Source organism: Harmonia axyridis, chromosome 1 (genome assembly GCF_914767665.1).
Source record: "Harmonia axyridis chromosome 1, icHarAxyr1.1, whole genome shotgun sequence".
Classification (NCBI taxonomy): Eukaryota; Metazoa; Arthropoda; class Insecta; order Coleoptera; family Coccinellidae; genus Harmonia; species Harmonia axyridis.
In genome coordinates this window covers 79,958,576-80,102,754 of record NC_059501.1, presented here as the reverse complement: position 1 = coordinate 80,102,754, position 144,179 = coordinate 79,958,576, and the positions used below count along the sequence as shown (strand labels likewise).

The 144,179-nt window shown below is 35.0% G+C and overlaps 3 protein-coding genes across 6 annotated transcripts; 1 reads left to right on the top strand and 2 right to left on the bottom strand.

The window, feature by feature from the left end:
- Window positions 1-40,167: 40,167 nt before the first annotated feature.
- LOC123676337 (glutamate--cysteine ligase regulatory subunit) lies at window positions 40,168-41,784 on the bottom strand. The gene is made up of 4 exons (XM_045612191.1): window positions 41,500-41,784; window positions 41,245-41,449; window positions 40,776-41,081; window positions 40,168-40,702 (listed from the first exon to the last, which is right to left on the bottom strand). The coding sequence occupies exons 1-4, from the start codon at window positions 41,611-41,613 to the stop codon at window positions 40,566-40,568; spliced, it is 762 nt and encodes a 253-aa protein (XP_045468147.1). The 5' UTR covers window positions 41,614-41,784; the 3' UTR covers window positions 40,168-40,565.
- Window positions 41,785-42,156: 372 nt separating this feature from the next.
- Window positions 42,157-44,034, top strand: LOC123676345 (transmembrane protein 14C). Its single transcript, XM_045612205.1, has 3 exons — window positions 42,157-42,451; window positions 42,545-42,784; window positions 43,599-44,034. The coding sequence occupies exons 1-3, from the start codon at window positions 42,376-42,378 to the stop codon at window positions 43,700-43,702; spliced, it is 420 nt and encodes a 139-aa protein (XP_045468161.1). The 5' UTR covers window positions 42,157-42,375; the 3' UTR covers window positions 43,703-44,034.
- On the bottom strand, window positions 43,851-139,587 carry LOC123676322 (A disintegrin and metalloproteinase with thrombospondin motifs 16). 4 transcript variants are annotated; one of them, XM_045612180.1, is made up of 15 exons: window positions 139,188-139,587; window positions 108,886-108,955; window positions 98,895-98,958; window positions 97,833-98,122; window positions 75,161-75,247; window positions 59,008-59,275; window positions 58,684-58,949; window positions 50,339-50,481; window positions 50,054-50,106; window positions 48,184-48,310; window positions 47,871-48,035; window positions 47,684-47,810; window positions 47,519-47,623; window positions 46,084-46,190; window positions 43,851-44,258 (listed from the first exon to the last, which is right to left on the bottom strand). In XM_045612180.1, the coding sequence occupies exons 2-15, from the start codon at window positions 108,946-108,948 to the stop codon at window positions 44,255-44,257; spliced, it is 1,869 nt and encodes a 622-aa protein (XP_045468136.1). In that variant the 5' UTR covers window positions 108,949-108,955; window positions 139,188-139,587; the 3' UTR covers window positions 43,851-44,254. The 4 variants fall into 4 exon arrangements, with proteins under 4 accessions (XP_045468136.1, XP_045468127.1, XP_045468119.1 ...); XM_045612171.1 differs by lacking the exon at window positions 50,054-50,106 and adding an exon at window positions 49,654-49,709; XM_045612163.1 differs by lacking the exon at window positions 43,851-44,258 and adding an exon at window positions 45,370-45,948.
- Window positions 139,588-144,179: the final 4,592 nt, after the last annotated feature.

The following is a 144,179-nucleotide window of genomic DNA, read 5'->3' as shown; positions in this document are numbered from 1 at the left end:
AATACGTAATACGTTACGAACAATTTAACTCAAACTTTATTTTTACCCTCAATGTTGAAAGTGAATGAATTGGTGACAGCACGTTGAAGTAGAATGACAGATGAGTGCAATAAAAACTTTATTGCACTAGTGCAATGAAGAACTTCTTTTTCCACTAAATACAGTTCGATAAAGTTTTGCTTTTTGCATGAATGTAGAAAAACTAAATTGTGCGCAGTCACACAATACTAACAAAAACATTCCTCACTTTTCATTTCGTTGCTTCCTGATTCATGGCATTATATTTTCATGACCTCTGTAATACTAATTCCTGTATTGCCCTGTTATTAATTTCGATTCAATAACCTCAGAAAACTCCTCATTGATTCGCAACTGAAATTATCAACCATATGAACTGAAAAATAAGTTTTTCTACGACCCTTACAGAAATGACGAAACTCGTCAACTATGCAACTGTTCAACGTGAAACTGTGTGATTTACACGATCAACAACCAATAGGGTAGCATCTATAAAGTATATCGCACGACAAATAACCAATAAGATAAAACCTTTAGTATTGCCACGGAAACGAATAACAAACAGCCCGAGTAGCCGATAACTTTTTGACGTTTCGTAATTGTGTGCGATTTGCTACCTGTTTTTGGATTTGCCTAAGTAGCATATGCTATTTTGTACAATATTTAAGCACAATGTGAGTGTAGTTGCAATCTCAAATAAATTGAATTGAATTAAATTTTCTTGGCAATTGATGCGGTCGTATAAAAACTATAGTAAACAAGTCGAATTGTAAGAAAACTACGCACTGCTGGAATTACGGGTAACTTTTTTTAGTTTGTTACACTTTGCTTTATGTAGAATCAGACAAAATAGGAAAAATGAGAAAAAATATAAACTTATCGATTATTTATTTTTGATTAATTATGTAATAGTTATTGCACAACTGAATCCAAAGTATTACCACCTCTCCTTTCAATCAACTACCCAATATGCCTAGGCATCCCACGAATCAAGTCTTCAATGAAATTTTCAGGCATATCATTCTATTCTTCCTGAAGGGCTAAACTCAATTCCTGAAATGTTGATGGTGGGTTTTGGCGATTGAATATTGCTCTCCCTAAGCTATACCAAACGTGCTCAATTGGATTCATGACTGGTGAGTTTGCTGGCCAGTTCATTCTCTGGATATTATTCTCTTGAAGAATGTTTTGAACCTTTCATGTGCGGTGTGGTGAGGCGTTAACATCCTGATAAATGGAATTATTCCTAAATTGGTTGCGCACAGAAACAATGATTGGTTCAATGATGTTTTCTACGTAGATGGCACCAGTCATTGTTCGTTCAACGGTAATAAGAGGAGTACGGCGACCGAACAGTATACCCCCACAGGACATTATTGATCCGCCTTGAAAGGGCACAACTTCCCGGGCGGAATTGAGTCGCTCCAGTCTGCCTGGACCTCTCCAAATCCTTATTCGTCGACTATCACTTTGTAAACCATATCGTGACTCGTCCGAAAAAAGTACGTGGCGCCATTGTGGTGGAACCAGTCTTGGTGGTGTTCTGTCCAATCAAGACGGGTAGCTCTATGTCCAGATGATAGCCGAGGTACTCTTAAAGGTCTTCTTGGCTATCCGTCTATAGGTCCTCAAAATTGACTTCGAAAGGCTGTTATAGATACCGTCCAATTCCTTCGAGTGAAATTTGCGATATAATGGTCTTCCCTTGCAGATGATACTCTGGGTCGACCAGGTACCGGTATACGGGCAACGCTGCCGGTTTCCAGGAAAAGGGCCACTATGCGCCTTGAAGTCCGTGGAATCGAAAGAGCTTCTTGATATAGGGCTACTAACGGGTGTTTTTTTTCGAGGTATATAACTTTAAGTTGGCATTACTGTTCAAGATGGCGACCGCTTTAACAGCTGTCAAGTGATTTATTTTCAGTTTAGTTTGGCAATTCACCATAAATAGACTCACTCCTGAAGAACGCTTGCAAATAGTGCAATTTTATTTCGAAAATAATGGTTCTGTGCGGAATACGTATCGCGCACTACGTCCATTTTATTTTGTTTAGCGATGAAGCGCACTTCTAGTTGAATGGCTACGTCAACAAACAAAACTGCCGCATTTGGAGTGAAGCTGATCCTCAAGTGTATGTCAAAACACCATTACATCCAGAAAAACTGACTGTTTGGTGCGCTTTATGGGCTGGTGGAATCATTGGTGCGGACTACTTCAAAAACGATGATGGCCAGAACGTTATAGTCAATGGTGATCGGTATAGAGCCATGATTACTAACTTTTTCATTCTTGAATTGAACAACCATGATGCAACAAGACGGCGCAACATGTCACACAGCTCGTGCCACAATCGATTTATTGAAAGACCGTCTAATTTCACGATTTGGACCTGTGAATTGGCCTCCAAGATCTTGTGATTTAACACCGCTAGACTACTTTCTGTGGGGCTATGTAAAGTCATTGGTCTATGCGGATAAGCCACAAACTCTTGACCATTTGGAAGACAACATTCGCCTTGTTATTGCCGATATACGGCCACAAATGTTGGAAAAAGTCATCGAAAATCGGACGTCCAGATTGGAGTACATCCGAGCCTGCCGTGGCGGTTATATGCCAGAAATCATATTTAAAATGTAATGCCACAAGATTATCTTGCGGATAAATAAAATTCATGTCAATCAAATAGTCCATCGTTGTTTTATTGCAATTTAAAGTTCTATAGCTCAAAAAAAAAACACCCTTTACTACTATCACAACATAAAATATACATTTCCCGAATTTAACCTATCCTGAAACTTGAATCTTTCAGCTCTATTCTTCTCAATTGTGAAAGTTATTGTGTTCACGGTAAGCATAAATGTTAACCTAATTGTTGAGCAAAACTTTCAGCTTCAAATCCACAAAATTCAGATATTTTGACCAACTGATCTTTCCCAATTTCCTTAAACAAGTTCATAAAACCCAAAACTTGAAGAATATCCCATTTCACCATTAGGTTATCGAACTAATTGAGTAATTTCTCAGATATCCCCTTCAAATCAGATATACAAAGAACGTTCAACCGTCTTCTGCCGTCCCTCGACCTCTCAGTCATATAGACCCATTGATAGATGCCAAATCCCGATAACCCAATGAATTTACCCCAATGCTCGGAGTCTGACTGAGAGCACCGAGAGCCATCGGAAGACAAGTGAAGACCATCCTCATCCGATTTGATGTCGTGCATCAAGATATCGTATTTACTTATGAAATTTAATGGCTCCACTGGCATGTTATTACCTACGTTGATAATGATCATCGATTATAATATTATACTGCAAATTATATTCAACCAGAATCATATTAATTAATGAGCCAAGATGTAAGACTATAACTTATAATTTTCGTATAAACGACTAAGGTGTTCCCTCTCCCTGTCTCTCTCACTCCTCGAAGGTTTTTTACGGAGCAGGAGGATTTTAATTGAAAACTTGAGAAAAGATGAGGGACATACAGCAACTGGGTGTCAAGCGAAGTCGGTTTTTGGGATTCGGTCTATTCTTCTTGGCCTACTCATGTGAATCGCTGAATCGGTAATTGAATTGGTGGTGAGATACCTCTGGCATGCTTTGGTTCTATGTATGTGGGTGATCCTGTTGGATCTTGAGATAGGATCGAAGCGATAACGATAGGGATTTATTGAATATTGAATCCTATTATATTGATTTACATGAGAAATCATGTATGTTAATACTACGATGCGAGGCGCCTAGTTATAATTTTTCAACCTACAGGTGTATTTGGTTTGGTGCACAGATCAATATTTCAATGATAAGGCAAGATTAAACGATTAAAACAAAATGGTTTTTTTTAGAAGAAAATTAGTATATTCAATGTTTAATACATATATGTGAATTATATGCATGTTCCAGTCCAAAAATTTGCATGCACTACTGCATACAATTGGTAAAATTAATTTTTCTGTAATATTGAATAACTTCCACATGTCACCTTTGAATATTTCGAAACAATTATGACAGCCAAAATGACTCTCACTTCGAATTATTTATAGTAGCTTCGTTTTTCATAAAATTAACAAAATTGTTCTATTTTCAAAGGTTTCCAACGATGTCAAACTTTTCTGTTTCAGTAAACCTCATCGTAAATTGAAGTTGTGTGAAATTTGTAACTTTACAATTGCCCATAAGACTCTAAAGACTGATTTCTAGCAGTGGTTTGGCTTATTTGGCAACAAAACTCCAATCCAGGTTTTTACAAATTTAATAGAATTAAAATATACAAAGATTGATCCTTTTCACTCTAAATAAATAATATTGAAATAAAAACTTAAATCAGTTTTTGATGAATTACTGTGCTATTAGGATGGAACCTCTTCTGTAGATTATTTTCAGCCCTCTAAACACCAGACCTTAGCATGAAGCTATAGTACTCCAATTCCCATTCAGCGAAGTTGATGTAATATTGCCAGGTATTACACAGGTATTCTCCCAGTTTTAGGAACTGAAGTGATTTAACAGACGTACTATTCCAACTTCTATATCTTAAGGAAGTACTTCTTGATATTTTTCAATCCCAAGAAAGGTTTTTGTTGATCCAATCCCACAAGAGGTGCTTTGTGAAAATGAACAACGATATTAGAATATGTTAACCTGAATTTACAACTCCTTCTCGGATTTCTAACCAAGAAATTATAAAGAAATGATTACATTCATCATAAAATAAACTTGAGAAGGAGTTTTGTTGAAATTATTTGACACAAAAAGAATTCTACCAAACCTGAAATACATTGCTACAAGATGGATGACTCTAAAAAAAAAACTACTGTTTCAAAATTAATCAATTCGTCCTGTGAGATTATTACTTGTTGAATGCAAATATTCATGTCAACACTTACCGAGAATCCCGACACAATTCTCGCCGATAAATTAAATTCTAAATCTCAAAGTGAACTAGTAATGGATGAAATCTAAAACAAGTTACGTATCTTTCCAGAAGTCTCGATAATTATTGAAAATTCTCCCTGTTTCCTTCTTTAGATACGCGCATCCGCATCCCGACCAATGGCATACGATGAATTGACAAATTACCGCGTCTTTGAAAATTCCAGTAGCGTAACATGAATTGAAACGTGCAATATCGTTGCAAATTACGGTGCAGTTGAAGATGTCAAAAGGCACTGTTTTCTCTATTCTGCTTGAACATTCGTCCATGTGACGACTTTGCTCGAAATGGGTTTCGCGCTTGGTCACCGTTGATCAAAATCACGCAACCTCGGTTTCGAACGTTTTTTGGAGCTGTTTAAGCGAAATTAACGTTTTTTTGCAACCATATCTGACAGAAGATTCTTAACTTCATTCCTGAGTCGAAAAGAGCATCAACTAAATGGAAATTAAACGATAAAAGTCGTTCAAAGCAACCAAAATCTCAAACATCAGTTGACAAGGTAATTACATCCTTATTTTGGAACGTACACGGTATATTGTTCATTGACTATCTTGACAAAGTAAAACAATTAACAGTGTACGTTATTGCTTCGAGTGAGTGCAGAGCAGAAATTAAGAAAAGGTATACTCAAATACGAAAGAAAAAATTCTTTTTCAGCAAGGCAATGCTGTTTGTCACAAATCGATAAAAACTCTGACAAATTGATCAAATTGCGCTTCCAACTGCTTGACCCCCAGGAAATTCTCCAGATCTATCCTCCAGTAGTTACTGTCTTTTTGCAGACTTCAAATGAAAGCTGTAAGGGAAGAAACATAGCCCTAAGGAAGCAGTGATTGCTGAGGTTGAAGCCTATTTCGGAAGCAAAGACGAATCTTTCTAAAAAAAAGGATGTTGAACAGTTGGAGGAACGTTGGAGTACTCCTAAAGTAGACGAATATTGTTAAAGAGTTACTGAGTTTACTTTGAGTACAGCTTGAACCTATTCGATCAAAAAGATATTTAATTCATCATCAAAATGGGTTATGAAAGATCAATATGCTATAAAGCAGCCTTTCAGAACCTCTGCTAGTTAGATATTTTTTCTCTGCTTCTCCACTTCACAATTCACTAGGAGATCTTCTACCATTATGGAAAGAGATTTGGCTATTACATCGTGTGGATTTAAAACTCTCTAACCTCAAATGTTCCGAAATTAGCACAGTATATTTTCAACTGTTTTCATGTCCCATTTGCAGTCTGCAATTTCTGCAAAATCTTCCGATAGGCTTATGCGATACAGAAGGCAGTTTTTTCGACAGAACCCTGTCAGTAATACACAGATCACTCGAAAGCTCCGTACCTGGCATACGATAGAGCTTCTTTGTTTGAGACTTTTTACTCTACGCTCCCATTATTGAGCTTCTGCACCTTTTACTTTTTCCAAGTACAGAAAAGAGTTTAGGACCAGAGAGTATTAATTTCAATGCTTTGTTCGCGAATTCATCGGCATAGTTTTAGACATCCATACCACACTTGTCTGTCTCCCACAACAGAGTCACTCTTTGTTGCCTCTAATAAGATAATTTCAAGTCTTACCACCCTTGCACGTCAGCAAAAAGCTATGTTATTTCAAGTTCTTGGGCATAACCTAACTGCCTGTTGTAATGTATAAGTTACCACTTTAAAGTTCATTTCAAGGCAGTCTTGAGCACGCAGGCCAGGTTTCTACCTTCAAGACAAGTTCCTGACCCAAGGTCCAAGGATAATCAATTTGAGCCCATATACCACTATATCTTTGTCCCCCTCTGATTTGGAACAATCTAATTAGCAGAGGTCAGTAATTGCTGTTGTAAAGAGTATGAATGGAAACATGTTGTCAGTTCATTTAGGAAGGTTTAGCTAGTAGGCTAGCATTCACTGGGTTCAGCCCAACTCAACAATTGGTTAGGAAAAGATAGACCTAACCTCTCAAGAACCATCGATTCGAAATCGATGCAAGACTGCCGTTCCTCCTAGAAACACACATATATCTAATGTCATTTCTTTGAACTATCCCATATAACCTCAAATCACCTAACCTGATCCAAATGGATCTTAACCTTATTGAGCACCATCGAGAATCACCGCAAGACAACCCTGCCAACCAAGCAACGTAAAAACCGCCAATATTCAAGTAGCAATTTCCCGAACAATCCCAAGATTTTTCCGGCCTCCATTTACGTCAAATGTCGCCCGATAATTTTGTCACACCGCCAGCAGTCGATAGCCATAAATATCTTCCACCTAGTGCCGGAAACCGTCCGAGGGCATTTAATAAGACACATTATCGCAATTAAAGGAATTGGAAAGGATACGCATAACAACCGCACCTCTCAACTGGTGACCAGTACCGTGATAGTGGTGCTAGCACGTGACAGGCATAAGTTAGACGGGCGGTCAGGACATTCCGCAGCGCTGGCTGTCACAGCCAGCTTTGTGTAGCCGCGCTTCTGCGAGAGGAGAGCTTTGCGAGGTTGCCGGATAAGGCATCTGGGGGACGGAGATAGGTATTATGGTTGCGTTAGAGATGAGCGGTGCCGGTGAATGAATGGAATGGGAGGCTTTGATGGTGATTACACCTGGTTAAATTGATGGATGTGGTCATTGTGAGAGACGACGGTCTCAAAACGTTTATTTTCTGGTGTTTGGGTAAGGGGTGGGGGGGAGGTTGGTGTGATCAATGGGATGGTGGTCTTATGGTTCGTTGGGGTATGTAAGGATAGAGTAGAGTGATGAAATAGGTGGAGATGCTCTTTGGTGAAGAGGAAATGTTGAACTTGTTTGTATTTACCTCGAAATGCTACCAAAACAAAAACTCGTAAGCATCGTAACAAAAGTCATCTTTCTTCACCTTCGCTGGAGGAAATGTTGAACTTGTTTGTATTTACCTCGAAATGCTACCAAAACAAAAGCTCGTAAGCATTGTAGCAAAAGTCATATTTCTTCATCTTCGCTGGTCCATAAATCAAAACAACAAATGCAGACAATATTTAGATTCTCGACGATCTGTACTTTCATAGAAGCAGGACATTTTATGGATTTTTGAGGGACAAATGTTCTTTTTCAATTCTTGAGGACATCTACACTAGTTTCTGTAACATTGAATGCTGAATCCTTCACTGATAAATATGATGACTTTAACTTATCAGACTACACTTTGTAGCCTGAACACTGCTTCATTTATTTTATGTCGCGCGATTGTTGTGTTAAATACTGGCCTCTTACTTCTTCTGCAGCAGTTCTATGTGTATTTTCAAATCAAACATCAGTTCATACATCAACATACATCAGTTTCCAATATCAACAACAATATAGTCCTCACACATCAGTCAGCAGAGCTGATGTCATTTAATTTTCTGCTTTGTAGTCCTGAAATGTATAAAGGAAGATTCAAACGACAGGACTGAAGTTCTTCTCAATTCTTCATTGAATTCTAGCCCTCCCTCATGTTCAAAAGTGCTGCTTTAGTACCTAGATTCAAAGCACACTATTACTTACTCTAAACTAATAGACTTTTTTGAACGTTCTAGCTTTTTGTATTGTTGCATATGTCCTGGTTTCTAAGACAAAGTGATTTACTTACTTACCCTTAAATTACTTACCTACGTCTTCAAATTTAGGAACCAAGTCCTCAAATTATCAAGAAGTAATAATAGCCATTTCTGGGGGAAGTATCCATTTGATATTTTTAATGAACAATTTAATTTGGCAAAAGCATTGAAATAAGTAACAGTACAGTTTAGATTTCACATTCAAGAGAGAGGAATAGGCGAACAATTTCAAGACATTACTTTATTTTATGCGAATCATTTAAGGTTTTAAAGGTACCTACGTTTTCTAGGATTGAGAATCGACGTATCATAGCAGATGATATAAAATCAGCTTATTGAATGAATTCTGTAGGTTTTGCGTTTTCCTAAAAGACTCATAATAACGAAAATATCCGGTTCGATTGTTGTACGCGAATTTCACAATAATAGGAATTCTGCAACGATAAAGCGGAAAAATTTCCCAATATTCGGATTTCTTCACATAAATGATGCACCAAGCCTAAATTTCATTCAGAAATGAGTGAAAAAGTTTGAGGAGAATGATTCAACACTGTATAAACCAAAACCAGGGCCCTCTAAATTAGAAATTAGAAGTTAGAATTGAAACTCCTAGAGGTTAGACTTTGTAAACCAGGAATGGGTGCTTACAAACGTTTACCTTAACATCTTTGTTTTCTCACCTTTATGGCCAGGTGAATGAGAAGAACTGCCGCTACTGGAGTGCTACCACTCCGAAACACAAGCATCAGAAACCTCTTCATTCGCTAAAGGTATGGGCTGTAATGTCATCACGAGGAATTATCGGCCCTCAACTTTTTGAAAAAAGGGGCGTGCTCTTATAGAGAATTCAGAGCGTTATGTGTGGATTTTAAATGTGTTTTTATTGCCCAAATTGCATAACTTTCCTGGCTTTAACAAAAGAACATAGTCCCAGCAAGATGGAGCAACTTTACATAAGTTTCAATGTGTCTCTGTCAAGAGATAAGAAATTAATACCCAGGAGAGGTGACATTCATTGCCTCTCTTGGACTTTTACCTATAGAGTTTCCTTAAATCCAAAGTTTACGTTAGTAAACCATCTTACCTGGCCCATTTGAAACAAAATATTTGCAATGAAATGGAAGCCACCAAGGTCCAAGGAGCAAAATTGCCAAGACGTCTTCAGGAATTTTAGTGTTAGATTGAATGAGGTCTCTGAAAGCGAGGTTAGACATACTATAGACTGTTGTTAAGTCGATACACCACAGACCAAGAGTTTTTTTTGTGTTACGTATAGTTTGACTTGGGCCTAGTCCGAGTTAGACAGGTCATTCCTGATTAAATTCGACTTACATCTGTTATGAGATATAGAGGTAAACCAAATGAAAATTGGAATTATAGTATAAAGAATAGTGAGATTTATTCCCAAAAGTAAGTTAGATCGTCCATGTTTAGATGAATATACTGAAAAATGAATTGCGTGTTGACAAATGTCAACTGACAAATTCTGAATGTTTTTGAAATTTTTCCGACGAAAGAGTCTGATTTAGACTCGAAAACGTCAAAAGAGTTAATTGATTCGAAGTGTTATTATTCATTTACTTTTAAGCAAATATTTTTCAAATGATAAACTCCTGACAAGTATGTGAAAGGTTATCGAGGGTCAAATTATAAAGCAAGGAAAAAGAATATTGGACATGCCCTCAGGAGAAGTGTTAACCGTAGACACGTGTTTCGGGCTTTCGGCCCTCATCAGTACGGTGAAAAAGTGCTAGATCAGCTGGCTTCTGTTGTGGACTCCGTTTGTTCGTTGTTTTTCTTGAAGTGTTGCTCATCTAACTTCTTCACCGTACTGATGAGGGCCGAAAGCCCGAAACACGTGTTTACTTCTCCTGAGGGCATGTCCAATATTCTTTTTCCTTACTCCTGACAAATTGCAAGAATGGTGGCAGAAGCATTTAATTTCTAGGACTTTCCAGAGTCCCAGAAATGAAAATTATCAAACAAAAGATTTCCTACAGCCTTTAAAACTAAATGATGCAATTATTGCACCATTGAGTATGAACTTTTCACCGACACGTTGTGACTTGTGCGGCGGGGTTTCGAATTGTCTACTCACTTAGAGTTATAAGAGTAATAACTGTAGGTCTTCGAATCATTGAGGTAAATATGGTGAAATATAACCTTAAAATGATTTCCAGTTGTGTATGTATAGTTATTGTTTCGACTAGACAGATTTTTTCAAGAGGATTATCGAGTTTACAACAGTCGGCTGTATTTGAACAACATTATCTTTAAGAAATAAATTCCCAAATAGTGTATTCTCACAATCAATAAACAGTTTTCCGACAAACTCCACGTTTTTTTATGGTTATAAACTTTCTTGTGGTATTAGGATTTTTGTACACCTGCATATTGTTCGAAACTACTAATTTACATTCTTTCATAACCTCAATTCCGTGTATTCAAAAAAACAAATTCTCATTACGTCTTTTCCAGTGCAGTTCGACAAACACTGCATCTTTAACAGTCTCCGACTTTTTTTTTGGAGCCACTACGGATTGTCGCGAAGAATGCCCCTTCTGTCCTTGATGTGCCACCACGGCGGAAGGTTTGTGCAACGGCCGCTGAAGACAGGCGGCATCGGCACAGAAACTCCGCGAGGTACGAGTCCTGTTAATGTTTACCTGTGCCGATGTTAATTAATTCGATCTGATTACATCGTGTCGAACAATGTGCAAAATTAAATATGGCGACGTGAGACGCTCGAATGGCCTGGACGGCTGACGTCACGCGGTGGGTCGTAGAACACACAATGCAGAGGTCTTGGTTGATGATATTTGGAGTGTTGTTGTTGTTGTGTGGTAAATTAACATCAATTAAACTAGATGTTTTGAAGTAATAAATTTAGTGTGTGTATGAAATAAAATTGGATGACAGAGGTCGTTCCATAGATGCACAGATAGTTTTTAATTAATTCACATTGGCACATGTTTTGTGTAAACATAACTTATAAGTCTTTTAAGGTTTTTGATTGTATTGTCATCAGCAATGTTTTCTGTGAATGAAATATATAATATTTCAAAGGTTTTTAATTTTTATCCACTAGTTACTGGACCAATAACTTCTGATATCTAATTCTTGAAGAATGAGGAAAAGTGAAGTTGAAAGCTTTTGGCGCTCGTCCCCTGTACTCTTTGAGACTGTAGAACTGTATATAGGTAATTATATAAACAGGATGATCTACCGCGATGACCTATTCATGGAAAACTAATCATAATTTTGTTCTGAATATTTGCATCTTGAGTCTGAGACAATGATCTTTCTCCTTAAAATATTTTCAGGCCTCTAAAACTTCCGGTTATACTGGGAACAGACTACTATGTTTCCATTTCAAATGGCACACCGAGTATATTATTGCATTCTTGAATAGCTTATTTGATGACATTTGCAGCAATATGCCATAACTTGGGTAAGAGCTCAACGGTTCATGAGTTGATGGATGTCCTATGAAAAAAATGTTAGCGACAAGGACTCACATTTTTTCAATATTTCTGCACAATAGTCTTTCGTTTTACTAGGCAGCAAAGTAATAGATTGACTGCCGCGGCTGATAGTTCATAGCCGAGTCTAGCTAGGCTAGGAATTCAGCCAATGCAGTGAATCTAATTTGCTGCCGAGTTGAACATATAATTTTTCCTTCGATTGTTTATAATGACTTATGAATGATATTGTATTTGCAAATTATTTCAATTCCCATAACCTTTTTATTTTTCCTTCAGTGATAAATCCAAAAAAATGTTGATAGAAATCGCAATTGTTGGAAGGGTTGGTGGCCATGGAGATGTATATGTCCATAATAATTATAGTTTTACAACTTATAAAATGTTTTATTCCTATTGAGTTTCATTTTGCTGCCTAGGCAGGAAAGTGCTCACTTTGCTGTATCAACAGGAAAAGAAAATATTTTGCTGATTGATATGTGTCTTAATATTTGTTGTCAATCGAAGAAAAAAAGGTTTTTTTTTTAAAAAACCTTCGTCATTTTTAATTCTGCCAATATAAATGTAGAATTATAAGATTGTTTTCGGTTTGGACCAAAAATGTACAGGGAGATTATGAAAGTATCATGAACTTGAACAAGTCAAATTCAACAAAACTCAAAATTTTCAAATTAAAACCTATATTTTTCAATCTATCAGTCAATTTGTAGTATTAAAAGAGGAGAGTTACTCAAGCAAACCCTATACCTAAAATAAAAACTAGAAGAGTTATCGAGGAAAACTGAGTAGTCAGTAGTCTGTGACTTTCGGAAAACATAGAATTAACTAAAAGAACGTATTTACTATTTATTATTTGATTTACAATATTCTCCTGGATTTTCCTAAGGTTTCTGAAGAAGTGATCAACTTAAAATTTCAATAAAGTTTGAAATTAGTATTTCATAATATCAACACTGAAAATCTCAATTCCGTCGATTCAGTGGACAAGGAAATATTGAGAAATTCTTTCGATACCTTCATTTATGGTTCTACTCTCGCGATTTGAATAAAATTTGCCTTTTTTCAACTTATCTCCTTACAACCAAACGCAAATTCTCATCTCGATTGAATTTATTGTTTCGAATTCAAAAGGAATACTAAATTTCAACTCACCATACTCACGGAACCCCTAGTCAGATTTTGCCAATGAAGGAGCTTAACCTCGTCATTCGAGATCTGAAACTTCCCATACAATTTCAATTTTCCACGAAATGATGGATTTGTCATCAGTGAATCGAACCTTATCGACCATTCCCAGCTCAAAATTTTAAAAAATACAGACTTTGTGGCGAAATGATAGAGCGATTGAATCAGAGAACGAGCGCTCAAAAATAAGTTTCTATTGTGCTTTCTTCATCAGAATTTTGAATAAAATTCTATGCTAATTGCATTCAATATCTTACTCTAGACACAACGCTCCTTTATTAAGTTTTGAATTCTAAATGGATAATAATAATAATATGGTTTATTCTGTAAGCTACAGAGTATAAACACAGAGGCGTGAGCCTTTACGTAACTTCTAAATAAACAAAATATAATACTATTCAAATAATTTCACAAATCAAGATCAATTCCTATCAACATATTTCAATAAAAAATATAAAAATTAACAAAAACTCAAGAGCACATCATCTATAATAATGATCACTGACGAGTTCCCATTCTGCACTGTGTCCGTAAAGTATGGAACAAATTTATTTTCAGCTAAACAGACCATTTTAAGAAATAATCCTGAAACACGTCGATTTGAATTTACCGTATTTCAAAATAATGATCTAATTGCAGGGTGAATTAATTTCGAGTAATGACGTCACCGTCTTTTTTTTTTAATAGAACACCCCCATTTTGTCTCAATTTTCGGTTTACTCTAGCTGAGCTGATTCCAAAAATGTATCACATGTTGATTCCAATTGGTACAGGGTGGACAAAAACAATAAATTAAATCTAAGCAATAATTAAAACATTCACGAATACCAAAAATATTATAGTACTAAACTGTCATTGAACACCAATAAATTACTAAACAAATAATGACATTTCTCAAAAAACTAGACGACTGTGTTTTTTTTTAAATTGATAAGAAATAATTTCGTTCATATTCTGTCTGCTAGACCACAAGTACCAAACCTGTTTGGAAACAGCCCATTTTTATTAATCTAAAAATGTAACAAACTACAGGGTGTTACATTCAAACCAATTGCCGCTAGACAATAAGTATTTTTGATAATATTGTTTATTTAACTAATAAAGAATGTTACGGGTTACTTTATGAGCACACAAAAAATTGTCTTTTTGTCCATCCTGTACCAATTGAAATCAACATGTGATACTTTTTTGGAATCATTTCCATTTGAAAAAAATGATGGTCATCACTCGAAAGTAATTCACCCTGTATATTAGATTATAATTTTAAAATACGGTAAATTAAAATAAAAAATCGACGTGTTTCAGGATTATTTCTTAAAATGGTATGTTTAGCTAAAAATGAATTTGTTCCATACTTTACGGACACAGTGTATACATACAACATATCATAAACACACATGGAAATATACTTCCATAATATCACTACTTCAGCAAATCTCAAACAGAGTTACCATTCTGTTCATCTTTCAGTGATTCCAAAACGTTTATTACCGAAAATTATAACCCAACACAGCCAATGGACTCGCCTCTCTGTCTTATCAGTTTCGATACTCGTTTTTCTTAAGGTCACGCATATATGTAGCCCCAAAACTAATATCCTTCATCGAAATTTCATAATCAGAATCTTCAATTTGAGACTCGAGGAATTCCAATTGGGCAAGTTATTGAACATCCGTCATTTGTCAAACAGCTGGAGGCCGGTGTGACAGACGTCTGGTCCACTTCTATCTCGTCATCTTTCAAGCTGGGTTGATTTGTCAATTTTCAGAAATGTCACTCTCATAATGACTCGCATCAGTCTAAATAATTAGAACGCAGGGTATGGTGAGAAATTTTCGATGATCTTTTTGAGGAAACGGCCGATTTGTGTAGTGTTTTTTTTTTGTCTAGGCGATTGAGAAAAATGAGGGTTTTAGCGACGTGGTAGATCACCTGAAGACTTCTGGTTTTTATCTGGTTTGATTGATTGGGGTCTAGGTATCCACTTGGTCTTCGCTAGTGTTCGATAGATTTACTCAAACAAGTTTTTTACTACGCATAAAATTGGATATTATGTGATATTATTATCATGTGATGATTACATTGAGTCTTGAAAGTATTTCAAGTTCATCTTCAGGTACTTCGAATGGTAGAAAGTATTGACATAAATTTCTGCACAAAAAAAGTTATAATGAAAACAAAAAAAGTGCTTTAAAGTGTGCGGAAGAAGGACAACATTTCTGGCCATTTTTCAAATGTCTGAGATTTCAGGTAATATTCAGACGCGTTGAATTTTTTGGAATAACATAGTTTGTTCATTTATAATTTCGGAACTATTCATGTTCACAATCTGATAAATTTCAGTGTATCCTAATAGTTGGGTCTCCTGTTTTTTGATTCCACATATAAATATAATTTTTATGTTTTCAATTAGGGTAAAGGATGATTATTAGGTAACGTTGGAATGTGTTGCACAGGTAGAGATTCACCTATTTTCATGATAAAATCCATTTGATGTTCGATGAATCTATAGTTTTAAATAAACGTTTTGTGTCCTATGTGCAGGTTGTCCTAAATTCGATGCTGACTGAAAGCATTTTCGAGGAACTATCATCTCTTTTTTCGAACTAATAAGATATCAGAAAGCAGATCATAGATATCCTGAAATAACTGTTTCATAGATTTCGCTATACCTTGGTTTCTGTTAGAGATATTCGAAAAATTCTAAAACAATTTTTTCAGTAATTTTAATACAATACTACAGATTCTGTCACACTCCACGTTCACGTATCATATATAGTATGAACAAAAGAGGCCCCAATATTGAACCCTGAGGTATTCCTGTTCTGGTCGCTTCGATATTGGAAGAAACACTGTTTCATCTGACCTTCTAATTTCTTTTTTCTAGATATGATGCAAACACTTCATATGTTTTTTCTTTAGAACTGAAGCTTCTGCAAAGCATTTCGTGTGTTACACCATCGCCGACGGGTATAGTTCTATGTCCAGGCATAGTATGAGGTATAAAGGGTGTTTTTCTTGGAGCTATAGAACTTAAAATTACAATAAAACAACGATGGATTATTCGATTGACATGAATTTTATTTATCCGCAAGATAATCTTGTGGCATTACATTTTAAATATGATTTCTGGCATATGACCGCCAGGGCTGGCTCGGATGTAGTCCAATCTGGACGTCCAATTTTCGATGACTTTTTCCAATTTTTGTGGCCGTATATCGGCAATAACACGGCGAATGTTGTCTTCCAAATTGTCAAGGGTTTGTGCCTTATCCGCATAGACCAATGACTTTAAATAGCCCCACAAAAAGTAGTCTAGCGGTGTTAAATCACAAGATCTTGGAGGCCAATTCACAGGTCCAAAACTTGAAATTAGGCGGTCACCAAACGTGTCCTTCAATAAATCGATTGTGGCACGAGCTGTGTGACATGTTGCGCCGTCTTGTTGGAACCACAGCTCCTGGACATCATGGTTGTTCAATTCAGGAATGAAAAAGTTAGTAATCATGGCTCCATACCGATCACCATTGACTGTAACGTTCTGGCCATCATCGTTTTTGAAGAAGTACGGACCAATGATTCCACCAGCCCATAAAGCGCACCAAACAGTCAGTTTTTCTGGATGTAACGGTGTTTCGATATACACTTGAGGATTAGCTTCACTCCAAATGCGGCAGTTTTGTTTGTTGACGTAGCCATTCAACCAGAAGTGCGCTTCATCGCTGAACAAAATAAAATGGACGTAGTGCGCGATACGTATTCCGCACAGAACCATTATTTTCGAAATGAAATTGCACTATTTGCAAGCGTTGTTCAGGCGTGAGGCTATTCGTGATGAATTGCCAAACCAAACTGAGAATAAATCACTTGACATCTGTTAAATCGGTCGCCATATCGAACAGTAATGCCAACTTAAAGTTATATACCTCGAAAAAAACACCCGTTATAAGGTATAAGGAAGACTTGACGATGTGTGTATAATTATAGTATGAACAAAATCGGCCTCAATATTGAACCCTGAGGTACTTTTGTTCTGTTCGCTTTAATATTGGAAGAAACACTGTGTCATCTGACCTTCTGATTTCTATTTTCCAAAAATGATGCGAACATTTCATAAGCTTCTCCTCTCGCACCATAGAATTGGAGCTTTTACAAGAGCATTTCGTGCGGAATACTATCGAAGACCTTACTCAAGTCTATATACAAGATAATTTCACTTCTTCACCGTTGTTGTATGCATGAAGAATAGTTTTCAAATCGTCAATCAATGAAGTTATTGTGGATCTCCGTTTTCTGAATCTATATTTGCATTTTTGCAGAAAATTGTTTTTATCCGAAAATCCATCAATTTATTTTTTAAGATTGATTCAAACAATTTAAGATATAATTAATATGGGTCTATAGTTCTCAAAACACGCAATTTAATTTGTAAATAATGTTTATGTGTTGAAACACATATTTACTTTTATACTTATTCATACATTTTATTTGTTAATTCACATACATATTTGACTTCATTCACATAGATATTTATTTTTTTATTTATTTATTTACACTTTCGTCACATATTTATATATTTAGCTATTCACATTTTTCTTTACATATTTATTCATTTATTTACATATTTATATATTTATATACTCATAGATAACTTATTTATATACTCATTTATTTGTTTGTCTGTCCCAGTATTTGTTAGTGGGCTTTTTTCGAATCCTATAATTGTTGAGTGCTTGTAGTGTTTGAGAACTATTTTCCTTTTTGTATATTTTTACTTTAACACAGGCTAATGACGATAGCATTCGATGCCTTCATTCAAAGTAAAAAAAAAATGAATAAATTAATAAATCAATAAATTCGAAAAAGTTGAAAACCCTCGATGAAGGAACATCCTGTAGATTCTCATTAGGACTTTTTCGCCATAAACACGCGTCGCCTGATCCGAAAAGAGCTGGGGCAGGGCAACGTTCATACCCATTAATTTATAATTACATGCAGAAAAGCATCCCATGAGACCGAAGTGGGTACACCTGATCTTAGCCCACACCGTCGTAGGTTCTTTTTCTTTGTTGTCCATTCATGGACACTCTGATGCCTGTTTTCAAATACCCGTGTATTTATCGAGAGATAATAGCATGGTACGGTACACTCTTCACCGTGGTCACTGCGTTTCCAAACAACCAGGATGGAGTTGCAGTGACACCCACGACAACGCGGATTTTGTATTCGATATCACCAAAGAATGGAGAAAAAAAATAGTTTTTTTTTGCTTTATAATCTACCGAATGTATAGGAAGGTTTTTGATGAAGAAGGTTAGTCTACAATCTGAAGATTGGCATTTTGCAAAATTTATTTCGGACGATTCTGAACAAATTTGGATTTTTGTCAGTCTCTCAGTCTGTGTGTCCGCAAATATTTGTAACACTCTCAACTTTCTCAATTTGATATTTAATATCCTGAATGGATCGTATACGATCCCATATGAAGTTCAGTTTTTCCAGATATAGTAAGTAAGTTTATTTATGCTTTACATTCTAATTACAGTACGAAACTTTAGAGGGTGATTCATTAAGCTGTTGAAAAAAGTTCCTATGGACATATGTCCGGAGTTATTTCTTTTCTGTAACTCTGAATTGAATAAAAACGGTATTTAAAAATATTATATATATTTTTTACCAGACTTCGTTCAACTTCAGTTGAGTTATTTGAAACAATAAGGTTGAAATTCTTTATTTCTGGTTATTTCAACTAGTTAGGGAAAAATAAGGAACTTATTACTTCAAATAACTGTTCCAAATTTCAACCAAATCGGTTTAAGAATATTTATGATATTTTATAAATACCGTTTTTCTCTTAAACTTCAACGTATCTCAAAAACGAAGAATTTTCGGACAAATGGTGATAGGAACTTTTATTCTTGGAACAACCTAAAAAATCACCCTCTGAAGTTTTGTACTGTAGTCAAAAAACACCCTTTAGATAGGTATGGAAACATGAAATTGCCAAAGATCCATATCTCGTGCTTTACCAGACTGATTCTGATTTGAAGTGGTTCCCCTGGAATTTATGGTTTTCAGTTATATGAGGTTTGCTATAAAGGTCGGGACAACGATTTCATAATTTTGATATTTATATGAGGTAAATATACTGGTTGCTTAGGTTAGTACTCAAACGTGGTTTTGATTTGGACGGCTTATTTGCTTTAACGCATTCTTCATAGACAGTCAGCAAGTTTGACATCTAAATTAAATTCATCAAAATTTGAAAATATTTTAGTGTGAAGTAGTAAATAGTTTAGTTCAGGGAGTTTTTGAAGATGAGAGGGAATGAATGCTGATAATAATCATACTGAATATACGAATATAGATATTTAATGGATGCAGTCCTTTCTCAATGGAAATTCATTTTGCTTAGATAAATATAAACACTTTTGATTTCCACAGATCTGAAGAAAATAAAAGTGTTTATATTTATTTCTATCAATGGAAATAAAGTAGATGTTGAATATTTTTCCTTGTATTTAATGTAGATACTTCTGAATCTACATTTCTGAAAAACTCTATAAGTGGACGTAAGAAAATATTCTACTGTTGTTTGATTACTATAAAAGTGTAGGGCAAAGATACAAAAATTGTTGATTCAGGAAGTGATATGGATTTTTTCATGATGTTCCTCTACAAAAAGTGAATGAATCTGAGAAATCTTGTGTTAATTCGCAATGTCAGAAAAATCGTAGAAAAAGGGATTCAATGATATCATCGGATAGTATCTATACTTCATGAAAAACATTTTTTTAGGGGTTATGAGTCTTTTTTAATTAAATTGACGTCAATTGTATAGACATTATAAAATAGGATGGAATTAGGTCTATATTATTCTGCTTTCAAAAAGAGATAAAACTTGTACCTAATTGAGATTCAAAATTCTAAAAATTCGACATTTGAAGAATAAATTTGTTCAAACATGTAAGTGAATGTAATTATAGGTGTTCATTGGAATACAATTCATGAGATTACCTGCTTTTCATATGTTCGAATTTAATTCAAGCAGGGTAAAGTCTAATAGATCCACTAGTACCCAAATAATAAAGAATAATGTTTTTCAATATTTTCTCTCCCGACTTTCCTAGGCCCCTAAAAAACGTCTTAGCAAATTTGAACATGTTGAAGGCAATAAAATAATTATCTGTAAAAACACAGATTTTGGTTTCTTAAGAGAACCCACTAATTTGCTGACATAATATACTTTGAGAAACAGCAAAATTTATACATTGATAAGTCAAAAACCTATAAGGTGTACTTCGAAAATATTTCATCGATACCAAGGAGCACTTCTATTTTAAGGAGAAAGTGTATTGAAATATTTCAAGATACTACCTATATTAAAAAAGTGAAATAAGTGAATGTACATAATTCATCCAAATTCGTTATGCCAATTTCTGCAATCTCACTGAACATAAACTTTTTAGAAGGTCAATACCCGTTGCTCTTTTGTGATTTTAAACCATAAAAATAATTACCTTCATGGAATTATGCTGAAAAGTTCAAAGTGGTATAAAATCCAATACAAGACGTTAATTAATAAAAATTTCACAGATGATTCGAAAAGTTGATTTTGAGAAACAAGTTACCGCTTGTATTTCAGTTCATCCATAATAGTTCAAATTACGATACTCATTACAGTAGTTCAATTAATTAGCATCTACAGACAATCAGACATCTTCTTTTCGAATGTTTTTTGTAATTAATGTAAAATGTAAATATTTCGTTATCGCTTGAGAGAGAATACCACCACGTGGCTGCTCAGTTTTTAAAAAATTAGATATATTTTTCCAGCGATTCTTAAGGGGTTTTCATATAATTTCCTTAAAGTAAATTATTTTAATTTGAAAATGAAAAATAGAAAGCAAAAAAGTTCGTTTTCTTAAAAAAAAATGATGATATGTACCTTGTACAAAGCACTGATAAGTTTTTAAAATATTCATGAAAAAGAAAATCTAGCAAAAATCATTACAAAAGAGGTAAAACTATGATTTCGTGAAAGTCGTCGTACAGTGCTGCCCTCTATTTAATTGCTCCGAAAAAAGAAAGATCGTAAGATCGCCAGATGGGTACCAAAGTTTGTATGATACGCGAAAAACCACGTGGTGGTAATCCCGCTTTAAACTCATTTCAAATAAATTTATGCAATATACAGATACAGTTTCTATACAGTTTTACTTCAGGTATCTATGGATAATAAACCAAAAACCGATATCGACGAATTGACCATAAACCAACTATCCTCCTTATCCAACACACTTATGTCAAGTTATGTCGAAGCACGTGCCAGACATGGCACACTGCCTGAATATTTTCCACAATCGACCACGTGCATTTCAATCGAACGTTTTCTTCTTCGCGACAGGGCAAATTTGCATTTATAAATTATTTAAATTAATTAATATTGAACTCGAGCGTTGTACCTACGCCTCAACCTTAAACGAGCTCGGCAGACGAGATGGCCAAAGGATATCTATACATATACACCACGATAATTTCATACATGCATTTCCTTCGATGTCATTGTCATTGACCGATCATATCTGCATTATTATGACGCAGTGTCGGGGGTATGCGAAAACGGTACGTGTTGCTAGGTGATTGCATTCCGAAAATTCCGACACAGGAAGTTCAACGGGCTGGTTACTGGAGTTCCACAGGGGGGCATTCTCTACCCTCTATTTTTCAATTTATTTCATTGTAATCATTATTTAATTTCCTAATTAAATGCATGACAAGTCGTTCAAACCGTATAAAAGTTCGACGGGCGGGTTACTGGAGTTCCACAGGGTGGCGTTCTCTTCCCTCTATTTTTCTATTTATTTCATTGTAATCATTATTTAATTTCCTTATTAAATGCATGACAAGTCGTTCAAACCGTATTAAACAATAAAATACATGTAGACAGTATGTATTACAAACCTTATTATGCCAATTTAATCAAGTACATCAGTTTCAGCCATAGAGTATTAAACATGGATAGAAGGAGTATAGGGAATTTTTACATGTTTCCACCATGGTTAGGTTACGTAGTCGGATTGTAATATATTTTCAAATTCACAATTTCACTATATCGTTTTGAATGTAACGGGTGCTTTTTTTCGAGGTATAAAACTTTAAGTTGGCATTACTGTTCGAGATGGCGACCGATTTAACAGCTGTCAAGTGATTTATTCTCAGTTTTGTCTGGCAATTCGTCATGAATAGACTCACGCCTGAACAACGCTTGCAAATAGTGCATTTTATTTCGAAAATAATGGTTCTGTGCGGAATACGTATCGCGCACTACTTCCATTAGCGATGAAGCGCACTTCTAGTTGAATGGCTACGTCAACAAACAAAACTGCCGCATTTGAAGTGAAGCTAATCAAGTGTATGTCGAAACACCGTTACATCCAGAAAAAGTGACTGTTTGGTGCGCTTTATGGACTGGTGGAATCATTGGTCCTTACTTCTTCAAAAACGATGATGGCCAGAACGTTACAGTCAATGGTGATCGGTATAGAGTCATGATTACTAACTTTTTCATTCCTGAATTGAACAACCATGATGTCCAGGAGCTATGATTCCGAAAAGACGGCGCAACATGTCACACAGCTCGTGCCACAATCGATTCATTGAAAGACACGTTTGGTGACCGCCTAATTTCACGTTTTGGACCTGTGAATTGGCCTCCAAGATCGTGTGATTTAACACTGCTAGACTACTTTCTGTGGGGCTATGTAAAGTCATTGGTCTATGCGGATAAGCCACAAACCCTTGACCATTTGGAAGACAACATGCGCCGTGTTATTGCCGATATACGGCCACAAATGTTGGAAAAAGTCATCGAATATGGACGTCCAGATTGGACTACATCCGAGCCAGCCGTGGCGGTAATATTCCAGAAATCATATTTAAAATGTAATGCCACAAGATTATCTTGCGGATAAATAAAATGCATGTCAATCGAATAATCCATCGTTGTTTTATTGCAATTTAAAGTTCTATAGCTCTAAAAAAAAACTTCTTTATTTGCTCTTACTGATTCCTTTTGTTTCAGGATAATGTTCAAGAAGCCGGAACATCTTCAAGAGATTTGGAATGACTGAAACGAAAAGAGCTGTAGACTTTAGAGATGAAAATTATAAAATAAACTCAGATGCCACACACCTACTCTAATCGAAAAAGGAGAGATTCATCCATTACTTGGGCTTAAAAAATTCACGATATGAAAATGGAGGGTGTATATGGAAGGAACCACTAATTCCATAATAGTCCAGCAATGAAACACCCAAAATCACTGAGAGAGGGCACACCATAAACTCTGCTTGAGAACGTCTCACCAAAATATAAAAATTTAAAAACTTTTGTTATTCATAAATGCATTTTTTATTCAATAGAAGCGACAGTTTTCTAACAAGCAACAAAAACTCGGTTGACTTTTGTGTTCTCATTGAATTATTTACAGGGATGTCATCAAAACTCATGTAAAGGATTTCATCTTATTGAAGTTACAACTTACATTACAACCATTTTTAACAACACTTACTCCACCCCATTTCTTGAGTGTCTGACAGTAGCGACGTAAGCTTTCAAAAACTGGAGTGGCCAAGGGGGGTCGTTTTTTTTTGGGGGGGGGTGTCAAAGTAAAGCGAAATTATAGTTCTGCTGATCTTGTAATTATTTTAGCCTTAGTATTTTAAATTTTAGGACGGGCCAGCAGAATTTAAGGGGGACTTCGGGCCTCCCCCTGCCCCCCTAGCCTTGCCACTGCTGTCTGATTTCTGAAGGTCAAAAACAGTGGCGTAGGTTCTGCAGCGTAGGATGAGCAGCAATTTCAACAGATGTCAGTGTATTCTGCAGAAGATATTTCAAACATTAGTTAGCACCCAAACCATTTAGTTGTGGGAGTGGGAACCATGAATGGAGAATATCTCTCATTGAAACAGATACAGCAAGGAATGTTAAGAATACCAATTCCATCGCTTTCGCGGTTTTTGATTCCAATCTGTACTTCCCCATTGTATTCGAAATTCCATAAAGTCATCGGTGAAACTTTGGCCTACATTTTTCAGCAATTATTCTTTATTTGTGCGTCATACGCGTTTAATAAAAAGGACTTATTACCGTGTACTGTTACACGTGTTGATACAACTTTGTATTTGGGTGAATTTACATGGGAGTATGGAGAAGGAATTGTGTCAGCAATAATTAAACTGCACTTCGAAACCGAGAAATTTCTGCATTATGCTGATTAATTTATTTCCCACCGGTGTGTAAATCTTTTTAATTGAGTAATTACTTCTGACAACCCGGTGTTATTCTGGAATGGTGAGTTAGATATGGAAACTAGAACTAATACATCTTTGAAAGATTGCCTCACCAATATTTTTTGAATTTTCTTCTGTGTCTTAACGATCACTTCAATAATGCAGTTACCATACTCTTGAATAATTTAAATACAACATCTTTCAAAATAGCAACCTAAGCAAATCGATGACAAACATATTTAGCAGTGAAGAAGACGAAATTCTCACAATAATAGTCAAGTTATCGTTACCAGTATAGTAAGTGAAAAAATGGCATATATTTTTAACAACTCTTTTAAATATGGCATAGTCCGGGAATCTTTGAAACGTGTATCAAAAAAAAAAAAAAATTTCATCAAAACTAATGAATTTCTATGTAGAAAAGGAACTCCTCACCCAAATTGAGAATCGATATTTGGAGGTACGCTCAACGAAGACAGAAATATCCTGCAACAGCATGAGAATGGCAAAATGGCGTTAGGTATATTATTAGAGCTGTCAAAACTTTATGACTCAATAAATATAGAATGTCCCTTGGAAAATCGAGTTCGAGTTCGTGAGATTAGTGTGAAAGGAAATAAGCATTTCCTTTCACAATGATCCAATGGTTGAAATTCTTTGTGTCAGATATGAAAAGAACAATATGCATTCCTAACACACATGGACAAACCCTAATCATACTTGATCAAAACTCGTTCCACGATAAAACAGAAAACGTTTTTATGATATATAAGTTGTTGTGATTGAAAAAAAAAAATATTTAGTTGATACGGATTATCGGAAATCATCAATATCTTCAACTTTCGATGAGCAGTTCATTTTAAAAAGCGAAAATTCTCCAGAGGAACCATTCAACGTGTATCCACAAATAAGGCAACCATTTTTTGCTCACCAAGAACTTCATTAAGTAACGAATTAATAAATAAATCAACCGACCATATCAAGTTTTTAATCTTACCTCAATTTTCCATTCCCACAGCGTCAAACAGAAAAACCCACGACATCTCCACCTTAGCGGATATTAAGTGATCTTTATATCTCAATCGAGAACCAAGGAATTTTTTCACGAAATACGATTTGTACTTACATCGCAAGTAGAAGAAATATGGCTAATGAGTCTGGACATGATGTATCACGCACAGCAGCGAATACAAATTCAAAAAGCATCGGACTCAACTAAATATTCCGTATGATCCGAATAAGTCAATCTTCAATGTCTTCATCAGATCAAGTTATAGCAGCATCCATACATGAAAAATTCATGACGTTATTGTTTTCCAGACGTAATAACTTCGAGGGAGGGAATTAACGTTTCTCAAATTCATAAATTTGAGATTGCGGTCAGGTAATTTTGGACATTTCTTGTTCTTCGATTTTTATGGAGAATATCTAATTAGATTTTCGTTGTTCCGGGGAGTGAATAACCATTTTACAAGCAGGCCATTTTCATTGTTTCGTCTGGTGTCCCGACAGGTGACGCACACGTGCTCTTGGATAGGTACCGTCTCGTCCAAAAGACGAACTCGTGCCGTTCAAAAAGGGTCTTTGAATCGTAAATTGGAGAACAATCGAACCACCCGTGGTATAAATATATCTATTAGAGAAATAAAGAGGTACACGTGAAGTGTGCAGGCTCATTGAACATATTGAACGTGCATTTTGTACGTGATCGTAGGGTTTTCTTTGTCGGGAGGAGATGATGCACCTTTCAGAGAAAGGTAACTTTGGTGATTCATCAACCACATCAGTTATAAGGGTGAAACTCATCGTCTTGCCTAAATATCATAAAATTTTGCATATACGAAAAAAAATCGTTATATCTGCTAAATTATTCGTTACAGGCCCCTCAAATACAAACGTTTTTTGAACATCGGGTTATGATCTGAAACATAATGAGGTTTCATGGGCGTAGCTTACGACCAGGAGAACTTGCAGCCTCAGGAGTTTCATCCCTTTTTTTCGAAAATTTCAGATTTTTACCTATAATTTCTGAAATAATGTACTAATTGCCAAACTGCAAGCATTTTCGTGATCAACATAGTCGAATCAATCAATAAAATAGTCCCATGAAGGAACCTTTAATTTTTTTCAATTTTCTAAGGGATGGAAAATTTTACGAAAATTTTTTCAGAATAGATCGAAATTCTGCTAATCAGGGATCGGCAATTCTGGTACCGCTCACCGATTTTGCGTAGACCTCACAGTTTCGGGGAAATTCGAACTCGAAATTTGGGAAAAATTTAATTGACATTCAAAAATCGTAATATCTCCTGAATTATTCGTCACAGACCACTCAAATAAAAAATATTCTGAACATCGGGTTCTGATCTGAAACACCACGTGGTTTCGTGGCCTAAGGTCACGACCAAAAAAAGTTGCTGCCTCGGGAATTTCATGCCTTTTTTTTTCGAAAATTTCAGATTATTACCTATAATTTCTGAAATAATGTACTTATCGCCAACTGCAAGCATTTGCGTGATCTACATAGTCGAATCAATCAATGAAATGGTACAATAGTCCCATGAAGGAACTTGTAATTTTCTACAATTTTCTAAGGAATACTATGGAAAATTTTGCGAAAATTTTCCGACAAAAAATTTTTCAGGTGAGATCGAAATTCGGCTAATCAAAGATCGTCAATTCTGGCACCGCTCACCGATTTTGCGTAGACCTCACAGTTTTAAGGAAAGTCGATTTCTAAATTTGGGAAAAAATTGAATTTTCAACCAAAAATATTTATATCTCCTAAATTATTCGTCAGAGACCTTTCAAATAAAAAATATTTTGAACATCGGGTTCTGATCTGAAACATAGTGAGGTTTCAAGGGCTTATCTCACGTCCAGAAAAAGTTGCAGATTTGGGAATTTCATTAATTTTTTTTTTTGAAAATTTCAGATTTTTACCTAAAATTTCCAAAATAATGTACTTATCGCCAAACTGCAAGCATTTGCGTGATCTTCATAGTCGAATCAATCAATAAAATGGTACAATAGTCCCAAGAAGGAACTTTTAATTTTTTTCAATTTTCTAAATAATTTATCTTCTTGGCCATTTGTAGACATTGACTGTTTCCCAGGAATTCCAGATATTTGCCTGTGTTTTCTAAATACGGTATTATACTTGTCATTAATGAACGGCGATCTTTTATTCTAGAAAATAAAACATTTCTTTACTCAAGTCGAGTTATAATGACTTTTCAAAATGCTGATCATGAATCGTAGTGTAGTTTCAAGAGTAACTAGTGTTGCATCTTCGTCCGTAACTTATGATTGGTTTATTGCTTTTTGGGACGTTTTAAATGACGTTTGCGCTTTTATTGCCTAACATGCAATTTTGATATTGAATCCTGCAGATCCCGCATGGAAAATCCTGCAATTTGGATCCCACAGAATTTCAGAGGGATCCCGCATTTGCGGGATCGAATTGACCATATTCACCGTCGCCATATTGTTGTGCGACAATACCAACTACCCAGTGTTCCCAACGGAGAAATATTGAGTTTACTAGAAAAATACAGCTAATATCAAAATTACTATAAGCCATAGAGAGTATTCTTCCACTGACTATTTCCAAAAATGGAGCGAAGCCTTCATTTATACACTCGGCCACAGTTAAATTGTTCATAAAACCACCTTTCACTAATGTTTTTATTTCCAAAAGGTGAAATTTTTGCGAAATATTGTCCCAAACAAGCCTATTTGGCGTAGCAGCCAGAAAGGTACACATAAACTTCACTTATAAACTTCATATTGTGGAGTTTTTCTAGTAAACTAAATATTTCTTCGTTGGGAACACTGGGTAGTTGGTATTGTCGCACAACAATATGACGACGGTGAATATGGTCAATTCCCTACTCCTGAGGTGTTCGAACAAGAATCTCCATGTCAGTGATTATTTAACTCCACTACATATTTATAAATTGTAACTTGACCTTCAAGGGTACTTGAAGAGAAAATTCTAATTTTAAGCGGAAAATCCTCATGGTGCGGTACCCATTCGTCAGAGCTGAACCACCCTTGCTCTCCCACAATTAGCATTAATCTAATCCTGAATCTCAGGTTAATATACTGCTGTGCAACAGTCGGAATGCGTCAATTCTTTTTCCATCACGATGTGCATCAGAGTGGTCACCGAGCGTAAATGAATGAGTGGAAAATGGTAATTGAATATTCCTACGCATTTTTTGCGTTTTTTAAGGCCGCGTTCGCAATAGTTTTTGCCGTCAGGAATTTCTTTCGGCCTTATAGAGCTGTTAGATATGCAAACTTATGATAAATGGAGATGTTCATCCTATAAATTTCAATTCTAACAAAGTTATTCTTTTTATCGGCTACACTGATTTTAAGTGAGTAGGGTAGGGTTGAATTAAAAATGCGGTGAAAGCGTTGATGTGTAGTAAGAGCGGTCACCCACCCGGATACTGACCCCTATTAAAGCTGTTTGGTTCCAATTCATAAAATAGTGTACACTGTGTCCGTGAAGTTTGGAACAAATTCATTTTTGACAAAACAAACCATATTAAGAAATAATCCTGAAACACGTCGATTTTTTATTTTAATTTACCGTATTTATTTTAAAATAATAATCTAATATACAGGGTGAATTACTTTCGAGTAATGACGTCACCGTCATTTTTTCTGAATGGAACACCCCCATTTTGTCTCAATTTTCCGATTACTCTAGCTGAGCTGATTCCAAAAATGTAACACATGTTGTTTCCAATTGGTACAGGGTGGACAAAAATACAATAGTTTTGTGTGGGCTCATAAAGTAACTCGTAACATTCTTTATTAGTTGAATTAACAATATTATCAAAAATACTTATTGTCTAGCGGCAATAAACAGATAATGACATTTCACAAAATTTTTAGATTGATAAGAAAAAATTTCTTCCATATTCTGTCTGCTAGACCACAAGTACCAAACATGTTTGGAAAGAGCTCATTTTTATTAATCTAAAAATGTAACAAACTACAGGTTGTTATATTCAAACCAATTGCCGCTAGACAATAAATATTTTTGATAATATCGTTAATTTAACTAATAAAGAAGATTAAGCGTTACTTTATGAGCACACACAAAACTATTGTATTTTTGTCCACCTTGTACCAATTGGAATCAACATGTGATACATTTTTGGAATCAGCTCAGCTAGAGTAATCGGAAAATTCAGACAAAATGGGGTGTTCCATTTAAAAAATTACGATGACGTCATTACTTGAAAGTAATGCACCCTGATATATATTAGATTAATCTTTTAAAATACGGTAAATTGAAATAAAAAATCGACGTGTTTCAGGATTATTTCTTAAAATGGTTTGTTTAGCTGAAAATGAATTTGTTCCATACTTTACGGACACAGAGTATTGTTTCATTAAGTATAAGAGAATTTGATATTTATTTTAGCCTGACTGAGAAAAATTTAAGTACTCAGATAACCGTCTCACTATTCATAGGCTTATTGACAAATTTGAAAGTGAATTTTTTTAACACGATATTTTTTTACGCTATACAAAGGAACCAGTACCAAGTATGTATTCAATATGACGAATAATGAGTAGATCAACTGAATAATACGATTCTAAGCGATGTTGGAGCTTGTATCTTTTCAAAATTGAATGTCATAACCTACTGAACACAAATTACATAAGAAATGTCAAAAAATTATAAACAGTGTTGCCATTATAACCATTTGAACTGAATCATCTCTATTGGAAAACCTTATTGAATTATGTTACATAATTCTTCATCAACAAGCCTAATTGAATTATTTGAGACCATTTCAGGCTAAAATTTCGCACAGATGTTTAGTCAATATTATTCTCTAGAAAAATGCGAAAATGTATTCAGATAATCTTCATCTACCTGATGTCTCTAGCAATATTTATTACTTCTACAATTTGAGGCCAATGCAACATTACTGGATTCTCCTTATTATGATTCACAAATGCAGTCATTCATGTAAGCATTGAATAGTCTTCTCAATAGTCTTCATCCATACCTAGTTAGCTTTTTTCGCAACAAGTTCCAACCTATCAAGTCGATAGTATACGTTCATTAGAAAGGGGCAGTACCAATTATGCAAAATCTAGCCTAGAGATGCATTTATTTATTACCGCCACAAATGCATTCCTAGAAATATGCGCATAAATCTGCATAAGACGAATAACTAATTTTTTTTCGTTCACTTCTTTCCTGCATGATTATCTAATATATATGCAATCTTGGAAAAATAGGAAGTAAGTTAGTAATCTCCGAGTGTTTCTGAAGTGCATAGGTATTCGCAAGAGATTTCCTTGAAGGCGCTGTTCAACGTTTAAAGTTATCTTGAAGACGATCAAGAATTCAAGAAACAAATATTGAAGAACAATGTGAAAATGCATTAAGCAAAAGTTTAAAAATTTTCTTTGGCTTATAATTTCAAATCTACGTATTTGTTGATCGAGATGAAATATAGCAGTCAAATATAAAATTATAATTTTAAGCTTCATGCTCAATATTCATGTAGGTACCTATAGTTCTGTGATCTCCAATGGCAAATGAATTAATGAGCGACCAGCAGCTAAAAACGTCAGTGCTTTCTCAGAATTTTGTTCTCGTTGGAGAATTTCGAAGTTTATTAGTGGAAAAAGTGAACCAAAAAATTGACAAGTTGCAGAATAATGGTTGACTGTCTATCTAAGAGCGGTATGGCATTAAAATCAATAATTCTACCTTTGAGTATTTGCTAACCTTCATTACGATACTAAGTAGAGAAGATGTTCTCAAAAAGAATACAAGCAAATGGTACACAGATGGTTCCAAAACTACGACGGGACTGGCGCTGGAGTATTCGGGACTGGCACCATATGCTCAATATTTTCAATTACCTAAAAATTAAAAATGATTATATACATTTAAAATTTATAGCCATTCGTTTCCACCAAATGACATCATTGATTGACTGACATTTATAGAAAAGGTTACTTAATTAATGATTCGGTAAACAAAGATAGCAATGATCAAGTTAGAGTATAAGCCAAGGACTAAAGAATAGAGACAGAAGTGCTCGTTCTCATTATCTCCAAAGACTAACTTGTATTCTGTTATTCTGTATCATCTCTCATTATTCTCATTATCTGTCATATCATATTTTGCATTGGATTGGTTGTAGAGGGTGTTTTTTTAGAGCTATAGAACTTCAAATTGCAATAAAACAACGATCAATCATTCAATTGACATGAATTTTATTTACCCGCAAGTTAATCTTGTGGCATTCCGCAAGATAATCTTGTGGCATTACATTTTAAATATGATTTCTGGCATATAACCGCCACGGCTGGCTCGGATGTAGTCCAATCTGGACGTCCAATTGGCGATTACTTTTTCCAACGTTTGTAGCCGTATATCGGCAATAACACGGCGAATGTTGTCTTTCAAATGGTCAAGGGTTTGTGGCTTATCCGCATAGACCAATGACTTTACATAGCCCCACAGAAAGTAGTGTAGCGGTGTTAAATCACAAGTTCTTGGAGGCCAATTCACAGGTCCAAAAAGTGAAATTAGACGGTCACCAAACGTCTCTTTCAATAAATCGATTGTAGCACGAGCTGTGTGACATGTTGCGCCGTCTTGTTGGAACCACATCTCCTGGACATCATGGTTGTTCAATTCAGGAATGAAATAGTTAGTAATCATGGCTCTATACCGATCACCATTGACGGTAACGTTCTGGCCATCATCGTTTTTGAAGAAGTACGGACCAATGATTCCACCAGCCCATAAAGCGCACCAAACAGTCAGTTTTTCTGGATGTAACGGTGTTTCGACATACACTTGAGGATTAGCTTCACTCCAAATGTGGCAGTTTTGTTTGTTGACGAAGCCATTCAACCAGAAGTGCGCTTAATCGCTAAACCAAATGAAATGGACGTAGTGCGCGATACGTATTCCGCACAGAACCATTATTTTCGAAATAAAATTGCACTATTTGCAAGCGTTGTTCAGGCGTGAGTCTATTCATGATGAATTGCCAAACCAAACTGAGAATAAATCTCTTGACAGCTGTTAAATCGGTCGCCATCTTGAACAGTAATTCCAATTAAAGTTATATCTCGAAAAAAACACCCGTTACAAGCTGTCATACGCGCTGTTGTCACTTTGTGCAGCCGTAACGAAGCGATTCAACTTATTTTTAATACTGAATTTAAATAATTTCCGCAAGTTATTCGATTAAATAATGAATGAAACCCTTATTAATAAGGTTTAAATTTGCATTTTCAGTTATGACCAAAGATTTTTTTAGGGAAACGTTATACTCTTATGATAGACGAAATGAATATAATACGATTATTTTGAAATTTGCAGTGTTTCCCCGATGCTTCTGACATAAGACAGTCTTGAGACCAAAAGCGGACGTCATAATCACTAGGTATTTTCTAATCATCTCCAAACGAATACAAACAACGCCTGATAAAGATGTTTTTAAATGAAACAATGCCTTTGGTGGAACACTATCTCAGCGTAGGCCTCGACAACAAAGAAAAGGGTGTACAGAACCATCCTCGAAACAAAAGATCAGCCGACTCTCTCTTTCATTCCGTGTCCGCTCCATCGCGAACATGATCCCGATTAGGGAATTGCAAAAATCGTCTGACATAACTTAGTGTACGCCGAAAAGCGGGCGTCGCTTCAGCTACCGCAAACACACTGTCCGCCGGTACAGTCAATTCAAGAGTTCAGCTGAGCATTTCCATATCAGAGCCTGCTATGCAAATCCACAATCAAAGATGCCGGTCGCCGCGCGTTACCATGGTTACCCCGACAATTGTTTATATCCCTCGTTTGTAACGAGCTGCCTGGTTTTTTTGTCTCCGGTGCGTTTTTGCCCATGGATTTTTGCTTGTAGCTGGCTGAGTTATGGACGTCGAAGTAGCTGAAGTTGGCTACCGCTCTCTGGAGTAAGTGATTTAGGTAACAGCGGTCGACTGTCAGTTTTTCCTAGCATTATTTAATGAGTTCAGGTCACAGCCTGCCCTTCCGAAGATTTAGTGGTCACGATTTCTGTGGTCGGCGATATTATCAAAGCCCACTGAAATCGAACGGCAATTAAATGATGTCCTTTATGCGAGGACGAAATTTCCGTGGAACAAATTTGCCACGGGATTGGTTTTGAGATCGGTCTCGATTGCGGGATGCAAGGAATGCCGAGGTTTTCCAGGATTTCGGCTTAGATAAAAGTGGTCGAATGGTGGAATTGGAACGAATTCCGACAATATCAGGTATCAAGTTGCCTTCAGGTAAACCGTTACTACTTGAATCAAAACCCATAATAATTCATGATCTTAGATAAAAATGAGTTTCCTGTATTGCAACCTATAATATTCATAATATCATATTGCTTCAAAAAATATATGTAGTGTCCTTTTATAGGAAAATAGTATATTGTGTAACAAGTAGGTAAAGTCCAACTTTTCTCTCGAGTGTGGAAGAATAACACATATACAAAAACACAAACTTCCACACTCGCGAGAAAAGGAATTTCTCCACATGTTGCACACTACACTTTTCCTACAAATGCACATGGGCGCCCGCAGGGGGGGGGGCAGGGGGGGCCATGCCTACCCCCCCCCCAAGATTTTGGATGCCTCATTTTTCAGCACAACACCCTCAATATTACTTTCTCAATCCAAAGGGCAAGAAAAAAAGGAAAGTAATAGATTCACAACTATTTTCCGGTTTTCAATGGAATTACATACTATACATATAATCCATAATAATCGGCAGAGGTATTTTTTGAATTGAAAACTTTTTTAGGCGCGTTGAGCACTTCTTGGGTGAAGAAAAATCATGGAACCGAAAGCACTCCATGCGTGTCAATTTGTTTATAAATTCATCTTATACCCTGCGTCCGTAACCGTATGGAACAAAATTCATTTTTAGCTAAACAGACCATTTTAAGAAATAATCCTGAAACACGTCGATTTTTCATTTTAATTTGCCGTATTTTAAAATAATAATCTAATATACAGTGTGAATTACTTTCGAGTAGTGACGTCAGCGTCATTTTTTTTTAATGGAACACCCCCATTTTGTCTCAATTTTCCGATTACTCTGGCTGAGCAGATTCCAAAAATGTATCACATGTTGATTCCAATTGGTACAGGGTGGACAAAAATACAATAATTTTGTGTGTGCTCATAAAGTGATGCGTAACCGAGCGCGTAACATTCTTTATTAGTTAAATTAACAATATTATCAAAAATACGGCAATTGGTTTGAATATAACACCCTGTAGTTTGTTACATTTTTAGATTAATAAAAATGTATAAAAATAAGAAATAATTTCTTTCATATTCTGTCTGCTAGACCACAAGTACCAAACATGTTTGGAAACAGCTCATTTTTCTTAATCTAAAAATGTAACAAACTACAGGGTGTTACATTCAAACCAATTAGAGCTAAACGATAAGTATTTTTGATAATATTGTTAATTTAACTAATAAAAAATATTATGCGTGTGTGCTCATAAAAATGAGCACACACGAAACTATTGTGTTTTTGTCCACCCTGTACCACTTTTAGTGATCTTTTGAAATTCAGAGTAGACGCTGGTGATAAATATAAATACAGAAATAGAAAGAAACGGAATACTGATGTCGCCTACGACAATCATGGACGCCTTATCGTTTTTCAATAATTTTCATTTTGCCCCCCTGAGAAAAATTTCTGCGGGCGCCCATGCAAATGCACAAATTCAAATACCTTCGTTGACAGTAACTGTTCATTTCTTGCGTTTCTATAGAAACGATTTCTCAAAAGCCCAATTTCATTGGTCAACCAAGCGGGGTATGGGCCAAGTGCCGTCTGAAAGAATATTTCTCACAGTATGAACGAGCAATACATAGTTTTGAAATTGAGTAAGCTATGATGAATTCGCTACTTTTCATAGCAGTTGTAGGAAAACAATTTTATTAAGGTTTTATGGCTCTACGGTAAAGATGCTGAATACCGTAAAGGTGCACAAAGTTCAAGAGATTTTCTTTCATAACTTGCACTGGTTATTCATTGGCAGCTCTGAATTAAACCCTCTTTCATTTGACATGTATCATAATCCTTTTTCTATGAACTAACATTAATTCACATAACTCCCGGGACTAACCAATAAGAAGTGAACTGAAAACTGGCGACTACTTAGGACACCTTCGCTTTCTAAATGAATGCAAAGAGCTCCTGGATGTGGTCACAGATAATATACCACTGAGACTACAGTTTCAGAAAAACTTCAGGGAAGAGATTGACCCCTCTTTCCTGGCCTGTTGGTTCCCTCCACCGGCCATAGCCATTTTGTGCCTTTCCAGCCAGTCATTAAGTGATGGCAGTTGAGAAATGGGAACAAAACAGGATAATTGAAGAACAATCAATGGTCAAAGACCTAACTTCTCTCCTGCTCGGCAATCTGCACTAAAAAGTTCACTCACTCAGTAAAAAGGAACTGGCACATTCACGGGACACTGTCCTGTGAGGTCACATCTGAAAAACATGGGTGAAGCGTCTGAGGATTCATCTCGCTTCTGTGAAGAAGTTACTGAGATAGCCAGACACTTGCTATGCGAATGTGGAGCTGTTCACCGAGAGGCAAAAATAATTTGGCTCTTGGTTCTTAAAGCCGAAGCCAGTGATGGATGTAGCCCTCAGAAAGGTGATAAAGCTCATTGGGACATTATTGCCGGTCTAGTAAACTGCGCGGGGATGCATAATAGATCTTTAAATCGAGGTGCTTGCGAGGTCGGATGATCTTTCTATCCTCCTCTAATCTAATCTATGCATTTAGAACGTCGAAAATTCAATTTTATACATCAACATAGTCACCATCAAAAGTGATTCATATACTCTAACGCGTTCAACATTTCAATAACATTTTTGTAGAAAGATTCGTATTTGCTTTCAACATAATTTTTCCATCAGGAAATGGAAAAATTTTAAATAAAATAGTAAAAAACCAAGCAGGTACATGCTTGGAATGTTTCATTTTTCTCATTTCGATATTATGTACTGTCCGCATTTAAATCCGCCTATTTCAGATAAAAGCGGTTTTTCATACAAATCCAGACTGTTTTTTCTTGAATTAACCTCCAAGAAATTCGTCGTGCTTGTATCCACTGAAATTACCAAAATCAAATCAATCCATTCTCCAAAAGATATACCTACCTACTGCGACTCAGAAAGTTATCGGATAAGGTTATTTCAACAAGACAAGGGTCATGATGATACGATCCTCTTAAAATTCAACATGAACATTCGAATGATAATTTTACATATGCATACCAAATTCCATCCTAATCCGATCTTTCGCTAAGAAAATATAAGGATTTTATTATATATTCTACTTGATTTAGTATCAACCCTCACTAAGCTTGTATCTTTTATTTGATATCCACACGCAATATCTCAACTGGATCGGATCCATATATACGAAATATAAGGTTGTTTTCGGTATTTTGCTTGAATCATCTATGGTTCAGATGGCGAAAACAACACAAAATTTCGTAAAGAAAAGAAACTGAAATTGTTATTCGATATATGTATTAGGTAAAAAGTAAAAAAAAATCCATTATTTCTAATGAAAAACAAGGCTTTGATTACAATAGTTAGAATGATCCGATTAAGGACAAATATGTGCCGTTTTGTTCGATAACTTGCTGCCATTTTGAATCTAGGTAATATCATTATTACCCTCGCCCCTCTCATCCCTATTGGCAGAAAATTGAGACAGTCAATTTTCACAAGTCTTTGTTGAAGCGAATTTATCACAAGCAAAATTGTCGCCATGAACAGGAACAGATGATAATCAGTGGGTGTCAGATGCAGCGTAGCGTATAAGGTGGATGCATAAGAACCTCCAAAGAAAACTTCTGGCGAGTCACCATCGATGTGTGTGTCCTAATAGAACACAATTTCTCTCTTATTGGCCAAAGTTGGCGGATTCTGGGCCGTTACTTCCTTCAGACGATCCAATTGTTGACAGTACAGTTCCGAGTTAACAGTTGCGACGTAGGGAAGCAGCTCATAGTAGATAATTCCCTGCCAATTCCACCAAAAACACACTAAAACATTCCTGGCTGTCAATCCTTGGCCACCATTTCCGCCAGCTCACCACGTTTTCGACCACGAACGTTTTCGCTTGGCGTTGTCGTAACTTTTCATCACCAGTCACCAACCGTTTCAAAAATGAGTCGATCTAGTTGCGATTCGGCAGCGTGAGGTTTTTTGAGTTAACTCGTATGGTACCCATATATCGAGCTTCTTCTTGAGACCAGCCTTACGGAAATGGTTCTAAAGGTTTTTTGTGCAATCTTGGGCAATCGAAACAGTGCTTTCATGATGGTCTGATTTCAACAACCGGCTTTCCAGTGCGTGGTGCATCTTCGAAACCAAAATTACCGGAACCGAATCGACGAAACCAAAATTGCGCGTGATTGGATGTTATAGTATCAGGACCATAAACGCTATATACCTACATTTTCAGCCGTCTGGCTTGCATTTTCGCTTTTCTAGAAAAAAAAACTGTGAGATATAGCGTATTTTCTCTTTGCTGTCCATTTTTGACGCGCGCTCAAACTAAACTGAGGCAATATATCACAAAGCTGTCTGAAAAGTTTTTATAGTAGATACGAAATCTCATCTTTCCAACGTCATCTAGTAGTACCCGGTTTAACAGTGGTACAACGCGAAATACAGATGAAGCCATCTATTGTAAAATAATGGATCTCAATTCGACTGGATCTGTTTTGGCACAGAAATATTGGGCAGTTATTTTCCAATATTCTTCAAAAATATTTTGATGATGTGATCAGTTCGAATTTTGCAATAAAAGATTGAAATTGTTATTTTATACGAATAAGGAACATTCATACCTGATTTCAGCTCCGTCGGTTTTGTGGTCACTAGTGACGCAATCAATATAAAATTTTGCATAAAGCTCAAAATGTTATTTCACATCTAAATAACATATTTCGATCAAATTTGTAGTTGCAATTATCAGGAGAACAAAATTTGGAACGGCCATCTAGGTATAAATAACCCTATGTCGGATTTTGATCATCAACGAACTTATCTTCTGAATTTGAAAACCAAACCTACACTGAAAATCCGAAAAATTGCTAGGTCTATCCGTTCGGGGGTTTTCGTGATTACGAACGAAGATAGCGAATCGAACAGAATGGAAAATGAGGGTGAATTCATTATCAGAAAGTAAAACCTTATCGTTTGAGACCGTTCCCGGCTAAAATTTGAAAATTTCAGGCTTTTTAGCGAAATGATAGAGCATTCTGTTCTGTTAATGAGCGCTCAAAACAGTTAAACAAGCTATGATTTGCAACAAAGAGTCGTTCTCTAAAAGATCAGACGGTTGGATTATAATAGGATATCGAAATTTCATGAAAATAATTTAATCTCCTAATGGTAGGTAGGTAAGTGCTCAATCAATATTCGATTTCGTATTTTGCACATAATCCTTAAATTTCAATTTTCAAATATATATATTCAGAATACAAAATCTTTCGATCCATAATTCGAAATTCACAAACATTTGAGCCGAATAATTTAACCTGCTGTTTCCTTAGAAGTCTAGAACAATTTAGCTTGCTATTCCTCCAGAAGTCCAGAACAAGCGCGCAAAAACATTAATCCGCATTGTATGAATGTTTATACCTAATCAGAGATTGGTTTCAAATTGCAAATCAAGTATTCAAAACTCAAAATATCTAGAATTTGTATGATATTTGAAAGCCGTAGCCATTTCACGACTAGAAATAAATTAATGTTAAAAACGCTAATATACCTACATCGCCTGAAAAATATTTTTTTTAAAGCTATTTTTGGTATTCAGGACCCGCCATTTATTCACAATGAGGAAAAAATTAGGTGAAGAAAACTTGAAGACGATTATACCATATTGTATATTCAAATGGAGATTATGAATTGAAATTCATCCTATTGTTCGGCAACACTTCTTACAGAAGCTTACAAGAATCCGTATGATCAGTTGCCTATGTAGAATTTTACCTTTGTTCATCTTGAAAAATATCCGATAAATAAATTTATAGGATTATTGATTACATTCCTAACCCTTTTAGAGGAAATGTTTAGAAAAATCTTTTATTCTTCTTCAAATAAAAAGTGTAACGGAGATAGAAATCAATTTTCAAATTCAAAAGTGCCAATTCTGAGTTGTGAGAAAAAATTTACTGGTTTATTCAAAAAGAAAAAAGCTTTCCAGCACAAATCTAAGTTTTTATATTCTGATGTCTAAGAAGTATCGCATACAAATATATTTTCCTTAGCCTTGCTAAAGATTTTTCAGGTAATTACTCAATAGAGTTTGATTTTCTCCTAATTGATTATTTTTTACTTGAAAAAAATATATATTTGAGAGAACGACAGAAAGTAAATATGCAGAGATATAATAATAATTGAGATGGATTTTATATTGATACAATCAGAGAAAAAAATGCCACTCCAGTGAAACTAATGAGGAAAATTTGCAGAAACTTCCTGGCCTCAATGTAAGTTTCATCTACAAATTATCACATATGTAACCACAAAATTATGATATGAATGGTGAAAAGGAAATATTCAAAGAATAAAACACCTATTTGAGATATTTTAAATATGCTTTATTTCAATATTATTTTCAAAATTCCTTCCGAATGGAAATTATTCAACAAGAACTTCTGTTCCTGTTGGATTGTATTATACACATTTTGTTATGTGAAAAAAAACAGTGGAACACATACAATTTCAAATATAAATAATACGAAAACAGGAATTTTATATCAATAAAATTTGTATTGCATACAACAGTAACAAACACTTTTGTAAATATAATTGTGACAATAGTCGATAAAATTTCTCTTATAGGGGTAAAAACAATTTTTAAGTACAAAAAAGTTGTTGCATACCTTATCAAATTACTCCTTTGATATCAGTTATGTATAAAATAAAATAATAAAACAGTAAAAAAATAAATGCATTTCAATAGTGGAATGTTTACTATTTACCAAGGCTGAGAAGATACCCTTTTGTAGTTAATACTCCTCTACATTTTATATGAACTAAAAACCTAACAACCCATTTGAGCAAATATTCCTTCCCTAGAACTACGTCCAAAGATGTTTTGGGCAAGATATCTACAAAAAAAAAAATAACTAATGATTAAAGAGCAGGATTTGAATGTGTTGTTAATGATGTTGTTAATATTACCTGTGGGATCACTATGAGTCAACAACTGTATATCATGTTCCTTACAAAAACTTTGCAGGGAGGGGGGTACAACACAGCAAGTTGATAAGTTAATTTGTATAATACTTGGCTTCACATTTGACCATTCAAATAAACTCCTGAAAATTTCCTCCTCTACATCTGCTATACCAATTTTATTAATTTTATTCTGAAGAACATAATCTTCAAGTGCTGTCCATACTGATTTTATTTCCCCAATATCATTCCTCTTGTCGATAAATGCTATGATAACATTGTTAACTGATGCCACATTCAAAGTGATTAATGCTAGAAAAATTAATTGAATGATAATACCAAGAATCTCAAACAAGTGAAAAGAATTGATGAGTAAATTTTCAGGTATGCAATACTGAAATCAATAAGCTTAATATTGTCAAAACTTTTTCGTTATTATCAAGGTGACATAAAAATTAAAATCAAATATGCATACCCTTTTCTATAGAATCAATGAGTAATACAGGATCATCCGAGGTCAAAAATATTTTGAAGCCAAATTTCAGATCAGAGGAATCATGCTCTGATATTTTTGATACCGAGTCATCATTGGGGCGACTGACAATCAAAGGTTGATCTGGTTGAGAGGGTGTTTGACCATTCTGATATTCTTTTATAGTGATATTGATGGCTTCAAGCAGCTGAAAATTTACATTTCAAATCAATAGTTATTTTATCTTAAAACATTTACCTCTTCTGAAGGGTTTTGTATAGTTTTTTTAGTAATATCGTTCAATGACAGAATATTTCCAGTGTTTATAATAACATTGTTGACTTGAACAAGATCTTTCGAGTTTAGAGCCATGACTTCGGTTATTACTCTATGGGATCGTAGCGAAATTCTAAATCACTTCTATCAACTGAAACTTTTTACTGAGGAGATACCCAGATATTAGGTATAAATTACGTAATGAAATTATGATTGATGATTTTCAGGGTTATGTTTCTGTCAGGACAATATTTAAAAACCAATTTACCAATACACATAAATCAGGACTACAAAAACACAGGGTTGTCAAATATCTTAAATTTCAGAGATTAGGTAGGAATAACTTTTTCAGAATGTTCAGTTGACTAGGTATGAGTGGAAAATTAGTGTATTGAACAACTCCTAAGAGTTGAACATATCACTATTTTTATCATTCCTACCTATTTATCTGTTTTCAGTCACACAAAAACATGATTCATCTAGTTTTTAGGATTGATACCTAGTAAATCGGAAAAATTAGTAACATTGGCAAACACGCTAATATTTCTGAGGTTCATTTCAGCATTATCATGCTCATAATTTGAAAACATTTCATAACAAGGTGTAATAACTGCCGCTTCTCGTAGATTAATCTGATTATTCATATCGCCATTCCAAATAAATTACCAATCACTGTTTTCCATTTGAAATTTGAGCAAGCATTAGCAAGATGAGAGAAGTAGGTACTTTCAATAGTTCTAGCGGATGGTAGTTCAAATTAAACCAATTTTTCAAGAACAACTGTGCAGCTGATGAGTTTCATATATTCTAATTAGAAAAGGTGATTTGACTCGAGTTTGAGCCGCTAATATTGCAAAAATGACTGTAGATATTGTTGGTTTCGTTTATGCTGGGGTAGTTGCAGCTGGTGGTATTATGGGTTATGTTAAAGCAGGTAAATCAATTTGAAATTACAATTTTTTCAAAATAAACTTTTTCTACCACTCTAACTGAGTCTTAAATATTAATCTAATCAAATCTGTTTCAGGATCCGTTCCATCTTTAGCTGCTGGTTTGGTTTTTGGTAGTGCTTTGTCTTATGGTGCATACCAAATGAGTGTACATCCTCCCAATTATGTGCCACAATTGGTAACATCGTCAATATTAGCAGGAGTGATGGGTTATAGATTCTATAACTCTGGTAAAATCATGCCTGCTGGAATTGTGTGTATTTTATCTGTTGCTGTAATAGCTAAGATAGCCCTTGGTGCGGCTGGAGTTTTACCGGGTAGGAAATACTGACAAGAAAAATAACATTACTTACTGTAGTAGTCTTCCTTATATTTTCCCTACTTCCAAAAGTTTCCAGTTAGGCTTTTCGAAATGTTTCCATATTAATTCTAATGTAAGAGATATATACATTTTTACAAACTTAACCTTCATTTTGTGGATGAGCATTTTTAAAATGTTATTTCAGGGGTCGTATAGAATGTACTATTCTTAATATTTGAACTAGTCATGCATTGTAAAAGAATACAGCTCAGCAAGAATGACTGCATGTGAGAATGGTTCATATGCTTCCCCTACTGGATATATATTTTCATTGTATCTAACTGCTTCTTGCATGTTTAGATTTCAACTTATTCTTCTTATTGAGCTGTTTTGTTCAAATTTGAAAATACAAGTACAAAGTTGAATACCATTTAGTCGCAGATGTTTATTTCTTGTTACACCGATGTATATTTACTTTATATAGTTAAAAATATATAATGAACAAAGAATGGTGCCATATTACTTTGGAAATGCATTTTATTGATCTGAAACACCTAATCTCCCATTCATATCCTAAAAATAATATCAATTTATTGGGTTATTGAATTGATAATTTTGCTTGGCATGTTAATGAATTTGCCTGTTTTCAGAATAAATGAGCTATTTTAAGGACTGAATTCATTTTTTCTTGAAGATAATTTTACTATTCCTGTTTATTCATCATGAATTCTTTCTCCCTTTCACGTACTAACCTTCAGTATTGTTGAACTCAATTCTTTCACATCATCCTTAATTTTGAGTTTGTTTTTATTTTAATTTTTTTCTTATAGATTGGTTGGGTGGAAGAGTTGAAACAACAAAAAATATAACTGGAACTACCAATTCTGATCCAATCCCTTCCACAACCCCATATTTGTTGTCAACAGAAAAGTGAGGTTTTGAAAATGGAATTCCTTTCATAAAGGAAGAAGTTTGCAAGTTATTGTTTCAAATGATTATCTTTTTGTTATTATGGGCATTTTAAAGAAATAATGTCATATATGCATATAGAAGTATGCTGATGTGAACATAAAAATAAAACATTCCATATTTGAAATTCTATTTACAATAAATTTATTATAAGATCATAACACTACTTATAAAGTTACAACTATTTTATTGCGCTTCTGGCAGTATATTTCCATTATTCTGAATGAATGCAATAGACGGCAATTAATTTTAATCGCTTCGTTCTGTCCAATTTCCAATAAATACATTCTCTATTAATTTTCGAGTTTTGTCACATTCTTTGTGTTGTTCCCATTTTTCATTTATATTTTCGAAATTTGTTGTAAAAAACTATATATATAAATATAAATATTGTCTCTCGTCTCATTGGTTGCGATTTTTGTAGTCTTGGTAAAATTGTCACAACAGGTAAAAAGGTTTCTTCACAGAAGATATTCAGTTTGTGGACTCTCAAAATTTCAGTTCAGTTCATAAAAATCTAGCTGCAAAAAAGAAAGATAAATTAGAAACTCAGTATATAGTTATTTGTGAGGTTACAAATGAAATAGTTTATGATAGAATCATATTTAGATGCTGCAAATTAGAAAGAATTACATGGTGATGTTTTTAATGTAGATACTAATAGATATATGATATACTGAAATTTATAAAGAGATAAATTGAATGATAACCATGCTAATCAATGATATACTCATGGACTTAAACCCAGAATAATTTTTGAACTTGATAAATTAGCGATCAGGATGAGCATGCATGCAATGCTAACATTTCAACTGCAAAAACTAAATATCATGTATTATTTAAGTCTTTGGTAAAAAAATTATTTCATGGGAGTTGATTCTACCAAATATGTCAAGTTATAGCGCTTCCACCATAAGTAGGTATTCAATGTAACTTAATGCCCTTATTCTCAGCTGTAGGGCTAATTAATTTTTTGTTTATTATTTTCTTTTCTTAAATATCATAATCTCGTTTTTGTGACAATACCAATAAAACAAGTTGATTAATGATTCCTTCTGGATTATCAAATACTTCAAATGTGGCTGAGTATCTATATGTATGCATATAATTGCGGTATAGGTATAGGTTTTATTAGGTATATGATTGATTCAGTCGTATGTAAGAATCATGAATATGTATTAAAAAATAACTCATGTAGATTCTTAAGACTTCTTATACCATATAATTGTATCAGAGGAAATCTCAAAGCGAACATTCATGAAATGTAGAAGTAGGTACCTATGCTATGATCGTGAAGAAAAAATTGTAATGAACAGATTGAATGAGGTATTATTTACCTTTCCAAAATCTGAAAAGGACTAGAAACATCATAACTTAAACATTTGGTTCAGGTTTTTTGTTAAACAGATATTGGCCAAATACTTATTGGGAGCAAGTATTTTGCACTGAATCTATTTTTTTGTTGAATGACCAGCAAATGAATAATATTCTTCAATTATTGGAGATGATGTTATAAATAAATAGAAATCACTAAAAGAGTCGTTATGACAAGAAGAGATACTAGATGAATATGAAGTTGACTAGAGATGTTTGAAGGAAGCTGATCTTTAAGATGAATTCCATTGTTCTTACCCTATAATTTCTCTCTACGTGAAGGCAGTAAAATTGTTCATTATATTCGTATCACTAGGGAAATAACTGGCGGCGTTGCGTTTCAAGTAATTGTTATTTATATCGTCAAAATTCAAGGTATACGGGCTTTTAGTTGTTCTTCCAAAATTGGAAAAGTTATAAGGGTTTATCGTTGTGAGCTTTCTCAACTGATAATAATTCCCAATGTAAGGGTTGGTAGTCGTGCTTTTAGGGAACAGGAAATTCCTGAGGTTGGACAAACTGAACTTATCCACGAAGGAATTTTGGGTGGGGAATTTTCCAAAGTTCTTGAAGTCGTAAGGGGACTTTGTTGTTGACAACGTGAATAAATTGAATCTTTTAAGGGTGGCAGGGTTGTAATCGTCGCTTTTTTTCGTTGGAACGAAAGACGGGTCCATAGAAAGCGAGTAGTAATTTTGGTTATAATTATTAGGGTCATCGAAATTGTTGAATTGGTAGTAGGGATTTTGAGGGGGTTGGGGAGATGTGTTGTAGTCGTAGTACTGAGGTTGTTCCGGTTTCTGGTATGCCTCAACTTCTTCTTCGTCGTCGTAGAACCTGTGGCGGAAATGTTCAAAAAAACTAGCATCAGTCATGTGTGCAGAAATATTGATGTGTGGTGGTGCAGGTGACGAAAATGGTAACGATAAATATAGTAAAAAACATTGTTCTGTGTTTTGCAATTGTACTTACAACGGCCTTCCTAGATTGTTGTTACTTCTTACGTATGTCGCTGAGTTTTGTGAATAGTCTGGGATGATGTTTTCGTGTTCTGCTACACATCGGCCATTCAGGCAGTACTGAAAAAGACAAGCGTATGAATAAGGAAAAACAATTTCGAGCCTCTTGCAAAATTTCGTGCAGAATCATATAAATTTGTAGTAGGTCTTTGCTGGCACGATATAGATGGCGTCGAAAGCTGCGCAATTTTTGAAAGAACGCGACTGTTTTATATCAAAGACACCAGGATCAGCTATGGAGATGGGAAGTTAATATGGTAGGGACCACTGAGATGCCATACTGATGATTTCATCAGAGGTCCCTGGATGTCTTGGTTAGCCTTCCGTGTACTGAGACCACATGGATCTCTTGTTCTTATACCCTACCAATTCATACGAACCCAAGGAGGCCGTCGATACTGTTAACGACATCCTTAGGAGTCTTGTCTGTCAGCTCGTCAATATCTAGGACTTTCCTATATGAGTGGTTCTAAGAACAGTCAACTCCGGATATTTGCACGCCATATGTTCAGCTGTTTATACCCCAATTTCACAGAGCCTTCATATCTCATCTGCTGACTTATCCATGCAGTACAAAATATATTTGCACAGACGGTGTCCTGTCAGCAGTCCAACTATTACCCGAAGCTGAGCTCTAGGCAGTTTCAATGCCTTCCTGGTATAGATCGGTGAAAGCACCACAAATCTTTTTGCTTGAGCAAGAACAGGAAGTTTTCTCTAGAAGGTTTTTCTCTAGAAGGTTGAACTATTGCTTTATATTGGTATTTTCCAAGCCCATAAAAAGGCCTAGAGCCAATAGGTGTTAACATTGATGCTCTCTTCGAAGGTTCATTGGCTCTTCCATTTCCTTCGACACCAGGATAACAGTAACGTAAAGTCAAAACTTCTGAACATAGGGTTAGTTTGGATCAAAAATCAAGATATTAAAGGTTGAAAGTAACGCTACATTTATTATTTTTCGAAAAATAGATGCAAACTTGTATCTCGTTTGGACAAAATACTGCTTTTCCATGGAAAAAATTCTGTGCACGCAAAAAAATGGCTTGATAAGTGCCATTAAGATTCTGATCCATTTAACAATGGTTAAAAGGTGCTCCAGGGAAAAGAATTGTTGCCAATGAAGATGTAATTGTACAAAGATTGAATCCTATTTCGGAAGCAATGACGAATATTTTTACAGTAAATGTATTGAAAATATAGAGTATTGGAGTACATGTTACACTCTTGAAGTTGACTATGTTGATGATTACGGTCAACATTTAAAAAAAAATGCATTTATACTGGTTAGATCTGAGACTCATTAAGCGAAGTTTTATATGATCTAACCAAAATAGGACTTCATAACGAGATGACTCTGCTCCTATACAGAGTGTTCATAATGTACTTACTTGACCATCTCCACAGGGTGAACCTTCAGCTGCAGGCCTATAAGCGACACAATACCCACTGCCAGCATCAAAGCAAAACAGCTGAGCACAAACCCTGTCATCTTTCTGAAATTAAATAGTCGAATCAAACATCACATAATTCCCAAAATTTTTGTATCAACTTACAAAGCAAGCACTTGTACCCCTGTCTCTCCTGCACTGGGCATCTAACGTTAACAATTTACCAGGAAGAACCCTTGGTAAACTATCATCCTCATGCGGTGAATTGTAAAGGCAAGTCGCTGTATCACCACTGGAAAATAAAATATTCGCATATAAGTTGAGACAGGATTGTCTAAAAGTGTAAGCTCACTTTAAGAAATGGTGAAAGCTGGCTACACTGCATGACGACCACCTGAAGCCTCTTTCTGTGTGTCTTAAATCTGACATGATGTAACCGTCTGTCCACTGGCATTTTTCTGCTCCTGGCCCTCCTAGGTAGGAAGGTGGTGGACTTCCATCATGTACTGCACCCAACCTATTTTGAAAAAATAAGATGAGAATATTTGGAAGAATATATAGGATGAGTGATAAAGCTGTTTGAAACTATTTTCCAGAAAAGTTTTTTGGAAGAAGCTTATTAAATTTTTTTGAAGAATCTGATGAAAAATTTGACGAATCCTTACAAATGTCCAACTTCATGAGCAGCAACGATGATTCCACTAAATCCTCCAGTGTCTTCTATGATGGCAACAGAGTTGACCTTCTCCAGTCTTTTGTTCACAACGCAAGCACCTCCCACATAGGCAAAACCTAGTTTTGAAAAAACAAATCAATGGGAATTCTCGCTCTAAATGTTAGAAGCAACATTAAAAGCACATAAAACATTAAAGATAAACCATAATTGCATATTGAAGCTTGGACTAGGAGGATGCTAGTTTTTTTTTCTTCGAATGATGCGTTCTCTATGACGTTTCACTTATGTAACACATGCTGTTCACAGTAAATTCTGATTTATTGATGTTGTGGAACTTGAGGAATATTTGTGCAAATTGAAGAACGTTAATTTGATGCATGCGTTGCTTGTATGAATACATATCAATACGAAGGATGAACATCTTCAGTATTATAATATAATCTTATAATGTCATGAATTAAAGTTAAAAAGTACGACGTTTGAAGGATTCTAATGGAATTTATGATGTGAAAGAAGAAATGACTATTTTACAATAATTACTGAATGTTTAAGAGAAAAAATGCGTGATTGTAATGTAATGTTCAAGTGAGAGTAAGAATGTTGTAATAGTGGTTGAAAAAGACGGATCGATACCTACTTACATGTAAAAGCTTAATTGAGAGAGAACTATAAGAACTATGGTTGGAAATTGCTACTTGAAGCAAAGACGGAAGCTTTGGTGACTCATTTTGGATGTTTATAAAATTGCACGCAGCCTATTATAAACTTTTGTGTTGTCCGAAGTTCAATTGTTTCTCAAATCAAAAACATTTGAGTTGAATTACACATAGAGAATTGTATATTTGGTATCAAGAGCAGTAAGTATATTTTACCGATCAAAAACAATTGTTGTCTGAAATCGGTACCTAATTCTTATCGTTCGTGGAGCTCCTTTTGTTTTTTCACGATTCTCTGATGTTTTCTTCAATTTGAGTGAAAATAATTTACCGTGACGTTCATATGGAAGTGACATTTCTACTATATCAGTTAAATTTTTTTTTTTGGAAATAGCAGATGTTTTCCCACAGTAGTGATTCGGTCTGCCCGAGAGGTGGCGTTATGGGCGTCGCGCCACACTCTACTACGGCCGGCGAGCTTATGAGGGTCGCCGCGTTGCTGCAGAGTCACCTCTTCACGATGGTGTGAGAGGGTGTGTCTAGGGCAGGGAACAAACGCAACATAAATGTAATGATGTGTGATCTAACTTGAATCTGAGAAGAAAACACGAATAGGAAAACGTTAAACATCGAAAAAATGAGTCACCAACTGAGTACTCCTATCGACTGTAAAGAAATGTGCAGAACAGTTCTTGTGACGTGCAAGGAAAGTTGACGTGATGATGATTCAAATGCTTGATAGTTGCATGCTAAAAAAAGTGCAAAAAACTTCGATTACATCGATCGAACACTACAAACCGTACCTGCAGTACCGCGGTTGCAAACGTCATTCGGGTATGATCTTCTGCACATGTCTAGTCTGCAAAAAATACACCCTGTATCATATTAACGGTAAAAACTGGAGAAAACCCGTCTGAATGATTCACTTTTCCTCCTGGAATACAATTTGAATGCGCTCAATTCTGATTTACGAAATTAGAAATTTTCATATAACACCTGTAGAAAATACAGGGGGCAGCTGAAAATTTATCGGTTGTATTATTGACGAGTTGTTAGAACAATTTGGCACACAGCATTGTTATTAGACGAATTAATATAAACTTTCCTGTGGTGAAGTCGCCACTTGGTAGGTACTGTTAGTAAACAAACAAAAATTAAAGGCACAATAATAAACCCAATCCGAAAAATTTTTCAGGAAATTACCAGCAGTTCCCTTCGTACAGCGCCCTCCTTTCCGCCTGCGGCACATGTCATACCTAGACAAAATTGAACCATTACTCAACAACATCACTTTGGAGATAAATTATAAAAAAAAATAATGCGATGTCCCGAATATTTTCCTCAGGGGTGTGCTGGAAAATCTGAAAAATCTTACAGTATCATAAAACCTAGAAAGGGTATTTTAAGAGAATTATTAAATGACTTTTTAGGTGAAAATTATCATTTTTTTGGTTATGTTAAGTTTTTTCTTGTCGTGGATGTACATACTTCGTTATTGCCACAGCTATGTCATAAACTGGCAGCCTTCTTTCTCTGAACAAATATTTTCCCATGTCTGTCAGAGCAGCAGCTGAATCTATAGCATCTCTTCCTACCCTGTTCCTTTCTAAATATGGGGTTGCATCTCTTCCCTGAAATAAAAGATTACTCAATAAACAAGGTTAAATACCGTGTTAAAGCGAAAATGTTAAATGAAAAATTCGAGAAAAGCACTGAAGAGACCGGAGAACTGTATACAGGGTGAGCCACGAAAAACTGTACATATTCCTCCCACGCAGGTCAACATCAAAATGATCATTCAAAAGTACAATTTTCTCTTCATAAGCTTGTGATTTTGGTGGTCTTTTGGTTTCACCCTGAGTAGAGTTTTTCCAATGTTCAATGAGAAATATTTAAACTTTAATAATTGAGGAGGACAACTGCTTATTCAAATTCTCAACACTATTGTATTTAAATAACGAATTTCAGTTTTCATTTTCGCATATCATAAAATGGTAATTTTCTCATTGAATTTATTATGAAAAGCTAAATGATAAAAATGATGTATAGAGGTAAAACTAAGGTTAGCTTTTGATACTGATTTCAATAAAAAAATCATCTTCATTCTTTAATTTAAAACGAATTTTATAGATATAATCTGACAAATATTTAAGAAATAGAATTCTTAAAATTGGTTTTAATGAGCTTTGAAAGCAGGAAGTCAAATTTCCGCACCCTGTATCTCGAATAATATTCAGAGAAAGTCAATTATATTGCTTTTACAATACTGTTCAAAGAATTTCATCAAAGTTTAATGATTTCCTTACGACTGAAATGATTTGAATCAGTATTTTCCTGATATTGATCGTAAATATAGCTATTAATCCTTTCGAAGAAAATTATACATTTCACAAATCTGAAGGATAATCATTCACACATTTCAACCGAGCAGAATAAACCATTTCTTGGAAACAATAATAGAGTTTTAAGTGTTAATAAAATTTGAAACCACGCACCTACGTCTGAGTTCACAGTATATAAAATTCACAGTGATACAATGTGATTTCTAGGAAACACGTGTAAGTATCTTCTTGAAAGATACATAGTATTTATACACGTGTTTCAAAAAGACACGAACTGCTTTCAATGTAGGTAGTGATTCATGTAGAAATTGAATATTCACAACATTGTAACTAGAATATTATGCATTCATGAGCGAATTTTTGCAAATCAGACTGGAACTAACTTTTCATGTAATACTGGAGAAGGAAATTTCTATAGTAGTTATTATTCCATCGGAATTCAGCGTTTTCATTATTTATTACAAGTAGGTACTAAATTCTGTAACTTGCTGGATTTTTCAATAGGAATGATACCATTTGAAATAGTTATAATGGCAATACTATGAATTATTTTTTGAAATTTCTTAGGTCATTTGTTTTCAGCAAATTTTGCCTCTGAATCATGGAAAGATACACGTGTTAACAATGTTTAAAAATTGTTTAATTGTTTTATCAAAATGAGGGCTGATTTGTGAATACTGGCAGAAATGAAAAATTTATCAACGTTATTCGGCTGATAGATTCACTATTTGCTGTATTTTTTAAAAATTTGGAAGTGATTTTTTTTATGATACAATAGTACTAGTTAGACAAAGACAAGCATGCACACAAGAGAATATTGATTTGGTAGCAGAAAGTTAAGAGAAAATCTGAATTTATCGGTTCAACTTGATTCTCAACATTTAAATCTCTCTTAAACAACAATAGGCAGAAATTTAAGGAAATATTTGGGTTAACATTCTTACATAATTCAACTGGTTCAAAAACTGAAGCCGTTATACCATCATAAACGTCCTTTATTTTCTGATTTTTCACTTTAATCACTTGAAAATGATGAACAATAATGGAGCTTATTTTTGGTTAAATGGTTATTTCAACAAATATAATTGCAAAACTTGGATTGATGAAAATGAACACCCAAATATTAAGACACCATTACATCCACTTGGTTGACCACCCAGCTCATTCTCCAGTAATTATTTTTTGCTTTTTGCAGACTTTAAAAAAAAAGCTCCAGCGAAAAAAATTGGGCTCTAATGATGAAGTCAAATTGTTTTTGCTGATTGGGCCCTGGACTCATGGAGTGAAGTGTTAAGTCAAATGAATAATAAGAAGAAGAACCTCTGGTTATGAAACAGCTGACGTTAATTTAGTCAAACAAATTGTGTCAAGTTCATAAAGCGAAGTTCTAAAGGCAAACAGGAAGAAACGTTTAATCAATCAGTCATTTGAAGATGACAAAATAAAAACCGATTCTAATGAAAATCAAGCTCCTGTATAAACGGTGTCAAGTCTATCTTTATTTCCTATAAAAATTCAATTTCCTCATAGATTACCGAGTCACTTATCATTGGCACATATTCACCAGAAGTGGCAGAAGTAATGATGAAAAATTAGTTTACGTTCGCAGTAAACCTCAAGATTTATGTAAAGATCCTTCTCGACTTAATCTTGAAGATCTGTCACTCCTCTTAATCCTTTTAAAACCGTGTTTATTCAGCCCGCGAACACAACATTTGAAGGACGCAACTTGGAGTTATTTTTAACCTATTCGTCTGGCATCAGACTCATCAATCCATTCAGCAAATCCACGTCCATTCTTGAATATCGACGAAAATAGTAAGCAACGTGCCGATCAAAGGATTTTTTACGTATTGGAGGCTGTTCCTCCTAGGATCTATCACCGGATGACATTGAAACTTCTTCGATCATACCACCCACGACTGTTTCACACGTCGGTTTAGGTGAAAAACACTGCCAATTTTACGCTGTGGTTTATTATTTCCTCTTTCAACGCAAAATATCTCCACACACGATGACAAAATATATAATTATCAATGTTAAACAAATTTATGAATAGCCAGCGGGGTAGGTATTCATTATTTTGCGAAATCCCAATGAAAATTTCTAAAATTTATATCTCCGGAACTGTAAGTTTTGTAGAAGATACAGGACTTTGCGCTAAAACCAGTGAGATTTATGTTCGAGGAACTTTTCAATCCAAATGTGTATGTAAATTGAAACGCAATCAATTCACAAACTCAAAGATAAAACACAAAATTAAGTTTAGTCAATTCGAATTATGCTCTCATGACAAAATATACATAGGCGTACAACTTTGCTTTTGCCGTTTTTTCCGAAATTTGAGGCTTCATTGTAAAAAACTTGTTATACATTTATGATTCAACGTATTATTCATCACTGGCCAATACTTTCTCCCATCTTTCGGGAGTACGAATCCCGCGTTGAAAAAAACTGGTCATCTTCTATAGCGATCCACGAATCGATCGAATTTTTTATTTCTTCATAAAACCGGAAGTGTTGGTCTTCCAGGCCGTGTGCCATTGATCGAAACAAGTGATAGTCCGAGAGAGCAACGTCTAAAGAATACTGCGGGTGGGGTAGGACTTTCCATTTCAACGTTTCCAAGTATGTCTTGACTACTTTCTCAACATGGAGTCGAGCATTATCATGCTGTAAAATCACATTGTGATGTCTCTCGTTGTATTTCGGCCGTTGTTCTTTCAATGCTCGGCTCAAACGCATTAATTACTATCGATAACGATCGCCTGTGATTGTTTCAGTCGATTTGAACAACTCATGATACAATACGCCGAGGTGGTCCCACTAAATAATGAGCATGACCTTGGAACCGTTAATATTCGGTTTGGCCGTCGACGTGGAATTATAGCCAGTATATCCCCATGATATTTTGCGTTTGGGATTATCGTAATGAACCAGTTCAGAATGCTATGCAGAAGTCCATTTCGTCTTTGCCTTGTAAGCAGCTGTTCACAAGCAAACAAACGCCGTTCAACATTTCTCTGCTTCAACTCGAACGGCATTCAATTTGCTTATTTCTGAATCATTTACATGACTTTCAGACATTTTGAAATGGCTTGTTGCGTCACTCCCAGTGATCCTGCCAATTCTCGTTGCGTTTGACACGAGTCTTGGTCAAGTAATATCTCCAATTCTGCATCTTCGAAAACCTTCTTTCTTCCACCGCCATGCTGGTCTTCGACGTCAAAATCCCCGTTCTTGAAGCGTTGATATAAACCTCTTTCAGCAAGTTCTTCCACTAATAGCGGCCTCATTTGAGAGCATTCGATGAGCCTCAGCTGCAGATTTTTTCATAATGAAGCAGACAATTGAAAGCTCCTGCAAGTAACGAGAATTTGACTCGCAAGCTGACATGTTCAATAGAGAATAACTTTCTGATGCAGACACAAACCGAGTAATATTTCGATGGCGTTATGTTTACAAAGCAAAGTTGTACAACTAATAATTGGAGACAACCTTGGAGGCGAAACCTTTTTGATTTGATGTAATTTTTCTACTGGCAACTGAATTTTTACTCTTGGTCTGGTTGCATTTCTTGTGATTGTGGCAAGTCGAAATTTATTCTTCCTTATTTCATTATTTTTCATTTCCACTTGCTGGACAAATTTTCATTCTGAAGAAAAGTTGATTCGATCGGAGGCCATACGCCTCAGCGTACTAAGCGTCCCGGTTGATCCGCCACTGATTATTGGAAATAATAAACCAAAATTCATTCATCCGAGGATTTGGAATCTTCCTCGTTTTTCGAAGGCTGACCATTCATTCAGTCATTTCTATTCTTTTCCCACAGACAACGTCACCGGATCCATGCGGTACTCCATCGATTCAGGCACCTGTTTTATAAAATGCTAATTTAGCCCATAAATCCGCAAGGTGTTTGCCATAAACACCGTGGCAGTTTATGAAAGTACGTTTAGGAAAGACGCGATTCATGATTTGAGGGGACATAATGGATTAAGTAATGGATTAGTTGTGAATTAGTTTTAACTTTTATTGGGCCGTAAAGATAAAAGCTTTTAATGCTCTGAGATTGAAACCAAAAGCGGAATTGTGGTTTGAGAGGTTTATTGGATTGTATTTTGATGTATAAAGAGATGAGAGAGTTACAAGATTCTCGAAAAGGTTTAGTCTTTCAACTCCTAGTGTCGCCTCATGTCAAGAGAATATCTCTTTGAGAGAATTTATTTGGTGAAAACCGTAATCTTATAAGTTCAACTGTATTCCAGCTAAAGAGGAAATTGGAAAATGACGAAGTTCTCGAAACTTTATTATTGCTGATTTTAACATGAAACAAAAACCTTCAACAGTCATTTGTTTTTGTCAGTGGATATAGCATTTCCCCTAAGAATCCAGGTATGTAGCCATACAAAATAAATACCTGAACGGGATCATCTAAAGCAAGAATGTCAAAATAGGACCCCCTCGAAATCGTCTCGAAGCCCCAGGAGAACTTCCAAACCTTCGATTTCCGTCGCGGTTTTGGAGTATACGGGGTGTTGATCATTATTTTGACATTCATTCCTCTGTGATTAATTTGAAAGTACAACTTCGAAAAATCTACTGAGGGTTACAATCTCATATTTGATTAGTTATTATCTCGATACTTGAGGTTTGATGTTTTTTTTGATGATAGAAATTTTGATACTCTTTCTTTCAACCATTTTTGTCATAATAAAAAGTTATTTGCATCAAATATTTTTATGTGGGCAGGGGCCATACGGTAGTTCCTAGGAAAAAAAGCATATGGAGAACTCATCCTAGAATCAAACAAGTATACCGGAAAGAAGTTATGAGAACTTTTCATATATCACGTCAATTTCCAATTTCCCCTTATAGCTTGAAAACAATCGAACTTATAAGATTGCGGTTTTCACCAAATTAATTCTCTCGAAAATCGAGCCCGAAAATTTGCCATTTTTGTAGCTCAAAGGGATTCTTTCTGAGATCCCCTGACTAGACAATTTGGAGCATCCTATACAACATGACCAAGGCTCTATAAATTAGGCATGAGAAGATCGAATATCTCTGAACTCATCTCTGAAAACTGCAAGATATCTAGGAGAATTGGAGAGATTAGCACTAGCAGGAGGATCACTTGGTGTTATTTTGTGATACACCATTTATTATACACATATTTGGAAAAAATTCAAAAGATGAATATAGAATTGCAATTGGTTCAGGTGGGATCGAACAAAATTGTTAAAAAAAGGTTACTAGCATTCCACTCGAGCGTAAACTGTATAACCACATTCCTTCAAGAATGATACATGTAATCTAACGTTTCTCTAACTTTTTGATACCTTTTCTGTAAAAAGATTCGTATTTGCTTTCGAACTAAAGCAAGTTAAGTAAAAAAATGAATTCAGATCTCTCGATAAAGGTTATCGTACTATTGTCAATCGATAAAATTAACAAATTTTAAAACTAGATTCCTTAGCAACAGCTATTGATCCTTTGTCTCAACTCGTTGATATTCAAATCAGGAAGTAGGCGGCCAAATTGATTAATTTTCATTGATGCTTATCATTAACTTAATGTCGCTTTTACAGGACCACTTACATGTGTATCACACTGCTTTCGACCAGGAGAACTATTTGTTTTTGTCCAGTTATGAAAATTCTCACATGTCTGAATAGTTTATATTCATAATATTCAATAGTATTTTGAGATTTTAATTAAGATTTGGGAAGGTCAGCTTGAATATCATTAGAGAAGTGTGAGATCAACACATCGAATCACACCAATTGTTCATTTCATGGAGGAAGAACTACTACTTATCTTAACTTATTGAGAATGCTACGAGAACGTTCTTGGTGTTCAATGTTTATATCCCGAATTTCTTAGGTCTCTGTCAGACAGCTAGAAGTTTAGAGCTTGAATGTCTCGACCGCTTTTCAATGCACTCTACTACCTTCACGCACGTGTTTTGTTTAAGTCAAAACGTCGTAAGCCACGTTAAGCCCGTCAAATTCTAAATATACTAACTGACAAAGAAACTGCAACACCTAGAAGGAGCTGATTAAATTTAATTTTTTTTTTTGGAAAAACATAGATAGTATAGCAATGATTGAATTTGTAGAAAAAAATCGGGAAGGTTTTTTTCATGCAAACAATTTTTGTTACTCAAATATTGAATATTGTAGTCGTTTTTCGCAATTTCTTCAAATTTTATAACAAACCAGCTATTCGAGGAGATTCAAAGTCGATGTTTAGTTGTTGTTAAAATGTCTAGAGCACATGTACGAGGAATTTATCGCCAGCTAAGTGAATTTGAAAGAAGTCGAAATATTGGTCTATGTGAGGCGGGGCTGTCATTTCAAGAAATCGCTAACCATACAAATAGAAATTCAACTACTGTTATGAGATGTTGTCAAGCGTGGTTCGATAAGGCCCAAAATCGAAACAGAGTAGGCACCGGACGTGGAAGGGGCACAAATGAAGTTCAAGATCGACGTCTAAGTCTTATGGCCATTAGAGACCGATTTGCGACAACTCGATCTTTGGCTGATGAGTGGTTAGGAGAACAAGGCCATCCTGTAACTGTCCGTACGGTTTACCCTCAAATAAGGTCTTTTGGACTGCAGCATTTTCTATCCCAACTTGTGTTACCTCTGACAGTGGAGCATCGCCGGCAACGATTACAGTAGTGCAGAGAACGTCAACATTGGAATTTAGAATGGCATCAGGTCGTCTTTTCTGATGAATCTTGAATCTCCTTGGGTGCACATGATGGCCGAAGAAAGATCAGACGACGTCGGGGAGAAAGACGTGAACCTCAGCTTGATGTTGAGCGTCATGTACACTGACAGTGGGCGTTATGGTATGGGGTGCTATTGCACATGCGAGTAAGTCACTTTAAGTCTTTATTCGAGGTAACATGACAGCGCTGTGTTACCTTCAAAGAATAGTGGAGTCATATGTTGCCTTTTACCTTAACCGGCTCGAAAATCCAATATTTTCGTTAATTTAATGCTCGACCCCATGTTGCCAGAGCTAGTTTGAACTTTTTTGAAGCGACCCATGTAAACATTTTACCATGATCCATTGATCTTTCTCCCATGGAGCATGTTTGGGACATCGTGGGTAGAAGGCTTGGAAATTTACCTCAGCCCTCAAGGACTTTGGCGGCTCTGAGACATGAAGTACAAGTAGCTTGGGATAGTATCCCTCAAGAAGAAAAATATTATCTCATTGAATCAATACCTAGACGTGTTGGGAAGTGTAATCGCGTTGGAAAAACACATTATTGACAAATTGTAAACCCTTCGTTTTTTTCTGAAAATTTCAATCATTTACTCCTTGCTATACTATCTATGTTACCCCAAAAAAAAAATTTTAAATTTAAACAGATCCTTCTAGGTGTTGCAGTTTCTTTGACAGTAAGTATATATCAATAAGTAGACAAGGCTCGTCTTCAAATGACAAACTCAAAATATATTTCATACGAACCCTACTGATGATGATTCCTGCTATGCTGATACGTATCTTGGGTCCTTTCAGCAGCTTGTACCTCAAATCCACACCATTCCAAAACGATACAAAGTATCTCTTAATCTGCAAGTTGTCACCACCATGTAGTCTGTAGCCATCGTAGTCCACAATCACCAATATCTCAGGATATATCGTATATGGTGCTTCTCTTTTGTTCCTATCTGATCTGGAGGACCTTGTCGATCTTTTGTGCCTTTTGATCAGATGGTCAGGTTCCATAAAGGCTGAGATGAGGAAGAAGGAGATAAAGACATAGAATAAATATTCGATAAATTGACTTACCATAATCACTGAAACTATCGTCTTGTTGGGCTTTCTTCTTCTTGTAGACTATGTGATGTTGCTTATGGATTTTCTTTCTTTTGATTGGTACTCCTGTGTCTATGGATACTTCGGAACTTAGTTCACCATCGGAGTCTAGGAACATTTCATCGTCTGTTGGATTGTATGGTATTTCTTCCGATCTGTTATTTCCGTATGTTTTGAGAATTTTATTCCTGAGTCTCTGTGGGATTGGCCTGATGACGATATCTGGACCAATACTTCCTTCCTGAAAAGAAACGGAATGATTGAATGAAATAGGAACTTCCTTATGAGTAGAAATTAAAGAAAAACCAAATCAGAGTCTTTTGGATTTTTTCTTTCTACTCAAGAATAGGTTAAAATTTGAACGTTTTGAAAACTATCCCATTTTAAGTGTTTGCTTTTGGTTTGAGATTTATTTTGAGTTTTCAGATCATTATTGTATATTTATTCATTATAATGTGAGGGGGATAGTTAGTCTTTGATTTGTAATTGCTTATGTGTGAATACCTCTTTTTTTAGAACTTGAAAATTCACTTCAGGTACGGTGTTGTTGTTTAGTTGAACAAAACATATTTTTTGTTCATGAACAAGTGAATAACATCAACGAAATTTGCTGAAATACGCGCGTTATTTCAAAATTCAAAACATTTTTCGTTGTTTATGACGGCCAACAAAAAAAATATAGTGAACATGACCTTGACTCATCCTTGACCACGTAACAACTTGTAGAAATCTGATGAAGATATGCTTCGCTGTAATACTTATGCAACATTTCCGTCAAATAACATCAACAAATTTCGTCTTTTTAATGTAATTCTTGAATTTTTTTATTCAACACATTTCAATTGTGAAAATGGATGAAATATAACTTTTAACACCTGAAAAAATTCTAAATGAATGTGCACATCCATATTCAAAGATCTTCAGTCTAGTCTCTAGTATGACATACTTTTATCATATCTGCATCATTTTCATCAGATAATAAAAACCAAAAATATTATATGAACAATAAAAACAATAAGAAAAATTCAGGGTTGAATTGAAGACGCTCTTTACAGTTGCCAGATTTCAATAATTGAGACTTGAGAACAGATCATAGACCAATAAATAATAAAGCATATCAAAAATCAAGGTACCACGTTTCCTGAAGATCGCATCATCATCCACAACAATGCATACTTGAATAACACTGATTATATCATGCCTGCTGATGACATTTGAATAGATCGCTGGTGAAAAGGTGTAACGATGAAGTGATTGAAGAAAGGACGATAGACTCTAATTATTAGGTACCTATTCATTTCCTCATAAACCAATTAAACTTCAACAAAACACAATAGAAAAACAAACATCCTCAGTATTGACCTAAATAATCCTATAACTGAATAACTCCCATCTTGGTTCATCATTTGAATACTTATTTTAACCTCGGAAATCTAAAGGTTGGTACCCATCATCGTACATGATCTTGAAATGTAATATAGCAATAGAAATGAGCACCGAATGACAAACAAGTACAGGGTTTTCCAATTAGAGGTTTGATTTTGAATAGCCCGATATCTGAACGGCTGTCACTTTTTGACATTTGTCAAATAAAAACTTCTCGACTGACATTAATGAAAATGGAGGAAAAGTTTGAGCTTTTTAGACAATTTAGTGATGTGAAAAATCTAAACGTGTGCGTCGCTCAAGAAATACTGAGAATAGTGCTGCTGTAGCTCGACAAACCCAGGTTTGTCGATTCCTTACCGATCTTGGGTATTATGCATTGAAAGCTCGTTTTCAACAAGACGGCGCTACGTGCCACACAAGAAACGAAACAATTGCAATTTTGCAAAAAAATTCCTGATCGTGTTATTTTTCGAAAAGGTAATCACGATTGGCCATTGAGATCTTGTGAATTAACACCTCCAGACTATTTTTCTTGGGGCCACGTAAAAATTTGGTATATGCCAATGCTAATTGGAAAACCCTTTATAATTGTTTGGCATATACAGGGTAGTTGGTTTTAAGCGTAAATTCACATTCCATCCAAAGTGTAACTATATAAAAGCAGCAGAGATGACCAACCAAAAAAAATACCTAACATTTTTGAATTGAAACAGTCTATAAAAGCATTCCAAAGAAGGGTCGATGTTATAAATGAATGCAGTTCTTTTGTCACCAAAAATCTTCAAAAATTTTGAAAAATCTGCTATTTGAACTGACTCTTTCAAGTTTTTCAATAATTTTTTTGGAAACTCTTGAACTTCGAAAAATATTTCCACTATCAACTGCAGTAATATACAGAGTGGTCAAGATTTTGATTCTATAACTTTAGCGTCGGATAGAACAACTATTTCCATGAAAAAACTTCGTTTTGAGATACAGGGTATTAAAGTTTAAAAAAAATCTGTTTTTTACTTATAACTCTGTTATTATTACATTCATTGTTTTAATTTTTAGGAATTGAAGTTTAAATAATGTAATGTTTCGAATAAGGTAAATGTCGCTTGCCCAAATTATTCAGTGGCGTAGATATAGGGGTGCGATGATCCTTTTCCTATTGAAAATCTGCACCACTGTCTTTTTTTCAAAAAAATATTTCATTTCTGAAATCAACGGAGTTTCACTAAAAAAAAAGGTCTCCTGAATGTCTGAACGTACCATTTTCGAGATAATTGAGTACAACGCAAAACCTACTCACGAAAATCTACAAAAATCAATTTTTTAATTTTTCACATTAATGATTAATGAAAGTAAAAAATTGACGTAGTGTATTAATACGCTTTCAGATGGCATTCAATTGAATATTTTTTCATAAAAAGAGTTGTTCTATCCGACACCAAAGTTATTGCACTCACCTCACAATTACAAATTCCAAATATTGATGTTAATTATTTCATCAGTGGTAAATAAGGAATAAAATTTTCACGAATACCAATTAAATTGATTCTGCAAGCCAACTAATTTTTGCAAGTAATTGTAATCTTTCGAAGATAAAAATCAACATATTCGACCCAATCAACAAATTCTATCCTCACGAATCTATAAAATCTCAACAAGACACTATAAAACCACAAATAGCCTTAATTGGATCACGATTTGATCCAAGACCTCGCGCATCTAAAGGTTGATACCCATCATCACTCCCGATCTTGATCTGTGATGTCTCAATGAAAACGTGGGCGCAGTGATTAAGAGCCAACAAGTTGACGTCCGATGATTTATAAGATCGCCTTCGCCTTGAAACTTCATCCGGCCAAAGAGCATATCCATCTCGAGCGCAACAAGAAGGTGAATCTCGAAAAGTTCAATGGGCATCACCGTCCTTGCGAACCTCGCGGGTGTTCCACCTTTAGATCCCGTAGATAATTGTCAGATTCGATTATCAATTAGGCGATAAGCTGGAATCATCGATTATATTATAGATTTGCATCTTCGGGAATATGTGGGTCTGCTAATGAAGTCAAATTAAATAATAAGCTGGTTGAATTTGAGCAATAGCTTGGAAAGGACGCTCGATACACAATTCTAATGTAATAACTGTAGAACAATGTTGGTCAAGGTTGGGTTCTTATATTGTGTTTCTATTTTTGAGCCATAAAGAAGAATTAGGAAATATTGGGAAATTATGAGAAATGCAGCGTGTTGTTTGAACAACGTATTATTCGCGGTTTGTTGATATTTCAGTTTTTTTGTGTTAAATTACAAGATTTGCTCTTGAATTTCGTCATTTTTAGCGCGTTGAATATGTATTGTAAGGCATATATTTGTTTTGGTTTTCATTGAAAGCAAATGAGTATGATTTCAAAACAAATCTTTGTTTGAATATGTAACGTTTTTTTGTCCTAAGAGTGGTAATTGGTAATTTGTTTTGGTTCGCAGTGAATTAGAGGAATTGCTATTCATACAATTTCTGTAGGATTACAAATGAACTAATTTTCATTTTGATCCATTTCAATATAAAAACACGAATATTACATGTTTGTTATTGAAAATTTCGAGTTTTTTTTCATAGTAGATATTTATAGATTATTTAATGAATTCAGTAGTTTCATCAAATGAAATAAAACAGAATAAATTTCCACAAAAATATTGGATTAATTTTGTTATAGGAAATAAGGTTTTTAAATCCCTCTTGATTTCAGCTCTAGAAAGAATTATATGGCATTTAAGTGCAAAAATTATAACTGCAACACTCACTTACATTATTAATCATTCGTAGATGAGAAATATAACTTAGGTATTGTTTTTAGTTTGGATTTTAAATTGAATAATACCAAGAATTGAGATACCCAGTACAGATTGCAAAGTAGGTAGATAAATTAAGAATGCTACATGCTTCTAAAGACAAAATGTTGATCTTAAATCAAAATGAAATCATCGATCAGTAAAACGTACTTCAATAACAATGTATAGGTAAAACAAAGAAGCAGCGTCATGAATTTTAAGTTCCTCGCTTAACCGTTCGTTGAAGTCTCCAAACCACAGAATGGAAAATTCCATATTTCGGGAAGACACCTGCTTTTAAAGGTTGTTTACAATCAATTTAACACTTCAAATGATTGGTATAGGTCGTTGGCTCCAACGTCTTCAGATTGAATATAGTCGTCGAAAAAAATAGCGTAAATAATAATAAATCATTCATCTGTGTGTTAAACTCTGACGAATTAACTATAAATCTAAATCTATAATTAGCGATTTCATTATTACAAACGGATTGATTGGAAAGCAATCAATTACGTAAAACACCGGCTTTGGAAACAGACTTCAAAGTTCATTGCGTGAACGTAATCGAGGAGAACCAATTTGTAGCGAGGATTCTGTGATTTTGGTTCAATATTTGCGCATAAAAAAAATTTAAGAAAATATCTGACTTGGCATCAGGAGCTTTTGAGCTGATTGTTCATTCATGCGCCGTTGTGAATCTTAAAACTGTATAGATATATAGGGTGTTAGTGAATAATTGCGACAAACTTTCAGGGGTTCTGTATGAAAAATTACAGTTCTATATAACTTTGGTACGAAAATGCTTTGTATGGGGTGATAAAGTTTTTTAAAACCTGTTTATCGCTCTCAAGTTTTTGAAAGACAAATAGGTGTCACAGAGATATTTTCATTGAAAATCATTTTTGAATTGCCTGTTCAATTTGGGACAAAAAATCTCTCATGTCTTTCTTCTTATAGGGATCTTAGAATTTGACATGAACATTCGAATTTTTATTTTAGATAATATATATGATGTAAAATCCTGTCTTCTCAAATCTTTTGTTACGATTATATTGGTAATTTTTCTTACGATGTTTTTCTTGGATTTTCCATTTTGTAGGAGCTTGAAATCGCCCAAAAGCAAAATATAAGTTTTTTGTCGATATTGATGTGACTGGCTTATTTATTTTTCTAAGGATTATATAAACGAGAAACTTTGCAACAAGATTGAAATTGTTATTTTTATCTGCGTAAAATATTAATCTCTTTCAAAAATTTCAGATTTTTACCTATAATTTCTGAAATAATGTACTAATCGCCGAACTGCAAGCATTTTCGTGATCTACATAGTCTTATAAATCAATAAAATGATACAATAGTCCCATGAAGGAAATTTTAATTCTTTTCAATTTTCTAAGGGTTAGGTATGGAAAATTTTACGAAAATTTTGGACGAATAATTTTTCAGGTGTGATCGAAATTTGGCTAATCAGGAATCGTCAATTCTTGCACTGCTCATTGATTTTGCGTAGACCTCACAGTTTTGAAGAAATTCGAACTCGATATTGAAGAAAAAATTGAATTTCCACCAAAAATTGTTATATTTCCTAAATTATTCGTCATAGACCCCTCAAATAGAAACGTTTTTTGAACATCGGGTTCTGATCTGAAACAAAGTGAGGTTTCAAGGGCGTAGCTTACGTCCAGGAGAAGTTGCAGCCTCGGGAATTTCATCCATTTTTTTTTCGGAAATTTCAGATTTTTACCTATAATTTCTGAAATAATGTGTGTACCTCATCCTTATCAGCATAAGTGTAATGGTCTTCGGTTTGGGATTGTGTTTTGTCTCCTAAAGTCCTCTATTCTTGCCGAACTCTTAATAATTTCATTTCGGTACATTGATTTGCTATGAAGTACAAATGTATCTTCTTGGCCATTTGTAGACATTGACTGTTTCCCAAAAATTCCAGGTATTTGCCTGGGTTTTCTAAATACGGTACCATACTTGTCATTAATAAACGGCGCTCTTTTATTCTAGGGAATAAAGCTTTAACCATTTCTTAACTCAAGCCGAATTAAATTGACTTTTCAAAATGCTGATCATGAATCGTAGTGTAGTTTCAACAGTAACTAGTGTTGCATCTTCGTCTGTAACTTATGATTGGCTTATTGCTTTCTGGGACGTTTCAAATGACGTTTGCGCTCTCATTGTCTAACATGCAATTTTAATATGGAATCCCGCAGATCCCGCATAGATTCCGCAATTGCGGGATTGAATTCCCTAGTTTTGACACTTTGACAATCGATGTCAACCTGTTGAACTACAGAAATAGTTCTGCATTCAAAAGAATCAAGGTGGATACATTCTTGTCTTCGAAATAACTGAAGAAAAAGTATTCTACAAGACGTCTGCTGGGTCCACTAATTTAATATAATATTTTCAACACGTAAACTTATCCCTTTACCTTGTCGACATTCAGTCGACTCGTTCACAATGAACTTTCGAATTATTCTCCCCGACTGTCACCCATTAACTTCTCACATACATCCACCAAACAAGTTTACGCAAAAAAAAAAAAATTGCAGTTCTTCCGCCTCGTACCCTTTTCCAAGCCACTCGAATTTACGAACCGACAACCGTAGACAGCCGTCCTTGATTAAAAAATCGATATTCCTGAATAAACAGCCGATGAGAGCGATAAATTCGATCGTTATTAAAAGCGTATTATTTGTTTCCTTAATCGACTCTAGCCTTGGAAGGCAGGAGAAATGAAAAGGTCAAGGAAGGTTTCGTTCAAAACAGGGAGTTATCGGTCTTAGACGATTGTAATTATTCATTACTTTCCGGATAGGCAACACTTATTTATAAGATATTTTTTTTAATTATGTCATTGTGTTGTATCGGAGAAATCTATATCAGATATGGGGTGTGACTTAATTGATAGATTGTTGACTGTCACTTCCTATTCTGGTGAATATTGTAGAAACGGAACGGTAGATAGCTATGTGTAGAATGAGCTGTAGGTAGTGTAGTTTATGCAATACCGTATCGTGATAAATCAGAAAGATTTAAGATTCCATGTTGTAGTTTATGATTTTATAGACTACAAAAAACAGGAAGTTCGAAAATAATGGTTCTGTGCGGAATACGTATCGCGCATTACGTCCATTTTTTCGTCGACAAAATCGTCCATCAGACCAGTTAATTCGATTAACCATGGAACGTTTTCGTACCACTTTTACTCTTATTGATAACTCGCATCCTCAGAGAAGCCGTACGGTGCGTACAGAAGAAGCTATTGCTTCTGTAGAGCGTAGCATTGAGGAAGACCCGAATGAGTCTATCCGCCATCGAGCACAGGAATTGGATCTGTGTCCATCCACTTTATGGAAGATTTTGCGGAAGGATCTTGGTTTGCGTTCTTACAAAATCCAACTCGTGCAAGAATTGAAGCCAAACGATCATGAAGTAAGGCGTAGATTCGTCGAATGGGCCCAAAATGAGATTGCCGTTGTTCCCGATTTTCATAAGCGAATTTTGTTCAGCGATGAAGCGCACTTCTGGTTGAATGGCGTAGTCAACAAACAAAACTGCCGCATTTGGAGTGAAGCTAATCCTCAAGTGTATGTCGAAACATTGTTACATCTAGAAAAACTGACTGTTTGGTGCGCTTTATGGGCTGGTGGAATCATTGGTCCGTACTTCTTCAAAAACGATGATGGCCAGAACGTTACAGTCAATGGTGATCGGTATAGAGCCATGATTACTAACTTTTTCATTCCTGAATTGAACAACCATGATGTCCAGGAGCTGTGGTTCCAACAAGACGGCGCAACATGTCACACAGCTCGTGCCACAATCGATTTATTGAAAGACACGTTTGGTGACCGCCTAATTTCTTGTTTTGGACCTGTGAATTGGCCTCCAAGATCTTGTGATTTAACACCGCTAGACTACTTTCTGTGGGGCTATGTCATTGATCTATGCGGATAAGCCACAAACCCTTGACCATTTAGAAGACAACATTCGCCGTGTTATTGCCGATATACGGCCACAAATGTTGGAAAAAGTCATCGAAAATTGGACGTTCAGATTGGACTACATCCGAGCCAGCCGTGGCGGTCGAATGCCAGAAATCATATTTAAAATGTAATGCCACAAGATTATCTTGCGGATAAATAAAATTCATGTCAATCGAATAATCCATCGTTGTTTTATTGCAATTTAAAGTTTTATAGCTTTAAAAAAACACTTCTTATAATGGGAAGTTAAAGATTGACAGAGAAAAATGGCACCACGAAACCATTTGGCATATTTGGTCCATTGATGAACTAAAATGAACTCATGTAGGCCTTAAACGCAACTTGAAAATATTTATTCTCTAGGTCTTTTCTGTCGCATAGATATCAACAGATAGCATCACAAAATACGAATAGAGAATAACGCAAAATGTTTTTCATGAGCTTTCAGATATTCAAATGCTATTAAGAAATATGTTTTGTTATTATTTAATCTGCAAATAAAAAATTCAGCTCTGGATCCCACTGTGATAAATTGAAAATTAATATTCGAACTTAATGATTTTTCATAATGAATTATTAACGACTTCTCTATAGATAAGTCAATAAAAACTTCAAGTGTTAATTAATAGATTTTATGATTGGAATATAGAGAAGCTAACTTTTACATACATAATTTCATCTGCTTAATATTTTTGAGCCATTCAATGAAATAGAAGGTAGTTGCTTAACCAAAAGCTTAAACTTTTGAGTTTGACTTAGCCAATTTTGTGCTCCTTGGTATATCGTTTATTAAAATTAATTATTTTTAATATAAAACAATGAATCTTTCTACTCAATTTACACCATTTTCGTCCTTGAAACGACCTTGAACCATAGAACCAACAACAATTTCATAAGGCCCTTCGATCGCTGAATGCAAAACAAACTAATAACAATAATCGCAATACCAATATCGATCAATAACCAATCTGATGAAACCTCTGATGCGTGTAGGACCAGCAAATTTCTTCACACCTATTGTTCTTCCCTTGTTACCACTTGAAATGCAAGTTACATCGATAAGGATTATATTTTTCAATTGGTACATACGTCACGCTGTACTGGTTGTTTCGTAGGAAACGATAAGTGTGTCATTGCGTCTTCGATCTGACCGAATTTTGAAATTATCGGTGTTCTAATTTTGATTTGTGATTTCGTTGGGGCTTTCTTGGAATGACATAGTGGAGGTCGGGCTTTAGTTGCGGTTCTATGGTCGAACGTACTGAGGAGTGACATTGGGTATTATGAATATCTTAATTATAAGGAAAGCGTTGTTTTATTAATTATTGAGATTGAAATGTCCGGTGGTTAATTATTTGATGATATTTTCGTTCTGAAGGGTGTTTTTTTTAGAGCTATAGAACTTTAAATTGCAATGAAACAACGATGGATTATTCGATTGACATGAATTTTATTCATCCGCAAGATAATCTTGTGGCATTACATTTTAAATATGATTTCTGGCATATAACCGCCACGGCTGGCTCGGATGTAGTCCAATTTGGACGTCCAATTTTCGATGACTTTTTCCAACATTTGTGGCCGTATATCGGCAATAACACGGCGAATGTTGTCTTCCAATTGGTCAAGGGTTTGTGGCTTATCCGCATAGACCAATGACTTCACATAGCCCCACAGAAAGTAGTCTAGCGGTGTTAAATCACAAGATCTTGGAGGCCAATTCACAGGTCCAAAACGTGAAATTAGGCGGTCAACAAACGTATCTTTCAATTAATCGATTGTGGCACGAGCTGTGTGACATGTTGCGCCGTCCTGGACATCATGGTTGTTCAATTCAGGAATGAATAAGTTAGTAATCATGGCTCTATACCGATTACCATTGACTGTAACGTTCTGGCCATCATCGTTTTTGAAGAAGTACGGACCAAAGATTCCACCAGCCCATAAAGCGCACCAAAAAGTCAGTTTTTCTGGATGTAACGGTGTTTCGACATACACTTGAGGATAAATGTTGGGATATAAATAAATAAATAAATAAATAAATAAATAAGCTTCACTCCAAATGAGGCAGTTTTGTTTATTGACGTAGCCATTCAACCAGAAGTACACTTCATCGCTAAACAAAATAAAATGAACGTAGTGCGTGATACGTATTCCGCACAGAACCATTATTTTCGAAATTAAATTGCACTATTTGCAAGTGTTGTTCAGGCGTGATGAATACCAAACTGAGAATAAATCACTAGACAGCTGTCAAATCGGTCGCCATCTTGAACAGTAATGCTAAGTTAAAGTTATATACCTCGGAAAAAAACACCCTATATAAGAAGCTACAAAAACTTAATAAGATTAAAAATTTTTCGTACATTCAGGGTATTAACTTCAAGGTCGATTCACTAGACAAGGGTTAATTTTAACACTAATTTTCCAAATAAAAATATCGTTTCCAAGACTACTGGGGTAGAGAAAACATTTTTGATCAAAAATTTCAAAACTTCCACTTGAGAAATCAATTTTAAACCATTCAAAACAACTTAGTATTATGTGTCGGTCAATGAAACGACCTCAAAGGCTTTTACAAACCCTTTTTTTTTCGAAATTTGATTCATGGATCATATTCTCAAATGGAGAAGATCAATGCGGTATAAAAATTAATTTTTGGGCCAAATTTCATGCGAATAGCTTTCGGTAATTTCGTAAAAGCTCTGGACATTATTGAAAATAACGAACCAAAAATAATTTATAGAAATGTTTGTTGAATTGAGCGATAGAAACGTTGGAGTATAAACTGCAAAATTGGGTAAGAAGGATCGGCTTCTGCCAAGCCATTCGAATGGAATTATTTTCCATAAATAATTAGGAGGCGTACTCTCTTGGATGAGGCAACGAACGCATGAAAATATTCAAACGTGTAATTTTATGAGCATTACAAAATGCAACCGACAGATGTCCCTCCCAATAAAAGGAATAATTACCATAAGTTGATCGAATATTTGAAGCAAGGATCGAAAGGATATCAGCCAAAAAAGTCAGAGACTCACCCTATACATTGAAAAAATGAGGTTTCAAGAACACTTACAGGCATTCCCGCTGAATTATTCTTCACAGAAAGTTAATAACCAGACAATGAAACATAAAACCATGTTTACTGCTAGCAATCGTTTACGGGATTCTTGCAGAATTGTCAATTTCATAGTAAAATGTTGATAATGTTCATAATTTGTTAAATTCTGTTACTAAAACTCATCGAATAGCTATAAAAAATTGTTTCCCTCGAGATCTCATTACAGTTACACTAATGTCGTCAGAGTTATACATCAAAAACTGCATTCAGACTAATGACGAAGAATTTGATATCAAGGTTTTTTGGAGATTCTTTCGTTCCTTTGAGAATACATTTGTATCATAGCCTCGTATATATGTGATAATATGTAATCCATATATATATTCTGTATATATTTCATCATGAAATATTGAAACCACCTTAATTAATAAGCTAATAGCACAGTTTCAGAGTGAATTCAATATACAGGGTTGTCCAGATTTCGGTGCAATAACTTTGGCGTCGGATAGAACAACTTTTTTATGAAAAAAAATTGATATGAAATATACACTAACAACCTTCGTCTTGAAGATACAGGGTGTTAAAGTTTGAAAAAAAATCGATGGTTTATTTATAACTCCAGCATTAATATATTCTTTGTTTCAAATTTTGATATTGAAGTCTAAATAATGTAATGTTTAGAAAAAGGTGCGTATATTTTTTATTGTTTAAGTGTCTGATGAATTCTCTTTCTGAAATGTTCAATTGAATTAAAAGCGTTGTAATATGCTACGCCAATTTTTGTACTTTCATTTATCACTTATGGGAGAATTTGAAAAATCAATTTTTGTGGATAGTATTTGCTTTTTACTCGACCATCTCGAAAATAGTATTTTCTATGAACAAAATGTAGGAGACCTTTTCAAAATAGAAAAATTGTGTAGATTTTCAATGAGAAACGACTCGATATATCTAAGTCACTGGATAATTTTCGAAAGAGACACTTACCTAATACGAAACAACATATTATCAAGACTACAATACCTAAAAATTGAAACAATGAATGAAATGAGTTAAAATTAGAACATTTTTTTTTCAATTTTTAACACCTTGTATCTCGAAATCGAAGATTGTTAGGATAAATGTTTATAGGAATTTTTTTCATGAAAAGAGTTGTTCTGTTCAACGCCAAAGTTATTGCACTAAAATCAGAACCACCCTGTATAGGTATCAAAGATAAGCCAAAAAATAAAAATTAATGCGCTATTACATCAACAATGCGGCGAGCAACAAACACCTAGAATTTATCGATTATTGATCTACATTAGCTGAGGACACGTGCTATAAAGCATTTCTCGAATGGGCGCATTACGTTAATACTAACGTGTTTACAGCATCAGGGACAAGTAAGGCGTGTAAGAACGGCCTAAGGTGTTGCTTGACTTGATGAATGAATTAGTGATAACAATGGTTATGCAACATCAGCGGTCGTGAGAACTTTAACCCAGTTTCATTAGGATTAACACATTGGCAAACGTAAACGATCGTGAAAAAAATTGCTTTACTGGAGAAGATTGCTGGACAATTAGATTGGAATGCGTAGATGATTGGAGATTATGAAGATGTACATAATATCCCACTATTGGAGGTGATGCTGCAACACTTAATCGGTGGAAAATATATTGCTCGAGTTTAACTGGAATTTTATTATTTATATGTGTAATAATGTTCTGAAATTTATTGAAGAATATTGTCTTCTAAAATTAAAAGGTTTTTAGAAAATCTGGTTACTCGATATTTCATCAATATTGGGCCAATTGAAAAGACCCCGGTTTGATGCACAGATAGCGGTGCTAGTATTAAATCCATATGATTTTTAGTTAGTAGCAACCTTCAAACGATACGTGTCAGAATTTGACAGCAGTCCGACCATTGGTTCGTGAGATATTGCGTTGTGAGTATAGCTACTTTTGCTATTTAAAAAAAAGATGGAAAAAAATTGAAAAAATATTGCTTTTTGAAGGGAAAATATACAATTGAATCAAAATCTTGGCTTGATGAAGGGTTTCCAGGGTTTGCACCAGGAAAATCAACTATCATTGATTGGTATGCTAAGTTTAAACGTGGTGAAATGAGCACAAAAGACGGCGAACGTAGTGGACGCTCAAAAGAGGCTTTCACCGACGAAAAAATCAAAAAAGTTCACAACATAATTTTGAATTACTGTAAAGTGAAGTTGATCGAGATAGCAGACATTGTGAAGATATCATCTGAACGTCTACATCATATCATTCACGAATATCTGTACATGAGAAAGCTATGTGCAAAATGGGTGCCCCGCGAGCTCATAATCGATCAAAAGCAATAACGTGTTAATGATTCTGAGCAGTGTTTGAAACTTTTCAAGTGCAATAAACCTGAATTGTTGCGTCGATATGTGACAATGGATGAAACATGGCTTCATCATTTCACTTCGGAGTTCAATCGACAGTCAGCTGAGTGGACTGCACATGATGAACCGAAAACAAAGCGAAAAAAAACAGAACAGTCAGCTGGCAAGGTTATGGCATCAGTACTGGGATGCGCAAGGTATATTGTAAGGCATGATATTAATGAATAAATTAATATAATATTCATTGATTACCTCCAAAAGGGCCAGACCATCAACAGCGATTATTATATAGCCTTATTGGATCGTTTGAAGGATGAAATCGTCAAAAAACGGCCCCATTTGAAGAAAAAAGGTGCTGTTTCATCTAGACAATGCACCGTGTCACAAATCAATGAAAACAATAGCAAAATTGCATGAATTGGGCTTCGAATTGCTTCTGCATCCACCGTATTCGCCAGATCTGGCCCCCAGCGACTTTTTCCTTTTCTCAGACCTCAAAAGAATGTTCACTGGAAAGAAATTTAGCGCCAATGAAGAAGTAATCGCCGAAACTGAGGCCTGTTTTGAAGCGAAAGACAAATCGTACCACAAAAAATGGTATCGAAAAGTTAGAAGATCGCTATAATCTCTGTATCGCTCTCGAAGGCAACTTTGTTGAATAATAAATTCGATTTTGCCAAAAAAATATGTTTTACTATGGTAGACCGGCGACTTTTCAATTGGCCTGTTATTTCTACCGAAACCCAAAAATTTTAAGTCCCTTGGTCTTATCTTTCAGAATTTCATCATGTTTACGGTGGTCGAAAATAGATACAGATATCGTGATGATGCGCAAAAAAAAAGTACAACTGAAACCTCAAACCCAATATTACCCACTTAATATTCCTTCCCAGAAGACAATTAACGTCAGAGTTTTTCCGATATCGCAAAGTAAATGTGTGAAACTAATTATTAATTCAAAACAAACATCACGTAATCGTAATCTGAAGTTTCATTCACACTTCGTTTTCGTGAAGGCATCCATCCGATCGCGTTTCGTAGAATGCTGAATATCTTTCAACAGAAATTCATTTCTACAACAACCAATTGCATCAATTCTTAGAAAAGCCTTATGTTGAATTGAGTTGGAAGCGAAGAAGGCTAATTATTATAAATAAACAGTGAAATAATTTGCGTAGTTGTGTTGTGGGAAATAATCATTCGAATACTCTTGTAGGTATTATGGCTACCATTTTTTTTATTATCTCTTCTCATTTATTTTGTCGAATTGAATTTTTCTTTTTCTACTTTTCACCTCGTCTGTCAAGTAGAATATTAAGACATTTCACATTTTCAATCCTTAACAACTAAATACTACATCATTGATGAAAATGGATCGATATATGCCCAAAGCACGCATTGAAGTGGTTGAAATTTCTTCCAAAAATGGTAAAATTTTGCTGAAACAGTAAATCTCAAATTTCAGTAAATCGCTCGAAGATGTGCAATCGAGTAAAATTTTGAATAACCAAAATGAAATCCTATATCTTGGTTCAATACTACTTGTATATTGGATGCTGTGCTTGATTTTCGAAGTGAATACTGATGAGAAATTCTCCTTATCCACAAGTGTGGGATTTGATTATAAGAGGTTTCCAATAAGTGGTTTCATTTTGATTTTGAAAAGGAAGAGTATATTTTTATTCTGAAGAGGAAGGTACATCATCAGCAATGGAAAACTAAATCAGCAAATGACTTCGGCTACGGTTGCAGCACTATATCATTTTCATGAATTTTTCTATGACCAATTGGCACATTTGAGCCCGTATATCCTCGATAACTTCACGAATTCCATCTTCAAGGTCTTGAATCGAATTTGGATCATTGTCATAGACCTTATCAGGGCCGCTACCAGGAGCGGCAAACCGAACATTTTGCCGGGGCACCAAATTTTAGGGGCGCTAAGTCAGTTAATAAAACATCGGGATCATCGTTGCTTATTCAGCACGTATTGACGTCTTGTTGAAAATAAACCTCGTTCACATCAATATCTTCCAATTCTTACCATAAAAAAATCATTAATCTTAGTTCGGAAGCGCAATCCATTCACTGTTAGAGATGCACCAGCTTCATTTTCGAATAAGTTAGGTCCAATCGCACTACCAGTCCAAAAACCGCACCAGAATATGACAGGTTGAGGATAAAAAGCCTTTTTAACAATCGACAATTCTGCTTAAATGAGATAAAGTGACTTGTGCATTTTGGCGTCCTAAATGCTTTCTGCTAGATTCTCGATCATCGCTGACATACCTGTATATAATAAGAAGAGAAGGGAAAAGTTGCCTCGAAGGACATAACGCTTTTTTCTTACGTGACCATTTCTACCTGTTTAGATACTTATACCGCAAGCTACATAGAGGAAGTGAACACTTTTTTACTACATATCAAAATTGGACACCTTTTATAGCTTGAAAACCTGATGAATATCATTCACATGCTTACCACAACGACGATGTCTTCTTCGTTCCTCAAAAGAACAGCGGCTTGGTTCTCCTCGTCCTGGTACAGGTCTCCTATTTCATCACTGGTCTGTAACGAAAAAAAAAAAATCATTAGAAATACTTCACATCTCCATCCTCAGATTAATCTTGAACGAATGCTGCTAAGATCGGTCGTAAATCATAATGAAACGTTACCATATCCACATACCCACTGTGGGTTATGTAAGATATGACATGACACGGATTCACTTTGGCAAGGTATTTACGATTAGCACTTGTGGATGCAGGTATTTTTAGGGACACATGTGCATCGCTGACCTTTTCGATGAATTAAAGTCTTTCCTAATACTGAATGTTTGCCAATTTGGTTTTTTTTTCCTCTCGGAACGTTTATAGTTATTGGTGGTTTCTGTGTCTTCATGTTCTATGGGTGCTTTAGGCTTGAATTCATTAGTGTTTTGATTTTAGGATGTTGCAATCTTTAGTTGATTTGATGTCTCCCAAATAGAGTGCTGTATCATTTTGTCACGATGTGTGTAATTTTAGAATTTTTAGTCTGGAATGGTTTGAAACGATATGGTCACACTCATTGATGATGAATCCTTCGAAATCAATACTGTCCGTGCTTCCTAGAAACTTGAAAATTTCAGCGTAGGCTCAATACAGATGTATTGAGTTTGTTAATGGGCAATATTTGACTGTGGGTTCTGTTAATATAGCAGTTAAAAATTTTGCTCTTCTGGTCATTACAAAATTATGCTTCCGAAATAAAATTCCGTATTGAGATAGTCAATACATAGGAATACCACTTTGCTTTCGACGCTTTTTTCAGAAATTGGAGGTTTATGTGAAAAAAACTGGTTATAAATTTATGATTGAAAGTATTGTCCATCGCCGGCCACTACTTTCTCCCATCTTTCGGGCCGCGTACAAATCCCGCTTTGAAAAAACTGGTCATCTTCTGAAGCGATCCACGAATCGATCAATTTCAAGTTGATCAAACGATCGAAATAATAGAAAATTAAAGAAGAATATCTGAAAATGATTAGGTCTCCAAAATTTGCCCTCAAAAAAAAAATCAATTAGATTGAGATCTTGCCTGTATATATGGAACAACCATGTCACATTTCGTGCAAAATTTTTTGTTGATAGCATCATCAGAGCATAAAAAGAATAATATTCAAAAAAATTAGGAAAACACTGACATGGATTCTGGAGCTTCTGAGCGTTCATTCGTACAGTGGTACCCTTGAATACCACATAATTGTATATAGGTATATATAAAACTTCCGAGACTGGAATTGGCGAATGAATGAACGAGAGCTCAAAATCTCTTAACTTTACGTCAGGGCTTTCCTCATTATTCGAATGGAAAGGTCAATGAAATGAACCAATTAGAAACTACCTCAACTCAGGAATTGTTTTGTTTGACTTATAATGGACAATTGAAATTATATGAAGGTTACATGGTAAAACTACTAATTGTCCACTTCATGATAACCTTGTGATGGTCATTCCTGAATAGAAATTCTTCTTAACCCTTCAAAAATGAACGGCACTTAAGGTATTCAACAATTTTCAATTTAATTCCGAATTAATGTTGTAACACTAGGATTCAATAAACTCAGAATTAATTCAATCCTTTAATAATGATTGTGGTATTACCTGTAGCCTAGAGGTACTATTATAATTATTGCATACATTTAATATATGGTTTCATTTTATCTTCATCTCGATAGATTCATCCAAATGTCAAGTAAGATGGCAGGAATAAAAGTTCTTATCTCAAACAATAATCACCACATAACTTTCAAAATTATAGATACCTTATAATTTTCGAACATTTCAAATTTGATGAGATGATATGTGGTAATGATAATGAGGAAAATCTCGAGAGGAACAATTTTTAAGGTGAATTTATAGGTTTTTAAATGTTGCCATAATAATTTGATTACAAAAACTTATTCATTTAAAATTTTGAGTCCAAGATTCAAAAGAAGCGTATCAAAATTTCGGTATATAGAGATAATACTGGATTTGTCCTGAACTAATAATTGCAAATGTGCTTTGCTGAAAATGGGCAGAAAATTTTTAATTATTCAAGCGAAGGCCAGAGAAAGATGAAATTGTTTCCAAAAACTCGATACATCTTATAGAAGTTTTGTCTTTCTCAATTTCGTTAATCCGAAGCAACCGTTTCCAAGTGATGAAAGATTAAAACAGAATTCACGGTGAGTTTTGAAAAGAAATCCTAAATATTTATTCACGTAGATAAGATGAACTTCAGTAGTTATGAATTTGCTAATTAGATAAATTTAATATGAAGTGTCGCGAATTTTATGGCACTCTATGATAGTTTTCGCTTAGTAATTTCATCCAACTCACTCCTCTGTCAATGCACCTTTATGAAAACTTATATGCCATTTCATATTCCAATAAATCGGTTATATAATCTATCCTTTTACGCATGGCTAGCAATTGAACATCACATTTAAATACATCTCGAATGTTACTGTAGGATGAAGATTGCACGATAATGTTATTAATCTTGTTCACTGTTCGTATGTTATCTTCAATTATATTTGCAAATTTTGTATTGCATTCAATTTGTTTCCTTCTTTTTCTAACAGTTGGCGAATATATCTGAAAGGTCAAGACATTATGGGAAGTTATTAGTTAATCTTCGTTACTTCGTGTTACATTCAAGTTTTTTACACTTAAAGGTGAATGATGGATCGAATTATATAACTGGGGGCTTGAGATCCCTGATTAGGTCAGCTGCACTGAGTTTTGATTACCATGAGAACTAATAATTAAAATATTTGATTCTTTTTTTGCTTTAAATACCTTCGTAATGATGAGAAAGTACTTTTTGGTCTGGATTTACGGAAAATTCAATTCGATTAAATGCCAACATTTCGATTCACATAAAATTTTCTTCAGGGCTACTGTCAGTTGGTTTCTCTTGTCAGCTTTTGAATCAAATGAACTTGGGAATGAATAACCACATCAAACTTAATCTGCTTTTCTTATTTTATAACTTATTTCATCCGCAGATTTTTTGATTTTAAAGATGATAGGAGAGACCATCATTTCGAAAGATTCCATCTCTACGACGACTGGGCTCTTGTAGCTTTCTCAGTACCGCGGAAAGATTAATTACTGGCCTAATAAGTAATTAGCTCTGTTAGCAGATGGAAAAGCTAATTACCTCTGTTTGAAGATGGACTCGGTTTTTTAGGAGCTAAAACTGTTGACACAGATTGATGATTTCAGCTTTATGTTTGTACTACAATGTATAAGAAATACCAGAAATAGTCAATATAACATACAGTATGTTTTTCTCATCCGAATTTATTTTATCACCTTCAAACTAGGTTCCATTTGAAAAAAATAAAAAAAGGTAATTCATCAAATGATATTTTGAAAGAATTTATTTGAGTTGATTTTATAATTGAAGTGGTAGTTTGCTTTGTTGCAATAAAAAAAACAACCATAGAAAAACTCTGTTACAAACGAGATATTCATACTTCGATGTTTCTTCAGATCAGTTGAAATCTGCCTAGAACTTTACTGATTATTGATCCACCATGTATATAGGTATCAGCCTTAAATCTTTTGTACACCTTCTTATCACAATTTATTTGTACAGGGTGTTTCCGAATTAGTCGAGAAACTTGAAAGAGGTGTTAGTATCATTTATTTGCTGTCGGTTGGGAGCCATATTTATTGATAACCGAAAATAAACAAACTCCGAGATATTTGAATTCTTGTGTTTTTAAAAAAAATTGTCATCCTACTTCAGTTTTCATCAATTTTTTTTACATTGATCACGTTTGTCAGTAGAGGATATTATATGTATAAAAAAACAATACTATGCTGTATTATATGTTGATTAAGAATTAGTATGATTTGAAAGGTTGTAGATAAAGAGAAGAATAGTAAATTTCTAATGTGAATGTGCCTGAAACTATCGAAGTGCACAATTTAAGTATGATAAAATTATTTTAAGAAATAAATTTCTTCTTCATTTCCTAAAAAAAATTACAGTCACTAGTTTTGTTTCAGCCGATTTTGATTTGAAATGTGAAAGAAGCAAAGAAAGGAAATGAATAAACTATTATTTTATTGCTATTAAACTCGAAATTTCAGTAGAAAAACATTCATAAATTATGTTCGAAATGACTTCCACCTTTTCTTATCCAAACACGTGTCCCTTTCTTATTTCTTCAACTGTTACTTTCCGCCTGAAATTTACTCTCAATCTTCTCGCTGCTTCGTCTATTCTAACGGTGTTAGATCCGGACTTCTCATTGGCCACGAAAATAATCCAAAATTATAATCAAATTTGGTCAACGTAGGAAAAATTGACGAAAACTGAGGTAAGGTGAGAAATCTTTCAAAAATAATATGAACTTAAAAATTCATGTAAACTGTAAATAATTAATACTAACACATCCTCCAATATTCACGTCTTATTTGGAAACACCCTGTATAAAGAAGTAAAACAATTACACACATCCACAATTACACAAATCATTCGTACATTTCGTCCTCCAACGTATTTTCAAAAGCGCAGTAAAAATATCACCTATACGCTCATTTTCACGGACGCCTATGCGGAAAAGGAACAGCTTCGTGCCACCTAGAAAGGCACCGAGAACGATTTATAGGGATATTTCACAGACTGGTGCACTCGCCATAATATTATCCACTTATGTTCCAAACTGTATCATGCAATCTATGACGAAAGTAAAAGTGAACTTAGGTAGGCGTAAGTGAGCACCATGCTCATACGTTTATCAGAAAATTTTGCTAATTAGTCATTGTATGTAAACAGGAAACTATGGGTAATGCGTCCACGTATGTTTTCCGCGTATGGGTCGAATAATTCGGATTGGAAGTGGACTGGAACAGGGCCTTGGGGTACACCTCTCGAACAGCAATTTTTGGATTTCAGTTCAAATTTTCGTGTAGTTGATTTAAATAGCACGTATCTTTGCTGTTTAGACTCGGACAATATGTAGGTTAAAATCGCCTTGTGTAAACAGGAGGTATCTGAGGGATAGAAGGTAGAATAGGTCTTTTTCTTATAATCTTATCACATGAGGAAAAATTCAAATTCTCAAATTTAAGATGAATATCTTGTGAAGGGAAGGTGCTATGAGAAACGAACTTGAAAAAAAAACAACCTTTGACGCCCTGTATCTTGAAAACAAGACGTTTGCGGGTTCATGTTCATGGGACTTTTTTTTTCTTGAAATTATCCGAGGAATTTGTCCTATTTATTGGAATCTCAAATTTAGGAAAACCCCCTATACCTCACTATGTAGATTTAGATATCTGTTATAGCGAGAGTTGTCCATTTCATTCTACCTCTCACCTATAACATCTCTGATTTATCATCCTTTTCCTTGAGAGCGAGCAGAATCACTATCGTTCTTCTTCGTGAGCGTCAAAAAAAAATTACCTTAATTTCGCTATTGCATAATTAGACGTGTTTGATCTGCGTGACGCCATTTCATCAATAGGGTGACCATTTCGAAGCCAACATTATATGGTCCCCCATGGTGGCTTGATGTGGATTAATGGTAGTTAATACCGATGTTTTGAAACATCTGGAAAGTAATGAGGGTGTTTGGTCTTAGAATGAGCACTGAGATTAGAAAATGAATAGCATATGGGTTTTTGTCTTATGTAAGAACATCGCGGTCTTCATACTTCGTGAATTGAACATTGCGTTTTGAGGATATGTTTGAAGTGAATGCATGTCCTATCGAATGGGTGGATTGGATTATTTCAAAATACTTGTGTTGATTTGGATACATTATTTCCAATACAAAACCTTTGAAATTTTTCATTTTATTATAAATTTCCTATGTAATCATTATAGTTACACATTGAACTTAAGATATATGGCTCAGTGGTCACAGTTCCAATTTAGACATGAAAGGTTTTCCAATAAAAGGTTTCAATAGCCCGTTATCTTGGCAGTTCTCACTTTTGAAGCGGTCATCTTTTGGCATTTGACAATTAAAAACTAAGCCATTACTAAAAATGAAACAAAACAGGCTTCAACGAATTATTATAACTCTCTACAATATGATGGTCACAGTTCGCGAACATATGCACTTTTGGGTCGCGAAGCATCTTTTTGACCAGAAATAGTGAAAGTGGTGGAATTTGAAGCTGTTGGGGCAAATAAGTAATGTAAAGAATCGAAACCGTGTGTGTCGCTGAAGAATAACTGGGAATATGACTGCTGTAGCCCGTAGTGTTGACGAAAACCCAGGTTTTCCGATTCCTAGTCGATCTTAGGAACTAGGCATTCCACAAATGACATTACACCATATTTTGCATGAAGACTTAGTTCTCGAGACTCGTGATGATTTCATCTACCTACACCAGAAAGCTCTTGAAGCTGTCACGAGCCGTGCTTCGGGTAATGGTGGGACTGCTGACGGGGCACTGTCGGTAGAAACATCATTTGTACCGTATGGGAAAGTCAGCAGATGAGATTTGCATGCTCTGTGGATCAGAAGCAGAAACGGCTGAATACATGGTATGCAAGTGTCCAGAGCTGGCTGGCCTAAGAACCATTCAAATGAAGAAGCCGGTCCTGGATACCCGAGAGGCTCTTAAGAAGGATGTTAGTTTTATCAATGTCATTGACGACCTCCTTGAGTTTCCATGAATGAATAGGGTAGAGAACAAAAGATCTACATGGTGGCAGTTCCCGCTGGTGCTGTGGTTGGAACTTACTTATTCGAAAATGAGGCTGGTGGAACTGTTACTGTGCATTCACAGTAACAGTTCCATTGATTGTGCTACCGAGCTATGATTTTAAAAGGTCGAAATTGGAAGACATTGACGTTTATTTAGAACTAGACGGCTCCACGTGCCACACAAGCAATGAGACAATCGCAATTTTGCAAGAATTTGAAATAAACATCCAAACTCGTTTTTTTCATATCAAAATAAAACCCTGACTTCGAATCCACATTCTTTTTATATTTTTTCAACCGCTTTTTGATTGATATGATAATCTATCAAGAAATAATAAACCATTTGTTAAAATTTGCATTGTTTTTTTTAAATATGATTTATATCTTATGATGCTTGTTTAAAAATGAAATGTGTAGGTTTGCAAGTTGCTATGAGAAAAAAAATCTTTCATTTGTTTCGTAACTATTTTGCGCAGTACTGAATAACTTCCTGAAACCAGCGACCTTGAACATCCTTGGATTATCTATTGTTTCCTCCGTTCTTCTTCATTCAAACGGCACAAGATACCAATAAATCACAAGGTTCTAGCGTTCAAAAAGCTCGTGACCAATCAATAATACGAAACTGTGTACAATTTATAGATATCATGCGTTTCGTGAATTTAATGCTGATTCATGTTTTTTTTTTTAATCTTCTCCGATGAGCCATCCAAGCTATAGTCTGCCTGTTGCAAGATGAAATAATTTACCATAGCAATGAGCTGTGCAATTATAATTCCAGATAATAATGCTGATTTTCCAAGCAAACAAGTCAGTAATTATATTTGCTAATCGTCCGTATCATCTACCAATCGGAGATGGTGAATATTTTGCAGTCATCGAAACCACTTCTGAATTTTATTATTGTATTATTCAAATGACCATGAAGTTTTGGTTTGGCATCCATTCGTTTCATAGTGAAATAATGCGTATGAAAGCAAACCGTGAGACTCAAATTAGTTATGGTCTTTTCGATGAAATTGATTTGGGGTAGTGAACCAAGGACTACAATGATAAGCCAAAAAAATTATTACGTCTTATGAAAAAAAAGTTCAACTTGTTCTACCTTCATCCAAGAATCAATTAACATACTCTATCAATACTCTGGCACAGAAAATTCAGCCAGCGAGTCGATACAAAGAGTTGGCGCAAACTAGAATATAGTGAATCATCAACTTTAAGGAGAGAATAAGTTTTAAAGAACAGAATACTTCTTGGTAGCACCCTTATTCAGTTTAGGGTAGCTTTATATATGGATAAGGTGCCAGTACTGTACCAATTGAGGAGATATGATGTTTTACGCTTCTATTATATTAGCCTTCATCTGATTTTTCACTGAGTGTTTTGGTTTCTATATTTACTCCGTTATGCTGAGATGACAAGCTAGCTGACTGGCTTGGTATATCAAAACGATATTAGCCCACGTGTTTTGAAAAGACGAGAATCGATTTCAAATTAGTAATTGATTCGAATCACTGCATATTTACAATATTGTGATTTTGAATTAATCTATTCGTAAGCAGAGTCATTGAGAGAATTGTGTGTTAGTTATCTATTTCTCTTATATAATAAAAATAATAATAATACTAAAGGTTTTCATTCAATTAATTTCATGAAAAACAATAGCAAAACTCTTACAACGATAGAAATAATAATATCTATGTTTTTGACTGTCTATGAATTGGAGCAAGGTTCAATCAGTAAGATAATTCAGGAATTCCTCAAGAAGTTGTTTTGCTAGTTTCTTCAGAATATTTCGTGAAAAACCACAACAAACTGAGAAGTAGCATAATATAGACAACGCACTGAAAACGTCAAATCGCTTCTTTGGAATTATGTGTTTGTTGATTCTTCGCATTAAAAGGACTATGATCAAGTGCCTCAACCTGAGCCTGTTATGCACTTATCAAGGTGCTTTTGACGATGATAGAATATCAAACTATGTAAACGATGTAATTTATTACAGGAAAATATTACTGCACCCCTTTCACATATTCTAAAGTCTTACATTTTAAATGTGCATGTCTCTCGCAGCATAATAGTTTCGAAATCGAGTACTCACCTATAGCAATGACAAGGTACATATTAGCATATTATCCAATGAGTATTGATCAGCTGTCATTCACGAAGGGGAAGTTATTATATGCTAGTAGATTGGGGAATTCTCCTCAATTTGAACTTAATTACTATGAGTTCTTCTTCTTAAGGTGCCTTCTTCATTACTGAAGGTTACAATTTCAGCAAATTCAAAGTTCTGCTGAATAGGGTGTGTGTCCAACCCAGTCCACTAATGAACATCCTTAAGCTACGAACATTTTCGTTTTCCGGGACCTATTCGACCTTCTTTCTTCCCCGTTTATCTAAAAAAGCCATCGTAATCTCGAAAATTAATACAATAACAGACAACAAGTTTCCAGAGGGTCAGTACATAGAACAAGGGAACCAAATCAAATAACTGGATTACTGACAGTATCGACCCAGATGTCGAAATAAGATCGAGAATAGTGTATTCCAGATCAGCCTTTCAGCAAATGAGAAGTCCTCTGAGTTACGCATTCTTGGACAACTAATCATCATCGAATGGTTTATTGCTATATATACTATATTCTTTTATATGGGATGGAAGCTAAGTTGACAACTCTGAGGCAAATCGAAGCATCTGAATTGAGGGTCTATTTCAGAATGCTCAAGTGTTCTTGGACAGATGATGTGTCGTATGAGAGGATGCTAGACAATGTTAATGAAGATAGAGAGCTATTAACAAACGTGTTGAAAGGTGATCAGTATCAATTACTCAAATTGAACATGAAGGGCAAAATAGATAGGAAACGAGGACCAGGAAGGAGACCATACTTCTGAATGAAGTATATAAGAGACTGGACTGGGATGACCATCCTCACGTTAGTTCAAACCGCCTGAAAGAGGAAAGAATTTGCCATGGATGTTACCAGTCTTCACTAAAAAAGGTACTGAACGAAGATGAAAAAGAAAAACGAGTACCAGGTAGGAGACAACACTCCTGGATGAAGAATATAAGATACTGGACAAGGAAGAATATCCAAACATTAGATCCCGCGGCCTAAAAGAGTCAATGGTTGGTGCCAATATTTACCAGAAGAGGAACTTAAAGAATGAATTATTGGCTTCAATACGACAGAACGAAGAGTTGTGAAAGCAAATATCTGTAACATGTGTCAATCAGATCACAGGCCTTGTCTTGCATGTCCAGAACCTCGGATGTCTCCAAATCCAGAACTTCCCGTATCGCACGTCTTGTACCAATCGAACCGAGTCGTGTAAGACGTAACTGAGTCTCGTCTTGAAGAGAGTGAAAGTCCGCTTGGAACGATAATAGTGGCCTATATAAATCTCATTCGATCTAGTACGGTACCTCTTGATGGAACTGATTTGTACTCTCGAAAAATTCGTAACTCTTGTGGGAGTTTATGTAAGCGTAATACGTTATAGATTCCCGGTCGTGCGACCTGGGTAATTGCCGAGATCGGGTTTCTTGAATATGGGAAATGAGATAAAAATATGAGACTGCACACATTTGATTGCGTTCGCGAGCCGCAGTGGCGGCTCGTGAATGTGGAGCTAGTTTTTGCGCACCATAGATTAATAATATAGATAGAGGGAGTATACGTAATTTTTACATGTCCCCAACATGGTTAGATTACGATGTCGGATTGTGATATATTTTCAAATCCACAATTTTACTTTATCGTTATGAATGTATATTTTATTGAATGAAATATATTTATTTCAGTGATTCTCGATTGAAGATACAAATTTGAATATTTGGAATCCGATATTTTTCCTAATTGTCGAATTTATAATAAACAGAATATTTATTCTATCTGTATCTAACTGCTGAAATCCAAGGTTTGGCAACTTTTGCTCTCCTAGTGTCATCGGTTGTTTCACGTCGTTTGGCGCGCTTGAAGTTTGTTTTTTGAATTTCCGATATATTAAGGTATTTATTTCAATATATTTTGAGTTAATATGAAACGTTGATTCACTATGGGACATAAGAAGTGCGTTCTTTGTGGAGAAACTCGCGAATTGAGTGAAATATCGTATCACTGATATGTTTGCATTTCCGCGCGCTTCATGTTAATTTGAGAGTTCATGTTGGGGACAAAATTTGCTTGTAAATGAAATGACATATGCTCTCTCTATCTATATTTATTACTCTGAGTTCCCAACCAAGTTCCTAGAGCTTCTGGCGAGTCACTATCGATGTCTGTGGTCTGGCGTTGTCCTGATGGAACACAATTCTTCTTTTATTTGACAAAGCTGACCGCTTCTGGGCGATTGCTTCCCTTCTACGGTCAAATTGTCGACAGTACAGTTCCAAGTTAACAGTTGTGCGTTAGGGGAGCAGTTCTGAGCTCATAGTAGATAATTCCCTGCCAATCCCACCATACACACAGCAAAACCTAGCTTGGCCATGGTTCCGCCGGCTCACCTCGTTTCGACCACGACCGTTTTCGCTTGACGTTGTCGAAAGTGATCTACTTTTCATCACCAGTCACCAATCTCTTCAAGAATGGGTCGATTTTGTTGACATTCAGCAGCGATTTGTAGATGGAAATTCGGTCCATAAGGTTTTTTTTTTGCGTTAACATGTGTAGTACCCATACATCGAGCTTCTTCTTGAGATCAGGTTTATGCAAATGGTTTTTTCTGCAATCTTCAGCTCTTGGGCAATCCAAACAGTGTTTACATGACGGTCGGAATCTACAATGTCCATGATTTTATCGAAATTTCCGACAATTGGCCTTCCAGTGCGTGGTGCATCTTTGACATCGAAATTACTGGAACGGAATCGGCGTGATTGGCGGTTACAGTATCAGGACCATATATATTTACTCTTTACTCTTTGCTTGTGTCCATCTTTGACGCACGCTCCAACTGAACTCACTTATACAAAGACTATATAAAAATTGTAGTCCGATAATGTTCTTCATCATATTCATTCATATCTTCATCAACTATGCTTTTCAGTGAGTTCTGCCTCGCTTTCATTTTACTTATACATACTAACTTCGATTTTATGTATGAATTCTAGAGTCCTGAAGAATTTTCCAAGAAATTTTCAAATTTGTGCCTTTTTAAAAAACATGATAAAAGCTAATGAAAAATATCCATCCGAAAATACATAATGTAAAGAAATACCAAACAACAATGATTTCAGTTAGACAAGTCAAGTTAGTAATTATTATATGAGAAATTATCTCAATGAACAGCCACTGATGGTTTCCTCACCATCTGAAGCAAGAAATATTCGCACTCCTTGATTTTCATAAAAGGGAATATTGTATGTTACAACTGGATAGGAATGTAGACTTATCTTTTCGGTGTCGAGAAAGCGAAATGTTTCGATCTATGACGAAAAAAAAATTGAACGAGATCGATTATTCAAATCGAGTTTGTGCCTATCCCAAAAAACAAATGCGCTGGATGTCCATCCTCAATTACTAATACACTCTAATTGAACGACACGTAATAATTGCTAATTTGTTGACGGCATTTAATGAAAAGAAAAAAAAATTCTTCGGTTAATTATGTTCGTATTCCGAGGAATTTTTGTAATAAGGAAGAATGAAATTATCATGATGATTAGTTCAGCCCCGTCAGTGCTCTATTTGATGAATAGCAATTTTTTTGCCCTACCTTCATGTGTTCAGAGAGGCTGTAACAGTTTTTTCAACATGAAATCTGAACCAAAAAATGAAACAATAGGTTTTAATGAGCCCACTATCTGGGCTGCTGTTATTTTTGTAGCTATCATCTTTTAACACTTGACAAATAAAATTTACCATAATACCAAAAATGGAACGATAGACGCTTTAACAATGCATTAAAATTGTTGAAATTCAATTCAAAGTTCGCAAAACTAAAGTAATTTTGGATTATCGTGAAGCACCTTCACAGTTCACGACCGGCAATTGTGACACAAGTGAAAAAATTTGAGCTATTGGGACAATTAAGTGATGGGAAGAATCGAAACCGCCTGTGCTTTGCTCAAGAACAGCTGAGAATATAGCTGATGTAGCCCGTAGTATTCGTTGAATCCTCTTCGATCTTGGGAATTAGATATTCCATAAACGACATGATACCGTATTTTGCATAAATACTTAAGTCTTAAGGCTGTTAAAGTTCAGTTAACTAAAGAACTCAGCAACATCGTATCTTCTTCAAAAAAGGTCCTTGAAATGCATCAAAATAATCCGGATTTTCATCGAAAAATCATCTTCAGTGATGAAGCCATTTTTTCTTGGAATTTATGTGAAAAACATGGAAAAATTGTAGATATAAATAAATTGCTGCATTTGGGACTCGAAAAACCCAAGAATGATTGTTGTGAATCCTCTTCATCCTCACATGTCATTGTTTGGTGCAGTTTTTGGCTGATGGTGTTATTGAAACTTACTTTTTCGAAGGCTCGAAGATATTGATGTGAACGACGGTTATTTTCAACAAGACTGTGTCACGTGCCAATCGCAATTTTGCAAGAAAAGTTTCCTGGCCGTGTTATTTCTCGAAGAGGTGATTATAATTGGCCACCGAGATCTTGTGATTTAACACCTTCAGACCTTTTTCTTTGGGACCACGTGAGAGCTATGCCAATGCCCCAAAATTGATTCAAGACTTTAAAGATAGAGTTCGTGGAGTTATCGAAGACATACAGCCGCAAATGCGTGAATTTGTCATGGAAAATTTCATGAAAAGGATATGGTGCTGCCACCCGTGGCGTGGCGACCATTTGGCTGATATAGTTTCTATCGTTAATGCCATTTTCACAATTTCACAATGAAATAAGCATGCATAGGTACTTTTTTTGCAATAAAAATGGAGCCTTGGAAAACTCTTTGCAATTATATTGGTAAAAAGAGAAAAAAGATAAATTAAGAACAAACAGAGATAATTAAATCGATAGATATAATGATGATCAGTAGATATTTAACAAAAGGGATGAGTTTACACCTATTTCTTCATTTGTGATTTATTGCTTTGTCACTTCTACTTTAAAAACGGAAAATTTCGAAATAATTGTTACAATTACGACCAAACCTACATAATCTAAAGAAAGGTCACATACCATACCACGCGGAAATTAATATCCAATAACACACTTAAGTGATTGATTCTCCCTCGGAGATATGTCAAATGTATGAATTGCAAAATCTCAAGCTATCAAAGAACCAGAGAAACGGATCGTAAAGTTCAAGTCATCGACTCAACTCAGTCTTCCAAGTCTGAAACCGCAGACAGGCATGGTCTTAATTTGAAATGTATTATACCGTACGAAATTGCACTTTACATAATTTTGACATGCTAAGGAGGATGAGACAGAAGACTGCAATTTGCCTGGTTAATTACGCTGCCTTACGCAATAGGGCATTTTTTGGAGCTGCTCGCGGAAGTCACGTGACCTTTCTCCGTGCGATATTACAGCAGGAAAAAACGAGAAAGCAGACAATAACTGATGAGTTGGGTTAATGATTCCCTTCAATCACTGATGTCATGATGGTAACTACTCATCGAGTAACGCTAATTGATGTTTTTTTTTATTTACATCATTTTGGTTTATAATTTTCGATAATTAATTATCAATCTCCTCTTAGTTTTCACTTTACGAATGTATAGAATGAATACTTTCGAAAGGAAGTTCGGGAAGGTTTTAAATTCACAGAAATAGACGTTCTCTCAGCTCCAGAGCCTTAGATATCCTTTAATTCTAATGGATGAGAATCAAGAAACAAAAATGTATTTTCTTCACGATACTGAATATTTTTCACCTAAAATCTTATCCTTTACAGTTCTGAAGTATGTAATTATATATTTTTCAAAAATTTCATTTGATAGGGAACACCACCACGTTTAAAACGAAATGAGGGATATTTCTTCTTACAAATTACCGATTTTTATGGGATTTTCACATAATTTCGTCAAACAATAATCTATATGGAAGAAAGCAAATATATTTAATTTTCGATGGAAAAATTTAAAGAATTAGGGAATGTTTTGTTTTTTGCGAAGAAATTGATGATATGTTCTTCGAACAAAGAACTTATGTATTTTTAAAATATTCGTGAAAAACCTACCAAAAATCATTATAAAAGAGGTAAAACTATAATTTTGTGAAATTCCTCGTATAGTGCTGACCTCTACTTATTTGCTTCGAAAAAAGAAAGAAGATGAATTAAATTTACAACATCGTACACCGTACAAAGTTTAGTTATCGCAGGAGCGCCAGAGAGGAAATGAATGGGTACCAAAGTTTGACTGATACGTGAAAAACCACGTGGTGGCAATCCCTCTAAGGATATTGGTGCGAATAACCCTGGATATCAATGTCTGAGCGTCATATATGTTGTTCTGTGGTAAAAATGAAATAAAAAAAAAACATAAGATGCTTCCAGATACATTTATGGAAATCTATTATATCTTTGTTTATAGTTATGTTGCAGTTTGTACAATTATTAAATATACGTTTTCTTCTTCGACTCGATTTGTCTTTTACACTTCTCCTTCCACATATTTTATTTGCTCTTTGCACTTTATTTCTGAAAGATGTCTAGATATATGCTTCTTCAACCGTTGAAGATTTCCTTTCTTCATGGATCTTCAAAGCAATTAAATCTGACCCAGCATTGACCAAGATTGTTACAGATGAACGACGGATACAATGTCCAAAGTCAAAATTCGAAAAATTTGTTACAATTTTCGGAATTTTTCAAAAAAGATTGATCAATCAATCATATTCAAAGAACATGACATTTTCAGCATTCGACAACTCTGCTAGTGTCCTGAACATCTGAACATAGATATTAAACCGAAATAAGTGATGATCATCTGACTTTTGTTTTTGCTGACGATAAACGAATCGATTTCATAGGAAATGAGATTGTAATTCAATATTTTCAGAAGAAATTGTATGTTTACAATGCTTACATCGTGGTGAGAACACATTCTGAAACTCCAACGTTGGCCTAAGCTTAAAGCATCGATCAACAATTTTCATGGTTGTTTGAGAAATTATCACTTTTACAACTAGATATCAAATGTACCATTTTGATACAATTGACAGTTGAACAATCTAGTTTTTCCATTGTCTGTTATTGTCAATAAATTAAGGAACTAATTATAATGAGCTTTTAGTTTTAGGTTATTCAATGTGTCCTTAGTCACTCCAGTCTGAATCACATCAAAAGTACCCAAACAGCCGAAAATTCAACGGAACCATCCCGTAAACCACAAATTATACAATCATCGTTACACAAGGCGATGACAAAAGAAAAGAAAATGGTCGATAGACCGATAATATTGATGAAACCTCACAGAACTTCCTGTCAACCATGACTCTGCTAAATGATTAAAGGTTACGAAAGTACTTAATGCCGAAATGATTCGAGCATTAAGTTTGTTAACTAGACGACCAATCTGTTCTTTGTTAACGATTTGCATCTGCCTGCAAATACCCGCTATCCATATTGTGCCGGCATATGGATTAGAAAATGAAAGTTACAATTGAATAAGGTACCTCCTAGGAATTATTACTCAAACAGACAAATATGTTGCATTACTTTATTTTCATCGAATAAATAACATTTTCAATTAGTTTGAAATGTATATGTAAATTGAATTGTTTTCCATGACCATTATTCAATTTTGTTCCAATTTACTAGAAAAAAGTTCTAAACCGAAGGTTTTGCAGAAAAATTTTTCCATATACTCGTACAAATAGGTTCCCTTTTTTGATTTGGCTTGATGTGGTAATGGGGCAGCTATTTGCTCAATTCATTACTTCCAAAAAGAGTATGTCCATCTGGAGAACTTCACTGGGCAAGTGGAATATAACCCAATAATTTCCCAAGGTGATACGAAAATCTTATCGCATAGTGTGAATAGATAGTAAAAATTGAGAAAATGAATATAACGTTCCTTTTGCTTATATAACTAGAACTCATGGAAAGAAGTCGACAAAACAAAAGGTATCTAACAACTCACAAACATTTTTTGACAGCACGGGCTAAATCAGCAAAGTGGAATTTGGTAGAAATCATGCGCCTAGGATTAAATTCAATATCAAAATGGAAAACAAGTGTGAAAAATATTGGAATGAAACGAAAAAGTTCAAAATAACGAGCCATTCCCATAAAGAATCTGCCTTTTCAGCACTGACAAAAAAATGAGTTCATAACAGGGGTTAATTAAAATAACGAGGCATTCGAGTACTCCTTGAAACCATATCTACAAATACTTGTACTTGTTTAAATCCTAAGATAGGATAATCATATATCTGCTGCCAAGAAAAAATCTCAGAAAATCTCATCAGATTGTATTCAGTCTGCTGTAATTGATAAGAAATAATTAACAATTGTAATTTTTGCCTCAAAAATTGATTGAAAATCCAGATATGTATTATAATTCATTATTTGAAAACTTAGTTCTACCTAGAATTGTTGCTTCATTGTTCTCAACCTTCATAATTTTATTTTTCGAATATTTTCTCATGAAAATAATCATGTTGAAGTTGAATGCAACATAAAATTCAAGCTGGTAGAATATCATCTCTATTGATATTTTATATGATGAAAAACGTATTTATTTTTTTATTCCATCAAATTACACAAGGCGTTTCAAAAGAAAGTGGCTCTTGGGAATTTTGTGGCTATGGAGCGTTTCTCGAAACTGAATTGCGCGTTGTGCATATGAGAATTTTTCAGAAAATGTAAATCTTCGACTATGGGAAGAAGAAATTCCTCCGAATCCGATGTTTTTGTCAATTAAATGATACGTCAGGCTTTTTTCCAATTCGAAAACGACTAAAAATTTGAAGAGACCCATTCTACCCTAGATAAATCAAAACCCAGGCGTCCAAAGTTATTCAGAACGCAAAAGAATGTTTCTGTTCGTGATGATCCCGACCTCTCCATTAGGAAGCGTATAAGTGCTTTGAATGTACATAAATGATATTAAATTCAAATGGTGCTAGAATTGGAACCTCAATATGCCATTTTTTAGGCAAATTTGGACTTTTACTAGTGGGGTCTCCTTAAATATGAAGTTTTCGTTAGTAAACCAACTTTCTTAATCATGTTTAAACATTATATTCATCATAAAATGAGAGCCATCACAGAGCTTACTTGCCAAGCGGTATCAGGAATTTTAATATTAGATTGAACGAGTGTGGTAAACGCGGAATTTGGACAACATTATTGTTAAAAAATAAATTTCCAAATAGTTTATTTTCAGAGTTGATGAATATTTTTTTATTTGAGTATATGTATACAACTTCGGTCAAACTCGCAACTGATGTTAAAATATTGAATTTCATCTGGCCAATCCACTAGACCTCACGACACAGAAGGTCACACCTGTCAAAAACAAAGCCGAACCAATTTCTCACGTCAGTCCAAACCACGGTATCAAGACATCAAAGAGACTCGACACCGAAGAGATTTCGCCATGTTCTCGCGACAAATGAACAATTGCCAAGTCACGAAATCGTCGTAAAACCGGCGATCGAAGTCGTCCTTCAAATTTTCAAATCTCCTACGGAGCTCCTCCCGCAGGAAACAGTTATGTAACTTGACAGCAAAGATGAAATATCGCCAATCGTAATACCCGAAAATTGGCCGGTGTCAATCGCATTTACCGTTCTGTGGGATGTCGAATTTCGGATTAGCACAGCTTGTGGGCATTGCGCTGAACGGAGAAGTAGAACACGAAGTTTAAAACCTTGATTTTTGGTTTTGGTGGTTTTCATTTCTAGTGGTGGCAACACTGATCTGGATAGATCGGAAAACGATAATTCAACTGAGATGTCTGATGCATCTACTGTTTTATTTAATTTAAACATTGTATTACAATATAGTTCATGCTAATAGAAGACGGAGCAATATAAACTGAGTAAATCGTAGAGTTTGTGCAAAGAGTAACTACTATTGGTAGAAATGTCTGGAACTGATGATGTATCTATTGTTTTATTTGGTTCAAACATTGTATTACAATTTAGTTCTTGCAAATATAAGACAGAGCAATAGAAACGAAGTAAATCGTATATGTAGTTTGCGCATAGAGGAACAATTATTGGTCAAACGCTCATGAATCCTATCCCACCTTCATCTCTAACATACTATCAGGTACTCGCAACGGAATGTGGATGTCATTTGTAATTTGATAATGTGTGAATCCATTTCACAAAAGATTCAGAAAGAAGTTCAATCCTATCAAGCTGATTTGGGCTAATAATTAAAGGAAAAGTAGCTTCTTAGAACGCCTCATTCAAACATCGCAACCTGTTTCTGGAAGTGGTACAGGATGAGTAAGGTACTGAGGAAGGGCAGAAATGCATAAAACTCCTCGTATAGGAGGTTGAAGAAAACATCAGACGATTTGATAACATTATAAAGTGTACCAGAGAGATTGTGGTTGTGAATCTTAGTGAAACTGACACCGAAGATCACTTTTCGCATATCATGTTAGATTCTTCATATAATTTTTGTGTATTTGATTTTTATTTCTATTAATGTTTTGAATTTTGTGATATTCTTCTATTCAGAATAATCATTTTTCTTCAATTTTCTGTCCTTCTAGTTGGCCTTATACACGAAACCTATGCCAACTTAAATCAAGAGCATAAATTCTTTCAAGCTCTTTAAATCCAACCTTAGTAAGTGGTTCACTGAAAAACCTAGATTGTGAGTACACAGTCAGAATGATGTTAATAATGTTTACAATTGCTGAATGTGGGGTTTTCCGTCCACCTCTCTGTTTCTTGCTAGGTTTGCTTGTACCTGCATTTTTCCTTGAGACTGATTTGTGCTTTTCATCAATCTGATTGCGTGATTTATGATGTTTATTGTTTCAAATTGATCTGTTTTTATTGACACCATTCTTATTATGTAATATTGTTCTTATTATATTTATTTTATCTTTCAGCATAGTTTTTTCGTTAGTATCAAGTTTTAAAAAACGCGAGTCATAATTTAGGAATATAGAGTTGAGTCTGGATCGAGAGATTGGAGGTTCAGTGATGCTACATTTGTTGTTGTTAGAATAATGGATAAAAAAGATTTTTGTGTATCGATAATGGCTTGATGAGTGTTATTCTGACTCTGTCCCATCTATAGCAACGGTTAAAAGACGCTTTTGCTTCTTTCTAAATTGTTCATACCAGGGAAGAAATTCTGCTCTAATGGAGAAGTGGTTGCCAAGGTTGATTTTCGAAATCAAAATGAATAAATATTTAGAGTACATGTATCACTCTTGAAGATGACTATGTTGTCGAATAAAGTTGAATTTTCACGAAAAAAATTAGTTTTTACTGGTGAGGCCAGGGACTTATTCAGTGAAATGTTGAATGTATTTTTTTGAGAAATTATTCCAGACCAAGTTTTCAAGATGAGCTCGAGGAGTTAATGCACACACATGCAAAAGCCAGATTCCTTAATATTTGACCATACTGAAATTTAGCAATTTTCAAACGAATTCTAAATATCTGAAATATATCTAACACTCCGAAGTGATATCATATAACTAACAGACATCGTCTAATAAGTGTGTGAACATTTTCGCATCACCACATACGGCGCGAGCTTATAACCTCGAACTGTGAATATTATTTGCTTTGTCTCACTCACTTCGAAAGTAAGCATTGTCAAACAGATCCCGCTCATAAAAACAATCAAAGTAGGCGTTGATTATCTTGAGAAATAATCATTCCATTAGCTTCTACTTGTCATTTACGTCCGTTTCAAAGCCTATGTAATCAGAATTAAACCATATGCAAAACTTTAAACATAAATCAACTTTATGTAAGTGTCATTTGGTTTTATGTTGATCCAGGAAGATTGAAATGGCATCTTCGAAATTGTGACATCCTCTGTGATAAGCTTGGATGCATTGACCAAAATTGGAATTCCAATTAAAGCGGATTACGAAATGAGAATCACTTAAGAACTGAAGGTTCTCATCTCCATTTCACTGATTCAAATCCTCTGTTCTATGCTCGTCACATCTCTTTCTCGTGAAAAAGCAATGAATGCTAAGAACTGAACGTCCAGCTGTGAATTTACGACACTTTGAATATGGCAGCTCTTCGTGTTTTGCAAACCACCTCAATTCAAATGGGCATACTTGGAAGAAGACAGGTATAAATATTCAACCGTATGTGTTTTGCTCGGACAATTTTGGAATTATATTTCTGAATACTAATGCTTCAGATGTTCAGCTTAGGTGTTTCATGTTTGCGGTCTTGTGTTTTTCAAAGGAACGTTTAACGTCGAGGTTTTTGAACCTCGGATCTCGTCTGATGATCTCATATGTGGGGAAATATATGGCCCTAATCATACTAAGATATGAATGTCATGATTCTGGGAAAGATGTAAGAAAACAAACTGTAAAGCTTTCAACATTCCAAATTTATTGGTCAAGACCAACTTGAAATGATGATATTCACTTTTGCCTAGATAAAAAATAGCTATATGGGAGAAAAAATTCTTCCTTATTGTGACTTCATATCTAGTAATATAATGCTTTTAAGTTTTGAGATCTGTTTCTTTCAGAATGCATACGCTGGTTTCATCAGAAGAATATTTTAGTATTATTCTTTGAACGGAAAAATTTTATTGAAAACCATCTGAAAAAACCTTTACTCTTAAAAAGTAACTTTTGGAATAATCAATGATTTAGCGATTCTCATTGAAAATAACGGAAATATTCTTTGTCAATCGGCATGGCACTATGCCTCGCTCAAAAACTGTATTTTCGATCTGATAGAAATTGAATTTTGAGATCTCAGGTGTTTCATATATTTATCTGTTCAACTCTTTTTTATTGTCAATAGTTTGAACTAGAAAAACCGAAAATATTTCATTGAAATAAACTGTTAATCGCTTAAAATATACATATAGAGTGTTTTTTTTCGAGGTATATAATTTTAAGTTGGCATTACTGTTCAAGATGGCGACCGATTTAACAGCTGTCAAGTGATTTATTCTCAATTTGGTTTGGCAATTTATCATGAATAGACTCACGCCTGAACAATGCTTGCAAATATGTCCATTAGCGATGAAGCGCACTTCTGGTTGAATGGCTTTATCAACAAACAAAACTGTCGCATTTGGAGTGAAGCTAATCCTCAAGTGTATGTCGAAACACCGTTACATCCAGAAAAACTGACTGTTTGGTGCGCTTTATGGGCTGGTGAAATCATTGGTCCGTACTTCTTCAAAAACGATGATGGCCAGAACGTTACAGTCAATGGTGATCGGTATAGAGCCATGATTACTAACTTTTTCATTCCTGAATTGAACAACCATGATGTCCAGGAGCTGTGGTTCCAACAAGACGGCGCAACATGTCACACAGCTCGTGCCACAATCGATTTATTGAAAGACACGTTTGGTGACCGCCTAATTTCACGTTTTAGACCTGTGAATTGGCCTCCAAGATCTTGTGATTTAACACCGCTAGACTACTTTCTGTGGGGCTATGTAAAGTCATTGGTCTATGCGGCTAACCCACAAACCCTTGACCATTTGGAAGACAACATTTGCCGTGTTATTGCCGATATACGGCTACAAATGTTGGAAAAAGTCATCAAAAATTGGACTTCCAGATTGGACTACATCCAAGCCAGCCGTGACGGTCATATGCCAGAAATCATATTTTAAATGTAATGCCACAAGATTATCTTGCAATTATTGCAATTTAAAGTTCTATAGCTCTAAAAAAACACCCTTTATATGATAATAATAATCTAAAAGAATTTAGACAATAAACTTGAAGTCATATTAACCTGACCAATAATTGCTTCCTTCTAAATTGGTCATATCAAATAAATTTTCTCAATTCGTTTCATTTACACTCGAAAATTTCTTATGTACTCACCTCTGGAAGTTCCACATATTCAACCCCATGTTGGGCAGTAGCGTTTGGTTCCACAGTCCAAATCTTCAGTTTACCCTTTTTGAAAAGTCCACTGGTAGGTATGAGGCTCAAATTGAAGGGTATTCCAAATGCTTTCAGCCTCAACTGCCTCGTAGTATCTATCGTTTGTGGAGTAGCGTTGTTATATTTTACTTTTTCATCTACGTCGATTATATTTTGTGTTAAATTCTTAGACTTCGATATACTCCTCTTGTTGAGGTGATCTATTTGGACTATTTCGTATTCAGGAACTGAAAACATAATTGGTGTGAATATTAAGAATCGTTGAAGATAATCCTTGAAATAGACAATAGTTGAAGTTTTTTTTTAGCAAACCCTAAATTGTTTCTTCTGAGAGACTATCCAAAGATTTTTGTATATAAAATTCGAATTAAGCTAATTAGCTACCTGACTAGATGATCAATATAGCTGGCAGATCAATCTAACTGACAGATTAACTTATCTGGCAGATTAACTTAGCTGGTAGATTAACCTAGCTGGCAGATACACTTAACTGGCAGCCAGATTAACCTAGCTGGTAGTTTTATCTAGCCGGCAAATTAACCTAGCCATTTGAAATTAATGCATTTGAGTTGACATGGTATTTTCGAAATCAAATAGGTAAATAATGGTTTGATGTCTGTGTATTACAATTTAAATCAATTTCACGGCATTCAAACAATTTTTCAATTCTGGAAAAAGGGGTTTCCTCTTTGCGGAGAATCTTCAGCTTTCTCGATGGCTGAGTGGCTAGAGCATCGAACTAGTAATTCGGAGGTTGCGGTTTCGAGCCCCGCTCAGGGAGGTACTTTTTCTAGAATTGAAAAATTGTCTGAATGCCGTGAAATTAATTCAATATTCAAAATCAAAGTTGTCTTCCTTGAAGAATATCTATATTACATAAAACCGTTTGCGTAAGAAGACTATGGTATATAAAATAGTCATCAATTCGACTAAAACTTTTATTCTTACAATGAAGGTTGACGTGGTGTTAAGGTACACCAAGTATGATAAAATGCTTACCTAAATCATGGTGGTCTACATGGAAAACGCTCCTCAATTCATCTATCGTCATATGTTTATGAACCTGTCAACAAAAATTTGAACTATAAAATAGAGATAGAAATTGGATACAATTATGGATCAGCTAAATCAAAAAGTTGGAATAGGCCAACTGTTAGATGTGAAATGACTCACTCCTTACACATCAAAAAGGCTAATAATACAGATTTTTTTGCTCCCATTAGACGAGGCTAAAATTACCAGATGAGTAACTCCAAACTAGTCCTAATAAAAAATATACGACCCAATTTTATTGCCAACCTTTGAAATATCGCTCTGATATGGGTTCCTCGACCAGACATCCCATAAATTTAAAACCACAAACTGTTGATGGACGTAAAAATTGAAAAAAAAAAATTGGGAAGTCAATTCGAGGATGTTTGTCAAGTCTTGAACTCTATGTACCTTTTGTTTGGTGCGAATTTTTACAGACGTGTAAACAAGCAAATTGTCCTCACCTTTATCTTGGCGTGAAACCATGAAGTCGAAGACAATCTACCGTTCTGAGCATTTATTTGAGGTGTACATAAGCAGTCAGAACGTCCTTGGTGGTAAAAATACTCAAGTAAGTATACGGATTGATTCACCGGGATGGCCTATATTAGACGTTTATGGAAAACTAATCATAAATTTGAGCTGAAAATTTGCATATTGGGGTTTGAGACAATGATCTTTCTCCTTAAAATATTTTAGGTCTCTACAAGTTCCGGTTATACCAGAAACAGAAACAGACTACAACTTCCTCATTTCAAACAGCACGCCCAGTATATTATAGCTTTTGTGATGACATTTTAGTCAATATGCCATACCTTGGGTAAAAACTCAACGGTTCATGAGTTAATGGGATTCTTATAAAAAAATGGTGGTGATAAGGACAGTTTTTTGAATATTTCTTATTCGAAGCAAGCAAACCTTATATCTGAAAAGAATACATCAAGAGTTATTGACGAAGAACTTTAAATGAAGAAAAACCGCAATTTCTAACTGTGTGGAGTAGTCTATGACCTCCGGAAAACACAGAAAGAAACTAAAATTCGATTTTTCCATAACTGAATTCGACATTTCAAGAATTGTACTCAATTATTCGTAATTGGAAAATTTTTTTAGGTCTATGGATTTCTCAGCAATCCCAACGAAAAATTGATTATAAAATTTGAAATGTAAAATTTAGTTATCCAAACATCGAATTTTAGTTTTTTTCTGAGTTTTCTGGAAGTCACAGATCACACCGTACAGTGAAGAATTGCGGTTTTTTCTCATTTAAGGTTCTTCCTCGATACTCATAAAATATTCATTTTAGGTATAGAGTTTGCTTACGTAGAATCGAATGAAATAATGAAAAATATAGATTCTAACTTGAAAATCTTGAGTTTTGATGAATTTGAGTTGTTCAAGTTCAAGTGATCTTCTGATGAACATCTTGTACATTTTTGGTTCAAACCACAAACAGTTTTATAATACTACGTATTTGCCCTAGATATGGCATATTGCCGAAATCGACATCAAAAAAGCTTTCTTATGATGCAATAATATAGTGGGAGTGCCGTTTTAAATAAAGAAGTACTAGTCTGTTTCCGGTATAAGCAGAAGTTGAAGAGATCTGAAAATATTTTAGGGCGAAAGATCATTCTCTAACACCAATATGCAAATTTTCAGCTCGAAATTATGATTAGTTTTCCATGAACGTCTAAAAGGCCATCCCGGTGAATCACTCTGTATATAGGGTGTTTCTATATTCATACGAACGATTCGAGACGAGACCTAAAGTAAAGTGCTTTTTCCGGTTCTGTTGAAGTTGGGTTAGTTGCATTTAATATTCGATTTTGAAATTGAAATTTTCCAATTTTTTTTCAATGTTGAGTACCTATTACACTCACTAATGATCTTTATATAATTATAAAGAGATTATTATGTCCATCGTATTGCGAAATCTTAATGAGAATTGATATATTCTTCCATTCAGACAGGTGAGTCACCGAAAAGAATGGATTTATGCAGAACATTGACCTATATTGTTTGGTTCGTTCAGACTTGTGGGCGTTCAAGAATACTATGAAATCTGATACTTAACGAGGGAGCAGACCAGTCGACTTTTATTTTAATCGACGTCAATTGATTCTGCTTCTTTCTTTTCTTTTTGAATGAATAACTTTTTTTTTGTTCCTTTTTTGGGTTGGATTTATTATGAATTATTGTTGAATGTGGTCGGGATCGAATTTAATGAGCTCATTTGTTTATTATTTAAAGGCAATCTCGAAGCAATCGGATGTTTAGTCAACCTTTTAGAGGATAGGTTTGTGGAGATTCCGACAGCCGAATAAGCGACGAAATTCAAATTCTGACTTCAACTGAAATTTCATAGGTTTAGTTTAGAACTTGTTATGAATCTTAGGTTGATTACAAATAAATGTTTCTGAAAAAATTATGTTACAAAGTGATGAGTTAATAAAAGCATATCATTTCATATCATTTTGAAAGGATTACTGCGTATATTTTTTCGAATAGTTGAATGAGGTGTAGAATAAAATTCATAGAAATTTGTAGATTGTAGGCGATTTGTAATCATTTTAGAATAATTGAACTTTAAAAATTGCAAGGAGCTGGACACACTGTATACAGTAGGCGTACAACTTTGCTTCCGCCGTTTTTTTCCGAATTGCGAGGATTTATTGTAAGAAACTAGTTATACATTTTTGATTTAAAGTATTGTCCATCGCTAGCCACTACTTACTCCCATCTTTCGGGTATAGCGTACGAATCCCGCCTTGAACAAACTTGTCATCTTTTGAAGCGCTCCACGAATCGATCCAATTTTTCAATTCTTCATAAGACCGGAAGTGCTGCTCAGCCAAGCCGTGTGCCATTGATTGAAACAAGTGATAGTCCGAGGAAGCAACGTCTGCAGAATACGGCGGGTGGGATATAGGACTTCCTATTTCAACGTTTCCAAGTATGTCTTGACCACTTTCGCAGCATGGGATCGAGTATTGTCATGCTGTAAAATCATGTTATGATCGTTTGTCTTTCAATGCTCGTCTCAAAAACTTTTGCGTTCGATAACAAGCGACTGTGATTGTTTCAGTCGGTTTTAATAACTCATAAACACTACGCCGAGCTGGTCCCATCAAATACTGAGCATGACCTTGGAACCATGAATGTTTGGTTTGGCCGTCGAAGTGGAAGCATGGCCGGGATATCCTCATGATTTTTTGCGCTTGGGATTACCATAATGAACCTATTTTTCGTCTTCGATCAAAATGCGATGCAGAAATCCCTTTCGTCTTTGTCTTGAAAGCAGCTGTTAACAATTTCCTTGTTTCTTAATTATTCCCATGACTTTCAGGCTCTTTTGAAATTGCTTTTTGCGTCACTGCCAATGATCCTGCCAATTCTTGTTGAGTTCGAAACGAGTCTTGATCAAGTAATCCCCCCAATTCTGCATCATCTAAAACCTTCTCTCTTTCATCGCCAAGCTGGTCTTCGACGTCAAAATCACCGTTCTTGAAGCATTGAAACCACTCTCGGCACTTTCTTTCACTAATAACGGCCTCACCATATGTGTTTGAGACCATTCGATGAGCCTCAGGCTCAGGTTTCTTCATATTAGAGCAGAAAATTAAAACCTCCCGCAAATGACGAGAATTTGGCTCGTTAGCTGACATATTTAATCGAGAATAAATTCATGATGCAGACACAAATCGACTAATATTTCAATGGCGTTATGTTTAAAAATACCTAAGCTTATTATATGACATCTACGATCTGTTCATTTCGACTACCACTTACCGCTACAGTCATCTATTGCAAAACAGCGGAAGCAAAGTTGCACAATAATAATAAACCAAATGTAACAACCACAAAGAATAATGTTTTCATTATTATTGAAAACGTAGTAATGATTATCCAGGATAACGTTTTGTATTGTTCAACAATGAGAACAAATGAGAGTTTTCAGATGGCTCTAGCGTCAATACTAGCCTATAAAAAGACTATAACATATTAAAAATTCAGCCAATTTGACCTGAGGCCAATTTCCCTAATTAAGTGTGCGTTATTCTTTGCATGAGTTTGTTTTTGTCCTGAATTCAACTTAATTATAGAATTCTTTCAATCAATCAAATAAATCCAAATCATCTCAGTACAAAGTGAATAGAAATGTAAAACATCGATAATAACAGAAATAATCCTTGAACACAAGTGATTGTCAGCAAATAAAATTGCACTTTGATGAACTTCCAATGTCAAATCCAAACTATCGAAAAATTCTCGGAATTCAACTCAAATCAATCCAAATGATCACTCATCTCTAATTAAGCCTAAGGCCGCCTCAACAACCATCCCAAAGTGGACTGCATTAGGACAAGGACGAGAATATCCAACCAGAGTTCCTTATCCAAACAAAATCACTTAATTCCCCTCATTACAAGCACTTGATGAGGTCAATCAGTTCCATCCAAGAGGTTCACTTGTCTATCATCGAACGCAGCGACGTAAACAGAGAGTGCAATATAAATTCCTTGAAACGAAGGTTCAGGAACTTCCTACGATGACGATATCATCATCGACTTCATCGCGACCATGTAGCAGCAGACTGAGAAAATGGAATGATAGTAGTCATGATCCATGATGTATCATCATCGTCTATCTGATGTTATTTATGTAGGTCAACGGGTGGTGTTACTTTAATGGCCATTCGATTGTAGTAAATCATTTTGACGAAAACTTATTCTTTTTTAATGTGTCGATTTTAATATTTATGAGGATTTGTTAGGTGTGAATCTGATGGAAATGAATTATATGAAGCGTTATTTCCTCATGTGGTCCCACGATTGAATGATTGCATTCGATTTATTTACCAATAGTTGTTGTTTTTTTTTTTGGCAAGGCTGGTGTTGCGACCTCTGGATTGTGTGTTTTTGTTAGTTTAATATTTATGAGGGTTGCTGCGTATGTTTTTGGTGGAAAATGGGAATATTTAAGACGCTACATATCCGGCGAATTGGTTTACTTATTAATTTAGTGTTTATCAAAATGAAGAATCAGCGATTTGTACTTCAAATTGTATGGAATATACATTATGTTTTGAAATTTTCATCATCTTCAATGTCAAATGGACAAGTTAGATTGAAATAATGATAATTATCGTCGTCAATTTCAACATTCTCTTCCACAATAAATTCGAAAGGACTCTGAAATGACAGAATTTTTCGCGAGAGTCATTATATCAAAGGGTGTTTTTTTAGAGCTATAGAACTTTAAATTGCAATAAAACAACTATGGATTATTCGATTGATATTAATTTTATTTATCCGCAAGATAATCTTGTGGCATTACATTTCGAATATGATTTCTGGCTTATGACCGCCACGGCTGGCTCGGATGTAGTCCAATCTGGACGTCCAATTTTCGATGACTTTTTCCAACATTTGTGGCCGTATATCGGCAATAACACGGCGAATGTTGTCTTCCAAATGGTCAAAGGTTTGTGGCTTATCCGCATAGACCAATGACTTAACATGGCCCCACAGAAAGTAGTCTAGCTGTGTTAAATCACAAGATCTTGGAGGCCAATTCACAGGTCCAAAATGTGAAATTAGGCGGTCACTAAACGTGTCTTTCAATAAATCGATTGTGGCACGAGCTGTGTGACATGTTGCGCCGTCTTATTGGAACCAGAGCTCCTGGACATCATGGTTGTTCAATTCAGGAATGAAAAAGTTACTAATCATGGCTCTATACCGATCACCATTTACTGTAATGTTCTGGCCATCATCGTTTTTGAAGAAGTACGGACCAATGATTTCACCAGCTCATAAAGCGCACTAAACAGTCAGTTTTTCTGGATGTAACGGTGTTTCGACATAAACTTGAGGATTATCTTCACTCCAAATGCGGCAGTTTTTTTCGTTGACGTAGCCATTCAACCAGAAGTGCGCTTCATCGCTAAACAAAATAAAATGGACCTAGTGCGCGATTCGCACAGAACCATTATTTTCGAAAAAAAATTGCACTATTTGCAAGCGTTGTTCAGGCGTGAGTCTATTCGTGATGAATTGCCAAACCAAACTGAGAATAAATCACTTGACAGCTGTTAAATCGGTCGCCATCTTGAACAGTAATGCCAACTTAAAGTAATATACCTCGAAAAAAAACACCCGTTATCAATAAAATCGTCCTCAAATGCAAGAGAAAAATTCTCTTTCACCAAGAAAAGGCTCCTTGTTATAAATCGATGAAAAACATGGTCAAATTGAACGAATTGGATTCCACCCAGCTTATGCTCCAGATCTGGACCTCAATGATTACTGAATCTTTGCAGACCTTCAAAGAATTATTCATTGAAAGAAATTTGGCTCCAATGAAGAAATGCTTTCCGAACTTCGAACTTGAAGGATATTTCGAAAGCAAATAATCTTTCTAGAGTAAAGGTGTTCGAAAGATAGAGGGTACATATATCAATCTTGAAGGTGATTATGTTGAAGAATGAAGTCGAATTTTTGAGAAAAATGTAATATTAGTGATTGGTCTTGGGACTTATTGAGTGAAGAGTTATTGACATTCCATTATTTCTGATTCTGGCATAAGATTGACCCATAATACTTTTATGGATATCACATTAGTAAGTATGTACTTTCACAGCAATGCCCCCAAGTACATATCAACACTATTATAACTACGCTCAAACACCTTAAAAACTTTCGGAACTAAAAAAAACCATTCTAGTCGTCCACGTTCTTTTCAGCTTGACTGAACACATTCCTTAATCACTTCCTGTCCCTAGTCCACTACGATGAGATCCAATCGAGTTCGATTACCAAATTTGTATATTAACCATTAGTCTTTTTTAATCTTTTCCCATTTGTCGAAATGTATAATAACGGAGTAGGAAATTCCCGAAGAAAAGAACCATGCGAGTTAATTTCTTTTTCGCAATTGGAAAGTTCGTGACCAGTGTGCGTATAATAATTGACTTTTATCGGACTTTGCGGTATGCAGGAAATAATCTGGGTTATTCATGAGTTTCTGGTCTTCCTTAATACATACATACAATACAGAAAAATCGTATTATTTTAAATATCTAAAATGAGAGGCTAGGTAGGTGTAATAGGAATGGGCTTCAAAAGAAAGCAGTTTTATTTGGATTTTGTCGAGCTTTATGTTTTTTGGGTCGCATAGCACTAATTTCACTAATTGTTTGCTGGCTGTAGGTTGTTTGTTGTAAAAGACCCTAAATATGAAAAATTAATTCTATATTTCGAAGTAAATACCAAAGATAATAAAAATAAATAATTTCAAATATTCAATTTTCTTTCAATACATTCAATACATTCTCATTGTTGAATTCAAAATCATAATAATATTCAACAGAGCAAGCTCTGTCAATCTTTAACTTCCAATTATACTCCTTGAATACATTTTCATTCTTTTGAGGGTAAAATATGTTTTTTTTGGCGTGACCATCGATACTGGTAACGTACAAAATATTTTCCATAATATAAAGGGTGTTTTTTTTAGAGCTATAGAACTTTGAATTGCAATAAAACAACGATGGCTTATTCGATTGATATTAATTTTATTTATCCGCAAGATAATCTTGTGGCATTATATTTCAAATATGATTTCTGGCATATCACCGCCACGGCTGGCTCGGATGTAGTCCAATCTGGACGTCCAATTTTCGATAATTTTTTCCAGCATTTGTGGCCGTATATCGGCAATAACACGGCGAATGTTGTCTTCCAAATGGTCAAAGGTTTGTGGCTTATCCGCATAGACCAATGACTTTAAATAGCCCCACAGAAAGTAGTCTAGCGGTGTTAAATCACAAGATCTTGGAGGCCAATTCACAGGTCCAAAACGTGAAATTAGGCGGTCACCAAACGTGTCTTTCAATAAATCGATTGTGGCACGAGCTGTGTGATATGCTGCGCCGTCTTGTTGTTCATGGTTGTTCAATTCAGGAATGAAAAAGTTAGTAATCATGCCTATATACCGATCACCATTGACTGTAACCTTCTGGCCATCATCGTTTTTGAAGAAGTACGGACCAATGATTCCACCAGCCCATAAAGCGCACCAAAGAGTCAGTTTTTCTGGATGTAACGGTGTTTCGACATACACTTTAGGATTAGCTTCACTCCAAATGCGGCAGTTTTGTTTGTTGACGTAGCCATTCAACCAGAAGGGCGCTTCATCGCTAAACAAATTTCGCTTATGAAAATCGGGAACAACGGCAATGTTATTTTGGGCCCATTCGACGAATCTACGCCTTACTTGATGATCGTTTGGCTGAATTTGATGGATTGCCAAACCAAACTGAGGATAAATCATTTGACAGCTGCTAAATCGGTCGCCATCTTGAACAGTAATGCCAACTTAAAGTTATATACCTCGAAAAAAACATCCTTCGTAATCGTATTAGATGCACAACTTTGCTTTCGCCGTTTTGCGATAGATGGCTGTAACGGTATGAGGTTGTCGAAGTAAATAGATCGTAAATATCATAGGTATTTGTAAACATAACATCATTGAAATATTTGTCGATTTGTGTCTATATCATAAATTTATTCTTACGAGCCAAATTCTCGAAATTTGCGGGAAGTTTTAATTTTTACTTTAATATGAAGAAATCTGCCGATATGGCTCATTGAATGCTCTCAAATACCTATGGTGAGGCCGCTATTATTGAAAGAGCGTGCCGAGGGTGGTTTCAACTTTTCAAAAACGAAGATTTTGAAGTCGAAGACCAGCATGTCGGTGAAAGAGAGAAGGTTTTCGAAGATGCAAAATTGGAGGCATTACTTGATCAAGACTCATGTCAAACGCAACAATAATTGGCAGCAAGCCATTTCGAAACGCCTGAAAGTCATGGGAATGATTCAGAAACAAGGAAATGTGGTGCCGTACGAGTTGAAGCCGAGAGATGTTGAACGGCGTTTGTTTGCTTGTGAATAGCTGCTTGCAAGGCAAAGACGGAAGGGATATGGGTTCATTACGATAATCCCAAGTGCTGAAAATCATGGGGATATCCCGGCCATGCTTCCACGTCGACTGTCAAATCGAATATCTACGTTTTCCGAGGTCATGCTCAGTATTTGTTGGGACCAACTTAGTAGTGTATTATGAGTTGTTAAATCCGACTGAAACAATCACTGGCGATCGTTATCGAACGCAATTTATGCGTTTAGTTTGAACCGAGCAGACAAACGGCCGCAATACAACGAGAGACATGTTAAAATGATTTTACAGCATTACAATGCTCGACCCCATATTGCGAAAGACATACTTGGAAGCAATGATATGGGAAGTCCTACCACACTTGCCGTATTCTCCAGACGTTATTTGTGTTCTTGTTAATTTCAAAACTGCAGATTCAATCGAGATGAAAATTAGCACTTGGATTAAGAATGAAAATTCGTACCCGTTGATCGAATAATCAGAGAAAACACAAGAAAATATCGAAAAGCGCATCTAGTTGAAATTTCTGCCAAAACTTTTAAGGCATACATTAAAAAATGCCACTGCTCAACAACTAAAAATACAACAACAACCACAAAGTTAATATACAAAATCAACTGTTCTTCTTTTGACATAGATATCATCTTTAGTTCTAAACTTTAATCACGATGAAATGATTCAATAATAAAATACTCATCTTTGCATATGTTATTGAATTCATTTCTACTCCCAGATCATCCAAATCCTTCACAAAGGTACAAATCAAGCTCGACACATTTCAATCCCGAAACAACTTGAATCAACCTAAAAATAACGTCTACGTCATCCCGATTACTTTTTTATTTCTCGATCTCAAATGCTAATTTTATTGCCAAATGGGTCCCATACCAGGCAATTTCCATATCGGCAATGTCCATTGAAAAAAGAAGCTATTGTTAATTTTCAACGCTCTATTGACACTAGACATTCAGGAGATTATAAATTTCATACTTACATCATATGCTATACAAATATCCAAGAGGCAAGATGCGAACAGGACTATAGTGTGAAATTTCATCTTGTTCCTGAAACAAAAGTACAATGATCAAGTTCCCAGGTAGTACGACAAAGCTTTATTTTTTATGATGGGGATTGTGTTATGAATGACACGAATGTTCAAAGAGTCTCCAAAAGAGGTTTATATTTAGTGGATTGGTTAAGAAGGGTCTATCCGATAAATTTCTATTATTATTAATTCATAGAATCCAGAAATATTGGTGGGTAAAATTATTTATGATCACGTAACGAAAAGACTATGGTTAATTTATTAGCGCAAACTTTGAACTCGGTATAGTCCTACTGTTAAAAATCCATAGGATTCAAATCAGGATTAGATGGAGGCCATAAACATTATGTGCAGATTTTAGCTGACACTAGTATAGGATACCTACACTGCTAAACTCCACTGGCTTCAATGGAAGCACATAAAGACGAAAGAAAGTCACTAGCCCTGAATTGACCCCTATAACCTTTTTGTTATCATTTCACATTAAGATATAATTCCTCTGTTTATTGAATAGGCATCGATATTTGTTTTCGATAATGGCTGAATTTTTTGAATCGATTCTTCAAGTTAGAACTTTCATTTAGAGCAACTACATTTTATCAATCTGTAACGAAATGATGAAACCAGTTATAAATTCTGAAGAATAAATTCTTAATTTAGAAATATTTTAGTCCTTTCAGAAACAAATTATTCACTTCTTTATCTGCAATCAGTATTTTCTAAATATTCTAACATTATAATATTATTTCAGTTATTCAGAGTATTAACTGAAACAGGTTATATTTTTAATCAAGAATATATAGAATAATGATGAAAAAGATATCTGAAAATTGTAGTTTATCAAAGAGTTAGCTTATGTTCTTATCTATTTTATGAAAAGGTTATGTTAATAATACTGGCGCATGCACCATTTTGTACGTTTATTCATCAACTAAGTATTAAGTACAATTTTATTATTGTAGATCGGGTTGTAGACATCTAGACTGAATGCAGTTTAAAATGTACAAAATCCTAGCTGTTCCAACTATGAACATTAAGGAAATGATGCAAATGTATCTAATAAACTTTCGAAGAAGTGAAGAAAATTATGGAATTTTGTTTTTTGATAGGTTCTTTAGAGTTGAATTTTGCATCCAGATATGTTTAGTAATCAAAACAGTTTTTGATTAGTTCTTATTTATTACACAGATTTCCTTAGATTTTGTAGATTTTTTTTATTCAATGTAGTTCAATGGGACTATAGATGATTTTCAGATATTAGCAAATCAAAATGTATCAAACGAAAATATATCAGTATATATTACCTACTCAAAAATGATGTACATTACCAGTATCGAATTGAATGTTCATCATTGGCGCGCATACGGATAACTGATAATCTTTTTTTTTTAATGACAAATGATACGGCACTGAGATCATTCGAGCTAATAATAATTTTTCAATTTCTTGTTAAATTCGTGACAAATTTTTTTGGATAGAGTGCAGTTTTATGCACAAAAAAAAAAAAATATCTTAAAGTGTATCTTTAATTGCTTTGAGAAGGAAAATAATCTAATATTAGATAGTTTTGATTACATATTAAGTTAAGTTAAGTTGTTTATTTTTTGTTGTTTTATTTTTTGCATAATAACGGTGTCACATACGAAAGAAGGCATAGGAGATTTTTTTGTCACAAATTGGACAGGCAATCAAAAAATTATTGAAATATCCCAGTGGCGTACCAATTTATTATTGAAAAGTTGGGAACAATCAATAAATATAGTCAGTTCTTAAGAAGAACTTTAACAACACGTATCTAGGAAGCATTTGCCAACAAAATTCATATAGTAAATTGCAATTAATTTTCGAGCAGTTATTTACTTATACCCTGTATACACACCAGGAATGATTTTCCCTCAGTTCTTTGTAGCGCACCACGGAAAAAAATCATACATTTTATTCCCTTGGTGTAAAATCTGTATAGTATTTATAAGGAAAATATTATACATTCCATACTTCCTAAAGAGGAAACAAAATACCTACGCGCAAAATTTTTTATAACAAATATTATCAAACGAAAAACTTGTCAAACTTGATCTATGACAAAATTGAGGTCATCACAGACGCAGGAAACAAGACTCGATACAAACACTCATAACAAGACAACAATTACTTCCTAGGAACACCCTCAAACGCCTAGAATTTTCGAGGTACCACCTTAACATCCATAAATCAAAAATTATATCACGGCCCACCTCCCATAACTGTACGCCACCCCCTTCAAATCCATAATTTACATAAACCGTTACCTAAGTGGCGTTGTTACAATGATCGCGCTTTCAAATTGATGGATTTCCAATAATCTAGATCACGATATTATGACATCGATATCCGGTTATTCCGTTTATCTGCTGTCGAACGGTGTACTCGCACATCGACAAGGTCTCGCAGTTCGATTATGATGTAAATAAATATACGCTGCGAAATAAAAATATTGTGCAAGTGAAATTTACCTCGAAATATGATGGTTTTGCTGAAAAAATTTTTTACTCATCAGTTATGCTTTTTGAGTGGGAATCTTTATTTTATAACATCTGAAAAACTGATTGTTTCCAGGATAATCATCATATTATACGCGAAATTTCACTTCAATAGTATTTCTCTATTTCAATAACGTAATGAGTTCATTACAGTACTAAAAACAGTGCTGTAATGAGCTCATTACAGCATTGTTTTCAGTTATATTTTTCGTTTTGTAGTTGTCTATACTGACTTCCGATCCTATCAAATTTCAACACACGACAATTGTCAATATGATATAATTTGGATATAGTGAAATGATTTGCAACATTATTCACAATTTTTTTAAATTCTGGTGGTGTTGAATCCATTACGTCAGAAATAATTCACGAATTTAATGCGTAATTATAAATTATTTCGAAACGTACGATTCAAATTCCGTAATCTGTCAATTTTTGTAACAGTCACACCAACTGCCAAGATACAATACAAAACTTACTAGGATGTGTAATCTGAATTTTGCATTGAATTTCGAAACTATTCCACAAAACTTGATTGAAATAGAGAAAATAGCGTCTAATATTCGTTGCAGAAGGCAATTCCAACACTCCTGCGTTCGAAAACTTTCTCCTTCGTCGCTCTTTTTGGAATTTCGCATTCGTGTTGGAATAGAAGCCCATTCTGCAACTTATTTTAGAATGTACTTTTATTTGATACCAAATCAATACCTCCTCGACATCTAAAAGATATTGCCAAAATTCGATGATCAATGAAAGCGTCTGGAGAACTATAAGACCTAGAGGAAAATCTTCGAGTATTCCCGAGAAAAAAAATCTTCATTATTTTATTTTTCGAAATAATAAGCTATCAGAAAGCAAATCTCAGATAGCTTGATCAGTCCCGAGCAAGGCGTTTCTAAAAAATGACTTTTTTCTGATACCTTATTATTTCGGAAAATAAAATAATGAAGATTTTTTCACTAGGTCTTATAGTTCTCAAGATGTTTTCAGTGAGCATCGAATTTGGGACACCCTGTACACAAGAGGCGTAAACGGATCGTTCTGCCAAGAATATCTCAAAAGCTGGTCTTCTGAATACAAATAAGAAAGTGAAAGCAATATATTTGATTAAATTCGTGAGCATACTTGAACTTGACATTTTTGACCGATTTGTGGCAAATGTCAACATGATCTCGTTTATACCGTCAGAGGTAAACAAAAGAACTGGATTTTTTTCTTGGTTTTGAATAAGAACAGCCCATTCAATACAAGATAATTGACTCAATTTATCAAGAAACAAGTCAAACAAGATACTACAAATTTAATACAGATGTCTGATACTCCTATTATCATTATCAGGTAATCGAAAATGTGTGTGTGGTTTTGTTATGGCTGAATAAGTATAAAAAATTATTGCAAAGTGTCACTACAGTGCAATTCTTCCTTGTAGGTACATTCACTTATATCACATAAAGGTTCTGGGCTATCATATTCCTGTCATCTATATGACTATTCCATGCTATCTTATTTCTCTAAGTGTTAATTTCAAATACAGGGTATATATATGTTCCATTTTTTTATTTTAATGTCTGATATACACATGTAGTCTAGTTTTCTAACTATCTAATTCCGTTCGAGTAGATTTATGTGTTCACATCTACTCCCTATTGTTCCTATCAACAAACCATCGTCAACTATACAATAACCATTCCGAGACAGCCTTAAAATTTATCGCACACCTATGACAATACCGTACTTCCTTATCAGATAAGAACTTAACGATCGGTTGCATAATGTTGTCAAAAATGCCGCCATAAAGGTGAATTACATGAGATTATATAGGTACAATAACGCTTGTGGTAAGACTACTTTCTTCGTCCAACAAAACAATGCCAACCAGTGGCGTGTTTATTATGGAAGCTAGGGAAACACGCAGTTTCCAGCAAAATCGAAATGAGTAATTGCATTCGTATTCAAAGGATGATAAGAATTATCCTAATATTCACTCATCCTGTTCTGTGAAATTTAGGCATTTTGTATTAAACATCGATTATTAACTGTTCATAGTTTCTTATTTGTATATTATAAGTTAGAACCAGAAATTTAATATAATACCGACTGTTTGAAAGCTGCGATTCTACAGAATTTGGCTTCAAGTGAAGCGTTAGTGATGCCAGTATTAGCGATCATTTCAATGGTGTTAAATGTATTATCTGCATTCTACTGAACCAATGATTATTATTTTAAAGAAAATAGCAATGCATTCCAGGCAGGATAACATCTGTGCAGAAATTAGCCTACCTAGAAATATGAAAAGGTTGATAAAAATTGCTGTGGCTGAAAGTCATTTTTATTTTGTTGGCTCTGTATTTTAACAGCAAGTAAAACATGCTTCAAGATCTTATATAATTTATATAAATTGAATTAAAAGGAATATTAATAGCAAGTCTTGTGTTTAAAGGCTATTTTAGAAGAGAAAAATTACGGTAAGACAAGAATCCTCTTTCTTACTATAGTAGGTAGTGCCATAATACCATAAAGCAACTGGACAGAGGCAATGAAGTAACTCTATAATGGGTACCGGGGCGTTGTGGTATTGAAGAAATGAAAAAGCCGATGAACTAACAAAAAGACCATCAAGGTTGACATCTGTTGATCCTGAGCCTTTCTGTGTGCTTGGAAAATACCAATACAAGACATCGGCTTAATAATGGGAGAGGGACAATAGGAAAACCCTCTGGAGAAATACTCCGGGTCTTGCTCCGGCAAAGAAATTTGTGGTATTTTTTACCGACCTATACCAGAAAGCTCCTGAAGCTACCACAAGCTGAGCTTCAGGTACTGACTACTGACAGGACACTGTCGGTGCAAATACCTTTTGTACAGCATGAGTAAGACAGTAGATGAGATCTGCAGACTGTGTGGAAAGAAGTTAGAAACAGCCGAACACAAAGTGTGCAAATGCCTGGAGCTGACTGACCTAAGAACCACTTATATGGGAAAGTCAGTTCTGGATACTCACGAAGTAATAGCCAAGGCCCCTAAGGATGTCATAGGTTTAATTAACAGCATCAACTTCCTCCCTGGGTTTGTATTGTGGCGGCTTCTCATAAAGCTCCACATAGCAACAATAAACACAGCACTAGGTTTATTGTCTAGAGGTCTAGAGGTTAAGAGTGTAGACTCACTCACCGAGATGCGACAAGGTGCCGGGTTCGAGTCCCGGCGGCTCCCGATAATAATAAATTCCCCAAGCGTCTGTGACACGGCACACACAAATAATATACCAAAGTCACACTGATGAGTCTGGTGTGTGTGACAGGTACGAAACGCATAAGTAGGCATATGTGATATCCTACAGTATGAACAGGTAGGGTTAAGAACAAAATATCAACTTGGTCGCAGTTCCAAGCAGGCTAACAGAGACGTAACGACACTGATTTAGTGAAATAATAATAATGAATACTATAGTAGATATATTTAATTTAGCTATAGCATGCCGTCACGAATGGTGAAACGGAGATGCCAAAACCGGGATATTTTTAAAGTTTGTTTTGTCAATCCTTTGCTATGTTGTTGTTATACTTTTTCTGACCGTTTTTGAGTTGATTTTCATACTCTCTACTCATATTCATCAGTATTTGAATAAATTCTGATCTTCTAAGAATTTGAATGATTCGTTAACAACCATAAAACGTAAAGAAAGGAATCTGTTTATAAACAGATAAACATAGTTATTTTATATTTTGGCAGTTAGAAAACGGATAATTTCTTGATAAAAATTGCTGTGAGCAAAAGTAATTTTTATTTCGTTGGCTTTGTATTGTATCAGCTAGTAATAAAATAAATTAACTGTATAATCTGTTATGATTATTTTGAAAGGTATATTTAACATATCTTATATATGAGAAATAAAAAAAAAAAGTTTAGTGGCTTCCCTTCTTCTCAAGACCTTGACACGCCATTGATACCAACACCGCAATTCACGATCTTGAAGAAATGGAGAGTTGTATAATCCCCATGTGACTGGCAATTGTCTAGATATGTGTTTCCTTTCTCTGTAGGAAATAATTCCGATGTAGATGGATATGCAATTCATTTCGTACATTGAGAAATGTTTATGGCAATTCGGTAGGTACAGAAATTGCTACCTCGAGTTTTATATTGTTGTGTTACTCGTATTAAATCGATATGTTTCAACTTCTAATTGATAGTGTTTTGACTTGACTTGTCTATTGTTTCGTGTATGTTGAGAAATGGGTCCGATAGAATGGAAGCAGTTGAGAACGTGTATTCGAGATTTGTTTGTACCTACTTGCGTTGATATTGGTGATTTTAAATTAGATTTTGAAAGTGATTGATTGCACTTCTTCAGGCTAGTTTTCAACTCTATATTCTCACGGAAGTTTGTTAGCTATTTCCTAGACAATCTATTTCGAGTACAGACAGTGCACCAAACAATATTTATGAATCAGATTCGGTCTATTCTTTCTATAGTTCACAGTCTAGGATTAATGTCTTAAAGAAATGTTTCAAAGTCAAATCAGGCCTTAGTTATCTATTCCTCACAATATTTCTGATGAATTTCGTGATGTTGTTCGCATATCACTCTGTATTTTAGCTTTTTCTGAACATAACCAACTAGGTGAACAGATTAAAATAATGAAATACCAATACCAATGCATGATCTTTTCCTAGGTACGTTTGTAGCCCGAGAACAAAACTCTACAAAGCATTTAGCGAAAAAGGATTCTGAAGGTGTACATATAATTTTTTTGCACGACCCGATTGGGCACATTAAAACGATATCCATTGAAAAATCTTAAACAAAATTGTCAATGAGAGATTTCAAATCTGCGAACACAAAAATTTGGATGGCATACAAAACTATGTATGATTACCCCGAGAACTGAGACATAAAGATAGATGTTTTGCTTTTATGAAAAACTGAACAGTTTGCTCGCAAGCGTTCCCTAATAAATATTGCCAAAATGTGATTTAACTATTGGAGAAGACGAAAAATTTTACCACAAGAGATTTTGCAGTTTTTTTTCCAAAGATTTGAATTTTTGAAGATGAAACTTCCATTTCTTTCATCTTCAAATGAAGCTTCATATAACGGGAGTTTTTTTTTCGAGGTATATAACTTTAAGTTGGCATTACTGCTCGAGATGGTGACGGATTTAACAGCTGTCAAGTGATTTATTCTCAGTTTGATTCAGCAATTCACCATGAATAGACTCACGTCTGAAAAACGCTTGTAAATAGTGCAATTTTATTTCGAAAATAATGGTTCTGTGCGGAATACGTATCGCGCACTACGTCCATTTTATTTTGTTTAGCGATGAAGCGCACTTCTGGTTGAATGGCTACGTCAACAAACAAAACTGCCGCATTTGGAGTGAAGCTAATCCTCAAGTGTATGTCGAAACACCGTTACATCCAGAAAAACTGACTGTTTGGTGCGCTTTATGGGCTGGTGGAATCATTGGTCCTTACTTCTTCAAAAACGATGATGGCCAGTACGTTACAGTCAATGGTGATCGGTATAGAGCTATGATTACTAACTTTTTCATTCCTGAATTGAACAACCATGATGTCCAGGAGCTGTGGTTCCAACAAGACGGCGCAACATGTCAAACAGCTCGTGCTACAATCGATTTATTGAAAGACCCGTTTGGCGACCGCCTAATTTCACGTTATGGACCTGTGAATTGGCCTCCAAGATCTTGTGATTCAACACCGCTAAACTACTTTCTGTGGGGCTATGAAAGTCATTGGTCTATGCGGATAAGCCACAAACCCTTGACCATTTGGAAGACAACATTTGCCGTGTTATTGCCGATATACGGCACAAATGTTGGAAAAAGTCATCGAAAATTGGAAGTCCAGATTGGGCTACATCCGAGCCAGCCGTGGCAGTCATATGCTAGAAATCATATTTAAAATGTAATGCCACAAGATTATCTTGCGGATAAATAAAAATCATGTCAATCGAATTCCATCGTTGTTTTATTGCAATTTAAAGTTCTACAGCTCTAAAAAAACGCCCTTTATTGGCTAATATAGAGGGTTTTTCAATAAGAGGTTTAATTTTGCATAGCCCGCTATCTCGGCAGATCTCACTACTTTTGAAGTTGTCATCTTTAAAGATTTGACAAGTGAAAACTGTGCCACTAGTAAAAATGGAATGATACACGCTTCAAAAACGCATTGAACCAGTTAAAATTCACTAAAGAAATGTTGACAATGTTGTTTTTATTCAAATAAATAAATAAATAAAAAATGAGAATATTGCTGCTATAGTCCATAGTGTCAATACTCCACCATCGATTCAAGACCTTAAAGAAGGAATTGGTGTAGTTATCAAGGACATACCTATATTCGAATTGGTAATGGAAAATTTCATGGAAATAAAACTCATGGAAAATTTCATGAGATTAAACTGTATAATTGTTGAGTTTGCCTTGACAATGATGGAATTAGCAACCCTAGAAATTTGACATTTTTTTCGATACTCCTTCAATAAAAAATTTCTGAATCGGGCATTAGAAGAACAAACGAACAATGTGGACAACAACAATCTCTTGAAGATCACGTTGAGATTAAACAATTACAAATATTCGTATGAAATCTTGGATCAAGAACGATCAGAATTTTTCAACGAAGAAATGTCACAATATTCAGACCATAAACGATTGATCTACCAATATATCTACCATTTTTAAACACGATTGCCACGTTTCAAATATCTGGATTTCCATTTCAACCAGGACACCTTGTACATATACCACCTCTCGAAAAAAAATCGAGTATGTATACTACTTGTGTTGACAATCGAGCGAGAATGTTACCTTCCACTTTCCAAAGAACGTGTGTCTCTTGTCCTTTCAAGTACAAGTTTTCTAGAGCTTATTTAACGGGATATTATGACTGAATAACTTGCGATTATATAACATGCGCTTATTACTCAATAACGTATCAATTAAATACATACAAGATCACTCATTTACGGCGAACTGATACAGTTATGAACAGATAATGAAATAACTGAAAGCGACTGAATTTGAACTAATAGGTGTAGAGTTGGGTAGGTGTAGATCATTTTAATAAACGTTCCGAGTATCTGAACTGAATTGATTTGTCGTAAAATTATTGATAATGTTATTGTATAATTGGAGGAAAGTCAAATATGAAAGGTTTAGGAAATTGTTTGGAGTACAGAATAATTTGACGTAATTCATAAAAATTTACATCAGGATATTACTATTGAGTTGTTGGAAATCAAATATAATTTATAAGTTATTTCGACACAGATATGTTATTTATATTTTATAGCGTTCACGTCTATTTTCAATAGAACAATTCACCATCCACTTCAGAAATGAGTCCACACCCAAACATCCAGCTTTCTGCAAATTTTTCATACAAAGGCGAACAACTTTGCTTGCGCCATTTTTTCCGAAATTCGAGGCTTTATTGTAAAAAACTGGTTATACATTTATAATTCAAAGTTTTGTCCATCGTTGGCCACTACTTTCTCCCATCTTTCGGTCAGCGTACGAATCCCGCGTTGAAAACACAGTGATCCACGAATCGTTCCAATTTTTTACTTCTTCACAAGACCGGAAGTGCTGGCCAGTCAGGCCATGTGCCATTGATCGAAAAAAGTGATAGTCCGAGGGAGCAACGTTTGAGAATACGGCGGGTGAAGTAGGACTTCCCACTTCAACGTTTCCAAGTATGTCTTGACCACTTTCACAACATGGGGTCGAGCATTGTCATGCTGTTAAATCATTTTATCGTGTTTCTCGTTGTATTGCGGCTGTTCATTTCTGATTGCTCGGCTCAATCGCATCGAATGCGATCGATAAAGATCGCCTGTGATTGTTTCAGTCGATTTTATTAACTCATAGTACACTAAGTCGAGCTGGTCCTACCCAATACTGAGCAAGGCCTTGAAATCATGAATATTCGGTTTGGCCGTCGAGGTGGAAGCATGCCGGGATATCCACATGATTTTCTGCGCTTGAAATTATCGCAATGAACCTATTTTTCGTATCCAGTCACAATGCGATGCAAAAATCGCTTCCGTCTTTGCCTTGCAAACATCTGTTCACAAGCAATCAAGCATCTCTTGGCTTCAACTCTTACGGCACCCAATTTCCTTGTTTCTGAATGATTCCCATGACTTTCAGGCGTTTTGAAATGGCTTGTTGTGTCCCTCCCAATGATACTGCCAAATCTTGTTGCGTTTGACATGAGTCTTGATCAAGTAACCAATTCTGCATCTTCGAAAACCTCTCTTCCACCGCCATGCTGGTCTTCGATGTCAAAATCACCGTTCTTGAAGCGTTGAAGCCACTCTCGGCAAGTTTTTTCACTAATAGCGGCCTCACCATAGGTATTTGAAGGCATTCAATGAGCTTCAGCCGCAGAAGTCTTCATATTAAAGCAGAAAATTAAAACCTACCGCAAATGACGAGAATTTGGATCGTAAGCTGACATGTTTAATCGAGAATTATGATGCAGGCACAAATATTTCGATAGCGTTAAGTTTACAAATACCTGAGCTTATTGTATGACATCTACGATCAATTTATTTCGACTTATCACTTACAGCTTCAGCCATCTATTGCAAAACGGCGGAAGCAAAGTTGTACACCTAATAGATGTTCAGGGGGTCAAAATAGAAATTACTCTTTCCCCAAGCTAATATCATATAACTAAAATGAAGTTGGCCTCATCTCATATTTTGTTGCTTGTCTTATTGTATTGACATAAAAACTTTGTTATTATAGTCTCCCAATCTTCATGGATAAAACAAATATAACCTCAAAAATAACTTCAATGTTTGCAGATTTGTAATTAGCATAGTGTGATGTTATTGTACCAGACATCTGTCAGACATCAGCTCAAAAATAGACAGGAAAACAGGCATCTTTATTGATACAATTATAAAAACAAACAAACAATAAATGAAATTATGAAGAAATGTTTTAGAGAGTGTCCAAATTGAGTTATTCCACTTGGAACAGATAAAAATTGTGTTGGCAGAGCTGCATATTTTCATTGAGGGGAGAAAATTTTGGTTGAATTTTATGCTTGTCTCAAACGTCAAAAACAGGACTGAAAGCTGAGGAATACACACAAAATTAAATTCAAACGAAAGTTTCCCCTTGCAAAGTCAAAATACAGATCGACTAATAATAAAAAAGCCTACGTGGTTATTGCTTATCTCAAGCACTAGAAATTGGCCTGAAGTAATAATTATGCCAATACATTCAAGTAGTCAGTTGAATACACCCACATCTCAAGAAAAAGTCAGAGCTAAACGGCATTTCAGTAATTCTCAGTTGTTACAGTTAAACCGTTATCGGACATAATTCAAGTTTTTTCACATACTTATTATTATCAATAATAGCAGTTAACGTGCTCGTAGTAAACAATTTTCTCGTATGCCAATAGAATGAAGGTTGTTATTATTCAATGACAATGGAGAAACTTGCAGAACGTAAGATCAATCATGTAGAATAGGTGGAAAAAGGATATAGCTCAAGTGATTGGCACATAATTTAAATATTTATTATTATCCTCAACAATCAAGGAATCCCTCAGCTTGAAATAGTTCTCATTCATTTATGTATACTGAGTGAAACAAAAATTTATTTGTGTTTAACGCCGTATCGACAACGAGATTTTTGTCTTCAGAAACTTGAAAGTCACTGTAGTGTACCGTAGTTCATGAAGATGTCAAAATCATTTAATAGGCGTTCAACCCAAGAAAGATTAAATATCTTACAGGATCTACTGTGATCTGAAAATATTCAACATCGAAAAAAAACCTACAAGCATACATCTATAACATGCGCTGAAACTAAACGGAGTCTACTGATCACTAAACTGTCAGAAAAGCTTTTGTAGTACGAAATGTCATCTTTCTAAGGCCATTAAGTGGAACCTGATCGGACAAAAAGCGAGATACAGATAACTGAAGCCATCTATTGGAAAAATAATAGATTTTTTTAACTGCACCTAATGAAGGGTGTTTTTTTAGAGCTATAGAACTTTAAATTGCAATAAAACAACGATGGAGTATTTGATTGACATGAATTTTATTTACCCGCAAGATAATCTTGTTGCATTACATTTTAAATATCATTTCTGTCATATGATCGCCACGGCTGGCTCGGATGTAGTCCAATCTGGACGTCAAATTTTCGATGACTTTTTCCAACATTTGTGGCCGTATATCGGCAATGACACGGCGAATGTTGTCTTCCAAATGGTCAAGGGTTTGTGGCTTATCCGCATAGACCAATGACTTTAGATAGCCCCACAGAAAGTAGTCTAGCGGTGTTAAATCACAAGATCTTGGAGGCCAATTCACAGGTCCAAAACGTGAAATTTGGCGGTCACCAAACGTGTTTTTCAATAAATCGATTGTGGCACGAGCGTTGTGACATGTTGCGCCGTCTTGTTGGAACCACAGCTCCTAGACATCATAGTTGTTCAATTCAGGAATGAAAAAGTTAGTAATCAGGGCTCTATACCGATCACCATTGACTGTAACGTTCTGGCCATCATCGTTTTTGAAGAAGTACGGACCAATGATTCCACCAGCCCATAAAGCCCACCAAACATTCAGTTTTTCTGGATGTAACGTTGTTTCGACATACACTTGAGGATTAGCTTCACTCCAAATGCGGCAGTTTTGTTTGTTGATGCAGCCATTCAACCAGAAGTGCGCTTCATAGTTGAACAAAATAAAATGCACGTAGTGCGCGATACGTATTCCGCACACAACCATTATTTTCGAAATGAAATTGCACTATTTGCAAGTGTTGTTTAGGCGTGAGTCTATTCACGATGAATTGCCAAACCAAACTGAGAATAAATCACTTGACAGCTGTTGAATCGGTCGACATCTTGAACAGTAATGCCAACTTAAAGTTATATACCTTGAAAAAAACACCCGTTATGTTCCATTAAACATTAAAGTATCTTCTTGACCATTTTGAAAGGGATTCCAGATACGTATTTAGGTGAGCCTCATTTGCGATCGTTCCTAGAATAAAATTTGAAATTGTCAGGGTAGGTTCGGCTCTCAAGTACCACGATGAAATTCGATGAGCAAAATTCTACTAGAGGTTCCGCAAAAACTACCTACAGATTCGATCTAGATTAATTTTTCATTCAGATATAGCTCCATGTAAAGATAATTCTCCTCATGGATGTCTTTGTTAAGTCAAACTCAAGATTATTCAGTCTATTTGTTGAACGTGTGAAAGAATTTTCATTCGGTTTAAGATAATCGAGATTAATTTAATAAATTAATATCCCTTGCATAATAAATTCACAGTATTTTTCATTTCGATAATGCTCTGACAGTCATAAGTCTTATATCTATCGTTCATGCTGTCATCTCATTTAGAAGTATAATCAGAAACATGAATTCGTCCCAGAAATTAGACTACCAAATTAGGTAATAACAATCTTTACCGATCGAAAAGTTGAACTTCTACTTAAAAAAAATCATTGAAAAGGCAGTTGACTTGATTAACAAGAGAAATGAAGTGCAAAATTAAAAAAATCGAATAAATAAATAAATGAATGTATTAAAAAGAAAGTGAAAACAATAAGTTACATAAAATATATAAAAAGAAAACACATCATTTCTTCCTGGTACACCACAACCTTCGAGTGTAACCCTACAAAATCTTCCCACACTTTAAACCAACCACAAAAATCTTTCGAGTAGTTTCTTGCTAAATTGCCTTTGGATGTTCTTGAATTTAACACTTTTATTCTCAAACAATACCACTTATCACAGGTTGAGCAACACACAATTGTTAAGGTAATTAAATTACACCTTATATTCAATGATAGAGACCATGAACTTTCGATATATCAAACAAACATCGTTTAATGATCTTGAATTGTGGTGAAGTTCCTTCTTGCAGGAAATTTATGTCATGTTCATTATTCGGTATCATAGAAGGTGTGGGAGAAAAAAAGCTAAGTGGTGAACTTGAAAGACGCATTATTGGTTATCGGAGGAGTTGTCATTATTAGGTAGATGCTAATGCATCTTCTTTTGTGTTCCGATGATGACATTTAACACTGAGAAATGTAAAAGGGTAGGTTATCAAATCGATTTTATGCTATATTGCAAAATATTCTTCTTCTTCTCATGAAGGCGATTCTGCTTTCATTCAAAGTCTGCTAAAGTTTTGTACGGAATTTTAATGTTTTAATGAAGATAATCGATAAATTTTAAATTATTAATATGTCTTCGATGATTTGTTGGACAAAAAATAGGTGGTATATTTCATATTCTCCTCTGCTTATAAATAAGATTTTTCATTTGTACTTTGGACTTTCAAACCGGTTATCATTTAGATGTATTTTTCGTTATTATTCACATATTTAATATTCTGAACCACTAATGCTCCTATAATTGAATTTCGTCTTCCTGTTAATTTCACAACTGCAAATTAGATCGAAATGAAAATTTGCACTTGGATATAGAATGGCAAGCCTACTACCAAATTTCATCTTGATTGTTTAAACACAACATTATAAAATTAAAATAGAAGAACCAAAAAAATTACCTGATAATTCTGTGACCATTAATTCGACTTGATTGAAATTCTGAGTGTTGTTATTGAAAAACAATTCAAAGCTCCAAACGAAATTTCAATCTGATCACTTCATCAGAACCATAGAAAATTTTAAAAAAATATAGGAAAACAGATACCAAATATTTTCGTGCCTACAACCATTTCAAGCTTAGAATACTCAAGCAAGATATTGAAAAACCAAAGCTGATATTTCAGTAACAACTGATCCGAATGAGTCGAAATTTTGCATATATTTTTCTCAAATAGATACAGTCCTTCCGATAAGAACCAGGTATGTAGCCATACAAAATCACATCCTAAACGGTACCATTTAGATCAAAACTGACGAGAATAAGACCCCTTTTGAAATCGTCTCGATGCCCTAGGAAAAATTTCAAACTTTCGATTTTCCTCGTGGTTTTCTAGTATACGGGGTGTTGCGGATTATTTTGACATTCATAGTTCATTCCTCTGTGGGCAATTTGAAAGTACCACGACGAAGAATCTACTGTAGGTACATAAATATAATCAATGCTTGTTTGGGAAATTCGTTCTTTCTACCTTCAATTAAGTTATTAGCTAAATATTTTAATCAAGTCAGAAGAAATAGAGTTTGCTTCAAAATTTATCTTTATTCTGATTGATCCATTCTTTCGATACAGATAAGACATTTTGATGAAGTACACAAAGAATCTGAAATTTTTCAATAAAAGAATCTGTTAGACAGAGTATAAGACTTCGTGTTATTACATACAAAGCTTCCTTTCAATATTCAGATTCCTCCTGAATATTCGAGAATCAGTTAGAGTTTATATTTAGAAATAATACACCTAAATCAATCTTTATTCCTTCTTACTAACAAACTACGAACGTCCTATTCTTCCAATACACGAGTCAAAGTTGATTCATCAATTATTCCTGACAAATAAGCTATTTTTTATGCATACAGATGGCAAATTCTCACTTCCCAATCTCAGACGTTGACTAGAATTTATCGATTTCGATTGTATCAATGGGGGATTTGCATTCATTTGTCGTATTGAATCATCTACGTAGAAAAATTTCGGATTGGATCTAGTGAAGATCAGCGATTCATTAATTCAGATTTGGAAACAGGTGAGGCCTACCTCTACCTTTTCTCAATTTACCTTTTGGCACCTTACCTTGGCCCCAGACCCGAAAATATACTATCATTCGAAAATATCCTGAATTTTATGATGCGAAAGCGATGTTGAGATTTTTTTTAAACCTTCCAGGGTCTTTTGATAGTGATTGGGTTTTTCACCTACTTCGATTGATACCCTGACTGATTCAACTATTGGAATCTATTGTACCTACTCTCCTACTCAATATAAACGTATTTCTATCAAAAAAGTGAGAAATTATGCCACAGATACTTATAAATTATTAATTAATTATCTACTATTTTTGATCTTCAACTGAAATGTTGATTTGTGTGAATTAGGAAAGCCATTACGGCTATAGATGTTGTTCCTTAATTGAAGGTATAAAAGAGATGAGAGATTACTTGAAACTTTTATAAAAATAAGTACTTTATACGCTTTGTTTTCGAGATACAGGGTGTTTCTTGTAATACAACTTTTTTGTGATAATTAGGTATATCTACCAGTTTATCAAAATTTCATATATTTCACTACAGATTGGGTAAATAAGTACCAAACCTTATAATTGATTTATTGATCATAGCTTACGAACTGGATTTTTATAATAAGTTGGATTTTTAAAGCAAGTTGTATATTTTTATTGTTCGAAATCGATAGCAGATACGCCAAAACTACAAGAAACAAAAAGTCTAGTACTGGACCAAAGTTTCTTTTTACATTTTTCTAAGCTGCCAGTAGTCCACCAAAAAAATTCTGGTGGAAAAAAGCAAACACTGTTCCAGAAGAAAATCAGTCTGTAGATTTGGAGCCTAAATAAGCATATTACATGATGAAAATTTCAAATTGGAATATCTATGTTTAATTTAAGTTGAATACTTTGTGAAGAGAGGGTACTATGAGAAAAAACTTATACTTTAACACCCTCTATGTTTATAGGACTTTATATTCTTGAAATGGACCGAGGAATCTGCCATTCTTGTTAGATCCTTCATTTCCTTGTACATACACTTAAAATCCAAACTTCGAGATCGGATTTTTGATCACGGAAATATTGGGTATTTATTGTTCAATATTCTTCTTAATTATCTATGTTTCTGATCAGTTTATCAGTTCAAAAGTTTGGATGAAGCTGAATGGTTATTCTATATTCAAATGTTTCAAATGCAAATTGTTATCTCATCCTGATCTGCAGTTTTGAAAAAAAATAGGAAAACAGATGTTTGAACAATCATATTTATGGAACGCCATCCGCTCGAAATTTCTCGTGTACACGGACGAATAGAATAAAATCTGAGTATTGCTTCGTCATCAGTGAGTCAAACCTTATTGGTTGAGACCATGCCTGGCTCAAAATTCGACAATTACAGGCCTTGTGACGAAATAGAATTTATTTAAAATTTTCCAAAAATTTTCCATCGTGGAATATATATTGAATTATTCACCGCTAATTCTGGGACTTCCTTGGAATATTTCTCCAATTCTGACCACTATATCCCCTCCAGCGTAAATAATGAACCCAAATAGGAAATAATAATCGAGAAGGGCAGTAAGCATCAGATTCACTTTCCAAATATACAATATAGGTACAATAATATTTTGAGGATCACTCCCGACCATAAACCGTGGGAAATATCCTAACAGATATCAAGTTCTCTTCCGAAATTCGATAGAACAGTCGAAGACGTATAGTCGTGACCATTTTCGAACGAAAGTAAACAATTCAACCAAGTTAACTTAGGATAGTTTACCTTTCTCTGTTTTGCATCATTGTTAATGAAGTTTGCGTTAATAATAACCCCATTCAGATCAATTATATTCGTGAAATTGAATTGGCGATGGTCTACGTGCACGCTTTTACCGGAATCAGAATGATATTATCTGCACAACTAGGAAAATTGCGAGATACAATCTGCAGCTGCCAACTTCAAACGGTCATAAAAATGAACACGTTAATCAAGAACTTTTCATTTATCCTCAAAATATATAGGTAAATAAGAATTGAAGTATCTGCATATACCTGCTGTTGCATCAAAAAACTACGAGGAAATGGTCAGTTTATCAGCCAGTTATCAGTTGGAAATAACCAATGCTGCTAAAATCGAATTCAAAATTTAGCAAAGATAAGACATAACAGTGTAAAAAATCATTCTACCCCCCGATCATTTTATTGTATAACTTCCAGTAAATCAATAATAATTCATTAAAATTCTTATAAAATCAATATTATTTTAAATATTTCTGTGGCGGTGCTAGTATTAAATCCATACGATTTTTAGTTAGTACCAACCTTCAAACGATACGTGTCAAAATTTGACAGCAGTCTGACCATTAGTTTGTGAGATATTGCGTTGTGAGTGTAGCTACTTTTGTTATTTGAAGAAAGACACAAATAATAATATTGCTTTTTGAAGGAAAAAATACAGTTGAAGCAACATCTTGGCTTGATGAAGAGCTTCCGGGGTCTGTACCAGGAAAATCAACTATCATTGATTGGTAGGCTAAGTTTAAACGTGGTGAAATGAGCACCGAAGACGGCGAACGCAGTGGACGCCCAAAAGAGGCTGTCACCGACGAAAAAATCAAAAAATTTCACAAAATAATTTCGAATGACCGTAAAGTGAAGTTGATTGAGATAGCAGACATTAAGATCATCACGAATATTTGTACATGAGAAAGCTGTGTGCAAAATGGGTGCCACGCGAGCTCACAATCAATCAAAAGCAACAACGTGTTACTGATTCTGAGCAGTGTTTGAAGATGTTTAAGTGCAATAAACCTGAATTTTTGCGTCGATAGGTGACAATGGATGAAAAATAGCTCCATCGTTCCACTCCGAAGTCCAATCGACAGTCAGCTGAGTGGACTGCACACGATGAACCCAATACAAAGCGAGTAAAAACACAACAGTCAGCTGGTAAGGTAATGGCATCAGTATTCTGGGATGCACAAGTTATAATATTCATTGATTACCTCCAAAAGGGACAGACCATCGACATCGATTATTATATAGCGTTATTGGATCGTTTAAAGGATGAAATCGTTAAAAAACGGCCCCATTTGAAGAAAAAAAGTGCTGCATTCACTGTATTCGCCAGATCTGGCCCCCAGCGACTTTTTCCTGTTCTCAGACCTCAAAACAATGCTCGCTGAAAAGGAATTTAACGCCAATGAAGAAGTAATCGCCGAAACTGAGGCCTATTTTGAAGCGAAAGACAAATCGTACTACAAAAATGGTATCGAAAAGTTGGAAGATCGGTATAATCACTGTATCACCCTCGAAGGCAACTATATGTTGAATAAAATCGATTTTTGCCAAAAAAGACCGGGTACTTTTCAATTGGCCTGTTACATCAGCAACGTAGAATAGGATTGACAACACAAACATTGAATATTGAGTGTTCGGAATGAGTCTTCCAGGTTGGCATCTCAGGCTTGCCATTTTATTGATGTTATTGGAATGCTTGTATATTTAGATATGAATCCTCTCAACAACAAAGAGCTACTATCCTAGAATGAATGATATCGAATATACAAGTATTCCAATAACACCAAGAGTAGAGAAGAGACATCAATCGACCGAACAAAAGATTAGCCACAAGATTCAGTTACAAAAGTATCAAACTTCCCAGACGAGAACCCAAACCATAAATCTCAAAGATTCAAAATCAAGGTATCAAATTTACAAATCCACCATTACTGACGTAGTTTTCCAAAATAAGAATCATTTATTCCACAGGAAAGTTTTAATGTTCATTCGGCGAAGTTTATTTATGTATTTCCATTTCAACTTTTAACAGTCGGCAAAAAAACTGATAAAAATCAACGTCTAATTTATTCAGAACTAGACCATATTCTGGATTTTCCAGCCCTATCAAATCACTCGATTAATTGTCGTGTGACTTCTATCACATTTAGAAAGGATTCCCTGGTCTTTTTCTTTAATTTTCGTAGCTATATTGGTTCACACCATTAGATGACAGGCTGTCTATCGATATACCACCTGTGGTCAAGCATTAGCGACTCCGTTCAAGGCCTTGTCGTCGAAACCAGTAGAATAAATAAGTTTTAGACGAATTAGACGCCTGAGGCTATGGACACACATTAAATCATCGGGAGAAAAGGTCACCATGAAATTCGGATATCGTTTCGATTCTATACTGGTTATTCGGGTATCTGGAAACCAGAAACATCGGAAAAATGACGTCTATTCGGTCGTAAAAATTTCGTAGAGTTCTGTGACTCTGGATGTGATAGAATTGCTAGGCCACAGATGGCGAGATGCACCCAAGTGGCCTCCTCCGTCTTGTTCGTCGACCAGCAGCGTGATTATCATAAATACAAATTGTTATAGCACGACCTTAAACCTTTGATATACTTTTTTGCTCTTTCTTTTCGTTCTTTGAATTAATTATTTTTATTGGTTCGTGGAAATGTTGGAATGTTCAAGCATGAACTTCTTCGTCATTCTCTTTCTTCTTAGAATTTGTTGGTGTCATTCTTGAGGAAGCAGAATATGAACGAGAAATGACAAAATTTGAAAGGAATTATATTCAGCAATAAAGTAGGACTTTCGGAATATTCAGTATAATGAATATGAATTTTCATTTCAGCGGAGACCAAAATCAATCAAATGTTCCAAAAAAGTAGAGGAAGCGAGTGTAGGAGGTTGAAACGAATACCTGAAATCAATTTTTTGAATTAATTTTTTACCATTCGGAGGTTGTTCACCCATTCATAATACCATAATTCAAAAGTCAGGACAAAAACAATTGATTCATATTCAATTCTTATTTGAATATGTAAAGTGTTGATTTGATGAAAGATCCTTATGAAGGTTATGGATATTAATTATTCAGAAGCAAATATCATTTGGAATATTCGTTCAGTTTTCAGTTCCGCATTGTCTTAAATTTTCTCATATTATGAATTGTGATAAAATGGAAAACCTTCATTTTAATTGCTTCAGTAGTGGAATAAACTGAAGGGCATCAATGAAACATGGCTCTCCAAGAAAAAGTAGTGGTTGGCTTCAATATCTGGATGAGTGATGAGTGCTTTATCTCAAATACATAACAAGATTTTTTAAGTAAGAGAATCTATGATGTCTGAAGCCAAGAGATTTTCGTAAATTCATTTCAGAAATATACTACACGGAATCGCTAAACTCAAAAAATTTATTATAACAATTGCACCAGATGCCATATTTTTCACCATGAAGTCTTAGATCCAATTTATTTGGAAATATAAATTTTTAAAATAATTATTCTGGTAAAGTCACCAAAATGTGTAAATGTAGAAGCCTTTGATCTTCTGGAGAGTACATCTAGCATCATCAAGTCTTAGGCCAATCGAACATTAATCTCGGCAGTCTTAATTGTTGCTCTTTTAAGATTCCCAGCCTCCATTGTATACTTTCTAGACAATATACTCCAGAATTTCTGAATTGGCTGCAGGACCGCCAACAGTACCGGCAAATCGGCAAATTTGCCGGGGCGCCAAATTGTAGGGGCGCAAAGTCAGTTAATAAAACAACTTAACAAGACACAAAAATGTTTTCTTAGTAGTCAAATAATAAAATTTTAAAGAGCCAATTTTTTAAAATCAAACAGGCACTCCCAACTATAGTTATGAAAATACAAATAGGTACAAAAATGCTCCTGCAAGAAATATGCCGACTTTTTACTATAGACTTATAGAGCGTCATACTTTTAAACAATTCTGGACGTTTTTTAATGAAATCAACAAAACGTTCTTTGATTCATTCGACAAGGTGATTTTAAGTTGAAAAAGACGATTTCGTATGAAATTGAAAAGACTCCTTAGAGGAAAAACAAAGGCTCCTTCAGATAAATAAGGCGAAGCAGGGCGGCGAAATTTTATTTTGCCGGGGCGCCAAAATGTCTGGCGGCGACCCTGATCGGCTAAGCGTAGATACAGTAAATTCTGGAGTTTGTCATTTTTCGGCATGAAATGTATGATGTGAGCATTCAACCAAGTGTCACGTGCATGATGATACCAAGCTAGGTCCTGCCATAACATAATCTAACATAACATATCTTGGGCAGGATTCTATTGGATAAAATTAATCAATTTTGTTAAACAGATGTGAATGTAACTTTGACTGTTCACAAATTCGCCTCTAACTTGTCTCTCATAAGGTCTGGAAATCCCACTAGTTGATAGAACGCACCTAACTAAAACTTTATAAGTAAATTCGGCTTGCATTTCATATTGTTTGGATAATTTTTGATATTGTCGTTGTAAAATCCGTAGTTTTCTTTACTCAGAGTCGAGTTCGGTGTATCTACTCCATGGAATAATTCTATTTCCACCATTGGTAATTATCGTCAATAGAGTTGAAAGTTCAACTTAAACTTTCCCTTTTGAATATTTGTCACGTTTTTCGGTAAATCCATGAGCGTATAAAAAAAATTATAGACACAGCATAAAGTTGAAATATTTTGTTTCATCTTGCGAAAACTTTTCTCACGTAAACAATGATTAGAATGCATTCTCCAATTGCATTGATGAGAAACATTCAAATAATCGACAATGAAGCTTACAATGTATGAACACTGGCTATTCTTCTCCACATCTAGTCGCACAGAGATATTCATTAAAATATCAATTATCCTAACCGCCTCTACAATCAACACTACCAACGCAGAAAGCATTGACACACATTATCATATATACCTTTCGATTACACAAACTTTTTATATTCCACACGCAAGGCACTAGATTTGATAGCCATGTGAAATCGAATCTAAACCGGTCAGCAAGGCCAGGAAACAATATTCAGAAGAAGAAGAAGAAGCGCCTTCTTCTTAAAACCGAACTGGTCGAGTTAATAGTTAGAAAATGGCTATTTTTGTCGGATGGAAAGTTAATATTGAAAAAATCGGGGAAGTGCAAGGTCTGAACGAACTGTTAACAACATTTGTCGGCTCATATCAAATAGAAAGTGACTGTTCGGGTTATTATGGACGGGTGATCATCTTCTCGCCATGATGGTACGTGCGTTGTGCGGAAATAGAGGTGTACAACATTGTTAATTATGTTTTCTACAGGCATATGCTTCCTCATTTATGTGTATAGTCGGATTTGATAGGTTTGGTTAGATGGATTTATCTTGCAATCAATATTTGAGATAATTGCGAAAAATAAGTGAAAACAGGGACGCGTCAGAAATTTTGCCGGGACGGCAAAATTTTGCTGTAAGAATTTCGCCGTCCTCCTTCGCCTAATTTATCTGGATTTTCTTTGAAAAAGCCTCTGTTATTCCTCTCAGGCACCTTTCCAATTTCATATGAAATCGTACTTTTCAACTTAAAATCCCTTGCCAAATATATCGAACGACGTTTTGTCGGTTTCATTAAAAAATGTCTTACATTGATTAAAAGTATGACGCTCTATAAGTCTATAGTAAAAAGACCACGTAGTTCCCAAATGTGCATTTTGGAACCTATTTTCATGTTCATAACTGTAGTTGAGAACGTCTATTCTATTTAAAAAAAAATAGCTCTTGGCAATTTTGTTTTTTTACTACTAAACGTGGTCTTTCCACTAATAAAACATTTTTGTGAAAAGAAGTATGTCTTGTTTTATCAACGGCTTTTGCGCTCCTAAAATTTGGAGCCCCGGCAAAGCCTAGTGGAAAGCAATCGGTGAAACCTTTCCAAAGCAAACAAAATCTACTGGAAGGTCTACCTGACATAGATAAAACTATCAACAGTTCATTATTAGATCGATTGTGTTCAGAAATTAAGGAAATTAAGGTCTTCAAAAGCAAAAAAACCTCTTTCACCAAGACCATGCTCCTTGTCACAAATCGATTGAAATCATGGTCAAACTTGGCCAAACTTATTGGGGTTCTAATTGCTTGACCCCCCAGTTTATGCTTCAGGTCTGGCTCCAGTGATAACTGGTTCTTTGCAGACCTCAAAAGAAATCTTCAGGGAAAGAAATTAGGCTCGAACGAAGAAGTGATTGTCAAGATTGAAGCCTTATTCCAAAGCACAAATATATGAGGGGAATATTATGGATTTTTGCTGCGAATATGAATTGAATGAACATAGGAACTTGATGTTGATACTGAAAGATTGGGAGATCGATATGAGAGAGGAAGACGAGACAGAATATAGAGAACCATCGGTGAAGACAAAGAACGTTTTGTGCAAACTCTTGTAAAAAGTACTAAAATGACTATAACATTAGGATTGTCCCTTTTAACAATATAATATTTGAATAAGCCCGAGATGTCCACGATGCAATGGTAATAGATCATCTATAGTAGAAAACAGCAACGAATCTAATGTTTAGTTAAATTTCAATAAAGTCAATATCCCTCGGACATTCACCAATGCCTCAAAATTCTATGACAAATTTCTCAACTGTGCTTTCGATTGTCCTAAAATTCTCTCGCCTATTTCAATGTCCTAGAGATATTAATACCGATAATTTCAAATCTAGGTATTCGTTCGAGATGAAATTTTATGCAAAATAAAAATTTTAAGCATCATGCATAATTTATTTATAATTCCATGACAGTAAATCCGCCGAGATGTTCATGTAAATGTAAAATAACATTTTCAAGCTTTATGTGAAATGTTGTGTTGATTGCTCCACAAAAAAGTTCGAGCGAAATATCGAAAAAATTATCCAATATTTTCCGAAACCGAAAGCAATGGCATCATAATTAATCAAATTTCATATACACTTATAAACAGTCTTCAAGGAGACAAGGACGCAATATGCGAATGAATGAACTGATGCTGAGAAACTCCCGCTGACTTGAATAAGTCAGTATTTTCCACAATTTTATTTGTAATTTTAACAGTTTTATGCCAAGATTAAAAACTTCATGTCTGCTTCCAAATTTAAGATATCAATTTTCAAGATCAATCGATCGATCTTTCAGCTCCATTCGAAGTCCACCACGACCTCGTTCCGAAAAACACCGCAAGTACCAGTAAAATAATTAAAAACTGATCAACACACGCCCTGTATGCAATTTCCGAACCTTATCACAATGCAATCAATCTCTTTCATCTCCCGAGATATCTCAAGATCTCGACCACTTTAACAATTTATTCAAAATACACAATCGCTAATTACCTCACCTCTGAACGACATTATCATTTCGTTTCGGAATAGAAGCTTGTAACAATAAAACCGATACAAGGGAAATATGTCATGGAAACGGAATGCTATATCGACAGATAAAATCGACCAAGCACGAGAACGGGTCCAGCTCGCAGAACAATAGCAATAAAATCCGGTCAGCTTGACGGAAAAAAAAAAACGTATTTATCCGATTTTTTTTTAAGTGTTGTGACTCGAACCGCTAGCAGATTTCGCATAATCTTCGACCTATATCTGCGGACTTTAACGAAATTCAGAAGGAACTTTGACATTGGTTACGTAATTTTAGTTCGATTTGCTCCGGTTAGGATTGAAATGAAAAACAATGAGCGTTTCTTATGGCGGTTGCTTGTATTGTTTCTCTCATATCTGACATTGCGTAATTCTGCCTTTGTTTTAGCACTGTTTATAATAGTCTCGAGCATAATGTGTTACCAATGATTGTTAGTGAAATTTATTAAAAATATGTTTGGAATGTGTGAACCGTTAGGTATTGTTGAATTTTTTCTTAACGAAACTGGGAATTAGACAGCCTGATATTGTTGGTAAATCAAGAAAATGATGGCGATATTCAAGTAGTTTGAATTCCAAAGTTGCCCATTAACATTCATGAATAAAAAATTGCTTACAATATCTGATAAAGCCTTCTTAGATTGGAGACTCCACTATCCTTATATCGAATAATCTATCACTGGTTTTTCCCTTGATTTAGTTTGGGAATATGAAGAAGATCTGAGTCAACTTATTACGAACCACAATATTTTATCACCTAAGACGCAATATAACATATTTATAATGAAAAAGAATTGTTATGAATAATAATTAATCAACTGACCTTGATGTTTTGAAAGTTCGATGTGCGAGATGGACTGTATAGAAACAAATCGATAGAATAACTTTTTCAAGCTTCATCCAAAATTTTGTGTAGATAGCGTCATCACAACCACAGAAAATTCAAGCAGAATATCTAAATAACACTTATGAAGCAATAGCTTTGCTTGCACAGTATTTTTTCTCATCGAAAAACAAGTGTTTTATCGATTCATCAAAGATCAAACGTATTTTTATCCATTTTTCAAACATCATTAGAGATTCACGGCTTGGCTGGATTTTCAAGCTAAATGGCTTGAGCTTGACTTAATTTCAAGTCAAGTAGTAGTTTTTCAATCTCAAGACAAGTCAAGTATTTAGTCATCAAGACCTTGAATCATATCAAGCTACATGATTTTTAGCAGTTTTATTGTGTGGTGTGACATCAATGAAAAAATGATGAAATGAAAAGAAACCTTGCAAAAATGCTTTTATTCATTATACTTATTGAATGAAAAAAACCGAAAATATCAACTGTTTTGAAATAGAAACATGAATCAAATCACTATAAATCATAACAAAATAAAAAATAATAAAACAATTTCTTAATATTGAGAAAACCATCAGGCTTTGCTTGATTTCATAATTTTCCATCCAGGATCTAAGACACATGAGGCATCTTAGAGATTTGTCGCCTAACCTATTGTGGGTTTTTGTAATTGTAAGAGCAGCTCTGGAAAATTGTCTTTCAACAGGAGCTGAAGATGCTGGCGTTGATAAAAAATCCTTGGCCGTTTTGGCCAAGTTTGGAAAGATATTTTTGAAACTACCACAATCTACCAATAGATTTCATAGAAATGTGAGAAAACTACCTACTAATAAAGTCACACTGGCGAATGCTTCAGTCTCTCGGCGCTCGAGGAATCCCCTTATTTAGTCTAAGCGCGCATGTGATTGCAGAAATATATGCTCGTGCATATCAAGCTCAAGTAATATCATGTAGCTTGATATCAAGTCAAGCATCAAATATCTAAAATCGAGTCAAATCAAGCTCAAGTATGTAATTTTTCACGAGCTTGACTTTCAAGTCAAGTAGTTGTTTAAAATTTCAAGCTATTTGGCTTGATGAATCCCTAAACACCATCAAATGTAGCGTCACTTGATGACCTTCAATATCTGAATCCAAACTTCATTATCCGAAATTTTAACATAATTAAATTTATTTAAAAATATAATAATTTTGAAGAAAATATCCAGACATTTATGATGTACTGTATATATCATAAATGTATATATCTGAATTCTTATAGTTAATATTTCATTGGGTCTCACTTATTTCAACTTTGTAGCTGTTGTAAACTGATATAAATTTTCAAATAAAATATTCACATACTGACTTACTTAAACATCTATGAAAATTTTTATGTAGATTGCTGCACCAGAACCATAGAAAATTCAAGCAGATTATCAATATAGTTTTGTATGCAGAATAATCAAATTTCAGTAGGATTCTAGTCAGATAATCTAGATGAACTATGCCACAACAAAGACAAGATAACATCACATCAGATAGCTTTATATGTACAGTCAGGTGCAATAGGCGAATGATCGAACGCTCAAAAGCTCCTGATACCAAGTTAGTGCTTTCATCAATTTTTTTTATTAATAATTATGTATTCATGAAGATACTATAAAGCATTATCATTATTATTAAATATTTTGCCCCACATTTCATGACCTTTCTGTGGCTGACAGAGGCAATCACGCAAACAGTAGTACCTGTAATGTAAGTAATTTCATAGAATCATTACCAGGCATTATCAGTTGCATCAATCTAAGCAATCAGGGTTTAGTAATTCTCGATTTATTTCGTGGCACATATGGTATTATTATAAGGTCGTTAATAGATGAGTTTGACAGTTGGTTATTAGGAAACTCACTGTATCACAGCGTGGATTATTGCCATTAACAATAATTCACCTAAAATGGATATTTCGATTAAAGAATCTCCGATTTCAGTTGAATGAAATGTCGATAAAGTGAAAGAATTCCCTGTCGATATAAATTTGAGGTTGCTACGTTTCGTTTTCAGTATATACTTCCATAAATGTTGACGTAGGTTGAATGATTTCAATCTTGGAATGTTGCGAGAACCATAATACAGTATATTGGAAATATTAGATGTTATTTAATTTGCAAATGAGGAAATTTGCATTAAATAACGGGCATAACAGAAGAATCTAGGAATTACAGTACAATAACTATTACAACATAAACATGATATTTAATTTGATTCGAATCATAATAATGAAGTTTTTTTGCAATATAATCTTTCCATTTCATTTATACAGGGTGTCTCAGGATCAGTGGTCAATAATTCATCAACGTATTCCACTCTCACATTTTTTGGTGGAGCAAATGTTCTTCAGAAGTACGTCCCTGAGAATAGATTTTCATTTTATCCAGAACTTATGCACAAAAATCAAGAAATTTTCTTTATTTGGGAGATCTAACTACTACTGAGAATATTTTATGTAAATTTCGATAAGGGGAGTCTCAGAGTGAATTCTTCAATTTCACAACTTTTTCATACCTCATAGTAACTTCAAATTTTAAGGTTACATATCGAAAATACAATATTTTGTACTCAAATAATTTTGTTTTGAAAAATTTTTATAACAGGAATGTTTCATCAAAATTGAAAAATATTGAGGCACAGAAAAGATGTTGCGAATTTTACCCTTGAAGTCCCTGTTTGGGGTAGACCAGATTTTCATAGTGACTGTAGGTACAATATTTGTTCCAAAGTAACCCTCGAACGGCTGTTACTCCATAAAGAAACAATTTTCGAAAAAAAAATTTCTACCCCAATATTTTTGATCGTTGAAAAAGGTGGTGAATTATTGTCCCCTAATTCTGGAACAGCCTGTATGGATTCCTATAAATGACTTGATTCTAGTAAATATATTGAAGGGACTTTTCAATACAGAAGTTTCACATTGGAAATTAACAAAAAACGTTAATGTCATAGTGAAGAGCCATTTTTTTTATATTTCAATTTTCAAGAAAAAGGAAATAACAGAATATATTCAATACTAATTTCTGAATTTTCTAGTATCAATTTTGATTCAGCATCCTCAACAAACTTTACAATTTTGGATGAGAATTCTCTTTGATTAGGAACCGGTTTGAAATTACAGTGTTAATTGAATATACTTGTCAACAACAATTGTAACTATCGAAAGGAACGTTACCCTGAATTAAAATTTATTTTCAACATTGTAATAGAAGTTATGATGCAGATATAATGAAAAACAGCATTCGAAACACGTGTATAAATGTCTTAAAAATTCTATGCAATTTGATAGATTACGTTCAGTTTAAATTTCAATGACTATATTATCTTTAATTAAATCTAGATTCGTATCTACTGAATCCAGAAAAAAAAATTGTGTCCTATTCAGCAATTACACAGTTTAAAAATCATATTATTTCGAATCACCAATTCAACACGAACTGAAACTGATATTCTTATTTATTTTTTTGTAATTTCTCTCGCTGAATTTGCAAGAACGATAATACAATGTAAATCTTCCTCATCCCAACCGAACAAAGTAGAAAGTTACATCAATACAATCACATCAACGATAAAATTATAAAAAATCCATTAACTGATGAAATATATTATATAATCGCGTTTTTATCTCTTTAAAATGAATTTTATGTTTCCGGACGTCTTGAGAACAACGCGCTTTGTTCATCTGCATCTCAAGAAGTTTAAAGTTGAATGTAAGAATAAGTTCAACTCAAGAATATAGAGTCGATGGATATTTGACTGAGAAAATAAGGTTAAACGTGCAAAATTATCTCGAATTAACTTAATGACAATCTCTGTATGTCTTATCGATAAAATTACGGAACAAGATCTATAGTACGAACGACTTCAAAATCAATTTCCCTTTCACTTACACTTTCCAATAAAATCGCGAGCGAAACAATAGGTTTTATCTGACGGTACAGAAATAGATCGCCTGAAAGTCAACGGTACTTACAGAAATCTCCAGTTAATCCTAAAAGTCCTACAGGTAAACAAAATCTCTTCTTCTATCACAGTCACAGTCACTAAGTACTATAACGATTTACTATCACTTCGAAAGTCCCAAAATCTAAGTCATTTTCGCCTATATAAGTTGCGGAATCGAGAAGGCTGAGACGACGCGGCAAATTCAAATTTCGAAAACACGTCTGTGGTTCCGTTGGATTCTGTGTGCGGGTCTCGGTAGGTTGTGACTCGACGTGGCCACCTGGTTATCTGCCCGACAAACTGCCAATTTGCTTAAGAAGTATAATTTTTGAATGAGTTACAATTAATTTCTGCGTTAGTACTGCATGTCGGGGTCATAGAATACCCGACAGGAATGGAGCGCGCGCACAGAATTCACCAGTCGCGGCAGAGAGGGAAAGTGAGAAGTGAAAGGAAAGGACACCACCACTTGTAGTCGAACCCAAGAACGTGTACGTCACTTGCGCTGTTTAAGAACAGGACTATGGGATTTTGGTTGACTGTCCGGAAAAATTAGAATGACTTGTTTTTATTCGCTAGCTTTACGTTCGTTTTTGAGCTCTCAATATTTTACATCCATTGCACCTTCTCACGAAATATGAAATACCAGCAAGAATCTGAATGAATTTGTTTGAGAACTCTTAAAGACGGATAACGTGCTTATTGTAATTTGACAGTTGACTGTTCGGTTAACTCGTGATTTTTGTCCAACTGATGCTCTCGAATTGTTTTACTGTTCTTTCTGTTTCAACCCAAAATGAATTACTCCGTTGAAATATTTTGAGAAGTTTCGGTACTAATCGAAATGGGGTACCATCTCTAGTATGTGTAGGTACTTATGAGTTGTCACATAGACTATAAATCCAGATTGAAAAAAACGCGTAAAACGTTTAAATGTAATTCATTAATTTCAAGAAGAGATGTATCCCGATTACAAAAGTTGAGATACAAATTTCTAGGTGGCGCATATTTTCAACGCGAATTATAATGACTTAATTCAAGATTAAGATTTAATCATGGAGGTTTCGTTTCACTGCGACCTAATGGTCTATTGTGCCCTCCATCAGAGCTATTTTCTCCATAGCGTGATTTACAGCTCGCCTTCCAGTTCCAGAGTTCTGATGAATTCCAATATCTGGGATGGCATCAATGAAGCAAATTCCTTACTTCTACAAGTTGCGTGTCCAAAGCAGGTTTTGCGTTGGCTAGTGATGGCAAGGCATTCCGTCACCAGGTGATCTGGAGTTTCTTCCTCCTCCCCACAGAATCTGTGCTCGTCATTTTCTGTTAGACCCATTCTTATGAGGTGTTTCCTGAGGCGACAATGCTCCGTGAGGAATCCAGTGAGAAGGTGTAGCATATTTTTACTAAGATCCAGATATTTTGGATCTCGTACAGTCAAAGTTTCGAAGAAATTTTTTGGAATGAACCAAACCAGAATGATTCCGCCAGGTATTTTTTCTTTCGGTTTCTTCCTTCTCCTGAACCTCTTTCTTGTAGGTACATTGGCTACTGACATAATTTAACATAGTGGCGACGATTCGTTGAAATTGAGCCTAAAAATGGCAAATGCAATTGACTGAACTGAACAGACACACATCAAAATCAAAATTATTGGGCCTGATAGTATTTTACTGTATATGGAAAAGATTTATTCAACTGAATAATACTACAGGACTTACTAAAATGGACCCTACATTTTGAATGAATCCCAAAAATCAGGTAAACTGAGAATGTAAACAAAAAGCCGCCATATTAAGGCTCAGTCAATCAAAAACGAGACCATGCTTGTCGCTAATGTGGTTTATTGAGTCACTGTAACGCGAACAGTCTATGTATTAGTGACCTGTATGCATCTTCGTAAATCGCTTGGACAAAAAGTCCTCCATATGGTATACCGATTGATCAAAATCAAAATAAGGAACAGGTATTGGGGTATATGGCCCTAAAACGAGTATCTCTAGATTCCTGGGATGTGTTCTATCTTGCAAACCCAGACACTAACTGTCTCTACTGGCGCCCAAGAGTATCTCAAAAGGGCGCGTATTTACATCAGTACGGACAACAAGGCCATGCTGAGATTACTGGAATCATATAGCCAAGGATCCCTACTGACATGGGAGTGTCGTAATACCATAAAGCAACTGGCCAGAGAGAATAAAGTAACTTTACTATTGGTACAGAAGCAATGTGCTTTTGAAGTGAACAAAAATGCCGATGAACTCGTGAAAAGGGCATCAAGGTTGAACCTGTTGGAGCTGGACCCTTCTGTGGGCTTGGAGAAGACCAATATTAGGCAGTGGTCCAACAATAGCAATGGAAAAACCCTCTGGAAAAACACGCTGAGCCTTGCTCAGGCAAAGAAATTTGTGGTGTTTTCACCGACCTCTACTAGGAAGCTCTTGAAGCTACCACGAGCTGAGCTTCGGGTAATGGTGGAATTGCTGACAGGACACTCTCGGTGCAAATAACTTCTGTACTGGTAGGTTAGGTCAGCAGATGAAATATGCAGGCTCTGTGGAAAGGAAGTAGAAACAGCTGAACACTTAGTGTGCAAATTTCCGGAGCTCACTGGCCTAAGAACCACCCACATGGAAAAGTCAGTTCTGGATACTCATAGCCAAGGCTCCTAAGGATGTCGTCGGTTGCGTTAACCGTATCGACGGCCTCCCTGGGTTTGTATGAACAGGTAGGGTTAAGAACAAAAGATCAAATTGGTCGCGGTTCCCGGAAGGCTAACAGAACTGCAACGACAGAATAATAATAATTGTGATCTGTGATTTGTGACAGCTAGATGCAAGCAAACTGTTTCGTAGAGCTTTTTTTCTTTGTTTCGGTTGAATAGACCAATATTCGGATTTTCCTCTCGACCATAATTGTATGTCTGGCAACACGGTGCGACTAGTCGGCAAGAAAAATCAGACCGACAGATGAAGAGTTCAGTTCTTTTGGAAAATTGTTTCGAGCTCGTTTGTAGCTGAAAAGTTTCGAATGATCAAATCGCCTCGAGGAAAATTGGAAGGTGGTGAGTCAGTGACTTTTATGGTGCTACCCCTTCTATTTTCCTTTTGTTATTCGAAATTTTTGATTAAATTTTCTATACAGTCCACATTTGTCGCGAAATACGAAACGTTCGCTAATAAACAGAGTACCTCGCTAACTTGATCCAACAATATAGAAGTACTGTTGCTTAACCTTTCTAGCCTGAACTGGTCTCGCACACCGAATATTATAATCTGTCACGAAGCCGCGTCACAGAAAATCATAATTGAACTTATATAACGCGTAATCCAAGAACAATACCGTCTCGATCGAGAGCCATTGGGAACCCCTGAGGTATGAAGCTCTATGGTTCGGTGTGACTCAGAGTATTAAGATGGATTTCTCCAGATTGTGTCTGGACCGTTGGACCAAGAACATCGAATTTGCCAATTCATTCGTTTAGGCATATTTTACACGATGAGAATGCAAGAAAAGTACTGACTTCCACTCCCTAAATTATCCCTTCATGCAGGGCCGCTGCAGGACTTTTTGGCGCCCCGGCAAAATAAAATTTCGCCCCCCTGCTTTGCATTATTTATCTGAATTTTCTTTGAAGGAGTTTCTGTTATTCCTCTCAGTCATCTTTTAGATTTATGAAATCGTATTTTTTAACTTAGTCACTTTCTCAACTTAATTAAAGGAAGTTTTATCAATTTCATCGAAAAAATGTCCTGCTTTGTTTAAAAATACAACGCTCTATAAGTCTAAAGTGGAAAGACTGTAAGTAAAGGTGAATTTTGTTACCTACTTGTATTTTCATAACTATAGTTGAAAGCGGCGCCCATTTGATTTCAAAAAAATTGGCTTTTGGAGATTATATTATTTTATTGCTACAAATAATGGTATTTTCACTAAGAAAACATTTTTGTGTCAAAACATATGTCTTGTTTTCTTAACTGACTTTGCGCCCCTTCAATTTGGCGCCCCGGCAAAATGTCCAGTTTGGCGGCCCTGCCTTCATGGGTGTATCTGACGAAGCGGCCCGCTATTCATATGTTGACCGTGGCTTAGCTCCCAGCTAGGGAAAATTTTTGCTTGTGTGAAAAATATTAAGCTAAATACTTGCGCGCTCTCATTTTGGCAAACGTCTATAGCTTTTGAAAATTGGGCCAAAGTTGTCTTAAATTTCTACTAACTACGGGTTCTACTAACCGATGAAGAATTCGAGGTTAAAATCAATTTTAATCGCCAGGCCGTCATGTACAACATATAATAACTCTCGAACGGTATGTACTAGAAACTTGAAATTTCCCAGAGTATTTTCAGATGTGCTTTTCTAAAATAAAAATAACCGGAATACTAGGCTTTTAAAATCCAATCATTTCGAAAAAGTGTACTTCTCTCGAATTCTGCCAAGTATAACTGAATTTACTTTTTCGATTAATGATTTATAATGAAAAATAACAATACCTATATCTAATACCTAGTGTCATTCGCTCATTCGCAGAATGTTTATTTATTATGGAATGTATTCTGAAAGTTGTTGGAATACCTACATTAAGTAGGTATACAGGATCTGAGGACATACAGCAGAAGATAAAATGGAATTTTTTATAAGCTTGTTCTACAAACAATCATTTTCGAATTTTAAGCCGGAAATGGTCCCAAACGATTAGATTCGACTCGCTGTCAACGAATAGATCCTAAATTCGATTAGTGATGATGCATTTGTGTGAAGAACGACAATTCGAAGCCTCGTGAGTACTCTCATGTTGACCATAACCAAAACCGTAAAAAAGAGAATTTAAAAAAAAAAATTACCCAATATTTCCGTAACCACAATACCGACGGAGTTGAGATTTCGAATATTGATATTAAAATAAATAATAAAAATATATAACAGAAAATCTGAAATGGGATCTACATATTAAAGAAATTATTGAAAACTGAGATATTTTATTGGTGCATTTAGGAGAGTAAGCGAACTCATCACTGTTGA

Bases quoted from the DNA above. Each gene is read 5' to 3' on its own strand.
- LOC123676337 (XM_045612191.1), bottom strand. From the start codon at position 41,613: ATGGCTCTAAACTCGAAAGATCTTGTTCAAGTCAACAATGTTATTATA. The intron at 41,450-41,499 runs GTAAATGTTTTA...GTAAATTTTCAG, and splicing joins TACAAAACCCTTCAGAAGAG to CTGCTTGAAGCCATCAATAT. The intron at 40,703-40,775 runs GTAATATTAACA...TTTTTTTTGTAG, and splicing joins GACTCATAGTGATCCCACAG to ATATCTTGCCCAAAACATCT.
- LOC123676345 (XM_045612205.1), top strand. From the start codon at position 42,376: ATGACTGTAGATATTGTTGGTTTCGTTTATGCTGGGGTAGTTGCAGCT. The intron at 42,452-42,544 runs GTAAATCAATTT...AATCTGTTTCAG, and splicing joins TATGGGTTATGTTAAAGCAG to GATCCGTTCCATCTTTAGCT. The intron at 42,785-43,598 runs GTAGGAAATACT...TTTTTCTTATAG, and splicing joins TGCGGCTGGAGTTTTACCGG to ATTGGTTGGGTGGAAGAGTT.
- LOC123676322 (XM_045612152.1), bottom strand. From the start codon at position 108,948: ATGAAATTTCACACTATAGTCCTGTTCGCATCTTGCCTCTTGGATATT. The intron at 98,123-98,894 runs GTAAGCATTTTA...TTATGTTTTCAG, and splicing joins TGTAGACCACCATGATTTAG to TTCCTGAATACGAAATAGTC. The intron at 59,276-75,160 runs GTAAGCATGTGA...GTTTCTTTTCAG, and splicing joins AAGAAGACATCGTCGTTGTG to GAAGGAAGTATTGGTCCAGA.